We start from the raw sequence: 138,077 nt of genomic DNA, 5'->3' as shown, positions 1-138,077 counted from the left end.
CCATCACCTCCACTAGCTTTGTTCGTAGTGATGCTTTCTAAGGCCCACTTGACTTCACATTCCAAGATGTCTGGCTCTAGATTAGTGATCACATCATCATGATTACCTGGGTCGTGAAGATCTTTTTTGTACAGTTCTTCCATGTATTCTTGCCACCTCTTCTTAATATCTTCTGCTTCTGTTAGGTCCATACCATTTCTGTCCTTTATTGAGCCCATCCTTGCATGAAATGTTCCCTTGGTATCTCTAATTTTCTTGAAGAGATCTCTAGTCTTTCCCAATCTGTTGTTTTCCTCTATTTCTTTGCATTGATTGCTGAAGAAAGAGCTACAAAACTAAAGATAGTGTTTAACAGACACAGTGAGGTAAAACTGACGAAAAGCAAAGGAAGAGTTGTTGCAAAAGACAAGACAGTGAGTCCCTCTGTTGGGATCCTGGGAGAAGAATACACAAGAACTGTGAGGCTTTTGCAAAGCTTGGTAGAGAGCATGCGTGTGTTCACTTCATTATTCTCTGAACTGTACATGTCAACCATCTGTACTTATTATGTGTCTCACAATTGTAAATCCAAAGGACATTCAATGCAGAAAAAGTTTAAGGAAGTTTAAACATGCATACCTTGCCTTTAAACACACATACTTAAACAGAAACACTGTTTAAGAAAAAATGGAAAGCATGCATAACTATAACATATTGTGTTGTCTGTATCCATAGGTAGTAAAAATAAAAAGCAAAATCAGGAAGGTTGGACGAGAAGGGAACACAAAGGGCTTCAACTGTATTTGATACATCATATTTCTTTATTTCTTGAATAGTGGATGGAATAAGAGTTGATTACAATATTCCAGAGACAACTTTGCTTCTTTACTAAGGTTAGCACTTAGTCCTTTCTAAAAATTTCGTTCCCCCTCATTCCTGGTTATCTTGAGGAAGATGATCAAGAGAGTGAAGTAATCAAAGACATGACAATGTCAACATCATCTGAAGTGAAATCATTACTAATTCTCTTATGAGCAGATCCTCAGTTTGCACAGTAAGCTTCAAAAGACATTTGAACGTGTCAGTCGCTCAGTCATGTCTAACTCTTTGCAACCCCATGAACTATAACCCTCCAGGCTCCTCTGTCCTTGGGTTTTTCCAGGCAAGAATCCTGGAGTGGGTAGCCATGCCCTCCTTCAGGGGATCTTCCCAACCCAGGGATCAAACCCCAGTTCTCCTGCATCGCAGTCAGATTCTTTACCATCTGAGCCACCAGGGAAGCCTCTAGTAAATTTCTACTTGATCTTTGAAAAAGGATGTGATCGAAATAAATACTCTCTTAAGTTTGAAAAAAACCCTCATATTTCATATTTCCTTCATTCCAAGTATTCCCATGCTGTATGTAATTTAATGGAATATATATATAAATTATATATTAAGATTCCTTTAGACAAATTAAACAATTTATCATGACTCCACGTACATCTTCAGTGGTTATTGACCAGGTCATAAAAATGTCTCATCTAATTAAAAATTAAAAGAAGGCTTTTCACTGTATTTTTAATGGACAGTTTTAAATGTACATTGTGCTTTACATAAAGTGGAGGAAAGAGATAACAAGATTTTCTTTCAAGAGGCATATATCAGAAATAGACAACATAAGAAATTCATGTAATAGTCTCATTGAGTGAAAATGTTTATACTATTAACTCTTAGTTTTAATAATAATATATTTGTGGCTCAGTTGGTAAAGAAGCCACCTGCAATGCGGGAGACCTGGGATCGATTCCTGGGTTGGGAAGATCCCCTGGAGAAGGGAAAGGCTACCCACTCCAATATTCTGGCCTGGAGAATTCCATGGACTGTATAGTCCAAGGGGTTGCAAAGAGTCAGACACGACTGAGTGACTTTCACTTTCACATGATACATAATTTTTTTTTAATTGTCTAGTCAAATACTCTATCCAATTTTTGTCCCCCAGTAACAAAGTTTCTCTTCTTGGAGGTAAACCATGTTATCAGTGTGTTCCCACTGATAGCTTCAGTATACTTCTATTGATATTCCATACATATACAAACATGAATACCTCTTTCAATGAAAATGGTATCACACTGTATATACTGTTCTGTATTTTGACTTTTTTCACTTAACATGTCTTTAATGTCTTCCCATGAGAAGAACGTTCTTTCCAATGTACAGATGTAAAGTTAAGATTCTTAACCAATCTTCTACTAATGAACATAACTGTTCATGGCACTGCTACTGCAAATAATGTTGCAAAGAATGAACTTTGGTTTGTCATTCCCCATATTAGAGGTATATTTTCAGGGTAAATCACTAGAATTAGAATTGCAGGGTTAAAAGTGTTTTGCACAGTTAAACAAATGTGTGTTTCTCCTAACAGTGAGTGAGGGTCCCTCCACTACACCTTTCCCATTGTTAGTTGTGCTGGCTTTGTATGGTGTCAACTCAGCCAACCTTGGAATGACTTCCCAAATTTTTATTTCCTGTAGGAAAATTTGCACAGTATTTGAAGGCAGATGAAAAGGAGCTCAGGGTCGCGCACTGGTACTAGGGCAGCTTGCAAGGCATGCTGGTTTGCTGGCTCACCTTACTGGTGCAGGGAGGCATCCAGGCTCATAGCTACCTTAGCTCCTCCAGATCCTGCCAAATCTCCTCCTTCACATTCTTCGCTCACAGATTCTTTGCTTGCAGCTTGATGGCAAAGGACCCCAGCTTTTCCTGCAGGTTACCAGCAGCATCAAGCCTGCAGAGGGTGAAAGATACACAAGGGCACTTCTTGTCCTCATGGGTTACAGCTTGTTCTCATCCTCCCCATTTCACATCCAGCTTATCTTCCTGACTTCCAGAATGCGCTGACTGCAGAGGCAGCAGCTTTGCACAGACCGCTCCCTCAACTCCCACAGTCCTGTGAGATCTACTTCCTCTAGAAAATTGCTTATTCGTTATCACAGTGACTTTGCTTCTCTAACTGAACTCAAACTGATAACAATGGTGCTTCAAACTTTTTTGCTAACTGAGGTGAATCTCAATGTCCCTATACTTTTTATTTTTAAAAATTTCCCCAAATAATTTTGGTTCGCATTTCTCTTATGAATGATGTAGAACATTTTTGAAAAGTTGAAAGTTAGTTGCACAGTTGTGTCCTGCTCTGTGATCCCATGGACTGTAGCCTGCCAGGCTCCTCTGTCCTTGGAGTTCTCCAGGCAAGAGTCCTGGAGTGGGTTTCCATTTCCTCCTCCAGGGAGAACATCTTTCAGTTCAGTTCAGTCGCTCAGTCGTGTCCGACTCTTTGCGATCCCATGAATCACAGCACGCCAGGCCTCCCTGTCCATCACCAACTCCCGCAGTTCACTCAGACTCACGTCCATCGAGTCCGTGATGCCATCCAGCCATCTCATCCTGTCACCCCCTTCTCCTCCTCCCCTCAATCCCTCCCAGCATCAGAGTCTTTTCCAATGAGTCAACTCTTCGCATGAGGTGGCCAAAGTACTGGAGTTTCAGCTTTAGCATCATTCCCTCCAAAGAAATCCCAGGGTTGATCTCCTTCAGAATGGATTGGTTGGATCTCCTTGCAGTCCAGGGGACTCTCAAGAGTCTTCTCCAACACCACAGTTCAAAAGCATCAATTCTTCGGGGCTCAGCTTTCTTCACAGTCCAACTCTCACATCCATACATGACCACTAGAAAAACCATAGCCTTGACTAGATGGACCTTTGTTGGCAAAGTAATGTCTCTGCTTTTCAATATGATGTCTAGGTTAGTCGTAACTTTTCTTCCAAGGAGTAAGCGTCTTTTAATTTCATGACTGCAACCACCATCTGCAGTGATTTTGGAGTCCCCCCAAATAAAGTCTGACACTGTTTCCACTGTTTCCCCATCTATTTCCTATGAAGTGATGGGACCAGATGCCATGATCTTCGTTTTCTGAATGTTGAGCTTTAAGCCAACTTTTTTGCTCTCCTCTTTCACTTTCATCAAGAGGCTTTTTAGTTCCTCTTCAGTTTCTGCCATAAGGCTGGTGTCATCTGCATATCTGAGGTTATTGATATTTCTTCCGGCAATCTTGATTCCAGCTTGTGTTTCTTCCAGTCCAGCCTTTCTCATGATGTACTCTGCATAGAAGTTAAATAAGCAGAGTGACAATATACAGCCTTGACGTACTCCTTTTCCTATTTGGAACCAGTCTGTTGTTCCATGTCCAGTTCTAACTGTTGCTTCCTGACCTGCATATAGGTTTCTCAAGAGACAGGTCAGGTGGTCTGGTATTCCCATCTCTTTCAGAATTTTCCAGTTTATTGTGATCCACACAGTCAATGGCTTTGGCATAATCAATAAAGCAGAAATAGATGTTTTTCTGCTTTATTCTCTTGCTTTTTCGATGATCCAGCGGATGTTGACAATTTGATCTCTGGTTCCTCTGCCTTTTCTAAAACCAGCTTGAACATCTTTATGTTTGTCTAAATCCCTTTTGAGGGCTTCCCCTGATGGCCCTGCAGTAAAGAATCATACCACAATACAGGAGACTGTAGTTTGGATCCCTGGATCGGAAATCTCCCCTGGAGAAGCAAATGGCAGCCCCCTCCAGTACTCTTGCCTGGGAAATCCCATGGACAGAGGAGCTTGTGGGCTACAGTTCATGGGGTCACAGTACAGTCAAACACAACTTAGCAACTAAATAGCAAAAAAGCCTTTGAATTTTCCTCTCATTGATCCTTCATATCCTTTGCCTAATTTTTCTAATAGGTTTTGGCTTTTTCCACATCAATAGGTATGAGCTTTTACTATATTTGGGAAATTACGTTTTGCTTATACGTTAAAGCAATGCTAGTTGCTACAGTAGATGACCACACACAGAAGTTTCTCAATAACAAATCCCATTGCTCCTTGCAATCCTCCAAGCAAAAATCTAGGAACCAAGATTCCTCCCATTTTGTGGCTCTGGCATCTTCAACATGCCATTTTCAAATACTCCCAAGACCTTTGTGTCCATCTAGATTTAAGCTAGCAAATGGGGAAAGAATTTGGAATATCAATTGTGATTAAAAAAAAAAAAACTTGGTATACTAGAAACAGAAGAGAACTTCTTCCACATGATAAAGGGCATTTTTAAAGGACCCAAAGCTAACATCATACTCGATGGCCAAAGACCAAAAGCTTTTCCTCTAAGATCAGGAATAAGACAAGACTGCCCACTTTCACCACTTCTATAGGACGTTCTAGTCAGAACAACTGGGCAAGAAAAAGAATTAAAAGATATCTACATTGGAAAAGAAGATGTAATATCAATTTTGTTGACAGATGCTTATTAGTTCTAACATTTTTCAAATGGAATCTTTGGAGTGGAAAAAAAAAGACACAGGATTAAAAAAAAAAAATCAACCCAAAAGTTAGATGCATTTTCTTAAAGATTTTTTTTTTTTGGACGTGGACCATTTCTAAAGTTTTTATCAAATCTGTTACAATATGGCTTCTGTTTTATGTTTTGGCTTCCAAGTATATGGGATCTTGGCTCACTTACTAGAGACTGAACCCGCACTCCCTGCATTGCAAGGCGAAGTCTTCCACTGGATGACGAGGGAAAGTCCCTAGTTAGATACATTTTATACACTGACAATGAACAATTCAAAAAGAAAATTAAGAAGTTTCATTTATAATAGCATCAGAAAGAATGTGTTCATAGACTGGAAGACTAATATTGTTAAGATATTAATAGTATGCAAAGCCATCTACAGAGGCAATGCAATCTCTATCCAAATCCTGGTGATGTTTTTTTTGCAGAAGTAGAAAAATCCACCCTACACTGAAAATTCAAGCGCTAATCATGGTTTCCTATGTTTTCATGAAAGACTCCCCAGGTGGCTCAGAGGTAAAGAACCCACCTGCCAAGGAGGAGATGCAGGTTCGATCCCTGGATTGGGAAGATCCCCTGAAGAAGGGAACAGCAACCCACTCCAGTATTCTTGCCTGGAGAATCCCATAGACAGAGGAGCCTGGCAGACCATGGTCCTTGGGGCTGCAAAGAGTCTTTGTTAACTAACATAATCCAACTAGTATTTCTCATACTTTAATGAATTTATAAATTTAGGATCTTGTTAAAACACAGGTTCTGACTCAATCGGTCTGAGGTTGAGTCAGAACCTGTGTCTCCTGACTACTACACTATAGGCAGATTCTTTACCGCTGAGCCAGTGGGGAAGCCCACCTTGCACCTATACTTCCATTTGCTGCACAAATGTCACTGTATGGGCAGGTTTTCTCTGACCATCATTTATAAAACAGGACTCCCGCTACCCCCAGACCTAACACCTAAAATATGTTTGTGTTTACTGACTGTCCCCCATTCAAATTTTAAGTTTAAGTTCCATGTCTATTTTATTCATTAGTGTATGGCCAGTGCCAAGAACAGTCTGAGCTTATAGTAGGTAGTTAACACATACTAATTTGAGTGAATATTAGATAGCCATTTAGTTATATTACAACTTAAAAATCCAAAATCAGATACCGGTTATCTCCATGTTTAAAATTGCTGGCTAAGATTAGATTGTTTTTTACTTATTTTAGTATAATATTGTATTTGTCGATAATGGGATAAAGTTATAGAAAAGAAGCTTTGAAAAGTTCTCCAAATGATGTGTTTGGTGAGTTATCATTCCAGCTTCGAAATGCATACAGCATGCGAGTGGATTACATATATGAGGCTGGCCCACCTCCACTAGGAATTCAAGGACAATCGAGGGCCACCTTTTTCCAGACACGGTATTTGGAATCTGCTGACTGCGCCATGTGTTCTGTATGCCCACTTCAGTTAAGATCTCTTGGCTAAAATAAACAAGGACTGACTCCAGCAAGGATTCAAGGGAAAAAAGGCTCTTGCTGGGAAGTATAAAACTGGGAACAAGAGCACCATTTTGCCTCGTAGGGATGGCAGTGCTAAAAATCTCAGCGTCAGGAGCTTTTGGATCTTAATTCTAATGTTGAAGCAGGAATATGATCAGTTCCTTTCAGCACATCTGTTCTTCTCTTTGCTGTCTGACTTTCTCAGCCTCGTTTTCTTTCTTTAACACACTGCTTATGCTAACTCATGGCTTCTTTTCCTTTATAACCTTCTGGCTTATACATATGCATTATGGCCCATCTCGCCTCTCTTTCCATTATGATCGTGTAGTTTCAGCTCCCATAGTTAACTTTTCTTCTCTTTTCAGGCTCCCAACAGCAATTCTGCATGAGTAAATGGGTTTGCACCAGCTGATATTTTTGCATCTGGCCTGAGTAGGACGCTGCCTTTGGGCCAGCTTCCTGCTGCTTGTCCAGTCAGGAGTGGCCAGTGGTTCCAGTGGGGACAAGTGGTTCCACCCTGTGATGACCTTTGTATTAGTAAAGCACTTCTCTTTTGAGGGGCTGCATGTCTGACTGAGGTGGGGGAGTACCCACATGCTTCCTCAAAACTTTTTTCCTTTTCCTTTTTACTGATGGAGCTGACTCTGGAAATTTCTTATGACTCACCCCGTCCAAGAAGCCTTTCCTCAGGCTGGGTAGAAGCCCGACCTCTGTGAGAAGCTTTTTGTTGGGACCTGTCTCATACTGTCTAACAAGTGTTTCATAATTGTACCTTCCACTTTAGTGTGAGCATCTCTGGCTAAGAAAACTGTACTTGTTTTTCATTGAAAATATTTATGAAATATCAAATATTTATGGTAATTGGTGATAATAATCAATTTCTTGCCTCTTACACATCCACCTTTCTTTGCTCCTTTTCATGATAGTAGAGCTGGTCCCTGGAAACACGTCTCCTTTGCCAGCTATGAAATGCCAAACTTCGCCAATAGAGGGCGCAGAAGACACACTGCAGAGCCACAGCAAAAGGCTTGTGGATTCTGGTGGGCTTCCCAGGTGGTAAAGAATCCACCTGCCAATGCAGGAGTCGCAGGTTTGATCCCTGGGTCGGGAAGATCCCCGGGTCGGGAAGATCCCCTGGAGGAGGAACCGGCAACTCACTTCAGTGCTCTAGCCTGGAGAATCCCATGGACATAGGAGCCTGGTGGGCTACAGTCCGTGCGGCCACAGAGAGTCAGACTTGACTGAGCACGTACACACAGATCAACAGTGGCCCTTTCCTCTGGCAAGCTGCTTCATCACTGCCAGGATGTGTGCTCCATGCCCTCTCTGAGGAGTTCTGAATCTCAGCCATGGGGAGTTTCCTCTGGTAATCTCTGGGTCTTTCAATGTCCACTCTCGCTCTAGCTGGAGGAAGTAGATGCTTTTTTTGCACCTGTTATTTTAAGGATGCCTTAGAGCACAGGTCCCCTACCTCTAGGAACCTAATGCCTAATGATCTGAGATGGAGCTGATATAATAATAACAAAGGGCACTATTAATAAATATAATGCCCTGAATCATCTTGAAAGCATCCCTCTCACCCCTAGTCCATGGAAAAATTGTCTTCCACGAATCTGGCCCCTGGTGCCAAAAAGGTTGGGGAATCACTGCTTAGAGTTCTACTTCTTTCAGTAGTAAACCACCTTCCAGAAGCTAAAAATTCTTTACATTACATTCTCCCTCTTCAACTAGCTGTGTAATAGCTGTCCTCTGAATGGACCCTGGCTAACATAACATGTAAAGAGGCCTTTACGGTGGTTTTAAGTAGACCCATAAACAAATAACATAATTTTCTCCATTTTAACTTCTAACATGGTAAATATTGACAGATATAATCCATACAGAGAAAAGGTTTTAGGGGGTTCTCAAAAAGTTTTAATAGTATAAATGTTTCCTGAGGTAAAAATGTTTGAAAACAGCTGCTTTAAGTCTTCTCAGTGTTTTGGGTTTTTTTCCTCAATATTTATTTATTTTTATGGCTGTCCTCAGTCTTTGCAGCTACTCTCTAGTTGTGATGAGTGGGTTTCTCATTGTGGTGAATTTTCTTGCTGGGGAGCCCAGGCTCAAGGGCCCATAGGCTTTAGTAGTTGTGGTGCACGGGTTTAGTTGCACCGCAGCATGCGGAATCTTCCCTGATGAGGGGTCGAACCCATGTCCCCTGCATTGGCAGGTGGATTCTTAACCACTGGACCACCAAGGAAGTCCCTTCTCAGTGTTTTGCCATACTAATGCACATTGCATATCTGAATTTAAACCCAGATCTAATGTATATAAAGCTGTAGGTGAGGCTGACAAAATTTTTAAGTCTTGAAAACTTGAAACCTTTTTTTCTCATTCAGAACTTTCTTTTAAAAAATTTAAAAAAGAGATCACTCCTTAACAGTTAACAATGTGGCAGCAGTGGTTTAGTTGCTCAGCCGTGTCCAATTCTTTGCAACCCCATGGACTGTAGCCTGCCAGGCTTCTCTGTCCATGGGATTTTCCAGGCAAAAATACTGGTTGCCATTCCCTTCTCCAAGGGATCTTCCCTGCCCAGGGATCAAAACCCTCACCTGCTTGGCAGCTAGATTCTTTACCCCTGAGTCTCCTGGGAAGCCCAGTTAAAAATGTAATTAAAATGAAATACATCAGCTGGGATTACTTGACAGGATAAGGAAGCTATAAGGAAGGATTTGGTGAAACTTAGAAGGCAAGGAACCCACTCCAGTGTTCTTGCCTGGAGAATCCCAGGGACAGTGGAGCCTGGTGGGCTGGTGGACATGACTGAAGCGACTTAGCAGCAGCAGCAGCAGAAAGCAGAGAAGACTCGGGGAAGGATACCTGGAAACAAACTGAGAGGTGGTGGGTGAAAGCTCAGTTTTGCCTGAGATCCTGACTTCCTTCCTTCCTACAACAAAAATCTCATGATACTGTGTCAGAAACTGCAAGTTAAACTGCAGGTTCAACGGCTGAAAGAAACTTAGAATCCACACGGGAGACTGGGAAGTAAGGAAGATACCAGGAGAATCTAGCAGGAGGATCAACCAAGAGGATGTGGGGATATTTGTTGGGGAGAGGGTCATAAAAGACTCTGGGAAAGTTCTTCCCCCACCTCTTTGCCTGGCATCACAAGAAGTCAGGTGTGGGAAAAGGAAGGTGGTAGCCAGAAGTGATGCCAACCAGTGGTGGCATCTAGTGATGCCAACTAGTTCATGTCTATGTTTTATTCTGGGGACACTGAGGGAGAGGAGGGCCATATGGTGGGTGGGAGGAGGGCATGGAACATTTTTAAGTATGCAGGAAACCACAAATTTTTGTTTTGTAGAGGCAAACATCAAACAAACCACATGAGGAAATACTACATCGAGAACAAGACTAGGAAGGATATCATTGTTATTATTCAACACTCCCTTGGAGGTCATATCTAACCAATGCAACAAGACTACAAAACACACGATCTACAAATCCATTCATTCAGTTGAAAATATTTATGGAACACCTACTATGGGTCAGGCATTGGCCCATATTTAAGGATACAGCAGTGAACAACAACAAAAGAGCCTTGATTTCATCAATCCTCATTCTAGAAGAGACAAACTGAAATCTGACCTCTCAGCATTTCACGTAGTTCAACCCTTGGTTCTCGACTTCACCTCTTTTGATTTTTTTTTTTTTTTTGCCTTGGCATCCTGACTTCACACTTTTTGTTTTTTCCCCCTATCTCTCCAGCCTCTCTCCTCCTTCCCCAGTTCCACTTTATTGGCCTTTTTTTCCCTGTGCTACCATGAAATGCTGATGTTTGATATGGGCTCTTCTCTCTTTACCGTACTTGCTTTCCTTCCATGCTAACATCCAGTCCTATGAAGTGCAGGCAGAAAGGCATTATAAAGGCATTATAAAACCTAGTTTTTGTTTCACTTTCAAGTTCTATTCAATCTTTCTTGAACTCTTGATCTTTGCCATCTCCAATCTTCCCCATTATTGTGAATGCAATCACTATCCACCCAGGATCTCAAGCTATAAACGTGAGAGTCACTCTTTACACTTTTTACTCCCTAAGCTACTTGGCTCAATTTGCCACTAACACCCACAGATTTTTACCATCAACATATATTTCAAATCTGCCCACTGCTACTACCCTATTTCAAGCCACCATCAACTCTCACCTGCAAGAGCCACTCAACAAGTTTCTCTGTTGCCTTGTTTGCCTTTTCTAAGTTTATTTCCACACAAGAACTTCACTGGTCTTTTAGGAATGTACATTACTCAGAAAATGATGGAGATACCTCAAAAGGATACATGAATCATCTTAAAAAGGAGTTCTTACTGTCCAAATCTGGGACAATTTGAGAATCAAAGAAACTCATGACACAGATCACAGCCCATTGACTAAAAAGGAATGCATAAATTCGTGCTGATACATACTTAAGTAAAATAGAAAAACTACTTTTTTCAACAGAATGTCAAACAATAATGTAGAAGAAGTGAGTTTTTAAAAATCACTATGGATGATACCACTCTAATGGCAGAAAGCTAAGAGGAACTAAAGAACCTCTCGATGAGGGTGGAGGAAGAGAGTGAAAAAGCCAGCTTAAAATGAAGTATTAAAAAAAAAACTAAGATCATGGCATCTGGCCCCATCACTTTATGACAAACAGAGGGGGGAAAAGTGGAAGTAATGACAGATTCCCTCTTCTTGGGCTCTAAAATCACTGAGGATGGTGACTGCAGCCATGAAATTAGAAGATGACTGCTGCTTGGGAGGAAAGCTATGACAAACCTAGACAGTGTGTTAAAAAGCAAAGACAACACTTTGCCAACAAAGGTCCATATAATCAAGGCTATGGTTTTTTCAGTAGTCACGTATGGTTGTGACAGCTGGACCGTAAAGAAGGCCGAGTGCTTAAGAATTGGTGTTTCTGAACTGTGGTGCTGGAGAAGACTCTTCAGAGTCCCTTGGACTGCAAGGAGATCCAACCAGTCAATCCTAAAGGAAATCAGTCCTGACTATTCATTGGAAGGACTGATGCTGAAGCTCCAATACTTTGGCCACCTGATGCGAAGAGCTGACTCATTGGAAAAGACTCTGTTGCTAGGGAAGATTGAAGGCACAAGGAGAAAAAGGCAATGCTTCTTGACATACAGATTTCTCAAGAGGCAGGTCAGGTGGTCTGGTATTCCCAGCTCTCTCAGAATTTTCCACAGTTTATTGTGATCCACACAGTCAAAGGCTTTGGCATTGTCAATAAAGCAGAAATAGATGTTTTTCTGGAACTCTCTTGCTTTTTCCATGATCCAGCGGATATTGGCAATTTGATCTCTGGTTCCTCTGCCTTTTCTAAAACCAGCTTGAACATCAGGAAGGTCACGGTTCACATATCGCTGAAGTCTGGCTTGGAGAATTTTGAGCATTACTTTACTAGCATGTGCGATGAGTGCAATTGTGTGGTAGTTGAGCATTCTTTGGCATTGCCTTTCTTTGGGATTGGAATGAAAACTGACCTTTTCCAGTCCTGTGGCCACTGCTCAGTTTTCCAATTTTGCTGGCATATTGAGTGCAGCACTTTCACAGCATCATCTTTCAGGATTTGAAATAGCTCCACTGGAATTCCATCACCTCCACTAGCTTTGTTCATAGTGATGCTTTCTAAGGCCCACTTGACTTCACATTCCAGGATGTCTGGCTCTAGATTAGTGATCACACCATCATGATTATCTGGGTCGTGAAGCTCTTTTTTGTACAGTTCTTCTGTGTATTCTTGCCACCTCTTTTTAATATCTTCTGCTTCTGTTAGGTCCGTACCATTTCTGTCCTTTATCGAGCCCATACAGCCTCAAAATTTGTTCCACTACACTGCTTATTAATTACAAAGAGGAAAAACAGTTAACTTTATAGTGAGAAACTTGGCATATACTCATTTAAGCAAGTGATCAAATTTAAGGTAAACTGTAATCGTTGTTTAGTTCAGTTCAGTTCGTGTCTGACTCTTTGCGACCCCATGGACTGCAACACGCCAGTTCTCCCTGTCCATCACCAACTCCTGGAGTTTGCCCAAACATATGTCCATTGAGTTGGTGATGCCATCCAACCATCTCATCCTCTGTCATCCCCTTCTCCTCCTGCTCTTAATCTTTCCCGGCGTCAGGGTCTTTTCAGATGAATCAGCTCTTTGCATCAGGTGGCCAAAGTATTGGAGTTTCAGCTGCAACATCAGTCCTTCCAATGAATACTCAGGACTGATCTCCTTTAGGATGGACTGGCTGGATCTCCTTGCAGTCCAAGGGACTCTCAAGAGTCTTCTCCAACACCACAGTTCAAAAGCATCAATTGTTCAGCACTCAGCTTTCTTTATAGACCAACTCTCACATCCATACATGACCACTGGAAAAACCATAGGTTTGACTAGATGGACCTTTGATGGTAAAGTAATATCTCTGCTTTTTAATATGCTGTCTAGGTTGGTCATAACTTTTCTTCCAAGGAGTAAGCATCTTTTAATTTCATGGCTGCAGTCACCATCTGTAGTCATCCTGGAGCCCCAAAACATAAAATCTGCCACTGTTTCCACTGTTTCCATCTATTTCCCATGAAGTGATGGGACCAGATGCCATGATCTTAGTTTTCTGAATGTTGAACTTTAAGCCAACTTTTTCATTCTCCTCTTTCACTTTCATCAAGAGGCTTTTAAGTTCTTAACTTTCTGCCATAAGGGTGGTGTCATCTGCATATCTGAGGTTATTGATATTTCTTCCAGCAGTCTTGATTCCAGCTTGTGCTTCATATGCAGAGTAATTGTTATTATATTATTACAAACTAATATGTCTCCTAATATGACACAGAGGGTATAACCTCACTTATGCAGTATTTCAGACAAAATGCATAACCTGAATCTGCTTATGAGGAAACAACAAACAAACCCAACTGCGGGCACTCTACAAAATAAATGGCCTGTTCTCTTAAAAAATGGCAAAATCATGAAAAAGAAAAGCGAAAGAACTGCTCTAGATTGAAGGAGACTAAAGAGATATAAAACTGTACACAGTCAATGATTCTGGATTGAATCCTGGGTTAGAAAAAAACTTGCTATAAAAGAACAATATTGGGAAATTGGCAAAAATTGAAAAAGGTATCCATGTTAAATTTCCTAATTTTGTTAATTGTACTGTGGTTATATAAATCCTTGTTTTTAGGAGCTATAAATTGAAGTGTTTTGGGGGTAATGGGGCATCTTCAACTTAATTTCAAGTAGTTCAAGGGAAAATGTATATAGGGTTGATTTTCATTATTTGTGGTGATTATGTTCTATTAAGTTGCAGAGCACTGAATTAGCAAGTACTCAAAAAATTGTGCCTTGGGGAAACACAGAGTTAAGTTCCTGTAAGACTCTAGTTATGTTTTTTTCTCCCCACCTGTCAATACGTTTTATTGACACTCATTTAATAGGCTTGTATTTAATGACACTTGTATAAATACACTTATTTTATGTGTGTTTCTGTTTGTGCGTGTCTGCATGCTAAGTCACTTCAGTCATGTCTGACTGTGACCCTGTGGACTGTAGACTCCCAGGCTCCTCTGTCCATGGGATTCTCCAGGCAAGAATACTGGAGTGGGTTGCCATACCCTTCTTCAGGGGATCTTCCCAACTGAGAGACTGAATCTGCCTCTCTTGCATCTCCTGCATTGGCTGGTAGGTTCTTTACCACTAGCGCCTCCTGGGAAGCCCATGTTTAAAGATACCTTATTTAATACATACTGTTGACTCATTAACACTGAACTCAAAACCAACAGTGCTCAGTCATGTTGGACTTTTTGTGACCTCATGGACTATACAGTCCATGGAATTCTCCAGGCCAGAATACTGGAGTGGGTAGCCTTTCCCTTCTCCAGGGGATATTCCCAACTTAGGGATCGAACCCAGGTCTTCCGCATTGCAGGCAGATTCTTTACCATCTGAAGCACAAGGGAAGCCCATGTTTCTATTTAAAGATACCTTATTTAATATATATTTAATATATATTGTTGATTCATTAACACTGAACTCATAAACAACAGCACTATTACTCATGCCTGAATGAAGCATCTCTAACACATAAATTCCCTCTGAAAGGCATCTCACAGCCTTCCTGTGCTCAGGGACACTAGACAGCAGTTTAGTACTGTGCCTGGGCATTTTAAACAGTGACATCATCAAGAGAAAGGACAAAAATATGAAAAACATGGCACTAAACAGACTGCAAAAAGGATACCTGCTTACAGTATGAGTGCTAAAACAAGAAGGCAGAGCACCACCGTGTTTGAGCTCAACTGGGAATGTCCACATTTGGCAACTAAAATTTTCCCTCCTCTGCAAATGTCTTCAGTAGACCTCGAAAGTACCATGGGGGTACAAATAAATTGTAGCAAGTAGGTGAATTTGCAAATACAGAATGTGTGAGTAATGAGGATTGAGTGTGTATGTTTACTATATATGTATATACACACACACTTATACTTAATGAGATTGAACAAATGGTGAACAAATCAAAATATTAAAACTGGTGAATCTCCATATGGAAAGGATATGGGAGTTGCAAATACTGTTTCTTACAACTCCTCTAAATTTGAAATTACTGCCAAATAAAAATTTTTCAAATGTAAATTAATTAATTTTACTCCTTTGCTTAAAATATTTCAATTGCTTTCATTTGTACATCACATGACCTGTAAGCCCTGAAGGTGGTTAAGCCCCTTTCGGCCTATCCAAAGGTCATCTAGGCCACTATTCCTCTAGTTCAGCCTCATGAAGTAAAGTGAAGTCGCTCAGTCCTGTCTGACTCTTTGCGATCCTGTGGACTGTAGCCCACCAGGCTCCTCCATCCATGGGATTTTCCAGGCAATAGTACTGGAGTGGGTTGCCATTTCCTTCTCCAGTGGATCTTCCCGACCCAGGGATTGAACCTGGGTCTCCCACATTGTAGACAAATGCTTTACTGTCTGAGCCATCAGTGAAGTCCAGTTCAGTCTCATAGGCATTCTTTAATTCCTGGAGTGCTTCTTTCTCTAACTCCTGAGCTAAATTAGATCCTGTCCATTAATCCTCTTTGGAAGCACCTTGTTCTTTTTTTTCCACAGCCTTTATCATAATTTGTACTTATAAACAATGATGTGTTCTTGTTTAATAAATATTATGTGTAAAACAATCATTATTAAGACATTTTACAAGTATGGAATTATGCAAGTGACTTGATTGCATACAATGGATAAGGATTAGAAAGTAATATGCAAAAATGAGAATTCACCTAGAATGATGGAATTATAAGCAGTTAAAAATAGATATTGTTTTCTTTTTGGTTCCTTTTAGTAAGAAAGAAAAATAGTTCTAAATCAAAGGATGATGATAATAACTACAATGTCAGGAATAGTTTGGAAAGCCAAGGTTGGAGGCATGGAGCGAGCCCAGTTAGCATAATTTAAATGAACACACTTGGGTTTGAACTAAAAGAGTGATGGTGCGAATGAATCAAGTCGATGGATTACAGAGATATTACAGATATGCCAGGATTGACAAGATCTAAGACTAATTGAACAGGGTGAAAAAAGAGGGAAAACTCAAGGTCAGTTCCTAATTTTAAATCTTAGGAAAGCAATTCACTGGTTCATTGCAATAGGGATCATAGGAGAAAAGGCAGGTTTGAGGATGGCATAATAAATTTACTCTGAACCTGTGGGACATCCAGGTGAAGACAGTAGGCAGCTGTCTACACAAGTCTGGAAAAGGGAGAAACTGGGCCAAAGATAGATAGATCTGGAAGTCATACAAAGACAGAAATTAAGCCAAGCAAAGTATGGGCTTCCCAAGTGGCGCTAGTGGCAAAGAACCTGCCTGCCAATGCAGGAGACCAAAGAGATGCAGGTTTGACCCCTGGGTTGGGAAGATCCCCTGGAGAAGGGCATGGCAACCCACTCCACTATTCTTGCCTAGAGAATCCCATGGACAGAAGCACCTGGCGGGCTACAGTCCATAAGAGTTGCAAAGAGTCAGATACAAATGCACGCAAAGATAGTATAGCCTGAGTACAGAGAGCTGAAGTATTACCCGATTAGACACCAGGAAGACACAGACAAGATGGAATTTCTGCCCCTAGTAGCCAGTCTAGGGATAGGAGTCGGAGAAGTAATCTTTTTCGATACTCTCTTCTAGTTCTGAAATGAACATGACAAAGTCTCAGCTACCAGGAAGTTCACAATTTAGAGAGAGAACATAGAAAAAACAACTCGGGTACAATAACGGAGTATGTACGACAGTAAGGTGCTGTGGCAAAGAAGAGGCACTGAATTCATCCAGCGTAGGCTGCAGCCTGTTGAAGGGTATACTGGAACTGACCAGGTAGAGTATGTTTCAGACGGGGAAGGCTTTTAAAGGGAGGTGAATCACTGTATGAAAAGGCATTGGTTTTCATACCAATGAGGTATGAGAGAAAGGCTGAGAGAAAGTCTAGGACATCTGGGAAGCTCCTGTAGTTGTATATGCGGCCAGTGAAAGGTGCCCAGCTTTGTGAATTCAGTGACGTTTCCTGGATATTACAGACAGGAGATGAGGGAGAACTTCACTGTTTACAGATTTCAAGTGTTACTAAGAATACATATTTTAAGAAAAAGGTTTTGTTAATTTTTGATTATGTAAATATTATTCATTTGTTGTTTAAAAAAATTAGAGCATACAAGAGAAATTTCTTTAAAAAAGATCACTTGGACTATCCCTAAATAGAGATGTCCTCTGTTAACAAGCTTGGTGTATAATCCAGATTTTTCTTCTGAGCATATATCTGTTTATTGGTTACAAATATTTTTTAATTTACAAAAAAATTGAGTCATACTTTGTATACTAACCTCTTTTTCATTTAACTACATGCCATGATTATTTTTCTCATAAATGCACCTCTAAAGTATATATCTTAATGCTGATTAATATTCCATAGTGTGAATAGGTTTCTTATGTTAGGATCATTCAGCTGTATCCAATTTTTCGAGGAGCTTGACTTTCAAATACTAAAAATTTTAAAAAGTGGCTCAGACTTCATTAACCTTTAATAAAGCCACCCAAAATTGAAATCATTCATGAGGTCAAAACTCTTGAACAGTTTGAGCAGGAATTCCCTTGTGGTCCAGTGGTTAGGTCTTGGAGTGGTGGAGTGGTGGGCAGGATCCCGCAAGCCATATGGCAAGACCAAAACAGAAAGAGAGTGAGCCACATTCCTTTAAGAGGAAAGGAATGACACAGTGGTGTTCTGTTGCAGAAAGTATTTAAACGATCTGATGCAAAACACAGATACTGGACTAGGCTCAAGGTACAGAACTTGAAGGGACACAGTCATTTCTGGCACACTTTGAAGGTGAGGCCATAGCCATTTTAGTCAAATAGTTATGTTTTCTTAGGCAGATTCTTCAGCTGATCTCATTTCACAAATAAAGAAGGTTTCCTATTTAAATCCTAAAGAGTAGTAAATTTCTACTCATTTTGTGGAAACTGTAGGTACTTGGAAAATCCAATGGCCAATAAGAATAATTGACACCTTCTACTTGTAACTGTGTGTGTGTGTGTATGTGCGCACGTGCACCCAGTCATGTCTGACTCTTTGTGACCCCATGAACTTGTAGCCTGCCAAGCCACTCTGTCCATGGAATTTTCCAGGCAAGAATACTGGACTGGGTAGCCATTTGCTACTCCAGGGCATAACTATACCTAGTTAAATTGTTTGTGTCTGTGTGTAAAAAAGGGCTTCCTAGATGGCTCAGTGGTAAAAAATATGGCTGCCAATGAAGGAGACACAGGTATGATCCCTGGTTAGGAAGATCCTCTGGAGGAGGAAATGGCAACCCATTCCAGTACTTTTGCCTGGAAAATCCCATGAACAGAGGAGCCTGGCAGGCTACAGTCCATAGGATCGCAAAAGGTTCAACATAATGAGTAACTAAGCATGCATGCGGTATGTAAAATAGTAAAATATTCAGAACATAGATTTTATATTTGTTCAGTTTTATCACCTGAGTTAATAAGCAGAATATCTGGACAATAAATGACTTAATCCCTCATTTAGAAGGTGCTAACGGCTTTCCTGATGGCTCAGCAGGTAAAGAATCTGCCTGCAATGCAGGAGACCTGGGTTTGATTCATGGGTTGGGAAGTTCCTCTGGAGAAGAAAGGGCAACCCACTCCAGTATGCTTACCTGGAGAATTCCATGGACAGAAGAGCCTGGTGGGCTGCAGTCCCTGGGCTGCAGAGTCAGACATGACTGAGTGACTAAACATTCACGCACACTCAAGAGCTTCCCAGGTGGTGCACTGGTAAACAATCCACTTGCAAAATCAAGAGACAGAAGAGACATGGGTTTGATCCCTCGGTTGGAAAGATCACCTGGAGAAGGAAACGGCAACCCACTCCAGTACTCTTGCCCGGAGAATTCCATGGACAGAGGAGTCTGGCAAGCTATAGTCCACGGGGTGGTAAAGAGTTGGATAGAACTGAGTGACTGGGCACATACACACATGATCTGAATGTTTGTACCTCCCCAAAACTCATATCTTGAAATCCTAATGCCCAAAGGTGATGGTATTAGTAAGGCGGGGCTTTGGGTAGGTGTTAAATCATGAAGGTGGAACCCTCATGAATGGGATTAGTACACTGCTGCTGCTGCTGCTGCTGCTAAGTCGCTCCAGTCATGTCCGACTCTGCATAGACAGCAGCCCACCAGGCTCTGCCATCCCCGGGATTCTCCAGGCAAGAACACTGGAGAATTTCCTTCTCCAATGCATGAAAGTGAAAAGTGAAAGTGAAGTAGCTCAGTCGTGCCCGACTCTTAGCGACCCCATGGACTGCAGCCTACCAGGCTCCTCCATCCATGGGATTTTCCAGGCATGAGTACTGGAGTGGGTTGCCATTGCCTTCTCCGGATTAGTACACTGGACTAAGGTAAATGAACAAGGATTTGTTCATCTTTAATTTGAATTTGAACATCTTTAATTTCACAAATATTTTAACAGCTAAATCTAATAAAGTGTTAGTACTCAATCATATCTAATAAAATTAAGATATAATCTTCCCCCTACATTTTTCTTTTCTTACATAGAATGCATTTTGCCTGCCTATATGTACTGTTTTATTATGATAAACTTCTGTAGAAAGGAAATGTAATAAACACAAATTATTGCTAAACTCCAAATTCAGGACAAGTATTGTAGTTACTAGAACTGGGTAAAGAGCAGTAAATTTTTGAGTAGAAAATTAAAGCTCTCATTAGCGCAGCAAATTACCAAGCAAATGTAAACAATTAAAAAAGAAATGTCCAAGGTCACCTTAAAGAGAAAGTATACTTCCTCAGTCAGGTCTCTTTGTAACTTGATAGAAGTTATTTACATACCTAAATACAGTATGTGAGTTGAGGGTGGGGAATGGAGTTTTAGAAAAGGGTAGTTCGCAGAGTAAACGGACCCCGTTTCTTCAGCTGAACAATCTGTCCAGCGTGGAAAGAGCAGGTCTAAGATTCATATCCACTAGGTGGTTTTGCTTCCCTGAAAATGTTGCATTTTTGTTGTTTTGTCACTAACCCGTGTCCCACTCTTCCCATGGGCTCCCCTGCCCATGGGATTTCCCAGGCAAGAATAGTGAAGTAGGTTGCCATTTCCTTTTCCAGAAAATATTGCATGGCTCCATTTAATTAATTTACTTAGCAAATATTTACTAAATACCTTTTTAGTGTAATGTATTTTGCCAAGAGTTATGTGTATGGGATACAAGAATCACTAGCGGAGTAGTGGGAAGAGATGTGCTTTGGGATCAAACAGACTGGTTAAATTCTCAGCTTCATGGATAAATTACTCCTTTGCAGTTTTTAAGCCAGTAAAATGAAGTTTTTTGCTTTTTTTTTTTTTTTAAAGGAAGAGGAAAGGAAGAAAGCAAGAAGGAAATGTAAATATCTGTGACCAGGACACAAGAAGTGCTCAATAAATCCGGTTTTCCTCTCTTCAACTCCACTTGGAGGAGTTTTATATAAGGTAAGTGATCAAGTAAGCCTTCATAAAATGGGGAAGGGTGTAATTGACTTGGGTCTTAAGAAGGGTTCTTGATTTGGACTGATTGAGATAACAGGAGAAGACAAACTCAGCGATTGATGTGTTTGGACTGGAAGTAGATCCTGTTCTCTGGAACAGACTAGGAGGGTGAGAACTGGAAGCTGCAAAAGTCAGGATGCCTTTTATAATCTCATTCAGTATAGAACAGGTTCCTAAAAACACAAAATTATGAGGACAGTAGCGTGAAATCAAGTCATCTTCTCTGATTAGATCTAAGGGGAACGTTTTTCCGTATTTGATTGTATTATTGATTCATTCACCACACACTTTGGATTTATTCAAAGAATAACACAGCACTTAAAATCTAAACACTAGAATGTGACGATGTAGGAATCAAAAGACACTGTCCCAGTTTTGAAGCAGGCAGACACATAAACAATTTAAATATGTTTAGAGGTGATAAAGCGGAGAAGGCAATGGCACCCCACTCCAGTACGCTTGCCTGGGAAATCCCATGGACGGAGGAGCCTGGTGGGCTGCAGTCCATGGGGTCGCTAAGAGTCGGACACGACTGAGCGACTTCACTTTCACTTTTCACTTTCATGCACTAGAGAAGGAAATGGCAACCCACTCTGGTGTTCTTGCCTGGAGAATCCCAGGGACGGGAGAGCCTAGTTGGCTGCTGTCTATGGGGTCGCACAGAGTCGGACACGACTGAAGCGACTCAGCAGCAGCAGAGGTGATAAAGAGTCAGGTAGAGCAGCTCCGAGAAGAAAAAGATTTTTTTCTTGGGTTAGTTCAACTTTAATTATACGAAAATAAACACATTTTACCAACTGTAAAATTATACGCCACGCTTAAACATTAAAAAAAGAAAAGGGACATCAAGTTTCCCCCCACCCCCGAAGTGTCAAACGTAAAGCTCATTCTAGCGATGCTTTTGGAGCTAAACCCGCAGAAAAACACTGAGGAAGCGTGACTGAGTTCTTACTGTTACTGCTCTCTGGAATCGGTCCTCCACATCGTTTCCTTAAAAAGAAGCTTGTGGAAAACACAGTCTTCGTTCCTCAAGGAACACGCAACTGGAGACTCCAAGGAGAAAGCAGAACGCGGATGCCGCAGTTTTCCAAGTGCGGTCGGCCCTTCCCACGTGGTGGATTTTTGGCAACTCTCCCCACCTTCCTCCGGATTCCGGGGAAGAGTCTAACGCCCTCTGGAGCCGTCCCTAGTGACGTCACGAGCGCGATTCCAGTCTGCGGCCAATCACGCGGCCGGATTCCGGGGGAAGCCCGGGGCGGCGGCGGCGGCCTGTGCGCGTGCGCGAGGTCTCCGCGTGGCTATATAAACATGGCTGGCGTGGCCGCGCGGCGGGGCCGTGCGGAGCGCGCGTAGGGGGCTTTGGGGCGCTCTGGCTTCGTAGGTTTGAAATTTCTGGCGGGGGATCCGCCGCGCCGAGTTTCGGTGGGAGGTGGGAGCCGACGTGACGCCCTTCCGGGAGCCGCGCAGCCGGACTCCGCTGCATCTGGTCCCGGGGCTGAGGCGCCGGGTTGAGCCGGCGCACGTGTGAGCGCCGCTGAGGAAGCGGCCGAGCAGGTGTGGCAGCCGGCGGGGCCGCGCGGACGGGAGAAAGGTCCAGGACGCCGGGGTCCCGCTGTCCAGCGCGGCGTCGGTCACTGACTCCTGTGTCGTGGCCCCGGCGCCTCTCCCTAGCGATGCTGTGGAGCTGGAACTGCACCGGAGTCGGCGGCCGCTTGTCAAGCCTCCCCTCGCCTCTGCTCCCGGAACGGCAGCGCCGCGGCTGCCGCTGATCCACCTGGGGGGATGCCCGCGGGCCTCACGGAGCCGGCCGGCGCCGCTCCCCCCGCCGGTGTGGGCGCCTCCGGGACCGTGACCATGGCCCCCGCCGCGGCTCTGCCCGTCCGGGTGGAGAGCACTCCGGTGGCCTTGGGCGCCGTGACTAAGGCTCCTGTCAGTGTCTGCGTAGAGTCCTCGGTGTCCCAGCCGCTGCGGTCCCCCGTAGGGACCCTGGTGACCAAAGTGGCCCCTGTCAGTGCCCTTCCTAAACTCAGCAACGGCCCTCGTCTACCATCTCCTCAGATCGTCGCCGTGAAAGCCCCCAGCACCACCACAATCCAGTTGCCTGCTAATCTTCAGCTTCCTCCAGGTACGTGGCTCACCTTGATAGCTTTAGCGGGCCAGCCGGCTGTGACAGGGGAAACGTTGCAGCCCCCATCGCGGCTTGTCGCTGGGAGTTCCAAAACACTCAGCCCAGAGAACCTTTCAACGTCTCGACTTTGCGCGGCAGTGATTTGGCTTGACAGTGGAGATAACCTCTTTGAGTCCTTACTGCATAGTTTTTCTTTTCATATGTAAGGAAAGCATTTTTCACCTAAGGGGCCACAGTAAAAGCTGGAGCAGCATGTTCCAGAGGGCCTTTCAGGCACTCGCTCGCTCTTAGATTCGGGAAGATAGAGATTCGTTCAAGTTTTATTTCGTATGGAGAAAAGATCAGTTTTTATATCCACACACTTAGATTACTCTGTGTGTGTGTGTGTGTGTGTGTGTGTGTGTGTTTTAAGTGTTTTTAAAAGGTTCTTGTGTGTTAAGACCGAAAGAGAATTTTAACTGAAGCAAGCCTAAATACGTTTACTAGAAAGAGGTGTGATGATTGTAACCTGCCAGAGTTGACAGGTCAGAGCCAGAAGGTTATTTGTGAAGCAATGTGTGAATTCTGCAGTTAATGAGCCTGTGACTACTTTTTATACTAAAGTTTACTCTGTAGGGCTGTTTTTCTTGACTGAGGCAAAGTTTTTGCTTTGTGATGACTTACATATTGTAAATATGCTGGAAGGTGTGTAAGTATTTTATCTTGTTTTCTTGCCTCCAGTGAAAGTCACTTGGAATTTTTGTGGAAGGAAAAGGCACATTTTCTCTTTGGGAAAAAGTTCTGCTAGTAATTTTATTGTATTCTGTGTTTTGCTTAGCAGCAGTGGGAGCTCTGACCAGCAGAGGTGGTAAAGAAATGGAAACCTTTTGGTTCACAGGATGTCAGTTTCCCCTAAGCAGAATGAGGAGGCCTCTTTTGTAACTCATGTTCTGTTTGGTCACGAACGTTGTGGAAAGATTAGTTCTTCACTTCTGATGAACTTGTGTTTTAGTTCTGTATGGTACAGGGAGTACTTACACTTAAGACTGTGTGCTCCACTGGATACATTTTTTTTTTTTTAATGTTTTGAAAGGACATCATCTATTAAGAGAATCATCATAAATTAACCCTGTACAGAACACAGGAGCTAGGTGGACAGAGACTATAGTCTTTTGTAGGACATTGCTTCCTGCTAACCAGTCCCTGCAGGGCTTGCTTTTTTTCTTTCTTAACGTCTATACAGGGTTACTGTGCAATTGGAAAAATTATTTCTCAAAAGCTGATGTCAGTTTCCCACTGTCTACAAATTCCAACAAAAAGTAAACCCAAGTGTGCTCACAAAGTGCTCTTAGTCAACATTGCCACTCACATATAGTTTCGAGGTCTCCCCTCAATTGGTAAAATAAACAAAATCTTACAAGAGGAACACTAAAATATACATTAATACTTTGATCAATATCACACAGTAAGTTAGGCTGTGCGATCCACCTCATCCATACTGGTTCCTAGGACTGTGTCCACTTGGAGGTTTAAAATAAAGAAAATAAGCCTACCTCTGTGGCTTAGGAGTCATCTCTGGAAGACAGTACTGGCCTTCTGAATGCTGGGACTCACAGACTCGTTGATGTGGCTTTCTGCTGTGCCAGGATGTCCTGGCAGCTCCTGTACATTTCAATCAAGCAGTTCCACTGAATATATTTTCTGCTGGTTCTAAATTATCACCCTACATACCCTCTTATAAAGTAGCTATGAATTTGTTTAGATGAAGTACTCCTGATTTGTTAAAAATGAAATTCCTATCTAGTCACCAAAGTTTGTTTAGAAATGATCAAAAAGTATTGAGAGGAAAACTTTCAAAAGTGGGAACTTGCTGGTGAGAGGGACCCAATCACTTATTGAGAATATACTGTGCTATGAAAATTGAAGTAAAGTTGACATACAATATTATGTCGCTGGCCTCTCTTATACATTTACATTATTTTGTTTGTTGGTCAAAATAGATAGCAAATAAGGAAAAAGTTCTCTAAGTGTAAATAATTTGTCCAGTGCCAGACAACTCATAGATACCAAAGGAAAATTGAATCCAGCTTTGTTTGACTCTTTCCACAGTACTGTGCTTACCATTTGATGTGCATGTATGATATGCCTCCTGAGTAGCAATGTTAAAAGATGATTTATAGAATTTTAGCAGAGAAGGCAATGGCACCCCACTCCAGTACTCTTGCCTGGAAAATCCCATGGACGGAGGAGCCTGGTAGGCTGCAGTCCATGGGGTCGCCAAGAGTCAGACAGGACTGAATGACTTGAGTTTCACTTTTCACTTTCATGCATTGGAGAAGGAAATGGCAACCCACTCCAGTGTTCTTGCCTGGAGAATCCCAGGGACGGGGGAGCCTGGTTGGCTGTCGTCTGTGGGGTCGCACAGAGTCGGACACGACTGAAGCGACTTAGCAGCAGCAGCAGCAGCATAGAATTTTAGAGCCTAATCTTTTTATTTCACAGAGAAACCAAAACTGAAACTTGCTAGAGCAAAAGAGCAGCAAGCCAGGACCACAGCTTAAGTATGCACCACGCTAACACTTGTTTTGCCGTGGGAGTGCTGTGCTTAGTCACTCAGTCGTGTCCGGCTCTTAGCGAATCCATGGACTGCAGCCTGCCAGGCTCCTCTGTTCATGGGAGCCTCCAGACAAGAATACTGGAGTGGGTTGCTATGCCATCCTCCAAGGGATCTTCCCAACCCAGGGATCGAACCCAGATCTTCCACATTGCAGGCGGATTCTTTACCTGCTGAGCCACCAGGGAAGCCCATGCTGTGGGAGAAACATCCACAAAAGAGAGGAGATAAATTGTCTTTAGGAGTTATTTAGAGAAGAGATAGGATGGTACTTTGAGGGGCAGCTTTTGGAATTTCTGCTCAAGTATAGCATACTCAGGTTTGCAGTCTCGTAGGACATAGAAACACTGATTAAAATAACATTTGGACACTGATTAATGTTTTAAAGAGTTTATCAGTCTTGTACTAGTTCTTTTATAGGCCAAGGATTAGCAGAGGATTACTCAAAGATACTTAAATTACATAGGAGTCAGCTCTGATTTTTCCAAGGTAATGAATTCTTTGTTTGCTTTCTGTTTACTTCAAAATGTTCTCTGTGAACTGAACTATTTTTTTAAAATGTACATATGTACCACAGGTTTTTCTTGGGAGCAGGAGCTGGAAACAAAAAGAGGGGCATTTTGAGGAAATGAAAGAAACTGTAGCAAAGCCCTGAAGATTATTCTGTGGAATATTTTTGGTAATCTCTTCAGTCTTTTCTCTTTTATGTATTTGTGGGATTCAGACCAGACTGTGGCTCTTTGTGTTTTTGGTATCCTGTGCCTCTTCTATCATGTATTTGAGAGTGATGAGGAAGGACTTCATTGGTTTTTTTATGTCACAGTTCTTTTATGAACTGTGTTTCATAAATTCTGCTTCCATCGTCTTACTGTACAGAAGTTTGTGAAAGTTGCTGGTGAAATGGATCAGGTCCTTTTATATCAACTCCTTCATGTGAGACATGGTGTAGGTTTTGCATCTTTCTCGAACTCTGAATCAGTACCTGGATAAACTTGTGGCTCTTGTTTTCACCCCAGCTTTATCAGAGGGCTATTACATGATCATCTGCTGCTATGGTTGTCCCAGTACTCCTGGGCACCATGGAAAGAGTTGGCAGTTGTCTTCAGTGGTCACCAGTGACCCGGTGGCTCATCTGGTAAAGAATCTGCCCACGCTGTGGGAGACCTGGGTTCGATCCCTGAGTTGGGAAGATCCCCTGGAGAAGGGAATGGCTACCCACTCCAGTATTCTGGCCTGGAGAATTCCATGGACTGTATAGTTCATTGGGTTGCAAAGAATCTGACGCAGCTGAGCAAGTTGTGTCACCTTCAGTGCTCACCATATGTACCAGCCACAGTTTGGATTTCAAGGGCTGTGAAATCCAAGGGCTTTGACTCACATTTACCCTTACAGCATTAATAACAACTACTACTGACAACTTTAAAATTCATAAATTTGCTCAGAAGTATTGTCTTATTTGATCTCTTTAACAATCTTGCAAAGTAGGTGTGTCTCTCAGTCCACAAACATGAGATGTCTTTCCATTTATTTTAGATCTTTAATTTCTTTAAATGACATTTTATAGTTTCCAGATATTGCTTTTGTACTTTTTTGGTTAAATTTATTCCTAAAGTGTATTATTTTTTATCTTATTGTAGGTGGAATTTTTTCTTAATTCTGTTTACAATTATTCATTGAAAATGTATAGAAATACAGCATTCTTGTTTATTGATCTTGTATCCTGCTTCCTAGCTGAACTCATTTATTAGTTTTAATAGTTTTTTTTCATAGATGTTTGGATTTTTTTATTATAGATGTTTGGATTTTTATATACAAGATCATGATATATGTGAATAGATAGTTTTACTGTCTCTTTTGGATGCCTTTTATTTTCTTGTATCATTTCCCTGGTTAGAACTCTCAGTATGTTAAGTGTTAGTGATTGTAGGCATCCTTGTCGCGTTCCTCATCTCAGGAATCCTGATCTTAGGGTAAAAGAATTTAGTCTTTCACTGTTAAGTATGGTGTTAGCTATGAGTTTTAAACCAACCTTGCATATTGAGATAAGTATCACTTGATCATGGGGTATAACACTTTTTATATGTTGCTGAATTTAGCTTCTTAGTACTTTGTTGAAAATTTTTGCATTGGTATACATATGAGGGTACAGACCTTACAGAATGAATTGACACATGTTTTCTATTCTGTTTTTAGAAGAATTTATGAAGACCTACCATTTATTTTTCCTTAGATATTTGATAGAATTCATCATTGAAGCCATGGGGAACTGAGCTTATCTTGTGGATACTATTTTAGATTATTCATTCAATCTGTTTGTTAGAGGTCTATTCAGGTTGCCCATTCTCTTAAATTAGTTTTAGTAGTTTATTATGTTTCTAGGAATTTGTCTATTTCATATAATTTATCTAATTCATTGGTTCATAGTTGGCGATAACATTCAACTAGAATCCTTCTTTCTGTAAGATTAGTGGTAATATCCCCTCTTTCATTCCTAATTTTAGCAATTTGAGCCTTTTCTCCTTTTTTTTCTTTATTAATCTAGGTCAAGATTTGTCAGTTTTTTGATCTATTCAAAGAACCAACTTTTGATTTTTTTCCCCTCAGTTGTTTCTCTATTCTCAATTCCCCTGACCCTGCTCTAATCTTTATTTAATTTTCTTTCATCTGCTTGCTGTCATTTTTGTTTAGTTTTTTTCCCAGTGTCTTAAGATAGAAGGTTATAAAGCTATTACTTTAAATTATCCTTCTCTTAAAATACAGGGATTTACTTTTTATAGTCTGTTTTCAGCCTGAAGAACTTAATTTAGTATTTTCTGTCTGATGCTAGCACCCAGTCCTCTGTTTTTATCTGAGGATGTCTTTTTTTTTTTAACTTTTTATTGGGGTATAGTTGATTTGCAGTGTTGTGTAAGTTTCAGGTGTACAGCAGAGTAAATCTGTTATACATACACGTATGTCCAGATTCTAGATTCTTTTCCCATATAGGCCATTACAAAGTATCGAGTAGAGCTCCTTGTGCTATACAGTAGGTCCTCATTAGTTATCTGTTTCGTATATAGTAGTGTGTATATGTCAGTTCCAATCCAGGATGTCTTTGTCTCCTTTTTTTGAAAGATATGTTCAATAAATATCTGATTGTTGGTTGATAATTGTTTTTGTTTTTCTTTTTCCCCAGCAAGTAGAATATGTCATACTCCTGATGTCTGGCCTCCATTGTTTCTGATCAGAAGTTAGCTGTTAATCCTGTTAACGCAGTTCTCTTGTATATTTTTCTCTTACTGTTCTCAAGGTTTTGTCTTTGTATATTTTTATCATGATGTGTCTTTGCATTTATCTTATTGGGTTGACCGAGAAGTTTGTTCAGGTTTTTCCATCTTATGAAAACTCAAATGAACCATTTGGCCAATTCAAGACTTAAGAGTTTGTTGAGCTACTTTGATGTTTAGATTATTTTTCACCAGATTTGGGACGTTTTTAGCCATTATCTCTTTGGATATTTTTCGGCTCCTTTCTCTCCCTCTCTCGCTCCCTGCTTCTGTCCCTCCTCTCCTTCTGGTATTCACATTAGGCCTGTGTTGATGTGCCTGTCACTGTGCCAGGTTTCTGTGAGGCTCTGTTCGTTTTTCTTCATTCTTTTTGCTCTTCATTCTTTGGATTGCGTAATCTCTATTGAACCATCTTCAAGTTCACTGACTTATCTTCTGCTCATTCAAGTTTGCTGTTGATCCTCTCTAGTGAAATTTTTCTTTGAGTTTTTGTACCTTATAATTACAGAATTTCTTTATTTTTGTAATATCTGTTTCTCTAATGGTATTCTCTGCTTAATGAAAGAATCATCATCATATCTTCCTTTACTTCTCTAAGCATGATTTCCCTTAGTCTTTTGACATATTATAACAGTTACTTTGAAGTCTTTGTTAAATCTAACATCTCGTTTCACTCTTAGGTGGTTTCTGTTGCCTGCCTTTCTCTGTGTGTCATTCTTTTTTCTTTGCATGTCCTATAATTTTTAAATTAATATATTGAAACTTCCAGTGGCTAAAGCTCCATGCTTCCAATGCAGGGGGCCTGAGTTCAGTCTCTGATCAGGGAACTAGATTCCACATGCTGCAACTAAGATTCAGCACAGGCAAATAAATAAATATTTTTTAAAAATTAACAGAGTGACTTGAGGTATTGGTCTTTACTCCCTTGAGTGGATTATTGTTGTTTGTTTTTTAAGTGTCTGGCTGAACTATTTTAATGAGATCTGTTTCCCTCAGAGGACACAGCTTTAGGCATAAGCACAGCCTCCCTGGGATGACAGAGGTTTCAGCAGGGCTCTTTTTGACTGTTTCTTTCTCTGATAGCTCTGTTAAGCTTTCTGCCTCTGCTGGTATCATGCCTAGACTCCACTCACTGCCAGTACCTTCTTGTTTTCAGCAGCACCCGAAGGCCTGACTAGCTTCACAGTCTAATTCAATTAAACATGGACTCATCTACAGGAAGTAGTTTTTGAGGTCATTACTTGAGGTTCTGACCCCAGTAGGGCCCTTCTTAGTTGTTTCTTTATCTTGCTTTCTGTGGTAGACCAGAGATAGACCTGTGACTTAGCATAGCTTGTATCTGTTAGGAAGATACCAGAACCCTTTCTTGTAATTGTTCGTTGTATTTGAGAATGCCCTTAGTTTGACCTTTCCCACACTGTGAAATAAAGTCAGTTTCTCTTGGGAGACGTTTGGAGCAGGTACTCAGGACAGTGGCATGCTTCTTTCTAAGTGATGTCTTTGCTTTAGAAGTGGGGTATTGGGCTTGGGTGGTGACCTCTAGTCTGCTCTGCTTATCTCTTCCATCATGGAACTCCCACCCCATGAAAGAGCTGGGGTGAGGGCGATGGGGGCCCAAGTATTCTAAGTCAAGCCTTCCCTTTATGAGTAGGCATGAGTAAAACAAGAAGCCTGGAAACCCTTGGATGCACTTGTCTCCAATTTATTCTCTTCTGTATTCAGTTTGAGGTGGCAGAGATGCAAGATACTGTCCCTGGAAAGTAACATAGCCCTCAACTGGAAGCTTGGGAGAGAGGGACACCCTACATTGGCCACGTTGCCTAAACTGAGAAGAGAGAGGGGTGGGTCATGGTTCAGATGCCGCAGATTCTTGTTGTTCTTACTGAGTTTTAGTAGATTCTCTTTAATAAATTGTCTAGTCATTTTCTGTATGCCTTTGGGCAATTTCTGAAGACTTTAAATAGTTGTTTTTAAAAATAATTTTCACCAGTTATGCTTATTTTGCTGGGGAATGGCTTTATGGAGCTCTTTGCGCTGCCATTCCAGGAATGGAACTCCAGCTATGACTATTCTTGCTTGTACCTGCTACTTACATGGACAAGAAATTCTTTACAATAGAAATACTGGGTTAGAGGGTATGCAAATGGGAACCAGTTTGGCACAGTCATGTAGAGTTAAATGAAACAGTTGTACCAAACTATACTACCAGCTTCAAGATTTTAAGAGTTTTTGTTGCTACACATCTCTGTAACACTTAATATTGTCAATGGACTTCTTAATTTTTGTCTGCCTGAAGTAAAGTGAAGTGAAGTCGCTCAGTTGTGTCTGACTCTTTGTGACCCCGTGGACTGTAGCCCACCAGGCTCCTCTGTCCATGGGATTCTCCAGCCAAGAATACTGGAGTGGATTGCCATTTCTTTCTCCAGGGGATCTTCCTGACCCAGTGATTGAACCCAGGTCTCCCACATTGCAGGCAGATGCTTTAACATCTCACTGTGGTCTTAATTTACCTTTCCCTGTCATTGGTATCTGTGTTTCTTTTGTGCATTTTGGATGTTCATTGTTCAAATATATGTGAACTAAAATTTTTTCCAATTTTGTGCTTTGTCTTTTTACCTCATGGTATCTTTGGCTAAGCAAAAGTTTTAAAAATATAGTGGTATGTATCAAGCTTTATTTAGTAAGAAATTCTTCCCTGTTCCAAGTTCAGAATGACAGTTTTCTAGATTGTTTAAGAGGTTAAAAGTTTTTCTTCTTGTATCCTTGATGTCCTTGGGTTTTTGTGCATGGTGTGGAACATTTCATCTTTTCCATATAAGTAACTAATTATATAGTAGCTCTTTGTCTCACTGATCTGCAGTACCCTTGGAAAAACTTCATATGACATATATGGAGGCTAGTTAGGATTTTCTGCCCCATTGGTCAGTTTGCATAGTCTTGTGTTGTTACCATACTGTCTTAACTGTAGCTTTATAAATAGTTTGAGGTCATGAGGAAAATACTCATGAGATACTCGCCTCTTTCAGGAGTATCTCATCCATACGTTTAGACTTTTAATATATAGTTTTGAGTAACAGCATTTTTCTGTATTATATATTGTAATTAGTAGACATGGAATTCAGTATGTACTAACTATTCACTTAATCAGAGCATTTTACAGTGTTGAAAGAAATGGGAGAACAAAATATATAAAGATTATGCTTCATTTATTAGCTGACATTTTGTTTTCTGTTACCTATAGGAACCGTTTTGATCAAAAGTAACAGTGGTCAGCTGATGTTGGTATCTCCTCAGCAAGCTGTAACAAGAACTGAGACCACAAGTAACATAACTTCAAGGCCAGCTGTACCAGCAAATACGCAAACCGTCAAAATCTGTACCATGCCGGTAGTATACATTAATGTTTCCTCATCCTCCTTACTTTTCTAGCAATTATCTTCATATAAGTGTGTATGTATTTGCCAGTAAATATAATAGAAAAGATGATTCTGCTCAACTTTTTGAATTAAGCTACTTTCCTTGAATATGTTAATTTTATCAAGATGTTTGGTTTTGTCATTTGGTAAAATTAAAAATTTAATCTTCATACTCAGATTTTGTTGTCCTCAAGGGAATGTTCAAAGGGCTATTTGCATCTCTAAATGGGAAGAAAATAACCATTCTGCTTCAATTTTTAATTTGTGGTAAGACATTAACACTACAGTTTACAGTATTCATTTTTATCTATATCATATAGGAGTTATCTTTAAAAAATTAGAAATCTACTGTAATATTTCATTAACATGGATTTTTTTTTTCTTTTTTACTTTACAATAATGTATTGGTTTTGCCATACATTAACCTGAATGCACCACGGGTGTGCATGTGTTCCCCATCCTGAACCCCACTCCTACCTCCCTCCCCATCCCATCCCTCTGGGTCATCCCAGTGCACCAGCCCCAAGCACCCTGTTTCATACATTGAACCTGGACTCACGATCCATTTCACATATGATATTATACATGTTTCAATGCCATTCTCCCAAACCATCCCACCCTCGCCTTCTTCCACAGAGTCCAAAAGACTGTTCTATACATCTGTCTCTTTTGCTGTCTCTCATACAGAGTTATCATTACCATCTTTCTAAATTCCATATATATGTGTTAGTATACTGTATTGGTGTTTTTCTTTCTGGCTTACTTCACTCTGTATAATAGGCTCCAGTTTCATCCACCTCATTAGAACTGATTCGAATGTATTCTTTTAAATGGCTGAGTAATACTCCATTGTGTATATGTACCACAGCTTTCTTATTCATTCATCTGCTGATGGACATCTAGGTTGCTTCCATGTCCTGGCTGTTATAAACAGTGCTGCGATGAACATTGGGGTACACTTGTCTCTTTCAGTTCTGGTTTCCTCGGTGTGTATGCCCAGCAGTGGGATCTCTGGGTCATATGGCAGTCTATTTCCAGTTTTTAAGGAATCTCCACACTGTTCTCCATAGTAGCTGTACTAGTTTGCATTCCCACCAACATTGTAAGAGGGTTCCCTTTTCTCCACATTCTCTCCAGCATTTATTGCTTGTAGACTTTTGGATCGCAGCCATTCTGACTGGCATGAAATGGTATCTCATTGTGGTTTTGATTTGCATTTCTCTGATAATGAGTGATGCTGAGCATCTTTTCATGTGTTTGTTAGCCATCTGTATGTCTTCTTTGGAGAAATGTCTGTTAATTCTTTGGCCCATTTTTTGATTGGGTCGTTTATTTTTCTGGAATTGAGCTGCAGGAGTTGCTTGTATATTTTTGAGATTAATTCTTTGTCAGTTGCTTCATTTGCTATTCTTTTCTCCCATTCTGAAGGCTGTCTTTTCACCTTGCTTATAGTTTCCTTTGTTGTGCAGAAGCTTTTCATTTTAATTAGGTCCCATTTGTTTATTTTTGCTTTTATTTCCAATATTCTGGGAGGTGGGTCATAGAGGATCCTGCTGTGATTTATGTCTGAGTGTGTTTTGCCTATGTGTTTCTCTAGCATTTTTATAGTTTCTGGTCTTATGTTTAGATCTTTAATGCATTTTGAGTTTATTTTTGTGTATGGTGTTAGAAAGTGTTCTAGTTTCATTTTTTTACGAGTGGTTGACCAGTTTTCCCAGCACCACTTATTAAAGAGATTGTCTTTTCTCCATTGTATATTCTTGCCTCCTTTGTCAAAGATAAGGTGTCCATAGGTGCGTGGATTTATCTCTGGGCTTTCTGTTTTGTTCCATTGATCTGTATTTCTGTCTTTGTGCCAGTACCATACTGTCTTGATGACTGTGGCTTTGTAGTAGAGCCTGAAGTCAGGCAGGTTGATTCCTCCAGTTCCATTCTTCTTTCTCAATATTGCTTTGGCTATTCGAGGTTTTTTGTATTTATATACAAATTGTGAAATTATTTGATCTAGTTCTGTGAAAAATACCATTGATAGCTTGATAGGGATTGCGTTGAATCTATAGATTGCTTTGGGTGGTATACTTGTTTTCACTATATTGATTCTTCTGATCCATGAACATGGTATATTTCTCCATCTATTTGTGTCCTCTTTGATTTGTTTCACCAGTGTTTTATAGTTTTCTATATATAGGTCTTTTGTTTCTTTAGGTAGATATATTCCTAGGTATTTTATTATTTTTGTTGCAAAGGTGGATGGAATTGTTTCCTTAATTTCTCTTTCTGTTTTCTCATTGTTAGTGTATAGAAATGCAAGGGATTTCTGTGTGTTGATTTTATATCCTGCAACATTACTATATTCATTAATTAGGTCTAGTAATTTCCTGGTGGAGTCTTTAGGATTTTCTATGTAGAGGATCATGTTATCTGCAAACAGTGAGAATTTTACTTCTTTTCCAATGTGGATTCCTTTTATTTCTTTTTCTGCTCTGATTGCTATGGCCAAAACTTCCAAAACTGTGTTGAATTGTAGTGGTGAGAGTGGGCATCCTTGTCTTGTTACTGACTTTAGGGGAAATGCTTTCAGTTTTTCACCATTGAGAATAATGTTTGCTGTGGGTTTGTCATATATAGCTTTTATTATGTTGAGGTATGTTCCTTTTATTCCTGCTTTCCGGAGGGTTTTTATCATAAATGGATGTTGAATTTTGTCAAAGGCTTTCTCTGCATCTATTGAAATAATCGTATGGCTTTTATTTTTCAATTTGTTAATGTGGTATATTACATTGATTGATTCATGGATATTGAAGAATCCTTGCATCCCTAGGATAAAGCCCACTTGATCATGATGTTATGATCTTTTTAATGTGTTGTTGGATTCTGTTTGCTAGAATTTTGTTAAGGATTTTTGCATCTATGTTCATCAGTGATATTGGCCTGTAGTTTTCTTTTTTTGTGGCATCTTTGTCAGGTTTTGGTATTAGGGTGATGTTGGCCTCATAGAATGAGTTTGGAAGTTTACCTTCCTCTGCAATTTTCTGGAAGAGTTTGAGTAGGTTAGGTATTAGCTCTTCTCTAAATTTTTGGTAGAATTCAGCTATGAAGCCATCTGGTCCTGGGCTTTTGTTTGCTGGAAGATTTCTGATTACAGTTTGAATTTCCGTGCTTGTGATGGGTCTGTTAACATTTTCCATTTCTTCCTGGTTCAGTTTTGGAAAGTTGTACTTTTCTAAGAATTTGTCCATTTCTTCCAAGTTGTCCATTTTATTGGCATGTAGTTACTGATGGCAGTCTCTTATGATCCTTTGTATTTCTGTGTTGTCTGTTGTGATCTCTCCATTTTCATTTCTAATTTTGTTGATTTGATTTTTCTCCCTTTGTTTCTTGATGAGTCTAGCTAATGGTTTGTCAATTTTATTCAGCTTCTCAAAAAACCAGCTTTTGGCTTTGTTGATTTTTGCTATGGTCTCTTTTGTTTCTTTTGCATTTATTTCTGCCCTAGTTTTTAAGATTTCTTTCCTTCTACTAACCCTGGGGTTCTTCATTTCTTCCTTTTCTAGTTGCTTTAGGTGTAGAGTTAGGTTATTTATTTGACTTTTTTCTTGTTTCTTGAGGTATGCCTGTATTGCTATGAACCTTTCCCTTAGCACTGCTTTTACAGTGTCCCACAGGTTTTGGGTTATTGTGTTTTCATTTTCATTCATTTCTATGCATATTTGATTTCTTTTTTGATTTCTTCTGTGATTTGTTGGTTATTCAGCAGCATGTTTTTCAGCCTCCATATGTTGGGATTTTTAATAGTTTTTCTCCTGTAATTGAGATCTAATCTTACTGCATTGTGGTCAGAAAAGATGCTTGGAATGATTTCAATTTTTTTGAATTTACCAAGGCTAGATTTATGGCCCAGGATGTGATCTATCCTGGAGAAGGTTCCATGTTCACTTGAGAAAAAGGTGAAATTGATTGTTTTGGGTGAAATGTCCTATAGATATCCATTAGATCTAACTGTCTATTGTATCATTTAAAGTTTGTGTTTCCTTGTTAATTTTCCATTTAGTTGATAGGTGTGAGTGGGGTATTAAAGTCTCCCAGTATTATTGTGTTATTGTTAATTTCCCTACTTATTAGCATTTATCTTACATATTGCGGTGCTCCTATGTTGGGTGCATATATATTTATAATTGTTATATCTTCTTCTTGGATTGATCCTTTGATCATTATGTAGTATCCTTCTTTGCCTCTTTTCACAGCCTTTATTTTAAAGTCTATTTTATCTGATATGAGTATTGCTACCCCTGCTTTCTTTTGGTCTCTATTTGCTTGGAATATCTTTTTCCAGCCCTTCACTTTCGGTCTGTATGTGTCCCTTGTTTTGAGGTGGGTCTCTTGTAGACAACATGTATAGGGGTCTTGTTTTCTTGTCCATTCAGCCAGTCTTTGTCTTTTGGTTGGGGCATTCAAGCCATTTACATTTAAGGTAATTATTGGTAAGTATGATCCTGTTGCCATTTACTTGTTTTGGGTTCAAGTTTATACACCCTTTCTGTGTTTCCTGTCTAGAGAAGATCCTTTAGCAATTGTTGGAAAGCTGGTTTGGTGGTGCTGAATTCTCTCAGCTTTTGCTTGTAAAGCTTTTGATTTCTCCATCATATTTGAATGAGATCCTTGCTGGGTACAGTAATCTGGGCTTTAGGTTATTTTCTTTCATCACTTTAAGTATGTCTTGCCATTCCCTTCTGGCCTGAAGCATTTCTGTTGAAAGATAAGCTGTTATCCTTATGGGAATCCCCTTGTGTGTTATTTGTTGTTTTTCCCTTGCTGCTTTTAATATTTGTTCTTTGTGTTTGATCTTTGTTAATTTTATTAATATGTGTCTTGGGGTGTTTCACCTTGGGTTTATCCTGTTTGGGATTCTGTGGGTTTCTTGGACTTGGGTGATTATTTCCTTCTGCATTTTAGGGAAGTTTTCAACTATTATCTCAAGTATTTTCTTATGGCCTTTCCTTTTTGTCTTCTTCTGGGACTCCTATGATTCGAATGTTGGGGTGTTTAACATTGCCCCAGAGGTCTCTGAGGCTGTCATTTCTTTTAATTCTTTTTTCTTTTTTCCTCTCTGTTTCATTTATTTCTACCATTCTATCTTCTACCTCACTAATCCTATCTTCTGCCTCACTTATTCTACTGTTGGTTCCCTCCAGAGTGTTTTTGATCTCATTTATTGCATTATTCACTATATATTGACTCTTTTTTATTTCTTGTAGGTCCTTGTTAAACATTTCTTGCATCTTCTCGATCTTTGTCTCCTGGCTATTTATCTGTAACTCCATTTTGTTTTCAAGATTTGGGGTCATTTTCACTATCATTATTTGGAATTGTTTATCAGGTAGATTCCCTATCTCTTCCTCTTTTTTTTTGGTTTGGTGGGCATTTATCCTGTTCCTTTACCTGCTGGGTATTCCTCTGTCTCTTCATCCTGTTTATATTGCCATGTTTGGGGTGGCCTTTCTGTAATCTGGCAGTTTGTGGAGTTCGCTTTATTATGGAGTTTCCTCACTGTGGGTGGGGTTGGACGTGTGGCTTGTCAAGGTTTCCTGGTTAGGGAAGCTTGTGTTCTGGTGGGTGGAGCTGGATTCTTCTCTCTGGAGTGCATTGAAGTGTCCAGTAATGAGTTATGAGATGTCAGTGAGTTTGGAGTGACTTTGAGCAGCCTGTATATTGAAGCTCAAGGCTATGTCCCTGTGTTGCTGGAGAATTTGTGTGGTATGTCTTGCTCTGGAACTTGTTGGCCCTTGGGTGGTACTTGGTTTCAGTGTAGGTATGGAGGCGTTTGATGAGCTCCTGTCGATTAATGTTTCCCTGGAGTCAGGAGTTCCCTGGTGTTCTCAGGATTTGGACTTAAGTCTCCTGCCTCTGATTTTCAGTCGTATTCTTTCAGTAGCTTCAAGACTTCTCCATCTATACAGCACCAATGATAAAACATCTAGGTTAATGATGTAAAGTTTCTCCACACTGAGGGACACCTGGAGAGGTACACAGAGCTACATGGAGAAGAGAAGAGGGAGGAGGGAGATAGAGGTGACCAGGAGGAGAAGAGGAGGAATCAAAAGGGGAGGGAGCAAGCTAGCCAGTAATCACTTCCCTGTGTGCTCTCCACAGTCTGGATCCCTCAGAGATGTTCACAGAGTTACACAGAGAAGAGAAGAGGGAGGAAGGAGACAGAGGAAGCCAGGAGGATAAAGGGGGGAATCAAAAGGAGAGAGACAGATCCAGCCAGTGATCTGTTCCCTAAGTGTTCTCCGCAGTCTGGAACATATGAAGAGATTCACAGAGTTGGGTAGAGAAGAGAAGGGGGAGGGAAGAGATAGAGGCAACCTGGTGGAGAAAAAGGAGAGTCCAAAGAGGGAGAGAGCAATCCAGCCAGTAATCTCGCTCCCAAGTAAAAATGAGTACTGAAGATTGGGTTCTTAAAGGTACAAAATTGATAACAAATACCAAAAAGTAAAGATTAAAAATCTAGAGTAGAGGTTAGATTCTCAAAAATACAATATTAAAGAAAAGAACAAAGTCACAAAAATTATAAAATGTATATATATGAAGTTTGCTTTAAAAATATGGTCTTTTTTTTGCAAAGTAATAGCAGGTTATAAAAATGAAAATTAAAGATATAATAGAGGACTTGAAATTTTTTTTAATTTTTTAAATTAAAAAAATGATAATAGTAAAAATATGTCTAGGAATTTCTCTGGTGTTGTTGTGGACTGTGTAGGGTCAGTTCATTTTTAGATAGTTCCTTGATCCGGCTTAACTTCTCAATATCTATATGCCCATTCCTATGTAGTCGGTTCTAACTGCAGGGTTTTAATCTATTACAACTGTCACTTCCAAAGCGGTTCCCTCTGTTCATTTTAGCTTCTGTTTGCTGGCCTCCTCAGTGTCTAATTTCCACCCTGACACGAGGGGTCAGTGGTGGTCCCTTTTTTTAGGCTCACTTGTTCAGTCGTGCTGCGGGGAGGGAGGAGCATGGCAAACAAATATCACTGGTGTCTGTAGGGAGTGCTCCCAGTGTCTCGGCCACACTGGTTTGCCCCACTCACGGCATGAGTCCTTTCCCAGTCTACACTGCTCAGGTTCTAGGTGCTCTGCCAGGAACTGTCTCAGGCCAGTCCTGGGTTGAGTGCACCTCCCAGGTCAAAGCCGCTCAGGTTCAGGTTCTCGGGTACTCCACAAAGGCACAGACTTGATTAGGCCTGTGTTTTGTGCCCTTCCCTGGTCCATGCAGCTCAGGTGGACAGGTGCTTGGTGAGCTGCGACTTACCACCTCCCCGTCCCAGCTGCTCAGTTTTCTGGGTATACAACAGGCACGCCTTCTCAGGTGTGCCCTATGTCTCCTCTGGGGAGCTGATTGGCTGCGACCCTCCCGACGGATGTCGACCTTCCAGAATCCCAACGAAGCCTGCTTGCAGTTTGGTAGATGATGCCTCTCTGGGGCTGTAATTGCCCCCTTCCGGCTCTGGCTGCCCTCACCTGCCTGTCTGGGACGGGGCGGTGGGGGGGCCGTGTGCCGGTCCGCAGCCAGCTAGCTCTGCTCAGTCCTTTGTTCTGTGAGCGGGCCTGGCATTGTTTTAGGTTAGGGCTTTTTGAAGGATAGCTATCCCACAGTCTGGTTTGCTATCTCAAGTTAGTTCCCTCAGATTGCCCTCTGGCCGTTCGGACCCTTTACTTACTCTAAGCAGTGCAGCCTGCTTCTCCATGGGGGGTTGCCTTAGGCACATACGTAATCTGTGGGTTTTAATTATTTATTTATTTTTCCTCCCGGTTATGTTGCCCTCTGAGGTTCCAAGGCTCGCCACAGATTCGCCAATGAGAGTGTTTCCTGGTGTTTGGAAACTTCTCTCTTTTTTAAGATTCCCTTCCTGGGATGGGTCTCCGTCCCTCCCTCATTTGTCTCTCTTTTTATCTTTTATATTTTTTTCCCTACCTCCTTTCAAAGACAATGGGCTGCCTTTCTGGGTGCCTGATGTCCTCTGCCAGCATTCAGAAGTTGTTTTGTGGAATTTACTCAGCGTTCAAATGTTCTTTCGATGAATTTGTGGGGGAGAAAGTGGTCTCCCCATCCTATTCCTCCGCCATCTTAGGACTGCCCCCTAACTTGGCATTGTTAAAAGGTGATTTATTTTACATACACGATTATCTTTCTAGGTATCTAAAGCTTATCCTGTGTGTGTCAGAGTTAATAAAAAAATTTTTATGGGCATCTTTCTTTGGTTAAACAGAAAATACGGAATGTAGTATAGTAATTTCTTCATGAATCAGGTTCATCCTGATAAAAAGGTTCATTGTAGTCTGTGGTAATATCACCTCTGCCAGTCTGTCCCAACCCACTGTGTTCTGTGCTCCCCTAATTTGATTCTAGGTGCTCAACCAGTCATTTTCTCTATTTCTGTATTAGTGACAGCTACTCCTTCCTTTTCTTGGTTGCTATGGGTTGAGAAGATAGGTTAGCAGACTTTTGTTTATAATCATGTATTAAATAAGAATCTAAAGGGGAGGGGCATGGATAGTGGTAGAAGACTTAAGAGATACAAACTACCATGTATAAAGTAAGTAAGCTACATGGATATATTGTACAACACAGGGAATATAGACAATATTTAAAAATAGTTATTAATGGAATTTAACATTTAAAAGTTGGGAGTCAATATATTGTAAGCCTAAGACTTACATTATTGTATTGAGGTACAGTATTGTACCTCAACTATACTTCAATAAAAAAGGAATGATAATTATGTGATACGATGTAGGTATTAGTGAATGTTACAGAATCATTGCATTATATAAAGTCCCTTTCATGTTAGGGAATCATATAGCATTATATAAATGTATCAAATCAACATATCACACACTTTAAACTTATGCAATGTTATATTTCTATTATCTCACAATTTTAAAATTTTAATTAGCAGTAGCAGTATTTTTTTTAAAGACTGAAAGGATATCAGCAATGGAAATGACAGAAAAAAAGAATCTATGTTTTCTGTGAGAATCAAAGAGTGAAATTCAAGATTTTAATGCTGAAATACTGTGATAGTTAGGAATCTTAAGTCAACTCTTTACCTGCTGTGCCATCAGGAAGCCCTAGTAACAGTTTACTAGTTAGGTTAATAGTAGAAAATATGCATAAAATTCATAAGGTTATATAGCAAGTTATAACAAAGAAGTTTATTGTGGTAAAGTGTTTGGATGTTTGCTATAATACTGATTGATTTTAAATTACTAATATTGATAACTCTCTATCATCTCCCCCTTCCCCCAAGAATTCTAGTTCACAGTTAATCAAGAAAGTGGCAGTGGCACCTGTTAAACAGTTGGCACAAGGAGGAACTTCTGTGGTAACCTCTGTTCCAAAGCCTTCCCCAGTGCAAGTAAGTTGTGACTTGTGGTCATGTGAACCCTGGTTATATTCTCATATTTTGTTATTATTTATTGTTAGCTATTTCCTGAAGAGAACAATCCACTGATACATGAGGACACTTACTAAACTGGGAACTGTTGAAAGTATGGGAAACACAAGATGAACATGGTATATATTTTTGGAATATCATGTTTATTTGAATATTAAATTAATACAAGATGTGTTTAATGTTTATGTGTCCCAGGGTCTGTAAACAGGTGCTGGGACAGAATTTTGGTGTCTGGGATGTTTATAAAGGATTGATAGCTGTGGAAGGGAAGGAGAATAGGAGTTTGAACTAAATGCAGGCCCAATAATGCCTTGGTCACCCTGATGGGGAACTCTGGAGCAAGTGTGGCCTGTCAAGAGTTGTCTCACTGAGTGCCACCTTGGTTGGGTGAACCACAATTCCCCCTCTGTGATCAGTCACTGGATGTGGACTCTCCAGGGAGAGTTGTGTTCATGGCAAGATAATGCTCTGTAGCTGAGACAGATTCTGAAGGAACTGACAACTGTCATCTCTCTAAATAGCATCCCCAACAGCTAGGATAACACACATCTTTCTTTGTGATGGTATATCACAGTCTTCTCCTTGAAGCATTGGGACCTATGTCCTCATACATGTTGGAAACCAACTCTCCTTGGATTCTAATAGGTTTCTTCCTTGGGGAAGCAGAGAAGAGGAAGTTAGTAGGGTGGACTAAAGTCCCCACTGCTGCAGCTGACATCATCATTTCCCTCCACCATCCATTCTGGATTCCTCCCACTCTTAACTACCAATTCTGTTGGGTCTTAACTGGTAGTGTGATCAGACTTTTATCCCTGAGGGATCTGAGGTCCAAACTGCAGTCTTTTTTATTTTTTTTAATAAGTTTGTTTATTTCTTTATGGTTGTGCTGGGTCTTCATTGCTGTGTGTGGGCTCTTCTCTAGTTGCTGGGCACAGACAGGCTTCTCATTGTGGTGGCTTCTCTTGCTGTGGAGCACAGGCTCTAGGGTGTGTAGGCTTCAATAATCGTGACACGTGGGCTCAGTAGTTGGGATCCCTGGGCTCTAGAGCACAAGCTCAGTAGTTGTGGTGCACGGGCTTAGTTGTTCCACAGCATGTGGGATCTTCCTGGATCAGGAATCAAACCCGTGTCTCCTGCATTGGCAGGTGGATTCTTTACCACTGAGCCACCAGGGAAGCCCCACCACAGCCTTTTTAGGCAAGAGTTGTGGCACTTGTCCATTTATCGCCGTAACTGGACAAGGAAATAACCAAGAGCCAGTAAGTGAATCACCTGGATTCACTGCATAAACTCCTTGACCTTCACTGTATAAAAGGAACCACCCTATTCCAGATGTCAGGTCTGTTACCGCCGTCATGGTAACGATTCTTCTCTTTCCTGCTGGTTGGTAGATAATGCGACCTTGAAGTCCCATGAGGCAGCCGTAGTGTCTGCTTCCTAGGGGCTCCTGTTGCGTTCTTTGGTGAAAGCGTGCACACTGTGGGCAGGAATGGAAAGCACAGAGACCCCCAGTGGGTTTGGGGAGTAATAGTAAGTAGATCCAGTCATCCTTCTACTCTTTGATTTTTTGGTTTTTCATGTTTTTGTCCATATAAAATTTTTTTATTCAGTGAGTACACCTAAGTCTTAGAAGATGGAGGATGGAATTCTGTCTTCATAGAGTATTATCTTTGAGTTCGCATTTCACCTGGTTTCTGCAGGCTTTTCTAAACTAAGCAGGCAGCTTCTGGATCCTGCCAGATATGACACAATCAGTGGATCCCATGGTCATGGGACCACTGTTGTCCTTCCTTTGCTGTATAGAAGGTACATCTTCCTGGAACATGTTATGTGAAATCCCATGCTGTAGATCAAACATGGTGTTTAAGGTTTCAAAATTGTTTAACCATATTAGTTCCTCTAACATTAGAGATGATGAGCAGTGAATCTTTTTTCTTTTACCCAATAATGGCTACCATTTATTGAGCACTTAATATGTTGACCACTGTAAGTGTTTTACATCCTTCTCCTCACTTCAGTTCGTCCTGTGACGACTCTATGAGGAAGTATCATCTCCATTTCATGTGTGTGAAAATAGGTTTAGAGAAGTTAGGAAATTTGCATGATTTCTGCTAATACGTAGCAGAGAGCCATTTGAGTCAAGGTCTCTGTCTGACTCTGGAAACTGTTCTTTATTACTTCTGTGCTGATTGTCCCAAACTACTAGGTTCCCCCAAAACTTAGGTTATTTATTCTAAGGAGATCATTGGGCCAAAGAGCATGAATTTAGGCCTATTGATGTCTGCTCTGTATTGTAAGAAGTAATTATGTTTCTTAAAAGGAGATTTTGTTTTGATGATCAGTCAGATGTGGACACCAAATACCACCACAGGGAGGTATATGAAAGTAAAGAGATTTACTATACTGACAGGTCTTAGAAGAGGGGACATGGCACGCCATGCAGGGGGGCGTGTGGGAGGAGGCCTGGGGCAGGCTCGACCAAACAGGTGGTATCCTGAGAGAGAATGAGGACTTGGGGGGCAAGTGGCTTTGTTGAGAGTTCCTATGGATTGAATTTCACTGGTGTGTTTGAATGGCACTAGGTCACAGTCAGGAGGGCAGAAAGAGAGTTTGTAGGAGGAACCAGCCTTATCACACTGGATCACCTGGTCACCTGGGTGAGGTGTTCACAGCCTGTTTGTGGGACATTGAGACATCAGGAAAATATGAAATTGAAGAATTTATAAGATTATTCTAGGAAAGATTTTCTCTTCTGCAGTACTTGGGTATATCATTTCTTTTATCTTTTTGAAAAATATTCATCTATTTATTTTGGACATGCTGGGTGTGTCTTCGTTGCTGCGTGGGCTCTTCTCTAGTTGCGGCAAGCAGGGGCTACTCTTCATTGCAGTGTGCAGGCTTCTCTTGTTGCAGAGCACCGGCCCTAGGAGCACAGGCTTTAGCAGTTTTGGCACATGGGCTCAGCAGTTGTGGCATGTGGCCTTAGTTGCTCTACAGCAGGTGGATTCTTGCTGGACTAGGAGTCAAACCTGTGTCCCTTGCATTAGCAGGTGGATTCTTATCCACTGAGCCACCAGGGAAATCCTATCCGTTTTTTAAATTGTATCTATTTCTTAGAGATTTAGTACATGTAGTTATTCCAAAATGATATATATATATGTGTTGTTTCATTCTTTTCTGCCATTGCTCTTTCCATGTAGTGTGTGCATAACTTTTCTTAATTTAGACTGATGCATATTTTAAGCTGGGTCACTCCTTAGTGGTAGGCTAAAGCAGTAGAAATATCAGTGAATTAGTGAATAATATCTGTGTCCACTTTGAGAGGTCAGTCAGTTCAGTCATTCAGTCATGTCTGACTCTTTGCGACCCCATGAACCACAGCATGCCAGGCCTCCCTGTCCATCACCAACTCTGAGAGTTTACCCAAACTCATGTCCATTGAGTCGGTGATGCCATCCAGCCGTCTCATCCACTGTTGTCCTCTTCTCCTCCTGCCCTCAATCTTTCCCAGCATCAGGGTCTTTTCAAATGAGTCAGCTCTTCGCATCAGGTGGCCAAAGTATTGGAGTTTCAGCTTCAACATCAGTCCTTCCAGTGAACACCCAGGACTGATCTCCTTTAGGATGGATTGGTTGGATCTCCTTGCAATCCAAGGGACTCTAAAGAGTCTTCTCCAACACCATAATTCAAAAGCATCAATTCTTCGACACTCACCTTTCTTTATAGTCCAACTCTCACATCCATACATGACTACTGGAAAAACCATAGCCTTGACTAGACGGACCTTTGTTGACAAAATAATGTCTCTTCTTTTTAATATGCTGTGTAGGTTGGTCATAACTTTCCTTCCAAGGATTAAGCGTTTTTTAATTTCATGGCTGCAATCACCATCTGCAGTGATTTTGGAGCCCCAAAAAATAGTCAGCCACTGTTTCCCATTTCCCCATCTATTTGCCATGAAGTGACAAGACTGGATGCCATGTTCTTAGTTTTCTGAATGTTTGAGCTTTAAACCAACTTTTTCACTCTCCTCTTTCACTTTCATCAAGAGGCTTTTTAGTTCCTCTTCACTTTCTGCCATAAGGGTGGTGTCATCTGCATATCTGAGGTTATTGATATTTCTCCCAGCAATCTTGATTCCAGCTTGTGCTTCTTCCCACCTAGCGATTCTCATAATGTACTCTGCATATAAGTAAATAAGCAGGGTGACAATATAGCCTTGACATACTCCTTTCCCAATTTGGAACCAGTCTGTTGTTCCATGTCCAGTTCTAACTGTTGCTTCCTGACCTGCATACAGATTTCTCAAGAGGCAGGTCAGGTGGTCTGGTATTCCCATCTCTTTCAGAATTTCCCACAGTTTATTATGATCCCAGTTTTTGGCATTTTTTTAGAAATGAGGGTCTAGAACCCGGATGACTGTCTGTAGTCTGTTAAATTTGCATACAATTCATTTCACTGACTATGTATAACTGATTTTTCACAATTTGTTTTACATATACCCAAGCTTTTTTCTCTCCTGTCTCCTAGACATGCCTATCAGTGCCAGTGTGGTCTTGAAAAGCATGGCAATAGCATAGCCTGGTCTGCTGCTGCTGCTGCTAAGTCACTTCAGTCGTGTCCAACTCTGTGCGACACCATAGATGGGCAGCCCACCAGGCTCCCCCATCCCTGGGATTCTCCAGGCAAGAACACTGGAGTGGGTTGCCGTTTCTTTCTCCAATGCGTGAAAGTGAAAAGTAAAAGTGAAGTGGCCCAGTCATGTCCGACTCTTAGCGACCCCATGGACTGGAGCCTACCAGGCTCGTCCATCCATGGGATTTTCCAGGCAAGAGTACTGGAGTGGGTTGCCATTGCCTTCTCCTGCCTGGTCTAGCATATGCAAAGTTAATGATTAACACAGTTCATCCATTAGAGCAGTGTGATTACACATAGCGTAAGGCAGGGATCGTGTAACTCCATGCCTCTTAAGAGGTGCAAGTATCAGGTGAGGTACAGGTAGTAGCTATATTAGAAAGAGTTACAAAGGACAGATTTTGTGCTGGAGACAGGATAAAATATTGACAAGGAAAGTAGAAACGCTATAAATGCTTCTACTCACAAAAAATAGGACTCTTCCTGAGATTTTCCTTATTTTGCTTCATAAAGAAAAGGGACAGTAGTACCCCGACGAACTTCTCTCATCAGTCCTAAAGCTGAAGTTCAACATCACTTTCTTAAATATAGTAGTACAGAGAATTAATGGCAGAGTACAAAACATTCACTGAAGAAGGAGTATGTATTTACTGTCTGTAAACCTAAAAAAGTTTATTAGAAAATCTCCAGGATTCAGAGGAAACTGCATAGTACTTTATCTCAATATGGTTGTCTCAAATATTTATTATCCAATTTGTGATTTCTTGTATTTAACTTTTTATCCTGCAGGTGGTGCTGTAATCACTCCTCTTCATTTAATAGAGGCTAGAAGAAACAACTGAGATTCTTTTCCATGTGAAAATAACACAATCACATAATATTTGTTATTACAAATTTCAAAAATATTACTTCTCTATTAAGTCTGCATAAAAATGGCTTATCTGAATATAAGATGATCAGTAGATCTCACAGCTTTGTACTTACTAAAAAGCAGAATATTGCAGAATAGGAAATTCTGTATTTTCATACAAAAACTTACTATTTCAGATCATTTTTGGAGACATATTAATATGTTTAAGGACTGTGCGCTTGGCACTGTTTTTTAAAAACAATCCCAAGATAGTAGGTACTGTTGCTATCCTTGTTTTCTTACAGACAGGAATCAAGAAGGTTAGCAAGATGAAGTAACTTACCTGAAGTGGATGCTTGGGTGTCAATGAAAAATAGGTAGTTAATGAAACCCAGAAATGAAACCTAAAAATAGGTGAGAATGAAACCCAGAGGTACTAGAGTCCAGATCTGGTAAATGATTTTACATTGCCTTAGACTGCTGCTGCTAAGTCACTTCAGTCGTGTCCGACTCTGTGCGACCCCATAGACGGCAGCCCACCAGGCTCCTCCGTCCCTGGAATTCTCCAGGCAAGAACACTGGAGTGGGTTGCCATTTCCTTCTCCATGCCTTAGACTAGCAAGGCAGTCAAGTGGATGCATCTGTAGTCTTAAGTGTGAAATGAGGCACCCACGTGATACACAGCATAGTAACGCGTATCTCAGTGTCTGCTGCTTTTAATTTCAGTCTGTGGCTGTGCCAACCAACGTGGTCACAGTTACTCCTATAAAGCCCGTGAATACTGTAACAACCCTGAAGCCTTCAAGGGTGGGAACAGCATCTGCCCCTTCAAATGAGCTCAATCTCAAAACAGAGAACTTGGCCTCTGCTCAGGCTAACCTTTCTCCGGTAAGCTCTCACTTGCACCTTACGTAAATCAAGCGCTCTACACGTTTTCTTAAATCCTGTTTTCTAGCCAACATTTGTGAGTGTTTATATTTCTGTATTTAGACGATGCTAGAAAATGTGAAGAAATGTAAGAACTTCCTCGCAATGTTAATAAAACTAGCGTGTAGTGGATCCCAGTCCCCGGAGATGGGGCAGAATGTGAAGACGTTGGTAGAGCAACTTTTGGTAAGTTCGAACTATAAAAGCTCTGTAAGAATCCATACAACTGGTTTTAAGGGGGGAATAAATATATACTTTTAAGTGAAGTTTATCTTAAATGGATTTTTGGATAAACTTTACGTTTGCTTCTTGAAAGCTCTGTAATGATATAAACCTTAGAGTCGTAAACCTTGTCTATCGGGTCATTGCCCTGTATCAATGGGGGTTGGTTTTAAGAGCCACTGTAGATACCAAAATCCCCGGATGCTCAAGTCCCATAGTTGACCCTCCCTGTCTGTGGGCTCCGCATCTGCGGATTCTACCAGTCACGGGTTGTAAATCTTGTAGTAGCCCATCCTTAACTGGTTGAATCTGGATGCGATTCTGCGCACACGGAACGCGGGGATCCAGAGGGCAGAGTGTGTATTACTTTTTGTTTGCTAGTCTTGCTTCTCTTAGCCTAAAGACAGCTTTGGAGAGAAGGTTGACTCTTTTGTTTTTTGGTCAGATAAAGGGAATATTTGGCCTCATGGAAAGAGGTGGTTGAGAAAGTACTTTGAGAGCTTTTCTCCAGATCATTATAGGTATTCTTTATAGTCCACTGGTTTATCTTGTACCTTGAATGGATTTTTCACCCATGTATGATTTTTGTAACAGCTCACATTTGGTCATCTGGAAAATAACTGGTTCAGTGGGTTGAATAGATCTTCCAAATGTTGACAGATCTGTTTTTTAAAGTATCAAAAAATCATACTTATAATCTAACAATCACATCAGAAAATTTTTTCAGTACAGAGAAGCTGTCAAACTCAGGATTATGGTTACACATTTTCCAAAATTTTAATTTTGGCTTGAGAGCTCTGATTTTTATCATTAGCAGCAAAAACTGACAGTTGTTTTCCTTACAGTGACAGGTTTGGTTCATTTTGTTTCTTTTTTTTTTTTTCCTTTTGAGAGGATGTGTCTCAAAATACCCTAGTGTGAATAACCACAGCTGGTTTGATATTCTTTCCGGTAAACCAAAAGGAAAAAACCAACAAAACACAGCTAATTCAGCTAGCAGCTCATTGGAAAAGTGCTTTTCCTTGAGTATCTTACTTTGGCCTGCTCTGTATGTGGTTCCCAGTAGGTTACAAGCAGTATTTTTAAAAGACGGTTACTAAAGTGTTGAGATTTGGTAAAATTAAATATTACTGTTTGGTCAAAGACATTTCTGAGTGGAACTGGTTCTGTTTTTTGTTTTTTTTCCTGTACTTGCTTTGCAGTGTAGAATATGACAGCTATTTAAAACTGCCAGCAGTTTTATTCAGTGTTGCTTTTGTACCATTGGTGCAAATCTCAGCACAGTGAAAAAGGCCCAAAAATGATTAGTTATTAATGTGAGAATAATTTAGACCTCATGGACCCCTGCAATGTTTAGAGTCCAAAGTGGCATGGAAGGGTCCCTAAGCCCTTTGAAACAACAGCATGTATATTTGTGGCCTTGTAATAGCATTCTAAAAACACAGTCTAGTCAGAGTTAAAGTAATTTAAAAATTGGAAAGGCAAAACAAAACAAAATCCCAAGCCCCCACACCAGGTAACTTTTCAGTTTTCTGCCCTAAGTAATGTAGGACTCCTGTGTTTTTACTTCTTAGTTTGTTCTTAACAGACTGTGGTCTTAATACTGTCACCTTGCCATTTAGCCAGCTCTCATCTCACTTTCACTTTGCTTACTGAGATCTTAAAAAAATAATAATTGCTTCATTGTATTCTATATTAAAAAAGCATCTGTTTATTCACTTTGTAGGGGACATAAAAAAAACCCACCTGTATTTAATGATAGACTTTGACTTTATCACTGTTGGAAGCTTGCTATATCTCCAGTTATGAATTACACACTTTTCCTCTTGTAAAATATTTGTAAACCTAAAAGTGTTTTTTCTATTCTTCAGGATGCAAAAATTGAAGCAGAAGAGTTTACTAGACAACTGTATGTTGAACTCAAGTCTTCACCTCAGCCTCACCTAGTTCCTTTCCTTAAGGTAAAGTTATGTGTTACTTTGAAGAAATTGTTTGGATTGGATTACTTAAAAGTAATTTAAAATCTGAATATTTCAATATGACAGCAACTTAATATGAAGATAGTAACAGTAGGAGAAACCTCTCAGGGCTGTTGCAATCTGTAAAGCACGTTTATAATCCATATTCTTTGGATTGGAACATGCTGAGAAAACAAAAGTAACATCTTCATCAATATAACTTAATGATTATATTATTTAGTGCTTGTATCCTGAAAGATTCTTAACTTAAAAAAAGTAGGGTCTCTTCTTTGTCCTATTGTTTCTTAATGTCAGAAATAGTCAACCTCATGGTGCCAAATTTAGTGGGAAAACTGTTATATTTTGGGTTAGGGAAAGCTATTATCTTTAAAAATTAATTTATAATGTTAGACATTCTCTCCTCTAAGATTTATTGAATTAAATAGATTTTGATGGAGAACAATATCTTTGATAACAAGAGCTTTGTTTGGCAGACTGAAAAATTGTGTTCCTTTTGTATATTTAGTAGCTGGAAAAGAGTTGACTTGAAAGTTATAAATTTATTAAAGACCTGGGATTATAGTAAACCAAGAGTCCTCCCATACATTTTGAAATAACAGAATGAAGAGTTGCCTTTAGAAAAATTTGGCATGGTTGTCTAGGGGAGAGGAGTGAGACTTCGTGGAGATGAAAGAAGAGTGGGAAAGGGGTTGGGGCACCAGGCCTTCCGAAGGCTATTAAGATAGTGGAAATTGTCACCAGGAGGCTGACCATGTTAATTAGGAGGGTGCCAGATATCTGATCTGAACTGAAAGTGTTTTAGCCAGGGCAGTCTTGGTCTGGGAAGGGAAGATTAAAGAGTCAGCACAGTGCTGAACATCAGATAACATTTCCAGGTGGCCCTCATGATTGAGAAGCTGGCAGCAGTTCTTGCTTAGGTGCTTTCAGTGCAAAAGGTCTGTGACTCTAGGTGCTCTGTGTGACACTGACAACTCTGTGTAATATGAATCTATGTTTCATACTCATTGGAGACACTGTAGGGAAGAAGGGGGGGGGCAAGTAAGTACCTACTATGTGTTCTGTACTTTGCTAGCTACTTCTGTTTTTTTTTAATTTGCATTGTTTGGATTTAATTTTCCATTTTGGAGGTGAGAAAATTGTTCAAGTTAACTTTTTTTTTTTTTTTTAAGTTAACTTTTGATTAAACACACAGGCCTAGAATTTAGCCTGACTCTATGGCCTATGAAACACTACCTTGAAGTTATCAAATAAAGTTTGGGAAAATAACGTTGAGAGACTTTCTTTCCTTTGATACTATTTATAGATATATAATTGAAAATCTTCAGTTTAAAATTTTTTCAATCTTTTTAAATAAAAAAAGTAAAAGAAGTAACTAAAAGGAAAAGAAGGGAAGAGGAGCCATAGTTCTCATTTGCTTCTTAAGTAAATGTGGTCTGGCTGAATTTAAGTACCAAATCATGGAAATCTTCCAAAACAGCTCAAGAATTCACCAAAAGATAGTCTACTCACCTTCTCCTTTCTTATCTTTTTTTCTAACTTAAAAACAAAAGCAAATAAAAATCCCAGGGATGAAAAGGGAGAACCTTCTACTTTTTAGTTTAAGGTGTTCTTATTTTTTTAAGCAAGATACAAAGAGACCCCAACTTTAAGTCCAGTCAGAAAATACTCTAGCTCAATTAAGAAAATTGACCTTGTTTCTGTTTTATTTTCATGTAAAGACTGTTTCTTTTCAAAGTTTGAAAGTTATTTAACAAACAGTTTTTTTTAAGATGCTGTCCTGTAAACAAACTTGTAGATACTGAAGTTATGGGTGATCTATTAATGGGGTTTAGATAAATACAAATAAGTAGAATAAAGTATTTTATTTTACCATATAATATTTGATACCAAATTGATAACTACGGTCTATAAGCTTAATACTGAGACATAATACTTTTTGAAAAATGCGGCGCTTTGGAGCTTTATTTATATCCTGGATATTGACAGAAGGTAAATGATTGATAACAGATTTCCTCAGCTGAAACATTATACTTTTTATGTTGTCGAGATATGACACACAAAGTAGTTCTATTTTACTAGAGCTCACTTACTCAGTTATCAGTGTTGTTGTTTTTTTCCTTTCCTGTTTCTAGAAAAGTGTGATTGCCTTACGACAACTGATGCCCAACGCCCAGAGCTTTATTCAGCAGTGCGTTCAGCAGACTTCTAGCGAGGTGGTCCCTACTACCTGTACCACAACATCAACGCCTTCTCCCGTGGTAACAACGGCAGCTTCCTCCATCCAGGCTGAGAAGCCTGTTGTTGGTGGTTCGGAAGCAGCGGTGCCTGGAGTTGTGTCCGTACAAACTCTGAAACCACTTGCTGGTCCAGTGGGAGCAAAAACTGGAGTCGTGACTCTTCACTCTGTGGGTCCGGCTGCTGTGCCTGGAGGGACAACAGCTGGAGCTGTCGTGCTGCAGACTCCAAAACCTCTGGTGACATCCCTGCAGAACACGGTGACAGCCCTGCAGAACACGGTGACAGCAGTCTCTCTGCAGCCTGAAAAGCCGGTTGTCTCCGGGACAGCAGTGACACTGGCGCTCCCCTCGGTACCTTTTGGAAAAACCTCAGCAGCAGCTGTTTGCATTCCATCCGTGAAACCCATTCTTACTTCCGCTGGGACCACGTCCGACAAGCCCGCCCTTGGCCCTCCACTCCAAATCAAACTCGCGCAGCCAGGCCCCGTGCTTGCACAGCCAGCTGGTATCCCACAGGCAGTTAAAGTCAAACAACTAGTGAGTAACTTTTCATTTCTTCCTCAGTTTCTTTCGAAAAAGTCCAACATTCAGAATACTGGCAAGACTAGTAAAATCAACCCCTGTGTACCCTTGACCATGGCTGATCAGTTGGTAACGGAACACGTTGGCTTTGTCTCTTTCCCCTTTATTCACAGGTGCAAACACACACATAATTTTTTTCCTGAACCATTTAAGAGTTGTTTGCAGAAATTGTGACTTTGCACCATTAAATACCATGTACCTCTTACGGAAAAGGGTTTCTTTTTCTTTGCATTAACTACAACGTACTCTCACGCATGGGAAGTTAATACAGGCACAATATTTCCTTTGTTGTCCTAATAAGTTCCTTCATAGCTAGTTTGCTTCCTGATGTTGTTTCTAGTAAAAAATTGCTTATTACCCTTATTTGTCTTTTTTTTTTTCATACTCCCTTAATCTAGAACAGTTCTCAGCCTTTTGTGGTTGTTCATTGTGTTGTAATAATTTTAAGTGCTTGGGGCTACTTGTTTTTCAAAATATCCTTTTGTGTTATCATTTCCTCAAGATTAGATTCAGATTAAATATTTTTGGTAGGCTTGTTACTAATACATAGGTGATGTTATGGTAACATTTCTTTTAAAAATTGCTAAGGAGAGAAGGTGGCAATGAAGGGAGGAGATGAGTAAGCAGTGGTGTTTTCTCCTGAACTCTGTAAGTTGGGAAGGTCTTGGGTAAAAGAACTTGGGTGAAATCTGCACTGTTTATGTATTCGTGTTTAGATAAACCTTACTCAAGACAAGTTTTATCAGAAGACTGAAAGTACTGTTAAGCTGTGGGAGACAGTACATGGTGAATTAATTGAAAATTATGTTTTTTTAATAAAGTTCTCACATACCTAGTCCTATAGTAGAACTAACTGTTCTTTTTTGATTTTTGGTGATTGCACTTGTTCTTTATAAACCTCCATGTTAACGGCTATGTTTTGAGTCTCTTTGTTTTAGTGTTTTCTGCTTTTTTGGAGTAGTAAAATCTAAGTAAACTTCGCAGCCTTGTTTATGTGATCAGAACAGAACATTAGTATCTGTGGGTGATGGTCTTTGAGGCAGAGGGCAAACCTTGGGTGTAGAATGAAGGTGTAGAATGAAGGAGGAAAGATCAATTTGGACAGTAGTCACTTTTTTTTTTTCATCCCTTCCTACTCTGGCTCTGATTTTCAAGTGGAAAAATGAACCTGCCTCATTATGTTTCTCTTGGGTGTCTGAATCTAATCTAAGAGATAAAAGCTTCTTTAGAAGCAGTGATTCTTAAACCTCTCTCTGAACAGCCAGGTTTGGGAGATGCTGAAACCGTAAATGCCCCAGTGGAAGGTTGCTTTTGGTAACACTGGAGAGAATGGAAACCCTAAATGTCCCAGTGGAAGGTCACTTTTGGTAACACTGGAGAGAATGGGGATCCTCTCTATGTGTCATAGCTGATTCTTGAATCAGTGCTCATCTTTATTGAAAATCTCTAGCATATTCACCCCTGAGTGAAATAACACTTCATGGCTACATAGAGTTTTAAAAACATATCTTGTATGTAGTATGGATTTTGAAATAATTTTGATGAAGGTAAGACAGGGAGAAAACTAAGAATCCCAGAATTTTAAGGAACAATCTACTGGCACTCAACAAGCAGTAGATCTCAAAGTAGAATCCATTGTCTTTCCCATTAGATTATGGTGCTCATGGCAAGAACTTCTAGGTTTCCAGAATGTCTTGAAACAGAAAACTGTCAGGTAATAATATCTTGTGGCCTGCAGGGTGACTCAGTGGGAAAGAATCCACCTGCTATGCTGAAGGCACAGGTTCCATCCCCAAGTCAGGAAGATCTCCTCTTGGAGAAGGAAATGACAGCTCACTCCATTATTTTTGCCTGGGAAATCCCATGGACAGAGGAGCCTGGCAGGCTACAGTCCATGGGGTCACAAAAAGTTGGACATGATTTAGCAACTAAGCAACAATAATATCTTGACAGCATTTACACTTTATAAGCTTGACTTGTTATACGCTAGAAACTATTTCAATCAAGAAAAATGTAACAAAATCCATTGGTAAATTTTAGGGATTTTTAAACTTCTACTTTCATTCTTAAAAGAATGGGAATGATTTAGTTTTCTTATGAATTCTGCTTTCTTGTTTGGCCTTTGTTTCCATTTTAGTCAACAGATTTAATGTCAGTATTCCTATCTTCCTGTTTAAAACAGCAAAAACCAGAGCAGCTAGACTCTGAAGATGCATTGTAACCTGTTTTACAGCAGAGTTTTACCTGGGGCACAAAACAGCATAAGCTGTTCTATATGGTAATGCCACAGAGAGGATTGAACTTGAATGCTCTTTCTAATCAACTAATTTAGAAAATTAGTATTACTTAGGTTTGAAATAGTATTACTCAGGTAGTTTAAGAATATCATCAGTGAATTCATTACAGACCATAGTCCAGTTTAATCCTAGGTTGAAGCGAGGAGGAAAACACTCAGGGAGCTAGAAACAAGATGGTAATAATGCAGCTTATAAGAAACATGGTGAATAATTATTTAAAGTGTGAGAGTGCAATGCTGGATCAAATCTGTGGTCCATAGAACTCAGGATGCAGCCTCCAGTGATGGTCTGAACAATGCAAATGTGACTGTGTTGTTCAGTGTCAGGTGTAAACGTTTGTGTGGTTTATTTCCTTTAATAATCATGAATTTAAAAATTCCCATTAGTACTTTATCCTTTTCTAGCTGGTATAGATTTTTCTGAAGAATTCTATAGGTTTTCTTCCTTCTTAATAAGATGTTTTAAATGTCACACTTTTAAGTTACAAGAAGCTTCTTAACCTACCATTGCAGGATTTAGTTTTATCATAGATATTTCCCTTATTTCAGATGTTATTTCCTCAGGTGACTGTATTACTTGCATTTCTTTCTTACAGAATTGTAGACATTTGATAAACAAGTGGCCAAGTACATTCAACAAATCATTGTCCAACTACTATTGTTTTGTGGATATAAGAGAAAAACAACTAATTAGTACATTATTAATGTGGTAATTTTCAGTTTTATTATACTGAAGTGAAACTGATCTCCTAAAATAAATGAACCCAGAATATTAGGAAAGATGTGTTGTTGTTGAATAGTATTTTTGTCTCATAGCTAACTAATTATTTTGAAGGAGAACCATAATGTATAGGAAACAAAACAAGGATTATTGTTTTATTGAGTCAGGTGGTTCACTCTCAGTTTCTTATTGGACTGACCTAGATCTAGGCTTGAGTAATCAGTTTGTGGGTTTTTTTTTTTCTCCCCTTTTCTTGCATGCTGTTAAAAGAGTGAGAGGAGAGGTAGAATTCAGTTGTTGATTGTAATCCCACTAAGATAGGACTAGTGAAAGTTTGGGTGAAGAGACTGAGTCCAAGTAAGGCCTACTGCCTTTTATTTGCCATATATAATTAGAAATTGCATAGAAAAATCTACATGGGCTATAATTAAGTCAGAGTTTACATAACAGTAGTCTTAACATAGGTTGATTAATGCCAGCTCATTTAAATTTACTTGAAGAATATATATTTTTTTAGGTTTTATTTTGATATGGGGGCATCAGAATTCACGGAAAATAAATTATTGAAACTATATTTACAGTGTTTATGTTGTCTTACTTTTGCCTTATTCAAGAAAATGTTTTATTATGAAAATTTCCAAACATAGCAAAGTTGAAGTTTATCATGAACACTGTATACCAACCACCTAGATTCTACTGTTTACAGTTACTCTACTTGATTTATCCATTCATCAATTATCTTAACTTTTAATACATTTCAAAGCCTTCTTCCTAAAATATTTTATTATTAATGTGCATATCATTAACTGCCAATCAATATTTCTTTACTCTTTTCGTATTTTTAGCTGAAAGGTATATACAATGACATGTACAAATTTAAATCTATCGTTGGATAAATTCTGACAATGCTTAAAAGAAAGTTAAAGTGTTACTTTAGTGGCTTAGTTCATGTCCGACTCTTTGAGAGTCCATGGCTCCTCTGTCCATGGAATTCTCCAGACAAGAATACTGGGGTGGGTTGCCATTCCCTTCTCCAGGGGATCTTCCTGACCCAGGGATCATACCCAGGTCTCCCACATTGCGGGCAGATTCTTTACCGTCAGAGCCACAAGGGAAGCCCCTTGACGATGCTTACCTCTGTAACTCAAATCTGCTTTTCAAGATATAGAGTGTTACCATCACCTTGAAGTTTCCTTCTCTTCCTTCCCAGTCTGTCTCTACCTGCCTACCTCCAGAACCACTGACTCTTCTAATAATAGCTCTTTGTTTTGCTTGCCAAGTAGGAGCAGATCTATCATCCTTGGACCAATTTCCATCTCTCTTAATAGCAGTCTCTGTTATATGCCTCATATTAGAGTCTAAAACTGTACTTTCTTTGAAAGAATACTGCTGAATTGTTTTATATTTTCTCACTCGTGGTATTTTATTTTGTTCAGCAAGTGTGCAGGAATATGCTGCACATACGCTCCCAGGTGTTACAGTCATTAGGACAAGGAATGATGGGGATCCAGGATTGTTAAATCAGGCGCATTTGCCTCCTGCCATGTACATGAACTTGCACTGGATTGGGCCTAGATTGGGCCATGCACAGCCCTGGTCTTGGAGTCCATGTGAAGGCTCACCTCCCCACTTATTCTGTGCCAGGGTCACATGCTGATGCTGGGTTCCTTTGGCCTTCCTACCCCATGCCTCCTGGCTGGTCTCCTAGAGGCCTGGAGCCTCCATTCACCTTAGGGGCCAGCCTCTATGTTGCAATTATCATTTTATATATATATAGAGAGAGAAAGTATCAAAAGTGGTTTGAAGACTAACTCAAATTTCTAATAACGTTTTATTACTACCTTTCTCTGTCTGCAATGCAGGAGACTTGGGTTCGATCCCTGGGTTGGGAAGATTCCCTGGAGAAGGAAATGGCAGCCCACTCCAGTATTCTTGCCTGAAAAATCCCGTGGACAGCAGAGCCTGGTAGGCTACTGTCCATGGGGTTGCAAAGAGTCAGACACAACTGTGCGACTTCACTTCACTTTCATAATCAAAATATGAAAAGAATACCAAATAAAAGATAGCAGGGAAGAAAATAAACAATAGGGAGACAAGTCAGAGTTGTTAGGAGTATTTGTTTTGAGTTTTTATCTGAATGCGTAAGTGGGACTCTGAATGTATATTACTTTGTAGAATTTAAATCTGATTCCTAGAACTTGAGGATAGAGAAGTATGATCTCAACTGAAATACATCTTTGTTTTCAAGGGTTCTTTCTCTCTTTCAAGAGTCAGTTCTCATAGAATCATGGCAATTGAATTATTCCAACTTGTATTTCTCCTCTAGGGGCCTTAGTTCCTATATGATTATTTACTGGGACATTTTGGATTTCTTGTAAGTTTTGTTTAGTAATATGCACTAGATTTAATTTTATTTGTAAAAGAATATAGAATAAATTATGGGCTTCTCTGGTGACTCAGACAGTAAAGAATCCGCCTTCTATGCAGGAGACCTGGGTTCAGTCCCCAGGTTGGGAAGATCCCCTGGAGGAGGGCGTGGCAACCCACTCCAGTATTCTTGCCTGGAGAGTCCCCACAGACAGAAGAGCCTGGTGGGCTGCAGTCCATGGGATTGCACAAGAGTCGGACACAACTGAGCAATTAAATTAAGCCCAGCATATAGAATAAATTAAATACCTCCAGAATTGTTATGATACTAGATGACTTATATTAGCCATATATGAGTTTGAGGACTTAAAAATAGTTCACTATCAAAGCTGGCTCAAATACATAGTGACTGTTTTTTTTTCTTTGAAGTGAAAGAATGAAACTCTCCTATTGTGTTTTTTTCTTCTTTGTAGCTTAAAGTAAGGCTCTGCTATTACTTTAATTTCTCTCCTTCTATCCCCAGCCCTCACCCTGTGGGTTTCTTGAACTGTTATCTTGGAGAATACTTTTAGCATTGCTGTCTTTCAGATACTTTTAAAAAACAACTGATTGAAAGTCATTATCTTTTAGAGGTATATTTTGAAATATTTATGGATTAAAAGATATACCTGAGATTTGCTTTAAAATAATTGAGAGTGGGGAGAAGTGGGTAGGGATAGAGATGAAATAAAATTGGTCAAGAATTAATCATTGCTGAAGCTATAATAATGGTAATAATGGTATAGGTGTTTTCTTTTTTGTTGTTGTTGTTCCCTCTGCTTTTGTATTTGAAATTTTCCATGGTAAGTTAAAAGCATGAAAATAAGATCTGTTTGGAGATTTAAATTGATCCGTATATAAGTTTGAATTTCACTCTGAAAATTACAGTGTGAGATCATCATGGTTTTCACTTTTGAGCTAGATAAATTTACCACATACAAATTTAAACTTTAAGTAGGCTTTCTTGTGATGCTAAGGTAAAGGTATGTATGGTTAAGTGAGGACAATCATTCGTTCTCTTGTTACAGTTGAAAGTTTGTTCTTTTCTAAAGGAGGTCTAGTTGAAGGACTATATTAATAGTTCTCATTGTTTCAGGTAGTCCAGCAGCCTTCAGGAGGCCTTGCAAAACAAGTGACCACCCTTACCCATTCCCCAGCATTGACCATCCAGAAATCTGGACAGAAGAAGGTGACAGTGAGCACTACTATACCTACCAGTCAGTTTTCTCAAGGTAGATAATAACTAATCTCTGCCTCATCGTGTTGGGTTTGGAACATGATGGGTTTCTGTACTTTTTTTTTTTTTTCACCATTATATTCAGAGAAGAGAGATTTCTTTTAAGTTGAGACCTATGAGAGAAGACTGAAAAATAGCTTTAATATATTCTTTGTGAGTCTTTATTTATAAGAGTCTTTAAAATCTACCAATACAAAAGATATAGTATTAACATGTTTCTTTTCTTCATAGTAACACCTTTTCTTCATAGTATTTTTGTAATGCTGGTAATTCTCTAGACAATTTGGGGAACATACAAAAAAGAAATGGAGAGGTCTTGATTTTGTGATTTCTTTTGCAGGGAATAAATTTAATTGTAATGTTTGAATTTAAATATAGTTCTAGAAAGCTCTGAAATTTTCTTTGATTATTCTGTATGCATTCAAAATAGCTATTGTCCTGAATTTTTTCCTAGTGTGGTGTGATTGCTTTTTTTCATTTTACTTTTTCTTTCTTCTTTTGTTTTTATAGCTTCCATTCTAAAGCAAATTACCCTTCCAGGAAATAAAATTCTGTCACTTCAATCATCTGTTCAGAAAAACAAAATAAAAGAGAATGGAACAGTATCCTTCAGGTAAAGAAATTAAATGATCAAAATTTTGTCTGACTTAAGAAATTAATATTCTTTTTAAAAACATAAAAGATGACAAAATAATACTTATATAAAATAAATTTAATAATGCCTTTTGAAAAAGCTAACAGTGCTTTATTGAATATAATTTGTAAGTAGTAAAGTGCACAGATCTTAAGTGTAGGGCTCAATGAATTTTGACAAACGTATACCTGTGTAATGTTAATTCAGACCAAGATGCTAAACATATCCATCATCTTTATGCTCCTTTCACATCAATTACTTCCACCCCTTGCCTCTGGCAGCCACTGTTCTTAGGTCCATCACTGTAGATCATTTTTGTCCATTCTTGAACTTTACATAAATGGAAAATTACATTATCTACTCTTTTGCATTTGATTTTTTTCACTCAACATGTGTTTGATATTCATCTACATCATTTTGATTATTACAAGATTGCTCTTTTGTTCTAGTCAGCAGTACTCATTATCTGAATGTAAATTTGGTTGTTTGTTTTCCTGTTGATGGGCATTGAGTTGTTCCCAGTTTTTAAATGATTCTATAAAGTTGCTGTAAACATTTCCATACGTATTTCTCTGTAGTTAACATCTAAGAGTAGTATTGTGGGGTCACTAGCTTTACTATTTAAGAAACTATCAAACTGTTTATCAGAGGGACTGTACCATTTTTCATTTCCACCAGCAATGAGAATTCCACTCCAATTTTAGTACTTGTTATTGCCAATTCTTTTGACTTTTACCATTCTAAGTATACAGTGCTTATTGTCACTGTCATTTTAATTTATATTTTCCTAAAGACTTAAGATGTTGAACATCTGTTCTCGTGCTTATTTGCTATCCTTAACACTACCTTCTTTGGTGAAGTGATCTTTTGCCCATTTTTCTTTGGAGTTGTTTGTTTTTCTGTGATTGTGTTTTTAGAGTTCTTTATATATACTCAAGATCGAAGTCATTCTCTTACCAGTGTCTTTCACAGAGCAAAAGTTTTTAATTTTCCTGAAGCCCAGTTCATTAATTTTTTCTCTTGCAGATTATGCTTCTCATGTTTTATATAAGAAATGCTTGTATAACCACAGGTTATAGAAATTTTCTCCTGTTTTTTGTTTTAGAAGTTTTACAGTTTTATGTTTGTCCTTCTTGGATCGATACTTTTAAAATTCACCAGTTGCTTACTTAAAAATCTGTGTGTGGATATTCTGTTTTCTTCTTTATATGCTCCCATTTTTAGTTGCATTATTTGTCACAGTATGTAAGTATTTGTACATTAATCCCCCCTCCTTATCCCCACCAATACTTTAGTTGTAGTTCTACTTTTATATTAAAATGCTCACCTTCAGTCTGTTCTCTGGAGTTTTCTCAGTCATCTCTTGTTTGGATGAAATTAATTGAATGTGGTCCATGCTTTGGTTGACCAGGACACCTCTTTAGTATTTTTTGACTTGGGTTGTACTTAGTCTTCCTGCCAGTGGTATATTTCATCCTTTATTCTGCCACTAGTTCTCTGGTCTCTCTCCTGCAATTTTTATTCAGTCTGATTTTGTCCAAAACCTTTTGAGATAGGGTGAGTGAGTTGAGGAATCAGTTGCCACTGGACAAGAAAGTGTGCACTGGAAATTGTTGTTTTGCTTTTTCATTTATTCTTGTTTTGAAGTTTGGATATTCTTTGTCTTCAGGTTGTGCTGAGGCTGTAGTGTTTGTTGTTCTGTATTGCTTGGGAGAAGTAAATGCTGGAAGATGGTGACCTAGGCAGTCATCATTGTCTTCTAATGCAGTGAGTTTTGACAAAAGACTAAATTCATGTACCAAGTATCTCAGTCAAGATACATAGAATATTTTCAACACCCTGAAAGCCTCCTTTGTGATACTTCCCAGCCAGTCCCCTCATTATACTTTAGTCAACCACTGACTGGCTTCTTATTGTTGTTGATTTTTCTTTCCTAGGGTTTTAAATAAGTAGAACTGTATAATTTGTATTCTTTGCTTGGTTTCCTTTGCTCCGCATAATGTGTTTGATATACATCCAGTGTTGTTGCATGTATTAGTGATTTGTTGCCTTTCATTGCTGAGTAGTATTCCACTGTATGGTGCACTGTGGTTGTTTGCACTGAACTGTTTATCTCTTTAGCCACTGATGGATATTCAGGTTGTTTTGAGTTTTTGGCTATTGTGAGTAAAGCTGTTAGAAACATCTGTATCCAAGTCTTTGTATGGACATACGTTTTCCCTTGTGTAAATATATTAGCAAAGTTGCTGAATCATTTAGTAGGTTTATGTTTAACTTTATAAGAAGCTGCCAATCTGTTTCCTGTGTGGTTGTACCATCTACAGTCCCACCACAAAGTGTAAGAATTTGTTCTAGTTGTTCTGCATCCTTGCTCAGTGGTTAGGTAAATCAGGTTAAACCTGACAGCCAGCTGAGTTTGCTTTACTCCAGAAAAGATCTGTGACTGTGTCTCATAGGAACCAGGGAGGATTTAGCACTACGTTAGCGAAAAACAAGACCAGGAGCTGACTGTGGCTCAGATCGTGAACTCCTTATTGCCAAATTCAGACTTAAATTCAAGAAAGCAGGGAAAACCACTAGACCATTCAGGTATGACCCAAATCAAATTCCTTATGATTATACAGTGGAAGTGAGAAATAGATTTAAGGGACTAGATCTGATAGTGGAGTGCCTGATGAACTATGGATGAAGGTCCGTGACATTGTACAGGAGACAGGGATCAAGACCATCCCCATGGAAAAGAAATGCAAAAAAGCAAAATGGCTGTCTGGGGAGGCCTTACAAATAGCTGTGAAAAGAAGAAAAGCAAAGGAGAAAAGGAAAGATATGAGCATCTGAATGCAGAGTTCCAAAGAATAGCAGGGAAAGATAAGAAAGCCTTCTTCAGCGATCAGCGGAAAGAAATAGAGGAAAGCGACAGAATGGGAAAGACTAGAGATCTTTTCAAGAAAATTAGAGATACCAAGGCAACATTTCATGTAAAGATAGGCTCAATAAAGGACAGAAATGGTATGGACCTAACAGAAGCAGAAGATATTAAGAAGAGGTGGCAAGAATACACAGAGTAACTGTACAAAAAAGAGCTTCACGACCAAGATAATCACGATGGTGTGATCACTCAGCTACAGCCAGACATCCTGGAATGTGAAGTCAAGCATCACTACGAACAAAGCTAGTGGAGGTGATGGAATTCCAGTTGCGCGATTTCAAATCCTGAAAGATGATGCTGTGAAAGTGCTACACTCAATATGCCAGCAAATTTGGAAAACTCAGCAGTGGCCACAGGACTGTTAAAGGTCAATTTTCATTCCAATCCCAAAGAAAGGCAATGCCAAAGAATGCTCCAACTACCGCACAGTTGCACTCATCGCACACGCTAGTTAAGGAATGCTCAAAATTGTCCAAGCCAGACTTCAACAGTATGTGAACCCTGAACTTCCAGATGTTCAAGCTGGTTTTAGAAAAGGCAGAGGAAGCAGAGATCAAATTGCCAACATCCACTGGATCATGGAAAAAGGAAGAGAGTTCTAGAAAAACATCTATTTCTGCTTTATTGACTATGCCAAAGCCTTTGACTGTGTGGATCACAATAAACTGTGGAAAATTCTGAAAGAGATGGGCGTACCAGACCACCTGACCTGCCTCTTGAGAAACCTGTATGCAGGTCAGGAAGCAACAGTTATAACTGGACATGGAATAACAGACTGGTTCCAAATAGGAAAAGAAGTACGGCAAGGCTGTATATTGTCACCCTGCTTATTTAACTTCTATGCAGAGTACATCATGAGAAACGCTGGGCTGGAAGAAGCACAAGCTGTCATCAAGACTGCTGGCAGAAATATCAGTAACCTCAGATGTACAGATGACACCACCCTTATGGCAGAAAGTGAAGAGGAACTAAAAAGCCTCTTGATGAAAGTGAAAGAGGAGAGTGAAAAAGTTGGCTTAAAGCTCAACATTCAGAAAACGAAGATCATGGCATCTGTTCCCATCACTTCATGGGAAATAGATGGGGAAACAGTGGAAACAGTGTCAGATTTTATTTTGTGGGAATCCAAAATCACTGCAGATGGTGACTGCAGCCATGAAATTAAAGATACTTACTCCTTGGAAGGAAAGTTATGACCAACCTAGACAGCATATTCAAAAGTAGAGACATTACTTTGCCAACAGAGGTCCATCTAGTCAAGGGTATGGTTTTTCCTGTGGTCATGTATGGATGTGAGAGTTGGACTGTGAAGAAGGCTGAGCCCCGAAGAATTGATGCTTTTGAACTGTGGTGTTGGAGAAGACTCTTGAGAGTCCCTTGGACTGCAAGGAGATCCAACCAGTCCATTCTAAAGGAGATCACTCCTGGGTGTTCTTTGGAAGGAATGATGCTAAAGCTGAAACTCCAATACTTTGGCCACCTCATGAAAAGAGTTGACTCATTGGAAAAGACTCTGATGCTGGGAGGGATTGGGGGCAGGAGGAGAAGGGGACAACAGAGGATGAGATGGCTGGAAGGCATCACCGACTCGATGGACATGAGTTTGAGTGTACTCTGGGAGTTGGTGATGGACAGGGAGGCCTGGCGTGCTGCGGTTCAGGGGTCGCAGAGTCGGACACGCCTGAGCGACTGAACTGAACTAGCACATGCTCTGGTGAACCTGACTTAGTTTCTTCACTCTAACAGAGGCCAGAAAACTAGTGTCAGCCTCAGGCATTTGCCCTTGAGGCAGTTCTACCTTGAGAGTGTGCTCCATGCTTATTTTTACTGATACTTTTTGACAACTTCTCTGCACCCATCATTGGAATAAAAAGTCTTAAACCTGTCTAAATTAGAATGCCATATAATTTCTCCTGGGTACATCTAGTCCACTTAATGCCTGATGGAAAAGTGTCACCAATCGCAGATTTTAAATCAGAAAACTAGCTTTATCAGTCTCCTCCTTTATAACTTTTGAATTTTGTGTTATTCTAAGAAACCTTTTCCTATCCTGAGCTCATAATGAGGAGCCTCTGTATTTTCTTCCAAAATATCTATACACACCCCTTATATGTAATAGACCTTCACAAAATCATCAGTAGTGCTTGATTCTGTCTTTATAAATAGCTGAAGCAGAAATAACCTTTTCCTGGCTGGGTTGCTTATGTCAACAAGTTACTGAAGATTTCATCATCTTAATTTTCTGATTTGAAATGCTACTTTACCTTTCAGTAAATCCCCAGTTGTTCACGGATATATTTCTAGAATTTCATTTTGCTGTTGTTTTTGTTTTATTTCTGTGTTAATATTTTTGCATTTTCAGTTATCTTACTTTCATTATTTTTATATCTGGATAAATTCTCTATTCCTTTCTTATCAAAAATGTCTTGACTTTTTCTTCTTTTACACATAAATTTCAAAATCAGCAGGGCAGTTGTTTTAAAATTTTTTATTAAGATTACCTTGAACCATAGTTCTCTTTGTTACAGTTCAGTAAGGTTGAAGCTGACAGAAAAACTGAAGAATAGTGGCATAAGCAAGATAAGATTCTTTCCCACATTTAGGAAAACTGGAAGTGGGCAGACCGTTACAGGCATGGCATTCTCTTGGTGTTAGGGACCCAGGAGTTTTGCTCCCTTCCTGTCAGTTCCTCATACACACTAGTCAGGCCCCACTGTACAGTTTTTAGATGTGGTTATTTCCTGCATTTTCTTTCCCCATCTTCATATGGACCAATCCAGTTTAAAAGTTTCTTTAAATACAGTTATTATTAATATTTCAGTTTAAAAGTTATCTGACCAAAGAGTCTTTGCTTGGCCAACCCTGTAAAGTAGCTTTTTCAGTCACATCTGCTGTCTTGAAGCACTTATCTCAAGTTACTCTATTTATTTGTTGACCCTTCTTTATACTCCCCAATCTCTCTGAGAGTTCGTTGTAACTTTACCATTGTGTGCTTAATGTGTAGAACAGTGCCTTGTTCATAGTAAGCATTCAAAAACTTGTTGAAATAATTAATTTTGAAAAAGAACAGGAATATCTGTAATCTTAGATATAATCTATTTTTAAGATAAGTTTTATTTTAGTTCTAATATGCATTTTTCATTTTTGTACAATATGTTCTAGTTATTTGGTCATATGTGACTTTATGCATATCTTTTTATAGTGATGTCTTTTTGTTAAGTTTCTTTCTCAGATACTTAGTATTAATATCACTTCATTTACTGTTTAGGTAAGTGACTCTATTTAGGTAAGAGGAGATAATAGTGTATGGCATTTGATCTTGTCTTGACTTAACTGGATGAGGTTAATAGCAGTGATATCCGCCTGTATTTTCAAAACTACTTGCTTAAGTGAAAAGTACATTTTTGTGACTTTTTCCCTGCTTAAATCATATTTTCTACTGTGCTTGTCAGTACATCTGGGATAAATAAGGGAAGCTATATAGTGTTTAAACACCAGAGGGTGCCAGAGATTCGTGTTTTATTCTTTATATTTCAGAATCAGAGGTGACAAATACCTCTGCATGTTTGTGTAGTTAACTTTATTTAAACTGGAAACTGGAAATTTGATGATCATAAAGGAGTTATTGTTGATTTTTTTGAAGAGGTGATAGTGTCTTATGATTAAAGTTTTTCTTTAGAATCCTTATATTTTAGAGAGATAATAAAATATTTGTGGATGCATATTATATATATGCAGATATTTATGTATACATGTATAACTTAGGAGGCATTATAACAGCTAGAGGTTAAGTGGTTTTTTTTTAATTTGCCTTAAAAGATACTTAGAAAATAACATAGGACAAGGTTACATACTGTTTGTACAGACAGTATTCCATCAACTTTAATGTCCCATTTTCTTCTTATTGCAGGAATCAGATTCTCTAGTGTAGATTAAACATGTGCTCTATCTTGATTCATATGTAATTAATTGTTTTATTATGTATTTAACATAATAACAGATGGTTAATCATTCCAAGGAAAGACTTAGAAAACTGTCTCTGGTGATAAAATCTTGGAAGGACAGGAGACAGAAGAAACACCCTTCTGAGCTGTGCAGATTAACTCTAAATCTAGGGTTAAATTCAATAAAAAAGTCTTGGAGTAGTTGCCTTTATGCTAAATCTTGTTAGACATTAAGTTCTTAAATATTCCTCACAGCGAAATTACATGAATGAAGATTTAGAGATGTGATTGTGAAAGCTTTCAAAATTATTAGCCAGATTTTATTATCGTAAAATGCTATTTAGGAAAAATTATCTTTATGCTTACATGCAGAATGAACTGGGAAGGAATATACTTTGAAGTAGTTCCTAAAATCACTAAAGTTTGAGAAATACTGCAATATCCTATGCTATGTTTCTTAAAAAGAAGAAAAAAGATTTCCCATGGGGAAAAATACCTTTAAAAAAGCATAAAAGAGTAAGCAGGATGTTGTGTGAGCTTATATACTGACTGTAGTAGGTAATGCAGAGATTATGCTCAAAGGTGATGAAACGAATATTGAAGGTAAACTTATTTTACCAGGGATTCGTAACCTAAAAGAAGAACTTGATCTTCTTAAAATAAAAAGAAATGTACCCTCGAAAGTTCAAAAGTTGTAGCAATTGGACAGACACTGTAAAAGTATGAAAACAAACTAACATTTCCAAAGTAGGCAATTGAAGTCGATCTGGAATATGGATCAGGCATTGACAGCTGAAAGATAATAAAGCAAAAGGAGCTGAAGACTAGAGCAAGAAAGGGAGAATAGCCTGAGAAAGGTCAGGGTCGGTAGGAGCTATTTGATGGTAAGAAATGGGAGGGAAGAGTGTGCTAAGTTAGGGTCATTACCTGGAAGGCCTTGAATATCAGGTTGAGTTCGTGGGATCATGAAATGTTTTATAACAGGAAAGTAATGTGATTTTTTTCTACTAGAGAAGAATTAGTCTGATGCTATTATAGATCTTAAGAGGGTAGAAGAGATTTTAAAAGGTAGGCACAAGCGGTAGTTAACTTTATTAAAAAGCTGAAGAATTAGATCAGTTTCAGAAGCCAGAATGCAAGCCAGGTGATTTGGTAATACTTCTTTAACTTTTGCATAGTAACCTAGTGCCCCGACAGAATCTTGGGTTGGAAGCCTTTCACTATTAAATTTCCTTCTTGTATACCTTTTAGAATGAAACAGGCTTATATCTTTCACAACACCTTCATTAAAAAATATACTGCATCAGACCAGAGGTCTTGAAGACATGATTCAGAGATTCTTACTTTCTTTGCCCCTAAAATTAAACCAACCCAGAATCACAAATATACCTCAGCAGCAAAGCCTTTGTTACTGTCTTGGCCTATCTTTTTTAGCCTTATCAACAATGCTGCTATGACATTGTGTTGTCTTTGCTTTCCTTTAGTCTGCCTCCTCTCTTAGGGGAAGTTTTAAATGGTTCGGGTACTGTTGATCGTGGTACCCTTTCCTCTTCCCTCCTTAGGGTCTCCCTCTCTTCATGCTGCCCTCTGTAACCATAGCAGCTGATAGCTGAACTAGAGGGAGCTGTGTTCAGCTTGGGGTCTAAATAGAAGGGGCAGAGATGGCTAGGCAGGAACAAATCTTTCTGGGTGGTTAGCTCCCTGCTGATTTCAGAGAAGAGCTGCAAGAAGATTCTGAAAGACATGGGACAGTCTCTTCATTGATGAATTACATTCAGTTCTAGTACTTTGCTCTGCTGCTAAGTCGCTTCAGTCGTGTCCAACTCTGTGCGACCCCATGGACTGCAGCCCACCAGGCTCCTCCGTCCCTGGGATTCTCCAGGCAAGAGTACTGGAGTGGGTTGCCATTGCCTTCTCCGCTAGTACTGTGCATGGGACTGCTAGTAATAGGAGGCCCGGTACTGGTCTCTCCAGTCTGTATGTGAGACTTCAGCAGGGGCTCAGTGGGAACACTCACCTGTGGAAGCAAGGTGCAGCATACAGGGCTGGTGTACCTGGCACACAGCTGACATTGTGACCATGCCATGTTGTGTCCAAGTGTGTAAAGGCCATGTGCTGTATACCTTAAATAAGTCTGGGGATTTTTTTAAGGGAAGAATGAGGCCATGTTCTGAACCTCATTATATTTCTGTCTTCAGTTTTCTTTCTCTGTTTGTTTACATATTATTTTTAAAATATCACTAACCGTTTGATTGAGTAATCCATGTATATAGTACAACATTCAAAGGGTAGAAAAGATTATGTGTTTGCATGCTAAGTCACTTCAGTTGTGTCCAACTCTTTGTGACCCCATGGACTGTAGCCTGCCAGGCTCCTCTACCCATGGGATTCTCCAGGCAAGAATACTGGAGTGGGTTGCCATGTCCTGCTCCAGGGGATCTTTCTGACCCAGGGATCAAACCCGTATCTCTTAATGTCTTCTGCATTGGCAGGCAGTTTCTTTACCACTAGTGTCACCTGGAAAGCCCTTAGAAAAAGAGTTTGCTTCTATATAAAATATCTTCTTCCTACTCACGCTTCCCAATTTCCCCCTCCAGAGATGAATTTCTTGTGTATCCAGAGATATGCCCATAGAAGTTATGCCCATGTAAGTGTGTATTTTTTTTCCCAGGGTACAGTCTGTCCTATACCTTGTTTTGTTTAGTTTTTCCCATTTCGTAATACACCTTGGCATTTGTTCTCTATCTGGCCGAAGAGAGCTCCCTTATTCTTTTAAGTGGCTGAGAGTGACATTAGAAGGTACCCTAATCAAAGTTACTCATTGTTTAGAGGAAGAAAATTTTGTCCTAAAGGTGTTAAGTAACTGGTTGGGATTCTGTTTCAGAGTGAACAGATTCTGTTTAGGAGTGAACAGAGTTTTTAATTGAATGTACTTGGCCTCTTTGGTTTTTTAGTGCAGTTTTAGGTTCACAAGAAAATTGATTGGTATGTTGTAGAAAATTCTAATACATGCACAGCCTCAATCATTGCCAACATCCCCCACCAGAGTGGTCTATTTGTTATGATTGATGAAGCTACATTGAGACATCATTATCAACCAAAGTTCATCATTTATCTTACAATTCACTCTTGTTGTGTGGTGCGTTCTGTGGGTTTTTACATTTTCATGTGATGACATATATCCCCCATGATAGTGTCATACAGATACTATATATTTCACTGTCCTAAAAAGTCCTCTGTTTTCTGCCTAGTCATCCTTTTCTGCTGCTGCTGCTGCTGCTGAGTTGCGTCAGTCGTGTCCAACTCTGTGCGGCTCCATAGATGGAAGCCCACCAGGCTCCTCTGTCCTTGGGATTCTCCAGGCAGAAACACTGGCATGGGTTGCCATTTCCTTCTCCAATGCATGAAAGTGAAAAGTGAAAGTGAAGTCGCTCAGTCGTGTCCGACTTTCAGCGACCCCATGGACTGTAGCCTACGAGGCTCCTCTGTCCATGGGATTTCCCAGGCAAGAGTACCGGAGTGGGGTGCCATTGCCTTCTCTGATCCCTTTGTGCTAACCCTTGGCAACTACAGGTCATCTTATTATCTCCATAATTTGCATTTGCCAAGATATCATATAGTTGGAATCATCAGTATATAGCTTTTTCAGTTTGGCTTCTTCACTTAGTAACATGCATTTAAGTTTCCTCCACATCTTTTCATGGTATGGTACCATTTCTTTTTAGTCCTCAACAATATTCCACTTCTGGATTTACTACAGTTTGTCCAGTCACCCGCCAAAGGACATCTTGGTTGTTTTCAGGTTTTGACAATTAGGAGTAAGTCTTCTAGAAACATCCATGTACAGGTTTTTGTATGGATGTGAATTTTCAGTTCCTTTGGGTTAGTACAGAGGAGTATAATCGCTGTATCATATGGTAAGAGCACAGAGAAGGCAATGGCACCCCACTCCAGTACTCTTGCCTGGAAAATCCCATGGACGGAGGAGCCTGGTAGGTTCAGTCCATGAGATCGTGAAGAGTTGGACACGACTGAGCAACTTCACTTTCACTTTTCACTTTCATGCATTGGAGAAAGAAATGGCAACCCACTCCAGTGTTCTTGCCTGGAGAATCCCAGGGACGGGGGAGCCTGGTGAGCTACCGTTTCTGGGGTCGCACAGAGTCAGACACGACTGAAGCGACTTAGCAGCAGCAGCAGCAGCATGTTAAGAGTATGTTTGGTTTTGCAATAAACTGCCAAACTGTCTTTCATGGTAGCTGTACCATTTTGCGTTCCCACCAGCAATGAATGAGAGTTCCTGTTTATCCACACCCACATCAGCATTTGGTGTTCAGGGTTTGGGCCATTCTGATAGGTGTGTAGTGGTATCTCATTGTTTTAATTTGCATCTCCTTGATAACATAGCATTTGGAGCATCTTTTCATATGCTTGCCATCTTTTTGGTGAGTTGTCTTTTATGTCTTTGGCCCATTTTTTAATCTGTTTGTATTCTTATTGTTGTGTTCTAAGAGTTCTCTATATATTTTGGATAACAGTCCTTAATCAGATATGTGTTTTGCCAATATTTTCTCCCAGTCTATGGCTTGTTTTTTCATTTTCTTGATACTTTATTTTTCAAAAGTATTTTTTACTCAGACCTTTTAAAATATTTCTTTTTAACTCAGATCTTTGTCCATCTTTAGGTTTACAGTTTCTATTGTACTTACATTTAAGCTTTAAGTGTTCAGATGTTTCTGAAATACTTCTTTGTTTACATAGGTGGTACGTTAGTTCTTAGAACCATTCTCAGCATCCCATACCTCTGACAGTACCTCTGTGACATATGATAAGGTGGAGACCAACCATTTTTACACAGTTTCTTTATATTTTGTTTGGTTGATTTTAGATACTAATTTTAAAAGTTTTCCTTATTACAGAGACACAGTTTTAAAGGTTAGGCTTTTAAATATACTGTTCAGGTTGTGGAACCATATTTCTTTCTCTTCACTTGCAACTGCTGTGTCTGGCACTTAATTTTCTTTCATTTAGTTTGAATCTCTTATACCTATGTGAGTGGGGTCTCTTTCCCTCTCTTACCCTTAACATGCTGCTTTTTAAAGTTGAACACCAGAGGCTTTCATATCTTAAACACTTAATTGGTATAGTTTATTTCCCTCTTTTGTACACAAATGCATTACTACAAGGAGGTTCAAATCTATTGATATGAAACCACATGACAGATCATTTGGCCCATGCAATAAATGGAAACAATATCTTTTTTATAGAATCATGTTTGCGTAAATTGTTATACATTGGTATCTGAGTTATGGTCAGTGACATGCCTCTTATTATGTATGGTGTTAAGGATGCCATTAGAATTTTAGTATTTCTTTGGTCTTTCTCTTCTCTCTCCTTAAACATAATATACTCATCTTAGTATACCGTAACCATGTAGCAATTCTATTAGATAAAAACAACTATTTAATTTTGCTGGCACAATGCAAGGAGCACAAACATATTTTGTGTTCTTATATGTATGTCTTTTACATATGTGTGTATAATTTTATATCTTAAATATTAGCCCTTTGCAGCCATTTGCTTCAGGAGGTGGTTTAATGAATTCAGTTGGTACAGATGGAGCACACCAAAAGTCCGAAGCAGAAAAACAAAGCTAGTTTTAACCATACAGTTTCAGAATAGCTAGTCTAGAGAGATTCTTCTCAAGGGCCTTTTAATGGGTATGGACCTTTCAGGATCGAAGGGTTTCTCCTCCTCCTCAGTGGACCAGTGGAGGACACTGGGGATATTTCAGGGGTTTTTAATCATCTTGGATGAAAAAAAAAGAAGCCTGTTTTTATTTCATTGTCTTTCATTGGAGGCAGTTTGTGGATAACCTAGACTAACTTCCAAATCCCTGTTTTTTGAAAAAAATTATTTATTTTAATTGGAGGACAGTTTTTCCACAATATTGCATTGACATCTGCCATACATCAACGTGAATTGTCCATGGGTATCCTGTCCCTGCCGCAAGCCTGTCTCCCACCCCTCTAGTTTGTCACAGAGCACTGGACCAAATCCCTCTTAGTGCACCCTATTTACTAAACTACAAGAGGGAGAAATGGGCACCAGGAGACAGGTGTCTGTGATCCATCTTTCTGATATTAAATGTACTGGTGGTTAGAGATACCAATTAATTTTAAAGACTGACGGAGAGGGATAGCCATGCCTCACTTCTTCTCTGGCTTGGATAAATTCAGTAAGATAATGTCTTTAGTTATAAGGAGAGATCAACACTTCCTTGCACTTTGAAATCACTCGTTCACATACCACCACCACCACCTAAAAGCTTTCCTTTTTTTTTTTTTTCTATTAGAGATGAAGATGACATCAATGATGTGACTTCCATGGCAGGGGTCAACCTCAGTGAAGAAAACGCCTGCATCTTAGCAACAAACTCTGAATTGGTTGGCACACTCGTTCAGTCCTGTAAAGATGAACCGTTCCTTTTCATTGGAGCTCTACAAAAGCGAATTTTAGACATTGGTAAGTGTGATTATTGACCTGATAAGACTGTCTGATCCAAGGAAAATGTTACCAAGAGTTAGATAGCCTGGGTTGGTTTTTCTGGAAACTCTGAAGCTTAACAAAAGCTCTGGAAGTAATCAAGATTTCATGGGTGTTACAGAAGAAGTATTTTATTTTAAAAATTATTAAAGTAACAAATCATATAACCTGTGGTTTCTGGTATAGGTAGTAGTTAATATCATAAGTATATAGATATACTTATGATATATTTTTTTTCTGTGCTTTTCTTCCTTGGTTGGCCTTTAGGCATGTAATTTATGTTACAAATTTGTGTTTATGAAACAAAGAAATAGTCAATGAGATTAAGTCCCTTTTTCCTCATCTCCACCCTGAAACTCAAACCCATCCTTATGATAAAAGAGTGAAACTAGAATATCAGGGTTCTCTCTGGCCAGTAGTTGTTAGATGGCCTGAAGTATATGAAAGGAAATAGTAGAGAACATACCTGTTTTATTCTGGAGCCAAACATTTTTGTTGTTAATAGCAGACTCACAGCGGTAACTGAGAAAAGAGACAAATTCAAGAGAGATTGTTGTGTGTGTGTCTTCTCATTTCTTGTGTCCTGACCCAGGGGCTTGCCAGAGACTAACTCTCCTCTTTCACCCATGTCCAACTTGAGGGGCCAGCACCAGTGACCTTTTAGTATGCTTGAGTAAGAACCTTTGCACTCTGTGTTGAAGGCTTCACACAAAACTGAAAGTTTCAGATGTTTGATACATCCATGGTATATTTAAGGACTATAAAATGCATTGCTGTTACATATTCTAAGTCTACTTAAAAATTACTCAGTAAGTATTTGAGCTCCTACTGTATGCTATACAAATTATCACTTGTTTCACCTCAGTATATGCTGTCCTTTTATTTTGAAAAAGTAGAATTTCAGTTCAGTTCAGTCGCTCAGTAGTGTCCAGCTCTTTGCAATCCCATGAATCACAGCACGCCAGGCCTCCCTGTCCATCACCAACTCCCGGGGTCCACCCAAACCCATGTCCATCGAGTTGGTGATGCCATCCAACCATCTCATTCTCTGTTGTCCCCTTCTCCTCCTGCCCTCAATCTTTCCCAGCATCAGGGTCTTTTCCAATGAGTCAGCTCTTCGCATCAGGTGGCCAAAGTATTGGAGTTTCAGCTTCAACCTCAGTCCTTCCAGTGAACACCCAGGACTGATCTCCTTTAGGATGGACTGGTTGGATCTCCTTGCAGTCCAAGGGACTCTCAAGAGTCTTCTCCAACACCACAGTTCAAAAGCACCGATTCTTCAGCTCTCAGCTTTCTTTATAGTCCAACTCTCACATCCATACATGACCACTGGAAAAACCATAGCCTTGACTAGGCGGACCTTTGTTGACAAAGTAATGTCTCTGCTTTTGAATATGCTGTCTAGGTTGGTCATAACTTTCCTTCCAAGGAGTAAGCGTCTTTTAATTTCATGGCTGCAGTCACCAAAGTCAGCCACTGTCTCCACTGTTTCCCCATCTGTTTGCCATGAAGTGATGAAACCAGATGCCACGATCTTAGTTTTCTGAGTGTTGAGCTTTAAGCCAACACTTTTTTCACTCTCATCTTTCACTTTCAGAATTTACATTAGTTTAAAAGGATTGGAATTCAGAAAAGCTAATTGTAAAATGTTTGTTTGCAGTTTGCTTGTGTTTTGACTGCTCTCCTCTCCAGCCCTCCCTCTCCCTCTTTCTTCTCCCCCTTTCTTTCTTTCTCTTTCGTTTTCTTCATTGCATTCTGTTTTGTACTGTGCAGGGGCCGGTTCCTTAATTTGGGATTAAGCCTAAGCACATACCTTTCTGTGATGGCTTGGGAAATTTGCTGGTGTTTTAACAGCTTTTAGCCACATAATTATTTAGAACTCTGGTGGAGCACAGGTAGATTCGTACTTAATGTTATCAATACCCTGCCCCCTTCTAAATTTTATTTCTAGCTTGATTTAGACCTTGACTGTGTGATAGGAGAAGTTTTAGTATTGAAAGAACATTTTTGATCTTTTAGGACAGAGATTGACAGGTTGTTTTTTTTCCTGCAGAGGACCAGATAGTAAATGTTTGCTACTTTGTGGGCAAATATAGTCTGTGTAGCAACTGCTCACCTCTACTGTTATATTACAAAAGAAGCTGTAGACAATATATGAACAAATAGGAAAGACTGTATTCTCATCAAACTATCTATAGAGACCAGATTTAGTTTGCTAACCTCTGCTTTCAGGGAGAATTCTGGGGATAAGTCTTTGTATTTTCAGTTCTTAGTGATAAAACACAAACTTGTCATTTAATATGATGGAAAATTGCAAAACTTCTTCCCTTTAATTACCTAAGCTTTTAAAGCAAAAACCATAGAGTGAATGGAGTTATATATTTCTAGGAATGTTCTTCATTTATAATAAAATTCCATGTTCACAGAACAGGTCAGAACCAAGATCATTTTTTAATAACAGGAGTTATAAATTAACCCAAAGAATTTGGGGAGGAAGATTTTCTTACTTGAATATGGTAGGGGAGTAAACATGCCAGTGTTCTTCTTTTTTTGCCAATTACCAAAGTTAAATTACAGAGACTTTCTGTAAAATCACATAGTAAGCTTTTGACTACCAACTTGATCTCCTTAATCAGTTAATGATGACTGTACCAAAGAGTGTGTTTTATTTTAAAGTGAGACTTTAACTTTGTAATTCTGTCATGTTTCATCATCAGTTTAGTGAGGATATTAGAAAATTTGATTGTTCACTAAGCCCTGAAATTGTTGGCAACTCTGAACACTTGTTTATTTGTAGTATTTTAGAAATACAGATTATTTCTTTAACTTAGGCTTCTGTTTTATACATATGAAGTTATCTTCAAAGTTTTTTCCCAGACACTGTATTATTAAATGTTCATTTTTCTTAAAGTAGCAACTGGCATATCATCCTCTACATACCCATGTTTACTTATAATTTTAACCACTGGGTTGTTTTGAAATTGTATTATTGCTGCTATACAAGGCCCCACTATTTATTTATGCTGACGTTTTAGTAAAGTGGATTTGACTTTCCAGTTTTTTCCCCTTCCTTGAATCATGTATTGGTGATGAATTCAGTTTTGCTACTAAGTAATGAACTACATTTTGAAGGTTTGGTACAGATGAAGCTGAATCGTTTTATATTCTTTTTCTGTCTGGTTTAACATAGCCCATGTTTTGAACTAAAGTTCAACATTTCTTATGGCAGCATTTCTTATGATCAAACAATATATTTAAGATTTGTTGGCTTTTTTAATTAAAGTTTATTTTTTTTGCAGTCCTTATTCACACTTTGAGTATATAAGAATGCATTTCAGATAGATTGCAAATTAAATATTATATTTTTAAATTTGTGTAAATGCATATGTTAAAAACAAACACAATAGCACTTAGAAAACTCATTTAGATGAGATTACGTAATAGCGTGTATCTTTAGGGTTATCATCTCTGATGATACAGGTGGTTTCACTGAGCTGGAGAACCGCTATTTAAATACTGATGAGGTTGTTTTATAAATGAGCTTCTGCTTTGGGCTATGTAATCTAAATTGTTTTCCTGAAACTTTCTTCCTAGTTAGCAGAAGGAAGAAGAGAAGTTTGGTTTATTTATAGAAAAAGATATAGTGAAAGAGAAGTTTTTAAAATTGATGAGTAAAATGATGAGGCTTCGAGTTCTTTTCAACTTGTAAACTAATTATCAAGTCAATTTATAGAACATGAGTTAGTGCAAAGTAAGCATGATTGGTATTGGACAAAAAGTATAGGTGTGTCGTGTAGACAAGTTATTAACATAGACTCACAATCTGAATTCATGGAAATAAATGTTGTAAATTGCTAACAGTGTCAAACAGGGCAAAATGTAATTTTCTATTTTTTTAATCACTAAAATTAGCAGAATACAGCACTAATTTCTGCAGTTACCATTTTCCTCCCTGAACACTAGACTTGATTTGTGTTCTTATTAACTTTGTCCTATAAATGACCTTGCAAGGAGAATGATTCTAGAGGCTAAGTGAAACAATGTCTATATTTTCTGAGGCTCCAGGCTAGGTTTTATTAATGTAATGTCTAAGATCTTTGAAGTTGTGACTTTACCAGGAAAATCATAATCTCCAAACCTTTATTCATAATGGGTATGACTTCCAGGGGGAACAGAATACCTGCTGTGCTAATTATTTCAATTATCAGCCTCTACTAAAACACGTAATGGATTTTCCCTGCTTCCACAGGTAAAAAGCATGACATTACGGAACTTAATTCTGATGCTGTGAACTTGATCTCCCACGCAACACAAGAGCGATTACGAGGCCTTCTAGAAAAGCTGACGACAATTGCTCAGCATCGAATGACCACTTACAAGGTAAAGGAAACAATTAGCGAAGACCAAACTCTTCTCTCTCCTTTTTGTTCTGTTAAAGGTAGCTTTTTGATATGGATTCATATTCTAGGTACATTTTTCAAGGAAGTGGTTGAGACATAATTCATATTGGTAGAAAATCAAAATCTCATTCCTAATGTGCCTTATTTAGATATGTTTACATGACAAATAAATAGAGTTTCAGTAGTATCGAAAGCTTCTGTGTTAGTGTAGACTGAAAGACGCATCTGTTATGCCTGAGGCTTCTCTTCCTAAAGCTCTTGACTGGAAAGGGGAGGATGTGTTAGAAGGATATATTGGGTAGCTGTGTTCTCTTCAGTGATCCGTACTCTGCTGGCAACTCCCATTTTCTTTCAGTGAGTTAAGTGATTGCATTGAGGACTTTTATTTTAAAAATTACATGCACAAATAGCCTTGTCTTATTCCTAGTGGTATGAACCAAATCCCTTGCCATCATCAGGATGAAAGCACTAGATTTATTTGTATTATGGTTTCGATGGAGAACAAATATATTGGTTGATGAGGGTTAAAAAAGAAAAAGATAACCTTTCCCCTCATATCAAGAAGTGTTCACAGCTAGATTTTATACAACATGGTACATGGGTAACCTTATAAGGTTTTGAGTTTGCAAGAATGGTCATTGTCATGATGTCCTAGACATAGGTTAAAAGGAATCTAGGGAGGTATCAGCTATGCTTATGGTAAATTCCCTGGAGGAAGTCATTCTATTTTCTCCCCTTTCTGCTTCAGAAAAAAATGAAAAAAAGACCCCTAATGTCAGTATTTATTTCTGTGTACTTCTGGAATTTGTCCATTTCTTTTGGGTTCTTTAATTTATTGGCATACCGTTGTTCATAATAGTCTCTGGTAATCCTTTTTATTTTTGTAAGGTCAGTGATAATGATCCTACTTTCTTTTCTCATTTTGTTTCCTGAAGGTATAAGGTTGGTTACTTATTTACAATCTCCTCTTTTAATGTAGGCATTTCTTTATTGCTATAAAATTCCCTCTAAACACTGCTTTTGCTGCATTCAAAAAGTTTTGGTACATTGTGTTTTTGTTTTCATTTATCTCTTAGTTATTTTCTAATTTCCCTTGAGACTTCTTTTATCTGTTGGTTATTTAAAAGTATGTTGTTTAATTTCCATGTATTTGTGAAATTTCCAGTGTTCTTTCTGTTGATTTCTAGCTTCATCCCATTGTTGTCAGAGAATATTCTTAGCACAATTCAGTCAGTTTAAATGTAGTGAGGCTTGTTTTGTGGCCTAACATATGAGCTTTCCTAGAGGCTATTCCGTGCGCACTTGAGAAGAAGGTATATTCTGCTGTTGTTGGGGAGGAGTTGTTCAGTATGTCTGCTAGATCTAGTTGGTTTATAGTGTTAGTCCTCTGTTTTCATATTGATATTCTGTCTAACTATTCAATCCAGTATTGAAAGTAAGGTATTAAAGACTTCAACTACTGTTGTAAAACTGTCTCTGTCTGAATTCTCCCCTTTTCCTCACCCTGTTGTTTCAGAGATACATGAGTGTACTTTCATTTACAGCAGGCAGTTTCTGTACAAAATGTAGCATGTACATTTAGTATGGGATAGAATTTTTCCAATGATTGATTGTTAATGGAATGGTTTCCATTTATTTCCAGTGTAATGTTTACTATCCCAAATACCATCCAAAGCTTTATTATATATAACCTTCAGATGGAGTAGTTCTTGTAAGGTACGTCAGCAGCACATATTCCAAGGATTTAGTTGCCCCAGGCAAAATGGATAGTATCTACTCCACTTAGAAACTCAGTAACTTAGCTTTAAGCTAATGCCGCCTTAACTTTCTGCCTTAATATTGTCTATCCTGATTGATTTTTCTCTCTTCTGCCTTTCTCCACACTTACTCTTTAATATACCTAATGCCACTGTGTGAGTTCATGCATATAGAAAGGCAGCTACATGATCATCCTTCTTTAAATGCAAATGATAATCATTTAATTATTTTTGAATCTAATTCAAAATTATACTTAGTTTGTGGACTCTGATTATAATAACTTTTGTGTCACAGATTGAGCCTTGTCCTTATATTTCAGTTCATCCTGATAGGATTTGTTTTTATCTGGGTGGGAAAATTTACTCCATGAATTTCATAACAATGAGCTATTTTTATTAAAAGCAAAATCCCGCCATCTCTTTCGATTTGAAATCCATCTACTTTCAATAATCTTTCACCTGGTTAGATATAATTCTCTAACTAATCATAGTCATAAGTTGAAATTTAAATAAAGAAGTGGAAAGTAAAACACATGTGATGCAAAGCTTCTGATCTTGCTGCCAGGTTTTTCCCCACTGAAGGTATATTAGAGTCTTCTAGTGCCAGTGGCTGTGGAAAAGCTTCAGTGTTTTGCAGCTGAAAGGGGCTGTAGTGCTTTCTTTAGATGGGATTCACTTGATGATGTTATCATTTGGTCTGAATCCTTGTATTTTCATTACTAAACCACCCTCCTCTGTGATCCAAGAAGACTTCAGGTAGACCAGCTGGACAGACAGGAGAGATCATGATAACATTGGGGTTACTGTTATTTAGATAAAGTTAGAGACTCAGTAGAAATAGGGAAAACACTGATTTGTTTAGGATCTGGAAGAGTAAAGGAAGAATGCATTAAGCAAGAGGTAGTTTCACTGAGCTGGAAGAGAGAGAGAGAGAAGAAATCTTAGCATGGAAATGAGATTGGGTTCAAATTTAGAAAGTCTGTGCCCCTTTTTAATTTAGCATTTGTTGTCCTTTTAAATTAAATCCTCTCAGTAAACTATCACCAGAGTGTGTGAACACAAAAATGGTAAAAATGAAGTATTTAAGAAACCACTGGTTATTTTGTTTATGCCTGTATGGTTGGCCCATAATGTATTCCATATTCTATCTTGTATTTTATTTAACTTTGAAAAACATTTGAGAATTCTTCTTTGTATTAAACACAAAGTAAAATAAGTAGCACTAATATATCCTTGTTCGTTATACTATGTAATACTCCTTTGATCCGGTTAAATACCAACAATAAAAATTTAATTTAAGAAGAATCTTGGGCATATGAAATCTCTCAGTCCCAGTTAATTGAATCATCCATGAGCATGGGATAAAACAAAGATGGGAATGGTACTGTAACCAGATTTCCAAGCCAGGCACTGACTGTTGGACTAAATGTTTAAAAGCATTCAGTTTTCCTGTTATACAGTCTCCCTCCTATAGCTTAGATGTCTAAATTACTGAGATGAATAGATGCCAGGAAGTCACTCCCCACCCCCACAAGCATATACGTATTAATATTCAGAGAGACGGGTGGTCATATCAGATGAAGAAAATAACAAAGTATTTAGATTGTAAAGCACTGTTTTATAGTTTAGCATATCAGAATAAATGAAACTGTAAACTTTATCCTTTTATGGAACATTGAAGATGAATAATTACACTTCTTGTTATGACTCTGATTTATGCAAGTTTCTGCCCAAGTCCATAGCTTAAGGAAATCCTCACAGCAGTGTTTAGGATTTTAATGTTTGCCATATGATCTTATGTTGTCTTTTGATAGAAGTTGCACAGTGTTTAGGATTTTAACGTTTGCCATTTGATCTTTCTTATGTTGTCTTTTGATAGAAGTTGCATTTGCTTGTCAAAGTTAGACCAATTCAGCAATAGAAGCAGAGGTAATAACTTTCATCTTTGGTATATTTTTCAGGGAAGTGATTATTTAGTTTTATCTTTTATGGGCCTCAGATTTAATTAATCATTAAAGTTTGATGGGATTGACAGTAGTTTAACTAAAAAGATTTAGATGATGGGTAAACAATACACTGTTTTGCTTTCTATTCCTATTATCAGTATCTGCTGGGCTAATTCCTTTTTCCTCCCCTCTGGACGAAGCTTACTAGGAAAGCTCTTTGAAATTTTTGCTTAATCGCCTCTCACATTTTAAGAATGAGGGCTTCTCTAGTGGTTCAGACAGTAAAGAATCTGCCTGCAATTCAGGAGACCCAGATTCCATCCCTGGGTCAGGAAGATCCACTGCAGGAGGGAATGGCAACCCACCCCAGTATTCTTGCCTGGAGACTTCCATAGACAGAGGAGCCTGGAGGGCTACAGTCCATGGGATTGCAAAGAGTTGGACATGACTGAGGGACTTTCAGACTTCTTTTTAAATTGCCTCTCAGATTTTAAGAATGATTAACATACTTGCTTTGTTTAGCAGAAATAACATTACCTCCTGAAAATTTACCTCCCTATGTATCTTGGTGTAACTGTCTTTAGTTGATTTATAACAAGACCTAATGTAGAGTGTGTTGCCTTGGATCATCAGAAGACTCTTTTTTTCCCCCAGGCAAGTGAAAATTACATCCTGTCTAATGACACCAGATCACAGCTCAAATTTCTTGAAAAGCTAGATCAACTGGAGAAGCAGAGAAAGGATTTAGAAGAAAGAGAAATGTTACTTAAAGCAGCCAAGGTAAGATCCTTTTGTGATGTATGAGTGAACATGGCTTGGCAAGGAGGTCAGAATCAGCTTTATCATTGGTTGAGTGTCTTGGTTTTGTTAGGCCATTAGCTGTCTCTGAAGGATTTCTTAAAATGGAATAGTTTTTAAAAGTTTATTTATTTTGAAATCATCCATGCTTGTAGAAAGGTTGCCAGAACAACACATCTCCTTTTCCGTTGAGGTTCCCATTTTTAAGATTTTAGTGTACTTGCTCCATCTCCACTGTTTCTGGAAACAGGTACACACTCCCATCATCATTATTCTTTTCTTCTGTTCTTTTTCTCTTTCAATTCAGAGGTTTCTTGTACTGGTTTCTCCAGTCTTTCTCTGAACCTTTGAAAGCAAGCTTTAGACATGACATCTCATCATCACTCCTGAACATTCTAGTGTGTGTTTGGAAAATCAGGGACATTCTCCTGTATAACCTTCCATGTCAGGATGTGACTAACATGGCACGACCATCTAAGTCCTTAGACCCCAGCCAGATTTCACCAGCTGTCCCAAATCTTTTTCCTTCAAGGTCCATTTTCCCGTTCAGTTATATGTGTCTATTCAGTTGTCATCTCTTTTCAGACTCCTTCTTTCAGATCTCCTCACCCTTTTCCTTTCATATCTTTGACAGGTTTCAAGAGTACAGGCCTTTCCTTCTGTAGGTGACTGAACCGAAGTTCATCTTGTGTTTCCTCGCGATTTGATTTAGGTCATGCATTCTTGGTGGTTATACATACATAGAAATGATGCTGCATTCTTCTCAGCTGATTCTTTCAAAAGGCAAACTTGATCAGTTCTATTTTAAACTTGCCCTTTTCCCCTTTGTAATCAATTAGTTTTTTGTAGAAAGGTATTATAGGATTGTACCAATAATCCCATACCTTATCAAACTCCACTTAGCAACTTTAGCATCTATAGATGATACCTATGAATCAGCTACATCTACGATGGCTGCCAAGTGGTGATTCTTTATTCTTGTCACCTCTTCCACATTTGTTAGTACTGTCTTCTATGGAAGAGCTTTTCTCTCTCTCATTCATTCGTTCACTCATTTTTAACAGTATGGCCTCTCAGATTTCTGTTTGATTCAACAGGTTGTAACCTAGTACTGTCATGATTTATTCTGATGCTGAGATCTCTTGAGTGGGAGACCCTTGCAGCTGGCACCTGCTTTTGTCTTATTAACATCATTCACTGAACAGGTCCTTACTTTCAGGCACAAGATACTCCAGGCCCAGCTTTCACTCATCCTCCCCAGCCATAGAATCAGTCATTTCTCCCAGGAACCCTGTATTTTTTTGGTTGAGGATGATACCCAGAAACAAGATTAGAGCCTACTGTGTGCTCCTTGCTCAGAGGGTATTATTACATGTAGACCCTGTCAAATAGACAGAGTTAGGAAGTATATGTATGGTATGTATATATGTGTACATATGTGTATAAACACACATAGATCAATAAATATTTTTCTGTGTGTATATGTTATAAAACCATAAATTTATATTATAAAACTATAATTTTTTATATGAATACCTTTGACTCTATTTTATATCTTAGGATTCTTCCTAGCCTTAACCTTTCCATGTTTATAAGTATTTACTCTGTAGTCAGAAACTTGGCTCTCATTATCCTTGATGTATTTACTTATATTTGCTATTTACTTATTTGATCAGTGTAACTAATCTTTCAAGCAGCCATGTTGACTGACTCTTCTGTCTGCTACCACTGTTATCCCTACCCTCATTTCATGGCCCATGTAATTGGCCGCCATGCCTGCTGGCCCTTGCCTTGGCGAGCCTCTGCAGCCCTTCATCTCCCTTCTTTCTTGACCTCTGGTCTGCACCTTCATGTGTCAGGGTGCACCAGAGCCGTGTAACTGAGCAGCTTCTCACTGCCCACAGTCTCAGTCCCCATCTTGACCCCTCTTGCACTGGGAAAGGCAGCTGGGACAGGCAGATGCTCTTTCCTGAGCCCGTGAGTGTCATAAGCAAACATGCAGCCTCTGTAACGAGGTGGTTTATTGGGATTTTATTTCCAATTACTGTGCTGTAAACAAGGTTATAAACTATTAAATACTTGTTTAGTTCTTATTGGCTGTCGTATATTATATTCTCACTTTCCCTTCTTTTCACCTTGTAGTCTTGCAGGTTTTCTTACCCAGTAAACAACATTGTTACCCAGCTGTTCAAGCCAAGAAACCTAGGATGTCATCATCAACTCCTTTCCTCTCTTCTTGTCCTGCATCCAGTCACTTCCTATTCAGTTCCCAAAATGTATCCATCACCCTCTCTTCATCACTGTTTTCACCACTCTAAGTCATCTTGCCCTTGAACACTTATAATATCTTCTAACTAACATCCTCTTCTTTCTACAATCCATTTTTCATACTGTTGTCAGGATAATGTTTTCATAACAAATCATGTGTATGTCTCTGTTGCATAAAATTCCTTCAGTGGCTTCCCCTTGCACTTAAATTAAAATCCAAACTTCTTACCAAATTTTAAGAGGCACCCACCTCCCTCTCTGACCTTGCCTTGTGATTTTCCCTTCTTGTCTCATTCAGCTCCTGTCACAGTGACCTTTCATTGCGCTCCAAGTTTGCATCCTAGACTACTGATGAGGCATCCAAAACTGATCGCTGAGTTCCCTTCCCCAGATCTAGTGCAGTTTTGACCTCCTCCGAAAGTTGGAACTATTATCCTTCCAGTTACTTAGACCACAGTCCTAGGCGTCATCCCTGACTCCTCTCTTTACTTCACACCCTGTGTCCAGTCCTGTAAATGTGGTTGGCTCTGCCCCCAACATATGTTTCAATCTAATTATTTATTGTCACCTTCTCTGCTCTGATGCCGGCTCAAATCATCCTCATCTCTGTCCCAGTCTTGTATTCACAACAGTTGTCTTAGAACAGCCTCCTAATTGCTCTGTGTTTCTGTGCCTCCAGTCTTGGGTCCCTTCAGTGCACCCTGTACACGGCCTCCAGGGGCCTTTCAAAAGTGTCTTGTCGGTGGCGTCTCACACCTGTGCTTCAAATCCTCCAGTTGCTTTTTCTTATAAGAAGACTCAAACCCCAACTCCTTAACCGTGGCCTGCAAGGCGGCCCCTGGTATCCAGCCACAGCAGCCTCCTTTGTTCCTCAAGTGTGCCAGCCAGGTTCCCATTGTTTGGCTTCTGCAGTGACTTCTGCCTTCTGCTTGGGGTGTTTTCCCTCAGATCTTTGTGTGGCTGCCTCCGGCTTGTCATTCAGATCTCTACTCAGTTTTCACTCCTTAGCGATAGATTCCATCCCATTCTGGCTGTAGAAGTACTCCCCCGCTTCAGTCACGTGATCCTGTTTTCTTTATAGCACTTACCATTCTCAGTCATTTTTTATTTTTCCCCATCATAAATATTTTTATGTTTCACAGCTGTGTTTAATTTCTGTAAATTTTATTATTTTTATCTTCTTAGGCAGGGACTTTGTCTTGTCATCTCATTTCTGTATCTCCAAGGCCTAGAACAGTGACAGGTCAGGTAGGATACATAGTCTGGGTAGTCAGTAAACGTTGGTTGACTGACAAAGACTTGATAACAAAATGGGCCCGTTTTATACTGAGGCAAAGCATTATATACACAAACATGTACACGCACACGTATACGCACGTTTCTGTGTGAATACATACATACACATACTCATTCTCTCCTAATGTAAATATAATAATAAAGGAGTTTTCTTAGTTTCAGTTGGAGTGAAGTTGTTCTATTAGACTGGACACAAAATGAAGAAAAAATTACTTTGAATAGACTCTTATGTAAGTATTAAGGTGTTTAAAATTGGAAGGCACTCAATCTAAACAGTTTCTGGTATTTTCCTTTAACAAAATTCTATCAAATTAGGAAAATACATTTAGCTTTTATTTTGTTAGCCTACCTTTAGTTAGCTAATGTTTCATTGTATAGAATAATATTCAGATTTATAAGGAATTAAGTAATTTTGTTAGAATGAGAAAAAGGATACACCTGTCCATAGCATCTTTTTCAGCAGACAAATGTCCATGGTGTCAAAAATGAAATTCCTTCCTTGCCTTTTGATCCATCATAGCATTACATGTAGAAGGTAGCTCTCTTCTTATAGCAGTCTTCCAAAATTACTCATTTTTGGAGCGTTGAACTGAATTAGCATGGAAAGAAACATTCAATAAACAGTTTTTGAACTTTTACTTGGGCACAGCATTCAACTAAGTGCAACAGAGAATCCAAAGAAGATAACATACTCTAGTGAAAACACTGGGATGTATTTCTTCCTTAATTCTTAAAAATTACACTTTTGAAGAGAGAAATTCAGTTCAAAGACTGTCAGTTTCTTGATTTTAATAGTCTTTGAAATACCATATGTTTTACCAAAATGGCTTCACCTGAGGATTAGCCAGTGTTGATTGTTTTCATCCATTTAAGCCAACAGTTATCCTCCTTTGCTTTCCTTCCTCTGTACCATCCATTTTTCAGTTTTTAGTGTTCCAACAAGAACAACGTCATGCCTCAACTGGACCTGACCGACATTGTTAGCATCATTTTCTGTATAAACTTCCTCCAGGCTAGAACTGCAGCAGCCAGCCTAGATGAAGAGGTGGGAGGAGGTAGGGGGAGCACGGGACTGGATTGAGGCATTTTCCCCCAGAGCTAAGGTTTTCAATCACAAGAGAAAATTGTCATTTATTAAATATTTAACGGCAACTATGGTGTTTAGATGCTAGTAATTTCTATTAAAATTTTCTTTTCCTTTGATAGAGTCGTTCCAATAAAGAAGATCCAGAACAGCTGAGATTAAAGCAGAAAGCCAAAGAGGTAGGACTTTCAAGTTACCATGCTTGTCTTTGTGTTGAAGGGAAGGTTGGCAGCTCTCTCCTGGCAATTAGGTCAGGGTTTATTTTGCTGTTGCATACCATTTGCCGAAGCCTTGGGGAAGGACAGGAACTGCTGAAGGCAAGGGCAGTGCTTCAAATGAGGTCAATGAGTTATGTGCTCTCTTTTTAAAATTTATTTTCAAGGCTTAGGCCTGTCTAGAAATGGCTCTTTGTAAACTCCAGCAGCCCAGTTGGAGGAATATAATGTGGGATTAAAAAAAAAAAAAGAAAAAAAGAAACTTCTGAGATTTAGCATCTGGGACTGTACAATAGGCTACATTTTTCCAGGGTAATTGTTCGTTTTGTAAATCTGATACTGCTTATAATTCTTTGGCTGGGAGGTGGTACTGGGATTTAGTTTTAAATGGAAAACGCCTCTGGCTTTTAATTTTCTGGGCCCAGCAGTTTTCTGTTCTGGAATGGAGCCCTTGTTTCACACAGTTCATGTTTAGCTGCAGGGGTTTTAGTTTATAGCTTAGACTGGTTAAGCTTTTACTCCCAGAGGCCTCTGCATAGCAACTGTAGAAATCAACAAATAAGTTCATTTATGTCTGCAGCCTCCTCTCAGTAGCTGACTTTTTACATTTCCCAATATCCATTTCCTGACTTTTCTAGCCCCAGAGAAAAAAGCTCCACTAATTGGAGCTTATTTTAATTGAGCCTTAATATTGGATCTCACTGGAGTTGCCCCCAGAGCTGCTGAGAACAGAAGGAAATGAAAGTACCTAAGGTTGAAGATGGAGTGTGTGTGGAAGGGTGGGTGGGTGTGTGTGTGTGTGTGTGAAATTTTTCACTTGACCTACAGATTCTTTTCCCTGCTGAATAAATCATCAAGCCTGTTCACATTTCTGATTAAGGATCTGACAGCAGACGATAATAAAGACAATTGAGGTGTGAGACGTGTGATATGGAGCTGAAGAAATTGGTTTCTATAGTTACTTGACTGATTTCATGCAATTTTTAAGGATCTTTGTGCTAAATAAGAGTGATTTCCTGAGCAACCTTTTTCCTTAACTGTGCCTCTTGAACTATGAAATTTGTTGTTGCTTAACATTGCTGCACTCGGCTCCTAGGTGCCAGCAGCAGCAGGTTATTTATGAATGTTTTAAGGGCCCTTATTGTTTGGATTAATGTAGGAGCTGAGGCAAAACAAACGGAAATCTAGTAAGATCCTTACGATCAATGTGGTGTGTTTTCACTAAAACAGAAAAGGAAGAAAACCTGAACTCTGGATGGAGGAGTTTCTGGATTAGGGTGAAGAGAACTATGAAAGGAGGACATTAAAAATGATTTGAAACCAGAATCATTTTATTTCAACAACAAAAAGATTTCTGGTACTCATTTCTTTCCAGTGGAAAATTAACCTAAAAATATCACCTGAGAAAAGGAACCACAAGAACTATACCTATACCCTTTGAGTAAGCCTGGCTTGATGGTGGATTATGTGGGGATGGGCACTCTGTGGTTGCTTTGAATCATGAGTGGTCCTCTTTGTTTTCATTAGGACTGATTAGATGCTTATCTTGCTTCCAATTCCAGCCACTTTTGGAAAATATGTATCAGAAAGCTTACCCTTTTATCATTAAAGGCCTTATCCTGTCTATTCTTCCTTCATAAACCTTCGAACATCTGGATGATTAGATTAAATTTTCCTTCAGGTTTATATGGAATGGTTTTGGTTGGTTGGTTGGTTGTTCTTTTAATTGTGTGTGTGTATGAGTGTGTGTGTGTGTGTTTTAAATTCCCTGAGGGATGAATAGTTGGATAGGATTTTTCAAAAAAAGGTCTAAGAGCAAATATGAAGGGGAAAAAAGTTCTCCATGAGAGCAGGTGGTGGCAAACCTGTTCTTTTTTCTCCCCACTCTTTTTGCAGCTCCATTTATTTCTTTTTCCTAGCAAGATTTAAAAGACCATATATTTTCTTTCCAAAATATTTGGAAAGTTTTCTGGTTGCTTCCTATTCTAAATCCTCTTTGATTAAAAAAAGAATCAAATACATTGGCTCAGTTCCAAGAACAGGGCCACCCTGTATTCATTGCAAATGTTTAATGAAAGTAAAATATTGTCATTTTTGTCATCCCTTTGCCCCTAGAGCTCTTGATAACTAATATTCTTAGGGCCTCTAGTTTAGAATCAAATATACCATATTTTTTTAAGAAAAAACTTTCATTTTGTATTGGTGATATAGCCAGTTAACAATGTTGTGATAGTTTCAGTGGACAGCAAAGGGACTCAGCTATACATAAACATGTATCCATTTTCCCCCAACTCCCCTTACATCAAGGCTGCCACATAACAGAGCTCCATGTGCTCTTCACTAGGTCCTTGTTGTTTATCCATTTTAAATATAGCAAAACACCGTATTTTGTTTGGTTGCAATAATCATTGACCCTGTCTGATAGAGTTGAATTGTTACATGGTAATTTGTAAGGTTATCACTTGGAATATGCTAATTGTTATCACATTGGTATAAACTATAAAGCTTTGGTTTGTAATGTTTTGGTATTTGGCTGTTTAGGAAGTTTTCACTGTCCAGTCATGAAAATTGGTACAGATGCTTTCCAATTTCTCAATTAAAACTGGTTTGCTCTCCTTTTCCAGGTAATTACCTACCTACCAAGCTGGGCACAGGAAATATATTAATGACCGTATCTTACAAATATAAAACTCCAAAGAACTATTTAAAGAAGCTGTAGGCTTTATTGATCCTGAGAAATGTTTTAGCAATGATGTCTGTCATATAAATATTAAATCACAGCTTGAGTCCCCTTTGTACATAGGCTTATACTCCATGATTGCTTTTAGTTGTTAAGGGCTAGACTTGTGATCTTGGTCATTTCTCCCCTTGGTTTTCTTGTCTCTAATACTGTTTTAGAATCTATGCATTCCTTCTTGACAAACTGTGTTCAATTGAGCAGGTTTCTATAAAGATGTCTAATTTCTTTTCATCCTTCCTGTTGATGTCTTCCAATTTTGTCATTCTCATTCAGCACGTTAAAAAAAAGTAAACTGGGTACTTCCCTGGTGGTCCAGTAGCTAAGAACCTACGCTCCCATTGCCAGGGGCCTGGGATCGAGCCCTGGTTGGGGAAACTAGATCTCATATGCCCCAAGTAAGATCCAGTACAGCCAAGTAAAAATAAAGTAGGCTGCCTTTGGGTTTGCCTTCAGCTTAATCTCAATCCAGTGAAGTAGCTCCTGATACATTCTATTCTTATTGACCTGACAGGTTATCTGTCTATTTGAAAACCTTGTTGTCTGGCTAAAATGTCTGTGGATATCAAACTTTCTTTAAATTTATTTTTATTGGAGGATAGTTGCTTTACAGTGTTGTGTGGGTGTCTGCCATACAACAATGCAAATCAGCCATAAGAATACATATATCCCTATATCCCTTCCCTCTTGAATTCTGATTCCAACTTTGGGGCCATCTTTTTCCTGTTTTCTATTTTTTCCTAGAAAAACATCATTATACATGTCTTCTCTCTTTATTGCAACTTTATATTTTAAATATGGCCACTTTTAAATTGAGATGGCTTTTTTATTCCCTTAGATACTTTTACTAAAATGTAAGTACTAACATTCTTCCATTTCACTGTCCATTTGTGAAAGGTCTTAAATAGATTACTAATTGCCAGATTGTGACTTCAAACAAGCAGGGGCATTTTTGTTCAGTGCATCTGCAGACTTGTCTGAAATGTGTACTGTGTGTCCTGTATTACCATCTAGCCTTTAGTGTTTTCCTTTCTTACCACATTATCCAGAATTCTATGGAACACGCCATCTGACCTTGGAGTTCAAACACCCTGACTCCTTAAACATTTGTTATATATATTGTGATCCTTATTTCCCTTTAAATATCTTCTTTCCCTTGTGGGAATGTGAATTCAGTACCTCTGTGCAGAGTGAGACAAAGAACTCATTTTCTTTATAACAATTCCTAGCATTCCCATTTTCATTTGTTATCAGACAATAGAAGAAAGAAAAAGGAATGCAAGACATGTAGCCACTGGCACATTAGTTTTACCGTACTACCTCTAGAAACTACAAAAATAAGTATTAAATGATTAAAATGCATAACAGTAGCCTGAAGTACTTGGGATTTTTGTTTGTATAAGATATAAGAACTATAAGAAATATAATTCTCCATAAAACATTATTGTACAATAAATAGAATAGTGACTCATAAGACTCATTACTGATTAGAAAATATATTATTTAGATACAAGAAGGGTAAGGGACTTTTTTATAATGAAATTTTAAAAGATATGGAGTCAATGAAATGTGATGGTAAAGGCTAACTGTTAAATTATAGCAACTTGTGTTTAAACTTTATGCTAGTTCTACAGGAGTAAAAATTCATGGAACACTGAACAGGGCAAAATGAAATTTGTCATTAAAAGTACATTCTAGCAATCAAATTAATGTAGTATGGAGAAGGTGTTCTTAAAAGGACAAGTTATAAAGAACTTGTATACACAGCAGAGAAACAGAATTGCCATGTTTCCAAGCACTGGTAGTCTAAGTGGTTCTCAAACTTAGGTATACATAAGAATTATCTGGAGGACTCGTTAAAACACAGATTGCTGGGTCCCAGGCACCTGTGATACAGCAGGCCTGGGTGAAGCATGAGAATTCACACTTCTGACCAATTTCCACTGATTTTGCAATTGCTGTTGCTGCTCTGGAGACCACACTTACAATCCTTGGTCCAGGAGGAGAAAGAAGGTGACCTTTGAAATCTATAACTTTTCTTTTTCCATTGACTATATAGTTACAGAAGGTTAAAGTAAATACTATGATTTGGGGAATCTGAGAATTGGCATCTTGAATTGGCATAGTTCAGTCCCCATCCAGTTACCATTCACTTAGTTCTTTTTGGACACAGGAAAGCTACAGTAGGTTTTTTAATGGATATTTTCACAAGAGACCTTTATTGGTTGTATCTCTGGATTGGTGTACGTAAAAAAAAGACATTTTTTTATTTAGAGCTTCTTCAGAAGGGAGTATGCATCTTTAATTTTGAATATGGGATCTGTGTGTCTTGAGAGACATGTTTTCCTTTTGTAGGAAAATGTATGTATTATAGCGGAGGGAGCATTGAGATAGGAGTCAGGAGTCTTGGATGCTAGATTCAGTCTACCACTGTCTCGATTTCTCTGTGGGAAAATCACTTGACCTCTTTGAACTTACCCATTTTCTTGTATTTAAAATGAATATAACAATACATACTCTGCTTGTATTACAGAACTGTCATCATTTAGGGAAAGGTGAGGTATTAGAGGGAAAACCAGTAGCTTAAAAACATTAGCTATGGAGACCTTTAAGAAAGATGCCATCAGGCTTTTAAATATAAGCCTGAGATTGACCATGGATGTCTGTTTCCAAAAACTAACTAACATACCAATTTTGTATATGTGTGTTGTGGGAGTGGTTTCCTTAGAGGTTGAGAATAAAAAAAGAATATAAGAGTAAGAACTGGGAAAAAAGTTCTGTAAGTCCATATCAATATAGTACATTGTATTTCTTTTCAACAGTATATCAAGAACTGTGTTTGAGTGTAAGGGGGGGAAGTGTCCAGTTGAGATTATGTGGAATATACTATTTTCCTGAAGGGTGAGGTTGAATTATAAAGGCTAACTAGCAAGATAGCTCCTCTAATTCTAATTCGGTTTCTGTTTTCATGCTTGCTGCTTGATCCTAGACTTGGACACAGTCACAGAACTACATGGCCAAGAGGAGTAACTAAAGCCCCAGCTTTGTAGCCAGAGAGGCAAAAAGAGGAGTGAGCCCCAAGGAACCAAGAATTACTGGGAAGAGGAGGTAGAAAGGGAGGAGCTCAGGAAAGCAACCCCATATTCTTCTGTTTATTTCTTGTTCCCACTCGAGCTACACGCTTATCATATGTGACCCTGACCTAATCTGCATACCAGCCAACAGTATAGATCAGTATGTCTCATGAACATAAGTGTAAACATCTTCACCAAAATATTAGCAAGTCAAATCCAGTGATACCTAAAAATAATACATCTTGACCAAGAAGAGTTTATCCCAGGAAGGCAAAGCTGGTTCAGTATTCAAAAATTAGTATGCCAAAGGCTTTGACTGTGTGGATCACAATAAACTGTGGAAAATTCTTCAAGAGATGGGAATACCAGACCATCTGACCTGCCTCTTGAGAAACCTGTATGCAGGTCAGGAAGCAACAGTTAGAACTGGACATGGAACAACAGACTGGTTCCAAATAGGAAAAGGAGTACATCAAGGCTATATGTTGTCACCTTGCTTATTTAACTTAAATGCAGAGTATATCATGAGAAACGCTGGTCTGGAGGAAGCACAAGCTAGAATCAAGATTGCTGGGAGAAATATCAATAACCTCAGATATGCAGATGACACCACCCTTATGGCAGAAAGTGAAGAAGAACTAAAAAGCCTCTTGATGAAAGTGAAAGAGGAGAGTGAGAAAGTTGGCTTAAAGCTCAACATTCAGAAAACTAAGATCATGGCATCCGGTCCCATCACTTCATGGGAAATAGATGGGGAAACAGTGGAAAGAGTGGCCGACTTTATTTTTCTGGGCTCCAAAATCACTACAGATGGTGACTGCAGCCATGAAATTAAAAGACGCTTACTCCTTGGAAGAAAAGTTATGACCAACCTAGACAGCATATTCAAAAGCAGAGACATTCCTTTGCCAATAAAGGTCCATCTAGTCAAGGGTATGGTTTTCCTGTGGTCATGTATGGATGTGAGAGTTGGACTGTGAAGAAAGCTGAGCACCAAAGAATTGATGCTTTTGAACTGTGGTGTTGGAGAAGATTCTTGAGAATCCCTTGGACTGCAAGGAGATCCAACCAGTCCATTCTAAAGGAGATCAGTCCTGGGTGTTCATTGGAAGGAATGATGCTAAAGCTGAAACTCCAATACTTTGGCCACCTCATGCGAAGAGTTGACTCATTGGAAAAGACCCTGATGCTGGGAAAGATTGAGGGCAGGAGGAGAAGGGGACAACAGAGAATGAGATGGTTGGATGGCATCACCAACTCAATGGGCATGGGTTTGGGTGGACTCTGGGAGTTGGTGATGGACAGGGAGGCCTGGTGTGCTGCAGTTCATGGGGTCGCAAAGAGTCGGACATGACTGAGCAACTGAACTGAACATAGTAATTGTCTAAGAAAGAAAAACCATGTGACCATATCAGCTGAGGCCGAACTATGTTTGCAGATTTCACCATGCATTATTAATAAAACTCTAAGCAATCTAGAAATAGAAGGGACTTCCTCAGTCTGATATAGGACCTCTGTTAAAACCCTCCCACTAATACCATTCTTAATGATCAAAAGTCTGAATGCTATCTTCTAAAGATTAGGAAACATTATATTGCTAGTACAATAAGGCAAAAAAAGAAAAAGCATATAGATTGAAGAGAAAAGTAGTGTATCCTTTCATTCTATTAACTGTCTTTTACAAAGCAAAAGTTTTTAATTTTTATGAAATCAAATATGTAAAAAAAAAAAAAAAACTAGACCTGCTTTGGCTGTCAATGGCCGAAAATTCTTTGCTGGGCCATAAGTCATGAAAGCTTTTCCTTATGCTTTTTGTTAAAAATTTAGAGCTTACATTTTGAGGTTAATTTTTGTATAATGTGTGAGGTTCAAGATTCTTTTTTTTTTTTTTTTTGCCTATGAATGGTCAGTTGCTCAATTTGTTGAAATAACTGCTTTCTCAATTGAGTTGTTTTTCACCTTGGTCAAAAATAAACTGGCCATGTTTATGTGAATCTGTTTCTCGATTCCCTATCCTGTCTCATTAATCTGTGCCCATTCCTTTGTCAATGCCGCATTATTTTGGTTACTATAGCCTTATATAAGTAATTCTTAAAATTGAATGGTGTAATTATTCCAATTTTGTTCCCTGTTGTCCCCCCAAAAAATTGATTTAGCTTCTGGCTTCACTTTCCATATAAATTTTACTATCAACTCATACATATCTACAAAAAAATTTTTTATTGGAATTATGTTGTCTGAAGGTCAGTTTGGAGAGAATGGAACCTTTACTGTTTCTTACAATCCATGAATTGTTAAATCTTACAGTCCATGAACACAGTGTATCTCTCCATTTATCTTTTTTTTTCTTTTATTTCTTTCATCTGCTTCTTGTGGTTTATAGCGTACAAGTATCTGTATGTATTAGATTTACACTTATTTCATTCAGGGAAGTTATTTTAAGTGGCATTTTAAAAAAATTTAAGTTTCTGACTTTACCTTAATGGTATTTAGAAATGTGATTATTGCGTGTATTGACTTGCATCTTGTAGCCTTGCTTAAAGTCATTATTAGTTCTAGGAAGTTCTTTAATTTTGTTTTTTATAACTACCTTGAAATTTTCTGTGTAAATAATCATGTCATTTGCAATCTTGTTTCCACTAGGAAACCTCTAAATCAGTGACTGCTTTTATCACACAGAAAGTTTACATGTCTTCATCCACAGTGTATTGTGCTGGCCAAGATATATTGAGTTTAAGAAAGTTTATTGTAAATACAGGACCCACCAAACTATGGTCAGTTTCTATTTTTGTTAAGAGTTTTGCAAAATTTTCTAAAACATTGTATGTGAGATTTCTGAAAACCAAAGTATAATTTGCAGAGAGAAAATATTTTACTTTATAGGGAGAGGAATATGATGACAGAGGTCAATTTTAAAACTGATGTGACTGTCTTACAGATACCATTTCTCTACAGGGAAAGACTGTAAAATATAGCTGGTCGTTTGATTTGTGCTGCAGGGTAGATTCGCTAAAATTGTATTTTGTTACCCTGAAGTTCTATATTGTGACAGCGTCAGACTCTAAAACTGTATATTTTATTTAAAAGACCAGCCTCAATAAAAGATAGTATACAACTCCCCAAAATAGTTTTCTAACAGTTTATATATACATATATACATAGTTTAAAGGGCAGATTTCTGCCCTGTAATTTGTGGAGTAAAAGGGAAGTGGTTCCTAGTTCACTTTCTTCAGTTAAGTCAAACTTTTCTGCTTTGTTAGACTCAGTTACCTATAGCTTCCTGGCTTATTCTTTGTCTTTCCTTTGATATTATAAAGTAATCTGAAGTGCTCTCTCTGAGATGGCCTACTTCATCCCAAACTTTCCTGCTTTCATCTGGTCTTTTTTTTTTTTTTTTAGTGTTAAAAATTTGGTTAGTTCTCTTTTAGAAGAATATTCTCAGGATATATTTATGGTTCCCCAGTAGGTTACTTCAGTTGACTATCTTGGAGTCTGATCTTGTTTGAATATTTATCTAGCAATCACTACCTAGTTCTTTCTCCCTTTTTCTCCACAGTAACAAGATTTTTGGTAGGAATTGAACATTATTTCTCCTCTGGAAAAGCCCAAGGATCTGTGTAGTGATATTTTATTTTGATTTCTTCACCTTTTTTTTTTTTTGAAAAGAATACTGTTTGGCACTTGCCTTGGTGAAATGATGCAGTGTTTCATGCATTTATTTCTCTATTTTAGTATATTAAAGTTATTTACCTAAATAGGACATCTTTGATAGGTACGGCTTAGTGCCCAAATATCAAAAAATTATACCTTGTAGATTTCATCATTCTGGGTTAACCATAGTGATAGCAGTACATCAAAACAGTACTGACTCACTTTCAATTTTTCACGTGAAGATAAATATAGAGTAAATCCATAAAAAATGTGATATATTGAAAAGGTTTTTATGGCTCTGAGTTCTGTTTTTAATCACTTATTATTTGTGTGACCTTTATGATGTTTTCCCAACCTCTTTAAAGCCTCACTGTCTCCCTTAGTTTAAAAAAAAAGTACATATATACTTTTCATGTTGTTAAAACAATATATACCTTTCAATGTGATTGTAAGGGTTAAATGAATTAATTTTAAGGAAGTGCTTTGTAAATGATATATTTACGAACTATTTCCTATAATACATAAAACTGTTTTTAGGTACAGTTGACCTTTGAACAACACAGATTTGAACTATGCTTAAATGTATATTTTTTTCACTGACTACCTAGTACTACATGACTTGCAGTTCATTGAGTTAATGGATACGTAGATATGCAGAAACCTCTATAAGTTGTATGTAAATTTAATTATGTGTTGTGTATTAGTTGCTCAGTCATGTCCAACTCTTTGCGACCCCATAGCCTGTATCCTGCCAGACTCCTCTGTCCATGGAATTCTCCAGGCAAGAATACTGGAGTGGGGAGCCATTCCCTTCTCCAGGGTGTCTTCCTGACCCAGAGTTAGAACCCTGTCTCCTGCTCGCAGGCAGATTCCTTAATTTAGTTATATGTTAGTTATAAGGTATATGGAACGCCACCTATAAGTTATTTGTAAATTTTCTGCTGCATAGGTAGTCAGCACCTCTAACCCCACATTCATTGTTCAAGGGTCAACTGTAATTCACTTTTAATCTGAAAAGTTTGACTGTAGTTTGGCCGCTTTCAGTCCAATTTATGGTTCAACTTACTCGATAGGCATTTCTTATCTGTGCTTAAACTTAAGGAGAGATTAAGCTCTAAGATGTCTTTCTTCTGTTCTATTCTATACTTCTTCCTTACCTAAATTCTGCCTCTTCTGTTTAGAGATTCAGGACTAAGGAGTTTATCAGAGGAAAGGAATCAGAATATACACTTGGCTGTTAGGGAAATCTGTTATTTATTTTGATCTGATATTTATTTTGCACTGTCACGTATTTGGGAAAGAACAGAGAAGTGGGCTTAGTGGTCAGTTTCTTTCCCCTCTCTGAGCATGCTGCTGCTGCTGCCAAGTCGCTTCAGTCGTGTCCGACTCCACTCGAACCCCATAGACGGCAGCCCAGCAGGCTCCCCTGTCCCTGAGCATGGCTGTGTGTAAACACCGATTTTTTTTTTTAATTCTGTCTTCCAGTTACAACAGTTGGAGCTCGCACAGATACAGCAGAGAGATGCTAATCTCACAGCTCTTGCAGCTATTGGACCAAGAAAGAAGAGACCACTAGAGTCCGGGTCTGGAAGTGAGGTATGGAAACAACGTTTGTCCTTTTATTTGTCATGTCAGAAAAGCAGGCCTAAAGGAAGCAAAGAATGCAGATAATTTACTCTACCGTGCACACTGTTGCTGCCAAATGCTTGTTAAAGCTCTCCTTTGCCTATTTCATAAAATCTTAATTTTTGCTTGTTCTTAAAAATATGTATCACCTTGAACTTTCCTCCAACTTACTACTTGTTTTATACTTCTTCCCGTCCCCCACCACTGGTCATACTGAGTTTCACTATCTTGGTTTTTTCCTGTACATTCTTCCAGGCAGTTTAATATAATTTTCTCCTCGCTGGGTGTCTAAATCCAGCTCATCTGTTAAGATCAAGTCTGCCCTCTTTTTTCTACCATGACCCTGATTCTGCATACCCACACTAACTTCTCTTTTTCTCTGCATGTAATGTGTTTGCATGGCAGTAACCGTTCTCTGCTCCTCACATGAATATTTTCTCTTTGGTTTATTATGAGAGATTATGAACTTCTTGAGCAAGACTGTAATCCTTTTCCTTTGAATCTTCCACAGGACCAGGTACATATTAATATATATTCAATAAATATCATTAATTATTTGATTAACACCAAGGAAGGATCTTACTTACATCTTTAGAGCAATTATTCTAGATTAATTAATCTATAATGCTAGATTTTCAGATTGGTCATTGGGGCTAAGATACAAGAGTGAGAAAGAGCCCTGAGTTGGGTCAGTAATAGAGAAACTGTGGCTTCTCTGTTCTGCTCTATAAAACTTAAATGTGATCTGGGACAAGCTCTTCCCAGCTGACCCAAAACATTAACAGTTCCTGATGAATGATAGTCATCTCTATAGAGGAAAGATTTTAAAAGTCTAGTTCTTTTTATTAATAAAAATGTAATGGAATATTACGTTCTCATGCAAAAAAATTCACAGTATAAAAATGTTTGAAAAAGATGAGTTTCCTCCTCCCAGATTTTAGTCCCCCATCCCCTGCACAACCAGATGTACCCACCTTTCAGATTTTCACATATCCATAGAATTTATTATGCATATGGACGTATATCTCATGTGCCTTCACAGATTCACATTTGATTTTGTTTCTACCAAATGCAATCAAATTGTATCTATTGTTCTGCTCTTGATACTTTTCCCCTTTTCCATAATCTCTCTCATATAATTTACCTCCATATTTTTTAAAGGTATGTTACATCACCGTGTTTAGATAAACAATTTATTCAGCTGATTCTTTAATGGAAATTTAGGTTGTTTCCGGATGCTTCTATTACCTCAGAGAGTGTCCTTGTACTTCCACTGTTGTGCTTGTTCAGTGTATCTATAAGCTGAATTCCTAAAAATGAAATTCCTGGGTTAAAGAGTGCACGAAAGGAACAACTTTGGAAAAATTCAAACATATTCAAAGATAGAGTAGTATAATGAATCCCCTACATACTTACCATGCCTATGCAACTACTATCATTTTATGCCAAATTTTGTTTTATTTATATCTGCACCAAGAAGGTAAGATTTTTACTCCTCTGGTTATTTTCAACACAATCCTAGATTCAATATCATTTTACCCATAAATTATTTGTTGCTTTTCATTTTTGATAAATATTTTTAAATTGCCCCCTGAATGATTTGTATGAAGTTTTGCATCCATTCATGCCTGTTTTTCCACACAGTCATTAATCCTGGGGATTATCTTTTCCATCTGATGATTGGAAATGCAATTTTTAATAGTGTTTAAATTCCAAGTGAAACTGAGCAATTTTTTCATGGGTATATTGACACTTTCAATTTATTTTCTACCCCTCATGTTATGTTTTTTAATAGATTTTTAAAAATGGAACACTCCACACCCCGCTTCACTTTTCTTTCAGTTTGTCTGGGCTTTATTCATATGAAAGTTTGTATTTTGTTAAATTAAAAAAAAAACGGTCGTTTTCTTTTGTCCTTCTCGAATTCCATTGTGTTTGGAAAGCCCTTTCTTAATAATTAGACTTACAAGTTAGTCCTCTTATCATTTCAGCTTTAAAGTATAAATCTCTGACTCATTCAGAATTTGCCTGGAATAATAGGTGAGATCTGCCGTTAGCTTTACTCCCTTTCTCCCTCCTCGTTGTCCAGACGAGCAGACTGTCTGTCCCAACTGTTTCCTCAATAATTCTTTCCCCACCAATTTGTTGTGCCACCTTTATCACAGACAGTTTTGTGTCAAATACAGATTCCCATATGTATTTGAGTCTGACCCAGTGCTATCTAATAGAACTTCCTGTGATGAACACTTACCGAGTCTGAGCTGCCCTCAACAGCTACCCAACAGCTGTTTAGCAGTTGGGCTGTGGCTACTGTGATTGAGGAAATGAAATTTTAACTTTAAAAAGTTAATGTAAATTTTAATAGGCACATGTGACTAGTAGCTGCATAGAAGTGCATGGGACCAGTCTACTGTTTATAGATTATTTATACCTGTTTATGATTATTTATGTATTGCTGCCGAATCTTTTTTCTTAACCATCTCAACCATTTTTAAGTGCACAGATCAGTGATGTTAAGCATATTCACGTTGCTGGGCCCCACACCCCCAGAACTTTTTCATCTCGCAAAACTGAAACTCAATACCCATTAACAACTCCCCATCTTCCACTTTCCCAGACCCTGGTAAGCAATACTCTGCTTTGATTCTGTGAATTTGACTACTTAGATTCCTCATGTAAGTGGAATGAATCATACAGTATTTGTCTTTTTGTGACCTCGAGGTTCCAAATACTAGTATATTTTTAAAATATGGTAAAACTAGTCCAGTAGAAATTTTTATGTTCCAACTTCTCTACCACAGGATGACCCACTGTCCTTTATTATTGATCTATTTGTATATAAATGTGTGCAAATATTTTATTAAAAGTGGGGCATGCTATTTCATCATTAAGTACATTCCTATAAATATGGCCTCGTTAGCATACTTTTTTCTTTTTGGCAGGAACAGTTATTTGTAAATTTCTTCATCCACATAGTTATTCTTTATAATATTATAACTCCTTTGAGAAAGATACAGGAATGTCTGAGTTCCTGCCCTACTTTTTGATTAATTTTTTCAAAGCTTCATTTTTATGTGTCATTTGAGTTTGTCACAAATCTCAGAAACATTAAAGATTCCCTGGTTTCTAATAATCAAAGATTATAAACTACTTTTCATTTATTGTATGTTTAAATCTGAGAAAGTCTGTAGGTTACAGGGGGCAGAAATGAAATGTACTATTGATATTCAGAATGGTGATTTTTAAAAAAATCAGTTTATATCAGTATTAAAATGGAAATTTATTTAATTTTTATTAATTTGATGGAAATTTAAATTAAATTTAAAATTTTAATTTAATTTTTAAATTTCAGAACAGATATCAGTATTAAAATGGAAATTTATTTAATTTTTATTAATTTGATGGAAATTTAAATTAAATTTAAAATTTTAATTTAATTTTTAAATTTCAGAACAGATATATGTTCTAACTTGGCTATAAATATATTGAAGTATTTGTTTGCTTGGTGCTTCTTCAGTTTTGAGAATTTAAGCATATATATTTTCCCCTTTATTCCTGTATTTTTAACTTAGATCGTTGTCAGACTTTTTCTGAACTGTAAACAGCCAGTACATTAAGTAATCCAACCTGAATTGAAAATGTCCATTTCTTTAATGAGCTGGTGACATTTTAGTACAATCTTTATTTTGAAATTAGCTGAAAACCTCTTTTTTTGTGTTGATTTGTATTCATGGTGTTTTAACTTTAAAGGCAATTTTCTTTGAAAAATGGGAAACTGGAGAGAACCCTCCTATATGCTCTTTCAGTGTTTACATAAACTGCTGATTGATTTGCCCCTCTAGTCACTTAAATTGCATGAATCAGATTGTTAAAAACCCTTTAACAATTTGAATTTTTTATTCTCACAAATATCACAAAATTGATATTTTAAACCATTTATATTTTTATTACTCTGTACCTAAAAATTGAGGGTCTACTTATTGTCTGCCTCTTTCTTTATAGATGGAAACCTGAAATGGCACCTGTTTGGTCTGAATTTGCTGGAATAAGCATAAAATCCCAGAGGGGAGTGAGGTGGAGTCTTGCTCTTTGAGGAGTAAATCCTTGGCTCAAATGCAGGTTTTTCTAGTACTGAAGAGGAGAGCTTTCAGTTTGGAACACTGCATAAAGTGGTGGCAATTTTTAAAACTATAAATTTCGGAGAATTAAACTTAGAACATTCAGCATTCATAGCTTATCATTTTTGCTGATAACAAATCAACAAAAATAAATTTGGAGAAATTTGTTTTAGACCTTCTTCCTTTAGAATTTTTTTCTGTTATGCAAACTCCCTCTTATCCTTCAAAAATCTTTCTAATTGTATAATTTATATAACTATCCTCTATGTAGATTTACATTTAATATTCTTAGAAGTCTTGCTAAAGTTGAATAGCATCAGCCACTGTCTCCAGGTGTTACTCTGGCAAAAAGCAACAAGCACCAATTATCATTTAGAACCAACTATTCCATAAGCCTATTGTGTCTAAGAGAGGGGAACTGTTAAAATTTGCTACTTTGGAGTATTTAGTTTCTCCTTAATTTACTTCTGTGCATTGAAATTATATATAAGAAGATAAGTGTATGAAATTAGTTCTTAGATTAATATAGATTGTATGGATACCTATGCAGTAATCTAGAACCTACTTAAAGATTTAGAATGTTTGCATGTGTGTGTTTTGTATGTATATTGCTTAGGTGATGTCTTTGGAATGTTAAGTCATGAATAACTTTACTTCCTCCATTAATTTTAGGTCCTTGGATTAGAAAGAATCTTTTTTTTGGATTAGCAATACTTTAAAAAAAATTATTTATTTATATTAGTTGGAGGCTAATTACTTTACAGTATTGTGGTGGTTTTTGCCATATATTGACATGAATCAGCCATGGGTGTACATGTGTCCCCCATCCCAAACCCCCCTTCCTTCTCCCTCCCCATCCCATCCCTCTGGGTTGTCCCAGTGCACTGGCTTTGAGTGCCCTGTTTCATGCATCAAACTTGGACTGATCATCTGTTTCACATATGATAATATAAATGTCTCAGTGCTATTCTCTCAAATCATCCCACCCTTGCTTTCTCCAAACAGAGTCCAAAAGTCTGTTCTTTATATCACTGTCTGTTTTGCTGTCCCGCGTATAGGGTCATCATTGCCATCTTTCTAAATTGATATATAGGTGTCAATATTCTGTATTGGTGTTTTTCTTGCTGACTACTTCACTCTGTTTAATAGGCTCCAGTTTCATCTACCTCATTAGAACTGATTCAAATGCTTTCTTTTTAATAGCTGACTAATATTCCAATGTGTATATGTACCACAGCTTTCTTATCCATTCGTCTGCTAATAAACATCTAGGTTGCTTCCATGTCCTAGCTATTATAAACAGTGCTGCGATGAACATTGGGGTACACGTGTTTCTTTCAATTCTGGTTTCCTTCGTGTGTATGCCCAGCAGTGGGATTGCTGGGTTGTATGGCAGTTCTATTTCCAGTTTTTTAAGGAATCTCCACACTGTTCTCCATAGTGGCTGTACTAGTTTGCATTCCCAACAACAGTACAAGAGGGTTCCCTTTTTTCCACACTCTCTCCAGCATTTATTGTTTGTAGACTTTTTGATAGCAGCTGTTCTGACCAGCATGAGATGGTTCCTCATTGTGGTTTTGATTTGCATTTCTCTGATAATGAGTGATGTTGAGTAGCTTTTCATATGTTTGTTAGCCATCTATACAGATGTCTTCTTTGAAGAAATATCTGTTTAGTTCTTACGCCCATTTTTTGATTGGGTCGTTTATTTTTCTGGTATTGAGCTGAACAAGCTGCTCATATATTTTTGAGATTAATTATTTGTCAGTTGCTTCATTTGCTATTATTTTCTCCCATTCTGAAGGCTGTCTTTTCACCTTGCTTATGGTTTCCTTTGTTGTGCAAAAGCTTTTAGGTTTAATTCGGTCCCATTTGTTTATTTTTGCTTTTATTTCCATTACTCTGGGAGGTGGGTCATAGAGGTACTTGCTGTAATTTATGTCAGAAAGTGTTTTACCTATGTTTTCCTCTAGGAGTTTTATAGTTTCTGGTCTTAGGTTTCTATCTTTAATCCATTTTGAGTTTATTTTTGTGTATGGTATTAGAAAGTGTTCTAGTTTCATTCTTTTACAGGTGGTTGACCAGTTTTCCCAGCACCACTTCCTAAAGAGATTGTCTTTTCTCCATTGTATATTCTTGCCTCCTTTGTCAAAGATAAGGTGTCCATAGGTGCGTGGATTTATCTCTGGGCTTTCTGTTTTGTTCCATTGATCTTTATTTCTGTCTTTGTGCCAGAACCATACTGTCTTGATGATCATAGCTTTGTAGTAGAGCCTGAAGTCAGGCAGGCTAATTCCTCTAGTTCCATTCTTCTTTCTCAAGATTGCTTTGGCTATTCAAGGTTTTTTGTATTTCCATACAAATTGTGAAATTATTTGTCCTAGTTCCATTGGGAGCTTGATAGGGATTGCACTGAATCTGTAGATTGCTTTGGGTAGTATACTCATTGATTCTTCTGATCCATGAACATGGTATATTTCTCCATTAATTTGTGTCATCTTTGATTTCTTTCATCAGTATTTTATAGTTTTCTATATATAGGTCTTTTGTTTCTTTCAGTAGATTTATTCCTAAGTATTTTATTCTTTTCATCTCAATGGTGAGTGGGATTGCTTCCTTAATTTTGCTTTCTGGTTTCTCATTGTTAGTGTATAGGAATGCAAGGCATTTCTTAGTATTAATTTTATATCCTGCAACTTTACTATATTCATTGATTAGCTCTAGTAATTTTCTGGTGTTGTCTTTAGGGTTTTCTATGTAGAGGATCATGTCATCTGCAAACAATGAGAGTTTTACTTCTTTTCCAATCTGGATTCCTTTTATTTCTTTTTCTTCTCTGATTGCTATGGCTAAAACTACCAAAACTATGTTGAATAGTAGTGGTGAGAGTGGGCACCCTTGTCTTGTTCCTGATTTTAGGGGAAATGCTTTCAAATTTTCACCATTGAGGGTAATGTTTGCTGTGGATTTATCATATATGACTTTTATTATGTTGAAGTATGTTCCTTCTATGCCTGCTTTCTGGAGAGTTTTTATCATAAATGGATGTTGAATTTTGTTAAAGGCTTTCTCTGCATCTATTGAAGTATTCATATGGGTTTTATCTTTCAATTTCTTTATATGGTGTATATATCACATTGATTGCTTTGCAAATCTTGAAGAATCCTTGCATCCCTGGGATTAAGCCCACTTGATCATGATGTATGATCTTTTTAATGTGTTGTTAGATTCTGTTTACTAGAATTTTGTTGAGGATTTTTACATCTATGTTCATCAGTGATATTGGCCTGTAGTTTTCTTTTTTTGTGGCATCTTTGTCTGGTTTTGGTATTAGGGTGATGGTGGCCTCATAGAATGAGTTTGGGCATTTATCTTCCTCTGCAATTTTCTCGAAGAGTTTGAGTAGGATAGGTGTTAGCTCTTTAAATTTTTGGTCTAATTTACCTGTGAAGCCATCTGGTCCTGGGCTTTTGTTTGTTGAAAGATTTTTGATTACAGTTTGAATTTCCATGCTTGTGTTAGGTCTGTTAAGATTTTCTATTTCTTCCTGGTTCAGTTTTGGAAGGTTATACTTTTCTAAGAATTCGTCCATTTCTTCCAAATTGTCCGTTCTAGTGGCATATAGTTGCTTATGATCCTTTGTATTTCTGTGTTGTCAGTTGTGATTTCTCCATTTTCATTTCTAAATCTGTTTATTTTATTCTTCTCCCTTTTTTTCTTGATGAGTATGGCTAGTGGTTTGCGTATTTTATTTATCTTCTCAAAGAACCAGTTTTCAGTTTTGTTGATTCTTGCTTTAGTCTCCTTTATTTCTTTTTCATTTATTTCTGCTCTAATTTTTATGATTTCTTTCCTTCTACTAACCCTGGGGTTCTTCATTTCTTCTTTTCCTAGTTACTTTAAGTGTAAAGTTAGGTTATTTATTTGATTTTTCTCTTGTTTCTTGAGGTAAGCTTGTATTGCTATGAACCTTCCCCTTAGCACTGCTTTTACTGAATTCCATAGGTTTTGGGTTGTTGTGTTTTCATTTTCATTTGTTTCTATGCATCCTTTGATTTCCTTTTTGACTTCTTCCTTGATTTGTCGATTAGCAATAATTTCAGATAGTTTACCTAACTTACTAATGATCCAGCCATCATAACAGTATTTATTTTGTTGAAAATAAAGATAGATTTTGTTTGACCTTATAACACATTGGCTTGAAAATGCTGGTATTCCTTTTAAGATTAAGTGGTTACAGTGTCAGATCAACTACATGGTGCTTATAGTATTTATATGCCTAGTATGTGTTTCTTTAAAGAGTGTTTGTTTGCTAAACAAAGCAAAGAAATTATTGCCACATAGATAAGTGTATACTCTTTCTGTCTAGAAACGGGTTAGACTACTGCCCTGTAAAATTGTGACAATTTTAGGGGAAGAAAAGGGACTTTTTTGAAACTTTACTTAGTAATAAATACAGATTTTATTGAATCAGAATTGCTTTTAGACAAATATATTTTTTTTCCCCACAGTTGAATTCTAATTCAGAAATGAATGTCAGAGAATGATAACAGTTTTGCTATTTCTCCCAGCTATTAAAGGTACATCCCTAAAATTCATTTCTTCTTTATTGCACTTTTTAAGTGTGTATACCTTCAAAATAAGGCATATCATTTAAGCAGACTTGTAACTATTATTAAACCAAAGATTCTTTAAATATTATTAGCCAAGCAAATTTTATTTGGACAGAACCTATAAAATGATTCTACAGCAGAACTGTAAATCTATATGCTTAGCCATTTATTGGTTAATGGCCTCTCTGTAACATTAATAATAGAAATCATCCCATTGTAGTATTTTGTGAGTAGATGTATAGGGGAAAAAAGGTGAGAAAGGACCATTTTAGAATAGTATGTTGACAATACCATAAAGCAGTTATGCTTCAATTAAAAATGAATAAATTTTTTAAAAAAGAAATATTGGAGTCGATATTTGCCTGCTTATATGCCAGGAATTGTTCTAAGCATTAGGAATATGACAGTAAGTAAAAAAGTTAAAAGGGAAAGAGAAATAGGGTATTGAATTCCATTGGCAAGAATATTTCATGCCATAGCTTATAGAAGTGTGATTTCTGAGAAAGTTGTATTAATTTTTATGTGTATTTAGAGATGAACTTTTGAAAAAATCCTGTACCTCAAATAGTGTTTTGTAACAGTTTGCTGTAGATATTATTAGAACTTTTTTGTACAGAATTTGAGAGTTTTGTGATAGTATCTATTGTAGCAACCTGCCTTTCTCTTTAGCTCCAATTGGATGTTTAAAGTATTAGAGTACTTTGATTTGAGGGGGAACAGGGTATGGAGAGGGAAGGGGATTTTCAGAAGACTATGGGCAAACAGCAATGAAAAAACTCAGGGTAAAGAAATAAATAATGATGGTATAAAGGAAACAAAAGAACTTTAAGAATCTTTCCCGTATGTTTTCTTTTATTTTAGCCTGTATCTGGGTGCCCTTAACATAGAGTGGCCCTACTCTGCTAGATGCCTAGTCCTCTGAAGGGCAACGTACATTATTAGGGCCCGAGCTGTTTTAAGTAAAGATATCTTAAGGCTTGAAAATTCACCTGTTTATTTTTTGGGCACCTGGTATAAAATTTTAAAAATCAAGTGGGAAATAAAGCTTTTTTAAGAAAAGAAACTGAAATTGTTTGAAGAAAAATCACAGTGTACTATGAAGCAGGGTTGAAGCAATGTAACAAGTGATAAAATGCCTTGTTTTGGAAAGAATGTTCTAGAGCTGTTACATAATAAGTATGTGACAAGGTTTGAGATAACTCAGAAGAAATAATTTGCATTAATTTCATAAATTTATATTAAGTGCTTACTATTTTGAAATTTTCATTCTTATGAAAAGTAAAAAATATTATAGTCACTTCATAGACAGCCTGAAATCACTTGAGCATTATACTGATTTGAATATACCTGAGAAAAAATTTACCATAGTGGCACAAACATTTGCCTTTCCTCGTGATTTGATATTAAATCCTTAGTGTCTTGAGCTTCCCACGTGGCTCAATGGTATAGAATCCACCTGCCAGTGTAGGAGAGGCAGGTTCGATCCCTGGATTGGGAAGATCCCCTGGAGAAAGAAATAGCGACCCACTCCAGTATTCTCGCCTGGACAATCCCATAGACAGAGGAGCCTGGTGGGCTACAGTCCATGTGATTGGAAGGAGTAACATGACTTAGCAACACTAAATAACAACACCTCAGTGTCTTAGGATGCCTGCACCTATTCAATAAAAGAATAGCTTAGTGGAGTCCAAGAACTATCTTCGAGTTTCTGAAGAAATCTGTGTGGTAGGTAGCCATTTTTTTCCCTCCATGCTAATCCTAACAACAGTATTTCCTGTCCCCCTCCCATTATTTCTGTTCCTTGCTGGTATGCCCCTTCAAGGAAGTGAAAATTAGCTAGTTAAGTGCCAGGTAATGATGTACCTGTTTTTTAAAACAAGGGCTCAGCAGCAACTTCCTGCTCATAGCCACAAATGAGGTCTGGGAAAGGTGGGACATCCTGGAAAGGTAATGATGGTACCAGAAAGTGTTCTATCCAAGAACAAATGGAACTATGGTGGTTTTGTGTGTCTGTCACATAACAGGAAACATCAGGAGGCAGAGTGAGATGGGTTCCATTCTTTGTCTTCTTCAGAGAAGATGGTTGGTGAATTTCTGGATTTTATTACTAATTCTCCTAATTATTACTTTTCTAAGAATCATTTCAGGGATTTCCTTGGTAGTCCAATAGCTAAGATTCCAAGCTTCCAGTGCAGGGGGCTTGGGTTCAGTCTCTGGTCAGGGAACTAAATCCCACATGCCACAACTAAGACCTGGCATAGCCAAATAAATAAATAAATTTAAAATAAAAGAATCATTTCAACATGGAGCAGGCTAGGGCTTTCAAAGCACTAGGCCTGTGATCTCGAACACAGAGTGCCCACAGATTTCTTTGTACCTGTCAGAAAATGTTATTTTGTTTTCATTTCTTAACTTTTCTTCTCAATTCCCACCCACCTTTATATACGGATAGTTACATAGAATTATTAAAACCAAAGCTCTTTGGAATATAATATTAGACAGATTTCAGTCGTAACTTTCTTCCATTGTTTAAACTAGTATGAGTTTACTTACATATGTAATCTCTTAAGATCCTTTCCAGTACGTACAAGTTTCTTATGAAATGAAGAGGACACAATTTCTAGAAGAGTATAATCAAAAGGTACATTATTGATTGAGGGGGTAAGAAAGAGGTCTCCTGTGTCTGCTAGAGTAAATAGCTTTTTATTTGGGAGAAGGAATGTTAACTCTGATCACGTTGAAAAATGTCAAAATGATATAAAAGTATTAAAAACAACTCTTTATGTTTCTTGGGTTACCCTTTCTAGAAATATCCATGCCTATATTAGGTTAAACCCTATCAACTTGCCATTTTCATAGATGAAAATCTAACAGGTATTGGCAATTCCACACCTACGATCAAATATATATACATATATACACACACACACACACACAATTGCATATTAATAACTATAGTTTACCTTTATCAAGGACTTAGAATGTATTGTCTTTTTGTTAACTCCTCTACTATTACTTTCTCTAAATGAAAAAATTCAGGTATAAGGAAGATGACTTTTGCAGAGTTCTGTAGTTAGTAAGTGGAGAACCCCAGATACATATCAAATAATTTGATGTTTCTCTGTACTCTTAACCACTATAATGGGATCATCCTAAAAGTACTGTTTTACAACTTGTGAAACAGTGTATATGGACATTTTCCTGTGCTGGTTACATACTTTTGTGCTATAATTCTGTTATCCACTGATAGACATTTAAAATCTTTTCATTTGTTTATTATAAATAGTTAGCATTCTCTGTCACCATGTACCCATTTATTTTGCAGACTTGATTTCTAGAAGTGGGACTTCTGGGCCAAAGGATATTCACATCTTAAATTTAATAGGTATTTCCATGTTACTTTCCAAGAAGTTTATGCCAGTTTCCACCACTGCGTGAATGCCTATTTTCCCATTCCTTTATTAGTAACAGATGTGATCAGACATTTCAAAATGTTCCAGTTTCTACAACTTTTCATTTATTGTATCTATACCACTTCTCTCTGCCCTCTTCAAAGGTTGAGGTTCTATTTATGTATGGAACATGGTGCATGAATGTGTCAACCTCTAAGATAGCCTACAAGGAGAATACTTGGGTTTTTAAAATTTTATTTAAGCATTAAAAATTATTTATGGACACTTTTTTTCATACCTTAGAAATGGGTGTATTTTGAAACAGACAACCGAGTTGAATTCTTAAGGGTATTTGAATGATCTATCTTACATGCTGCTGCTGCTGCTGCTGCTAAGTCGCTTCAGTCGTGTCTGACTCCGTGCGACCCCATAGACGGCAGCCCACCAGGCCCTCCGTCCCTGGGATTCTCCAGGCAAGAGTACTGGAGTGGGTTGCCATTTCCTTCTCCAATGCATGAAAGTGAAAAGTGAAACTGAAGTCGCTCAGTCGTGTCTGACTCTTCGCGACCCCATGGACTGCAGCCTACCAGGCTCCTCCATCCATGGGATTTTCCAGGCAAGAGTACTAGAGTGGGTTGCTATTGCCTTCTCCGCGATCTTACATAGATGTTATTTTGTTTACCATATTTACTAGTTTTCATGATTTGAGGGTGTAAGTAGATTATAATTAAAATATTAAGCGTGAAATGATTTGGGGAACACAGCAGTTTAAAATCTACTAGGGGACAAACAGAATTAGATATTTCAACAGATTTGTTTCTATAAATATCATGTAGATACATTAGAATTGAGAACGTGTCATTTTAGATAAAGAAGCTTTTTATGTTTTGAGGTATATTTTTTCACATTTAATTTTGCTCACACTTTCATTAACAAATCTGCCTCTTTGTCATAAATGACTTAAACATAAATCTGAATTTTAGTTGGATCTTTAAAATTTTCCAGAGATTTAAAGGCTGACTCTTTGTCAGCTATCTTCAGGGACTGCCTGTGAAATAAGTTGAATTGTACATTATGGATTTATCTTTCATCCTTCTCAAATCCCCTTTAAGTGATAGTAAAGGAGAGAAAATGACATAAAAACACAAGAATAAAGAAAAGAGAACACAGTAATACAAGTATTTACTTAGTGAAAATAACCCTAAATTTCTCTGTGAAATATTCCTAAATAAAATGCTCAGATTTTCAATTAATGTTGTCAGTTAAAACCCAGGTTTTCATGGAAAACAGTGTATCTGCCTCAAGTATTGCAGCAGTACCTAGTTAGAGTATGTTCTTGAATTCCTATCTACGCAGTTTTTACTAAGAACTGTAGACAGTTTTGAAAACAGTAAATATAAGTCGTTATTGAAATATTTGCTTTAACTTGTTTATTTGACTTATCAGACTGTGCCAGTTGTTTGTATTTTTAGTTGAGATAAATTCATATACCACACCAGCACGTCTTATGCTTAGTATTTGCATGATTTATCGTTTCTCCGTTCTTTCACTTCCAACCTATCTGTGTCTTTATTTAAAGCTGGTTTCTTATGGCTAGGGCTACGTCACTTCAGTCATGGACTCTTCGCCTCCTTATAGACCTTTCAGTCATGTCCTCTGTCCGTGGGGTTCTCCAGGCAAGAATGCTAGAGTGGGCTGCTGTGCCCTCCTCCAGGGGATCTTCCCAGGGATCAAACCTGCATCTCTTCGTCTCCTGCATTGGCAGCAGGGTTCTTTACCACTAGTGCCGCCTAAAGTAGCATGTAATTGAGTTTTGGATTTGTATCCAGTATGAAAATTTATTTGGACAATTGAGTTCATTTACGTTTAATGAAGTTATTACTGTGATTGGATTTGAGTCTACCATATTGCTAATTTGTTGGTCCTTATTTTTGTTGCTGTTATTATTTCTCCTTTTCATCTTTTGAGTTAATCAAGTAGTGTTTTAGTATACCATTCTATATCCTCTTTTAACTTTTTTACTATACCTCTTTTATTTTTTTTTAATGGTTGCTATACAGATCTGTCTAAAGGTACAGTATGTATTGTTAACTGCTTACACTCAATCTTGAATTAATGCCACTTCACATACCATGTAAAAACCTTTTAACGTAGAATTCCATTATATAAATCCCTCCCATCCTTTGTGTTATTTGTCTTCACCTGTTTTACTTCTGTATGTTTTTAACCTCCATAGTACATTGTTATTACTTAATCATATATCACTTAAAGAACTTATGAAAATAAAAACAGCTTTTTAACATTTATCATTTCTAGTGCTCTTTCATTTTCCCTATAAATTCATTTCTTTCTAGTATCATTTTCCATCAGTCTATATGCAATTAGTCAACACTAGAATTACCAGAGTTTCAATTAGACAAAGCTACTATTAATACCTTTAAATATATTGGTAAACCTACCTTTACTTGTGAAGCACAGCAATCCTTACAGATACTGTAGCTGGTTTTTTTAAAACATTTACAATCCTGAAAGGATAAAATTAAAGCTGGCTCTGAAAGAAAAATCTTTTACTGGCAATCCTTTAAAGAAATTCTCATAGAATAATAGATAAAACTTGTTTCTAGACATAGTTTACTTGAGTTTTTGGAGGACTTTGTTAGTGTCTTAATTAAAGGTTAAAAAAAATAACCAGAGTATGAAGAGGAAAATCCTACTGATACAGGCTTTTCAGCTTACAGTAAGTTACTGCTTTCCAGAATTGACATTTATTTGGTTGCTTGCTGTTCTTGTGTGTTGTATTAGTTGGTGGGTTGAAGACTTGCTGACTGTTTGGAGAAAGTGACAGAAAATAGCCTTTTGAGTAAATACCGTCTGGTGGCAGCTTTGTGGGGATGAATAATGTAGAAGAACAAGTCATCAAAAGACTTTACCTTTCAGGTCTTCTCCCAGATTTATTTGGCTAAAAGGTAAGAATAGCAGCAGGATCTTGATTTAAAAGCCCGTAGTATGGCTCATTTTCACTGTTTTGGTCATTCACATAACTGCTTTTATTGAGTCATACTTTCTGCAGAAGTGTACAACATGTTGATTGGATAGCAGCTAAGTGCCATATATATAAAATACTCACAAGTCCAAAATCCTTCCTTTCCAGTGAGTGGGCAAGTTATTAGGTAGTTGTGTTGCATTGAACACGTGTAATGGTAAAGTAGAGAGCACTGAAGTCCCCGGGAGATGCCCCTCACCTCAGCCAGGGCTAAGTGTGTTTGTAACATTGGAAAAACACGTTACCTGAGTTGAGTCTTGAAGAACTTAGTCAGGTGCTGTGATACAAGGGTAGGACAGAGACTGGAGAAGGAATCCCAGGAGGAGAGAAGTAACTCTCGGAACAAACTGGAAAACACATTCTATGGCCTGATCAATAGTTTGAGTAGTAGGAAGGAAACGAGAGATGAGAATGTGGAGAGAGGCTTTGGCGTGCTCGTGGTTGACTGTGTCATGGTTAGATACTTGGACCTGGTCCTGGAGAAGATTTTTAGCCACTGGAGTGTTTTAAATAGGAAAATGGTATTACCAGATTATTTATTTGAGAAAGATCCTTCTCACTGCAGTGTGAACGCTATTAATACTGAAAATAGGAAGATTTCTTAGAAGGCTGATGAAGTAATCTCAGGCATGGAAGTGAAAATGTAGAAAGATGTGGATTATTTGGAAACTATTAAGGAGATAGAACTAATAAATGATAGTTGGGATATAGAAGGTAGGTTTGAGGGTGACACCCAGTTTTCTGGCTTAGGCATTGGAGGTGAATGGTTTTACCATTCCTTTAAGTGAGAAAGAGAAGAGGAAAACAGAAGTAATGACTTACAGCTGTCTTCCCCAGCCTCTGGTAAAGAATCCACCTGCTGATGCAGGAAACACAGGTTTGATCCCTGGGTTGGGAAGATCCCCTCGAGAAGGAAATGGCAACATACTCCAGTATTCTTGCCTGGGAAATCCCATGGACAGAGGAGCCTGGCGGGCCACTCGCAGAAGAGTCTGACACAACTGAGTGACTAAACAACAAAAATGATTTGCCGCATTCTTTATTAGGAAGTTGAACAGTGAGGTCTAGAACTGAAGAAGGTGTTCTTTTGGAGATAAAGATGAGAGTGGTTATTAGCACAGGGCAACCAGTATTGTCTTTATAGCTCTCATAATTGCACCACTAGAATTAGAATTCAGCTTTACCAGCTGAGCCACAATGGAAGCCTGGAGTTAGAATTCAGAACCCAGGATTACATGTCACATCAGTCCATTTAGACATATTACTTCCGTAAAAGACTGCTGAAACACAGAAAGCTAGAGGTGACAAAATTCTAGGGTGGAAATTACCATGCAGAGTTGTCTGTGTTCTGAAATAAAGGTGATAGAGGTGAAGGATCTATTACTTCAAGAGTTCTGCTTGTTGACCAGCAGAGGGCAGGCAACAACGCGGCTCAGTATCCATAACTTCTGCTCTGTGTTGCCCTTGAGGCCTGGAAGCTCAGGCCTTCTAGTATAGACTTTTGGTGTTCTTGTTACACGAAGGCCAGGCATCCAGGACACTTTTATCTATCGTTGCTTCCAAGACTTAGAAGATGTCTGGGTTTTGTTCTGGAGCCAGATCTGCTTTCCACTCACTGTTCCCTCTGTCTGGTTCTTATTTTTCCTTAAAGTTTAAGACTAGAGTACATCCCTTAAGAGCTGCCATGGTGACATGGGGTTAGAATAATATGAAGAGAGTCTGAGAAATGTAATGGCTCTTCGCCTTCTAGAGGTACGAATGTCCAGCTTTTGTTCCTGGTTAACTGTTAAGATTCAAGGATATGTTTGTGTTTTTCTTGGTCTTACGATTCAGAGACTAGAATGGAAGGAATGGACATTGGCTCATGGAGATAGTGCTGATACGCCTGGTTGGTTCTGTAAGGCAGCACTGCCACTCCTCCACTATTTGATTTGAGGAGCTCATGAAAACCTTCCTGTCCCAGGACACCTCCTTCATCCACTTGCTGTATGTCTGTAATACCCATTAGTTTCCTTTGTAGCTTTAAGCATTCAAAGCTTAACTTAAATTTAAAATTTTCACAAAGAGGGACATGGTTGGGGTGGCAGGACAAATTATCGATATTTCTTTAAACTAACCAGGACTTAGAAGAATAGGACTTAGGCAGGAACGTTTAGTTAGATTTAACTAGGGGGTGCAAGAAAGATCTTGGAACTAGGGTTACACTGTTTCCAATTTACAAACCGCCTCCCATCTGACAAATGACATTTGTAGAGAATATACTGTATGCCAGGCATTGTTCCTATTTACTCCTTAGGCCAATCTTATAATCTCAGTTACTATTCGTGTTTTGCAGATTAGGAAACTAAAGCACAGTAAAGTTAAGTAATTTTTCTGAGGTTACTGTGGAGGAGACAACCTATATGCACCACCATTCAATCTTCCTCTGTATTTTAATTTTTTCATTTATTTATTAAACTAATTTATTTTTGACTCTGCTGAGGCTTCATTGCTGCATATAGGCTTTCTCTAGTGGTGAGCAGTGGCTACTCTATAGTTGCAGGGTCTGGGCTTCTCATTGCAGTGGCTTCTCTTGTTGCAGAGCATGGACCCTAGGGATACACAGGCTCAATAGTTGTGGCATGTAGACTTAGTGGCTCCATAGCATGTTGAATCTTCCTAGACCAGGGATCAAAACCATGTCCCCTGCATTGGCAGATGGATTCTTAACCACTAGACCACCCGGGAAGTCCCACAGATAACTTGAATTGAATTAGTACATGGGCTAGCGTGAATTCACTAGTATAGCAGTAACATAATTTAAGAAAACATAGGTAGAGACTCTTTTAAAAGTTTACCTCACAGCACCTACCTGCTGTATTGAGAAATATGGATAATTGGTTATTTTTAATTACTTATTGATAACTGACACTGTTCAAGTGTTCCTTATCAAAAAAGGATCAAAAAAAGATCAAAAAAGTTCCTCTAAAACTATGCAACTTTGTTTACTGATATAATTGAACAACTTACGGCTATTCATTGGAAGGACTGATGCTAAGGCTGAAACTCCAATACTTTGGCCACCTCATGCAAAGAGTTGACTCATTGGAAAAGACCCTGATGCTGGGAGGGATTGGGGACAGGAGGAGAAGGGGACGACAGAGGATGAGATGGCTGGATGGCATCACTGACTCGATGCACATCAGTCTGAGTGAACTCCAGGAGTTGGAGATGGACAGGGAGGCCTGGTGTGCTGCGATTCACTTGGTCGCAAAGAGTCGGACATGACTGAGCAACTGAACTGAACTGAATGAAGGCTAACGTAATTGACCTGGCAGTTTTAGAGAATGCTTACGTTTAGGTTTGGTTATGATTCTGAAAACATCTGTTGTACACTTAGTAAGTGAATTATTTCTTTCATCTTCATTGAATTTCATCTTCTCTTTCCCCCTCTTTTCATCTAAATGAAGAATACAAATTAAGGAGTATCTTCATGTAGAAAGTCGATCGGGAAAACCTTCTATTTCAGAAACAAATAGTACATTGTCCCAAGAGGTTTTTGTTTTGTTTTGTTTTGTTTTCTTCTTAAAACTTCTCGTCTCCTAACTACATTTGTGTTCTTTGGCACTGACTGAATAGCATAACCAGAAATCAGTCCTAGACAACTTTGGGCAAAAAGACTTGGTGAGAAAGAAGAAAATGAAAACTGATGGTGAGGGCAGATTTTGAGTTTTTACAGCTCTGAGTTCCACCCTCCTTACCGTGGATAATTAAGAGGTAGCTGACTGTTCTGGCCAGGTCAGTGGGAAGCTGACAAGTCAGACTGTGGATTTGCCCACATCATCAGCCTAGGAATAAAATTGCTATATATTTGTATCTAAGTTCAAGAAAGACTGGCTTTCCAAGCCAGCCACTGGTTTGGGAGAAGAGAACGCTGTCACCTTCGTAAAGTTGTGAATTATAAAAGACATTTCTGTTGGGTTACTGCATGTCCCTTGGGGTTTGTTTCATTTATAACATTGCCTCAGGCCTTCTGCGGCATCCTGTTGGAATGACCTCCTTTTCAACCCTGTGCTGGCAGCTGCAATGTGGCTCTTTCCCGGGGATCCTTCAGGCTGCTCACGTGATCAAAATGAACTGTGACCCCTTTGTTCCTTACCCAGATGATTAGTTTTCCTTCATTTTTTTTTCTATTTAATAATTTTGCCTTATTTTCTGTCCTCTTTTTCCTCTTCACTTCCCTTTTTATTTCCTACATACACAAGACTTTGGGTAGCAATTTAAGTTCTTTTATTGAACTATATCATCAATGCAGAAAAGTACACAGATCATAAGTCAGCTCACTGAATTTTCACAGCATGAACATACCCATGCAGACAGTCCTCAGGACAAGGAAGAGAACATCACCAGAATCCCAGCAAACTTCTCCTGTCCCCTTTTCTGGTTACCATTCTTCTCCCTTAAAGAGAATCATTATCCTGACTTCTACAGCTTTGCCTGTTTTTTAAATCTAGAAATGGAATCAAACCATGTGTATTCCTTTGCACCTATAACCTTTCACTGAACATCTTTGTGACTTGTCCACGTCAATCTGTTTATTCCTGCCGTGTAGTAGTCCATTTATGTGCATAGTCCCGAGTTTATTCTGTTCTTCATGGACCTTTGGATTGTTTCTAGTTTAGGGCCATTATGAATGGTACTGCAGATGTGCTCATACATGTCTGTTGATAAAAAGACATGACATTATTTCTGGATATTTACATAGAAATGAAATTGCCAAGACTTAGTGTATCCATCTAACTATTTAAATTTCACGTCAAACACTGCATGGATGATTTTTGGTGAATTCTTGTTAGGAAACATTTGTAAACATATAGATTCAGCTTCAGCATGTCTAATCTTTGGCTATGTAAAATGCCTCTACTTAAATGTGCAGTAGTTTTAAACAGATAACTCCTATATACAACAAAATTGCCTCTCAGTCATGTGTTTTATTAACTTTCTTCCTAATGTGAACTTTTATCCAGCATTTCAAAGCTGAGTAGGTGGGCCCATTCTGTAAAAATCTTACCAGAATATTTTGATGGTGATAATAACAAGAGTTAAGATTTCATGTTTGTTACACGGCCTCTAAGTAGCAGTGCTCTAAAAGCAGGAAAGAGTGATGTGCTGGTGCTTGACTGTCATGCTTAGTCAGAGCTACAGAGGCTGGTACTCATATCTGTACAAATTTATACCAAGACACCTGCAAAGATGATGAGAAACAGGCTCTACACCATAGAGGGTCTCCAGGAGAAGTAACCAGACAATTGTGTAGCCAAGAGTAGTCTTTTTGTTCTTTTTTTTAAGTCAGGACTTTCCAAAACTTGTTTCATGAATGCTTCTGAATAAGTTTAACCTAATGAGTGTAGAAATGTGATTGTGGTATCATATGCCTTCGAAAGGGAATAGTATCTTTGAAGGAAAGTTTATTTGTGAAATAAAATGTTCCCAGTCATTCTGTGAACATGTATGGAATTAAGTTGACTTGCTTTCACCACAGTGTTTTGGAGACCTTCAAGGGAATTTCCTTACCTTCCATCAAAATAAAGAAGAAAAAAAACAGAAAGAGGGAATAATTAAAATTTGATGGTTATAAAAATATAGTAATGGAACCATCAGATTCACTTCCCATGTTAGGTAGATAGCTTTCCTTTAGAAGAAAGTCTTTTGAGTAGGGAAAGGAGAGTTGCCATTCCAGTTGAGATGGTTTTGAAACAAAGTATAGCAAAAATAAATAAAATAATAAGAGAATAAAAGATTCATCTTTGCCAAAGTATTCTGAGTATTCTATATTTTTATTTCTTCTTCCAGTCTTTTTTTAAATAGTGATATATAGACATACTGATAAGAGAATTTATAGATTTCATTCTATTTTGAGTGACATTTAGAACTCACACTGGAGATTGTTCTGTTTTAAATCAGTACATTCAATTGAGAAAGTATTGCTGATAATTTGTGTTGTCCTGTGTACTTGGCTAAGCCCTAGATGACATAGAAATAATAGTCCCTGTCCTCAGAAAGCTTACAATCTACTGGATATGTCATGTACAAATTACAGTGTAAAGCAATTGCCACAGAGAGAATTCTTGCAGGAAAGGAGAAGGCAAGTAGACCCATTTAAAGTGAGTCTTAAAGGATAAGTAGATTGGCCTGGAATGGCCTTTTGCTGATCTTGGCAGTGAGAAGTAAGGCTAAAGGGAAGCAGGTAATGAGTTTGTACCTGATATGGTATTCCAGGTGACACAGTGGTAAAGAATCTACCTGCCAAGGCAGGAGATGCAGGTTCAATAATTGGTCTGGGAAGATCTCTGGAGAAGGAACTGGCAACCCACTCCAATATTCTTGCCTGGGAAGTCCCATGGACAGAAGAGGCTGGGAGACTAGAGTCCGTGAGGTCGCAGAATTGGACACAGCTAAGTGAGTAAGCAACACAACATAGAACAGACCAAGAGCATTCACTTTAGACCAGGTTAAAAATTGAGTCTCTGCTCAGTGTTGCTGTCTGACCTTAAACAGGGTGTGTCAATCTATCCAAGCTCAAGTTTCTCATTTACTTAGTGGTGACAGTGCCCGTGTAACTTGCCGCAGCGTTGTTGGAAAGATGATATCCTGTGCAGAAGTATAGCTCTCACAGTATATATCCTACTGCGTATATATACTACTTTTATAATTGACATACAAAAGATGGCACACATTTAAAGTGTGTGATCTGAAAGTTTCTTCCAGAAATACACACCAGTGACATCATTGCCACAGTCGAGTTATGACCACATCCAGCACTCCCAAAAGGTTTTGTAGGACCTTGAAAGAGAACAGTCAGCCCTGCTGTGTGGGCAAAGAACAGAGTGCAGTGGAGAAGTCAGTTAAGAGGCTGCGGCTGTGGTCCAGGTAAGAAAAAGAGTGAGGGCATGAAGCAGGTGTGCCGGCCACAGCCTCCCGACAGCCTGCACTGCTGGAGGACCAGGTCGAGCTCCATCGTGATGTGACCTCCAGCACCCAACTCAGGAGCTAGAGGAGGGCAGCCTCGTGCTGAACTGACAGATTCTCTTTGAAAGATGGCTTACTTTAAACTTGCTTCTCCCTTTATTTTGTTTAGGGTTTAAAAGACAACCTGTTTGCTTCTGGGACGTCCAGTCTGGCAGCCAGCAAGCAGCTGGTTCGTCCAAGAATCACAAGAATCTGCCTCAGGGACCTGATCTTCTGTATGGAGCAGGAGAGGGATATGAAGTATTCCCGAGCTCTGTACCTGGCCCTCCTGAAGTGACCACAGCCCCGTCATCCAGACCCTTGCTACTTTACTGCCAAAGAAGACGTCAAGAGCATTGTTGCACATTTCAGTTTCTAGAAGATAATCACCAGTAGGGGAGACCATTGTTTACAGTTACAAACTTTTACTAAATCGTGCTTATATATCCCATGAGGTTCTTAATGACTAGGATTCAGCTTTGTCTCCTGAAAATTGGTTGTGACATATGGTTTACACCGTAGTAGGCCTCTGCCTTCGTACGTGTTTAATTACAGCAAGGCTTTGTTTGTTACTGCCTGCTTCACTTGTTAACAGGTAAGGTGTCTCTCCCTGTTACATTCTGCACTGAGATGCAGGGGGACAAGAGGAGGAGTCTTTACTTACCAGAAAACTGTATGTATTTCATCCTACATGGAACCTGACTCAAAGCGTTAGGTTTGCTGGGCTGGAATCAGAAGTTGCTAAGCTAACTATGACAGTCACCTTCTGCGGTTGAAGGTGACAAGCCACAGGGAAAGGCCCAGTGGTGACTTTGGTCAGCTGAGACCCATTGATGTCAAAACATTGACCAATGGTGATAGTTTGTGCCCGAGGTTCCCTGGTTCATGTCACTATGTGCTGCTTCTGATACCAAGGGGACATCCTTGTCAGGGAAGGATGCTATACATTGAAGCTGCTGGTACACCTCATGGAAAAATGGAAAAGATAGTATACGAAGGAATGATGGGGTACTGCCTTCAAACTGATGGAGGGAAAATGAAAATAGACTCATAACAGGAAATATGCTTTATACACCTAAGAGGAGGCAGATCAAATTGGAACTCCAAAGCAGCCAGTACATGTTTTGTTGACAGGGGAAAAAAAAAAATCACAGCCCAACCAAAAAGGAAAATGTGTCAAACATTTTCAAATTACAGTATTTCAAAAGAAAGAAGTTATTCTTTGTTTTGTGTATTGCTTTAAATCTCAAGAAAGATAGTTTTATAAACTCTTTTAGCCTAAGTTTTAAGCATCTTGTTGCACTTAAAAAAAAATCCTAATTGATGATTAGAAATTTTTAACAATGGATTCCATTTTGGGTTCTGTACACAAAAGGTAATGTCAGCATCTTACTCTGGAGATCTTGGCTCTGCATATATTATGAGAAGCATGTTACATGTATACTCCTCTGAAGAGGAGGCTGACATTTTTCAAAGCAAGCCCTTTTTTTTTTTTTAATTCAACTTTTGTGGCATGTGGCTGGTGAAAAAATAACTGTAGTTAGAATCACATACAGAAAGAGTGAGTAAATCCTCCAAAGAAGGTTTTTAAATAAGGGGGTGGGGGAGGAAGCTGTGCTTCTTAGAAAAAGAGTTAAGGGGGAAAAAAAACACCTCAAGTATGTTATTCTTCATCCTGTTCTTCCCTCTGGGACTGTTATGGCCATACTCTGTACTGTAGTAAGTTTTAAATTGGCCACATTTTCTGTTTCAGCAAGTTATTATGTAAAAATGCTATAAATTATGTATATGTTTAAAAAAAGTCCTTTAAGAAGAGTTCTATACCTAAAGTTGTTTTTGTATATTTAAATGCTTAGCTTTATTTTTTGGTAAAGTGCAGCACACTCCCATATTTGTGTATAATCTTCTTGATCAGATGTTTAAAATTATTGCAAATACTTCATTAAAATAATTATTTTATTATAAGAATAACGTTGCACAATCACTGACTTGGGCAACATCTCTGGAACTCTGCCCATGAAGCTGGGGGCTGGGCAGTGAATCTTTCTTGGCTCGGATTGTTACTCTGGAGAATGTGCATTCTAGAACCTCACTTCAGATCCAAGCTTCTGTGTCACTTTCTTTGACATAATTGTAAATTTGCATGGTATTTGACTCACAATGAAAGCTACGCATAGTCATTACAAAGCTTTTCTTGACCCGTCAAAGTTTTCTTACAAAGCTATTCCTTTTTCCAAATTTATATTTATTATACATTTTAAACTTAGGGTCATGGAGTAGATCTTACACATAAAAGGACAAACACAGTGGACCCAAGGTATTCCTCCAGTTTGCAGAATGGTGGCCCTTGGGCCAATTTGATCTCTTAAATGAATTCTCTGTAACTCACATGTTGCTGCCAGTATTTTACTTCACAAAATAATATTTCCAGTTCTTTTGAAAAATTAGATGATCTGGAGTCATTCATTGTACCCGTTTGTGTGACGACCTTCTGGAGTCAAACGACTGGCCATCCGCTTCAGATGTGAGGGCGCGAGCTCACAATCCCTTGCCTGATCCCTTTAAGCACTGGCGTTTCAGGCTCTCTGCCTTCATAATAGATTTACTTTGTGTGATGAAAACCAAAAGAGCAAAGTGCCAGAAATTCTCCATCTATTTACTGTATTTAAGCAACTTTATTGAGACATGTTTTACATATAAAATTCACCATTTTATTCATTTAATTTTAATATGACTGATGAACCTTTTAAATTATTTCTTCACGGATATCTATAAGATTTGTCTCTTTAAAAAAGTGAATTTAACATTCTTTCAAAGCCTGTATTTGTCTTTTTCTTTTTTTAATTGAATGAAAGTTTCAGTTCTATAGTGCTTTAGTGTTTTACAATTTTCAGAAGTTTCACACATATGACTTCATGTAATCCTATAATAACCCTTTTTTCCCTACTCCTTTTTTGTCCCCTTCCCTCTCTACTGGTAACTACTAGTTTGCTCTCTATATCTATGAGGCTGCTTCTTTTTTGTTTTTATTCACTAGTTAGATTTCCATTTGTAAGTAATATCATAGGGTATTTGTCTTTCTCTGACTTACTTCACTTAGCTTAATGCCCTCCCATCCATGTTACTACAAATGCAAATTTTCATTCTTTTTATGGCTAAGTAGTATTCCATTGTGTGTATATACATATATATATACACACCACATCTCTATTCTTTCATCTGTTGATGGACATTTTGGTTCCCTCCATACCTTGGCAATTATAAATAATGCTGCTATGAACATTGGGGTGCATGTATCTTTTTAAATTAGCATTTTGGGTTTTTTATTTTATTTTAATCTATACCCAAGAGTGGAATTGCAGGGTCATTTGATAAGCTCTAGTTTTAGCTTTTTGAAAAACCTTCATTTTTCCACAGTTGGCTGCACCAATTTACATTCCCACCAACAGTGTATGAGGGTTCCCTTTTCTCCATATCCTCACCAACATTTGTTACTTGTGGGTTGGTTGGTTGGTTTGTTTTTTTGGGTGATACCCATTCTGACAGGTGTGAAGTGATATCTCATTGTGGTTTTAGTTTGTATTTCCCTGATGACTAGTGATGTTGAACATATTTTCATATGCCTGTTGGCCATCTGCATTTCCTCTTTGGAAAAATGTTCTTCTGCCCACTTTTTAATCGGGTTTTTTGTTGTTTCTGTTGTTTTTTGATGTTGAGTTATATGAGTTGTTCATATATGTTGGATATTTTATTAGTCATATCATTTGCAAGTATTTTCTTCCATTCAGCAGTTTGTCCTTTTATTTTATTGATGGTTTCCTTTGCTGGGCAAAAGCTTTTAAATTTAATTAGGTTCCATTTGTTTATTTTTTCTTTTGTTTCCTTTGCTTTAGGAGACAGATCCAAAAAATATTGCTGCAATTTATGTCAAAGGGTATTCTGCCTGTGTTTTCCTCTAGGAGTTTTATAGTATTCAGTCTTACATTTAGGTCTTTAATCCATTTTGAAGTTTATCTTTGTAAATGGTGTTAGAGAATTTCTAATTTAATTTTTTTACAAGTAGCTGTCTGGTTTTCCCAACACCATTTATTAGAGACTGTCTTTTCTCCATTGTATATTCTTGCAGCCTTTTTCATAAATTGACCATCGTGTATGTGTTTATTTCCTGTTCTATTGATCTGTGTGTCTGTTTTTGTGCCAGTACCATACTGTTTTGATTATTGCAGCTTTGTAGTATAGTCTGAAGTCAAGGAGTATGATTCGTCCAGCTCTTGTTATTTTTTCTCAAGATTGTTGTAGCTATTGGGATTTTTTGTGTTCCCTTACAAATTTTAAGATTATTTGCAGTTGTAAAAAATGCCATAGGTATTTTGATAGGGATTGCATTGAATCTGTAGAGTCAGTGCCTTGAATAGTATGGTCATTTAAACCACATTAATTCTTCCAATTCAAGAATATAGTATATCTTTCCATTTGTTGGTGTCATCTTCAGTTTCTTTCATCAGTGTCTTATAGTTTCCCAAGTACAGGTCTTTTACTTCTTAGGTAGGTTTATTCCTAGGTGTTTTATTGTTTTTTATACAGTGGTCAATGAGCTTGTTCCTTAATTTCTGATAGTTCATTGTTAGTGTATAGAAATGCAACAGATTTCTGTATATTAATTTTGTATCCTGCAAATTTATCAAATTCATTGGTGAGCTCTAGTTTTCTGATAGCATCTTTTTTGTAATATGTCATCTACAAACAGTGACAGTTTTACTTCTTCCTTTAGTCTAGATTCCTTTTATTTCTTTTATGATTCTGTGGCTAGAATTTCCAAAATTATGTTGAATAAAAATTAAAGCCTGTATTTCTTGAAATCTGCTTTGAGGTAAATTTTGTTTCATTAGAATTTTGGCAGAACTTTATTTAGAATTAAAAGCATTTATACTAGTTATGTCATAGTTGCAGCAATAAACAAAAACCCACAAGCAGTATTAGGGCATATTCTTTAGAAAAATAAGGAACCAGGATCTCAGGATGATTGAGTTGGACTTCATACCTACTTGTACAATGAACCAAGTGTTTGTGAAACTTTAATGTTAGCAGGAGTCAGTGATTCTACAGGAAATAAAAGTATAATATAGCCTATGTTTATATATGACCTGGTATCCAATTTTTGTTTTTAATGTCATTAGCTTTTCAGATATTTTCATATGCCTTGCTGCACTGAAACAGCTTTTTTTCTTTTAAACATTCAAGCACAGTTTACATCTAATAAGCAGAGTAATTCTTATGTCCATGGCATTGCCTATTAAGTTTCTTGTAGGGTTAGAAGTAGTAATGAAGCCGTCCTGTTATTTTAAAATTTTTCATTGAAACTATTATAGATATTGTGAACAATCAAACCGTATATCAGAGCATGCCAAAGTAATTCTACTAACAGACTGCAGAGGTCCTGTGCTCCCCTCCCTCGGTTCACCCACTTTTTCCAGTTTCATATCTCTCTCACCAGACATAGTCTGTATACACATAAGCATGTAGTTGTGGATTCTTCCTTTATTTACGTATGGGAGCATACTGATCTAGCCATTGCCATTTTCACAATCTCATTATTCTTATTCAGTTTATACTGTGTCCCAGGCCAGGAATCCTAGAAAAATCTTGATGCAAATCTTTGGGAAAACTACACTGAAATTTTCCTTGAGAGATTTTAGTCTCAGATTTTCTTACTGTTTAGTAAATTTTCTTTTCTCACGAGAAGAATCCAGTCTTATCTGAGTGTGTCAGCAATGTTCCTCTACCAAACAGGCATCATGAAAAAAATCAGCAAGGGGAGTAGAGGTTTCCTCTGGCAGGAGGTAGGGAGAAGGAAAGGGGGAAAATCACATAAGCTAAGAACTGAGTGTACCAGTTATAAAGTTTCACTGACAGGACCCTCCCACCATGAACACTAGGATTGTAAGTTAACCTGAATTGAGGGTCACTCCAGCCTCTTTTTTGAGATTGACATTCTTCATTTAAAGGTAATAAGTAGATCTTAATAGAAAGTGAGAGAAAGAAAGTAAAGTGGCTCAGTCGTGTCCAACTCTTTGCGACCCCATGGACTGTAGCCTACCAGGCTCCTCTGTCCATGGGATTTTCCAGGCAACAGCCCTGGAGTGGATTGCCATTTCCTTCTCCAGGAGATCTTCCCAACCCAGGGATCGAACCTGGGAGATCTTAACAGGGATGATCTAAATTTGGGTTCCTGGGAGTGATCCCTGAAGGAATGCTTGATCCCGAAATATTCATTTGGCAAACTTGTAAAAATATTCTGCACTATGGGGAACAAGGGCTTGCCTGGTGGCTCAGACAGTTAAGAGTCTGCCTGCAATGTGGGAGACCTGGGTTCGATCCATGGGTTGGGAAGATCCCCTGGAGGAGGCATGGCAACCTACTTCAGTATTCTTGCCTGGAGAATCCTCTCAGACAGTGGAGGCTGGCAGGCTAGAGTCCATGGGGTCGCAAAGAGTCGGACACGACTGAGGGACTAAGCATGGGAACAAAGATGCATAAGACAGAGTCCATGTCCTCGAGGGATTCTCTAGTCAGAGATACAGACTCAAGATACATAAACACACTAATAATGTCAAGTAGCATATATTCCCTGAAGAGAGGTGTCTCGTTATTTGTATTGGGCCTCTATGTGAGAAGGTGATGTAGGAGAAGAATTGCCAAAATTCTATGTATAAACTACTGAGCAGAGTCAAAGCTAGTGCGGAAATGTTACCTATGAGATTTAGACCGTAGAACTCATAACCTTATGGTTTGTAATTTTAATGGAGGCTTTACCTGAAGATGAGAGGAAGATAAAGATTTGCTGGTTGATTTCTTGAAATCTCCTGACTTGGGTTTACACATGTGTATGCATGTTCAGTCATGTCTGACTCTTTGTAACCCCATGGACTGTATGTAGCCCGCCAGGCTCTTCTGTCCATGGAATTCTCCAGGCAAGAATACTGGAGTGGGTTCCCGTTTCCTTCTTTCCTTCTCCAGGGGATCTTTCTGACCCAGGGATCAAACCCACGACCCTTGCCTCTCCTGCCTTGGCAGACAGATTCTTTACCACTACACCACCTGGGAAGCCTGTCTTAGGTTTTCATTTCCCCAGATAGAGGTGTGAAGTTGTGCCAGGCGGTCTCCAAGGAACCTTTTAACTTTCAGATGGAGATATGAGTATCTCACAGGATGCTTCCTGGGAGTGTTAATTCCTGTCAGAGTAGACAGTGGTTGCTGTTAATGCCGAGAACAGTTGAGTAAATGGTGCATCTTCTCTGTGTCTTCTGCTGTTACCGAGAAGTGTAAGTTGCACGTGGTACTGGACAGACCCCGACCAAAGAACCATTCAAGTGCCCTTCTTCATCTCCTGAGCTGGATGAGGTTCCCATGGCTGCCATAACAAATTGCCACAACTGGGTGGCTAAAAACAGTGAAGTTCTCTCACAGTTCTGGGGGCCAGAAGTCTGAAATCAAGGTCCCACGGCAGTCCCACACTCCCTCCAGAGACTCTTGGAGAACCTTTGCCCTTCTGACCTCCGGTGGTTTCTGCTGGCCTTGGCTGTGGCAGCAGAACTCCAGAGTCTGCTTCCCTCTTCACCAGGTCTCTGCGTCCTCGCCTCTTATAAGGACACCAGGCATGGAATTCAGAGCCCACTGTAGTCTGGTCTGATCCCATCTTGACCCTCAGCTAACATCTGCAAAGACCCTATTTCTGTTTTTTTTTTTTTTAATTTTTATTTATTTTTTAACTTTTTATTTTGTATTGGGCTATAACCAGTTAACAATGTGATAGTTTCAGGTGAACAGCAAAGGGACTCGGCCATACATACACATGTATCCATTCTCCCCCAAACTCTCCTCCCATCCAGGCTGCCACGTAACATATGCTCCACAGTAGACAAAAACCCTATTTCTAGATCAGGTCCCATTCCGAGGCTCCAAGCGGACATGAATTTGGGAGGGGAGACACTATTCACCCTACTACAGGGTGTAGGATGAATACTGTATATGATTTATATTCCTAATACTTTATTTTCTGCCTCTGACTTGAAGAGTAATGAAAAAATGTCATGGTGGTTAAAATGAAAAGGGGTTGGTTGATTTTGTGTCTCCTGGAACAGGTAACTTAGTAGAGTCTGGTGGTCTGTCAAGACCCTTGTCTTCCCCTTCTCCCCGCGTCTCTCCTCTTTAGGCTCAGAAGTTTCTAGTAGGTGACTCTGTTCTGAGCAACATGTCTTTGATGTGGTGTAGACTGCCATTCTGCTGTTTACAGAAGTATCTTCAAGTGACTGTCTTCTGAAGCCTTTTGACGTTTTGCATGTTATGTACATGTTGACTGTTCTTATGTAAATTTTCCATACTGTGAGCAAATCATAAGTTTATTTCATGTGGAAATGCAGATTCTAACAGGTGTCAAGTATTAGACTTTATTTTTTTTTAATAAATGTGCACTCGGGCCCCCTCTGCAAGAACTTCAAGAGATTACAGGCATGCCTTGTTTAACTTGTTAAAGAATGTGCTTTGCCTACTGAAGCTTTCAAAGGCCAGCTTCTGTCTACTTCTTATGGATTTACTAAATAGGCAAAACAGTTGCTAGGGGTTTGGGGGAAAGGCCCTTAGAAGAAATCTGCATATATTCTAGGTAGAACCCCACAGAAAAATCTATCAAGTGTAATCTGTAAAGGTCAGAAACCAGCAGGATCTGCCTGAAATGTTAATGTAGGATCAGTCATCTAGCAGATTCTCAAACTTGTTTTCATGACATAGTCTGCAGTTATCTCAAGGGAGGATTCAAATCTCAGGTTCCAAGGGTGAAATTTTAATCCATCTTTTTAATAGATGCAGACACAGGCATGAGATAAGGAGAAGAAGATATCAAGTCAGGCAGAAGGGTAGGTGCCGGGAGCCAGCACGGGAGATCCCACCCATGACAAGGTCATGCGGAGAGGCCTGATGGGCAAGGCGAGTCAGGTCTTGAGGGGTCCTCTGTCTGAGCATCTACCCCGAAACCAAAATCTGTTTACTCTCTGCTATACCATACTCTTCTGACATTACCACCTTTTCTCTGGAAAAAGTTAACTCAGGGCTTCAGTTAACAGTCTCCTGCATATGAAAAGTATGTTTCAGCTCAAACTCCTTTGATGGCTCTCTAACCTGCCTAACAGTTGGGGACTTTTACAACTTGTGAATTGTTTACAGCCCCCTAACCGCGAGAGGCACGAAGCTTAAAGCATCTTAAAGATACAGAGCCTTTTCTAAAGAGCTAAAAATTATACTGGTGATGGGTTTCACTGTTGAGTCAATGACTACTGCCAGGCCTCCATATTCTTTATCTTTAAGGCACCTGGAGGATATTAATCAATGTAATTGGGATATAGAAATAGGAATATAGTAGTTTTTGATGTTAGCAACACTAGACATTTGAGTTAATTACTTTTCTCTTTGTTATAAGAGAAAAGTACTTGCTGTACTTCTTTCATTGTTATAAATTGTTGTGTCTTTGCTATGTAAGAATATAACTTTATTTAGTGCTTTCTGAGAGTGGCACCAGACTTTGGGAAGAACAACACAAATAACTCTCTTGGTTGACAAACCCTTATCAGAAAAGGGCCGTAAAATGTTAATTGGCCTTCTGGCCAGAAGATGATGTAAATCACCTAATACTTATGTATACAACTAGGTATGCAGAGAGAAAGCCTGGTCTCAATAAGAGTCAGGGCTGCTGATGCTGCATAATTTTATATTATCCATTGATCTCTATGTACAAAAAAAGGTATAAAAAGCCTCTACAACAATAGAGGATGGGCCAGTCACTGGACTGGTTTCCCCCGTGTCAGCTCTCTCTCTCCCTCCTTTTCTGGCTGAATTCCCATCTGGGGCATGGAGGCTCACCATGTCTATTTACTTGCCCCGGCTTTTAAGATCCACAAGAGAGGGAGCCCAAGGTGGGGCAACCCCACTATTCAAGAGGACCTTGTCTGGAACTTTATTGGCTTTCCACGTAAACCAAGTTATTCAGCCTCTTTTCTTCACTAAATTTTCCTACTATACTATTCTTTCCTAATTTCTTTTATATTTCTAAATAAATAAGTTTTTCCTCGCCACATCGTCTCCCCTTCAAATTCCCTGGAACCACCGGGGCTGGACCCCGGCAGGTAGGGTGTTGCATCCTCTTATCTGGTTTCATTTGTTTCAAGGCTACTGAGTGACATCCATTGCTGAGGTGCAGGCTAGGTTCCAAAGATGAGAGTCCATAAAACAAGGATGTTGATGTGGTCCCATCTACCACATTTGTGTGCAAATCTGCTTAGAATCAAAACACTTATTTGCAGCCCAAGGTTCTTGATATTTCTGAGGCTATTCAAAGGTTAGCTGGTCCAATATTCAATGAATAAAGAAACTCCATTTGGCCTCCCTGAAGCCAAGGTCCTCTACTTGAATAGCTCCAGTGATGGGAACCTTACTGTCATCACAGAATCCATAATTGAACTATTATTTCTTTGTTTTGTCTTGGTTCGATCTGAAATCTGTCTCCCTGTAATTTAATATCTGGGAACTACATTTGTTCTCTAAAGTTAAATGATAACAGCAATTTGTTGAGCGATGACTGTAACAGGGACTAAGCCAAACTCAGCATTCTCTCTGTGCTGTTTAAAGCATCACCCTCAGAGCAGCCTTAGGAGAGAAAGCAGCTGGGAGTAGCTGGCTGTTCACCACGTCCGTTTCTTCCTGGGCTTAACCACGTTTCTGAGTCTCCCTGTCACTGAATGTGACCTTGTTTCTGAGGTCTGGCCAGTCACGTGCAGGCAGAAGCGATGTGTCACCTGTGAGAGCTGGCTCCTGACAACCTGCTGTGTGTGACCTGCTTGCTCTTTTCCTTTCTATCAAGACCCTGCAAGGTTCATGACGTTGGCAGAGCCTCCACATGGAAGGAGCAGTGGTCACTGAATTGTGGCCAATTGGAGCAAAGCTAACTGCTAATCAAAGATACCTATTTTATTTATTTATTTACTTGGCCGCACCATGTGGAATGTTGGATCTTAGTTCCCTGACCAGGGATTGAACCCCTGCCCCCTGTATTGGAAGCTCAGAGTCTTAACCACTGGACCACCAAGGAAGTCCCAAGAACATCCATTTTAGACTATTCACAACTGAGAAATAAACATACAATGTGTAAATCACTAACATGATGTAACTATCATAGCAATTAATTGCTAATAACTATATATGTAATATGGGCTTTCCCAGGTGGAGCTAGTAGTAAAGAACCAGCCTGTCAAGGCAGGAGACTAAAGAAACACAGATTCAGCCCCTGGGTGGGGAAGATCCCCTGGAGGAGGGCATGGCAACCCACTCCAGTATTCTTGCCTGGAGAATCCCATGGACGGAAGAGCCTGGTTGTTGTGTCGCGTTTCAGTCTGTTTTTCAAATGCTCTGGAGCTCTTCACAGCATTTTAAATATCTAGCGATAGCGACTATATCATATCCTGCACATGGTGTTCCCTTCTGTTGGCTGAAGCGTCCCAGTTCTTCCCATTCTCACCACGTAGATTCTAGATGTCTCAGAATTTTATTTGTTCTCTCGGTCACATTCTACTCCCCTAAAGGCCACATTAAAACGTGGTTTTCTGTCCTAAATGCAATACAGCAGAAGGGGCTGGGGCATCATAGGTTAGTAGGGCCATTCATTCGTGTGAAATCTAATGGTGGTCATGCGAGCATATGGTTGACAAACCACTTAGGGCTTTCTCAGCCTCGCTATTCATCCCCAGGTCGGAAAGAAGGGCATCCCCGCTCCAGTATTCTTACCTGGAGAATCCCATGGACAGAGGAGCCTGGTGGGCTACAGTCCATGGGGTCACAAAGAGTTGGACACGACTGACTTAGCACTCAGAGAGTAGCCAGTGCTCCAGCAGCACCCTCTTCACCCAGCAACTTGTCAAAAAAGCAGGCTTTCAAGCCTGCACTGCAAACCTGCTGAGTCAGAACCTGCCTTTTAGAGAGAACCCCAGGTGTGTCCCGTCCTCACTGCAGTTGGAGAAGCACTTGGCTGTCAGTTGCCTCTATCAACCTAAGAAGAGCCTTACTATGCGCTGCTTGCCTTGTGTTGTTAGTTTTGGCCTGTTCTAGCAGGTCCTGATCATTTACATTTGATTGTCACTCAGTGAGGACATTTGAGTTCAAGTGACTCAATCCACTGTGCGACCCATTATCCTGTTCAGCCTTGTGTCACCTACACGTTGCATCAGCGTGCCTTCTGTGTTCATTTTATCTGCCCAGAAGTGTGTCGAACAAGATGGGGCTGGCTTTGAGACCATGAAACTTGTTGCCGCCCTCAAGCATCAGTCTATTTTCTTTATTTTTATTTTTTTTGAATGTGCTAGGTTCTCATTGCTGTACAGGCTTTCTCCAGTTGCAGCAAGTGGAAGTTACTGTCTAGTTTCGATGTGCAGGCATCTCATTGCAGTGGCTTCTCTTGGTGTCGAGCATGGGTTCTACGGTGTATGGAGTCAGTTGTTGTGGCTCGCAGGCTTGGTTGCCCTGTGGCATGTAAAATCTTACCAGATCTTACCAGGATGTTCCCCCACACCGCAATCAGATGCTTAACCACTGGACCGCCAGGGAAGCCCCTGCCATGGCTTTTTGGTAGAAGTAGTCATCTGGCTCCCGTGAGAAGATCTGAAGTGGTACCTTTCTGTTTGTGTGAGAAACATGGGCTTAGGTGATGCTAACTAAAATGCCTCTGGGCCGTTTACTCCGGTAACGACCTAGATGAAATAAAGAATTGATTCAAAGGGCAGGATCACTTCTAGGGTCACAAGGTACAGAGAAATGTTCAAGGCATGTGCGTTCATGGGCTTTAATCAAAGCTTACGGGAAACTCCAGAATACCACACACCTGTGGCCAGGCTTCTGGGAGAATGAAAAGTCCTTACCATACAGCACAGCCTCTAGCAGTCCTGTCGTCCTGTCCCCTCGACTTCAGCCCCTTTCTCTGGAATCCCAGTCCCTGCCTCTCCTGCTGACTTTCTGCCGCTGTCTTGCTCTCTGTTCCCTGCAAATGTGTCCTCCCTGCACCCGTGTGCATCTGGGTGTCACATTCAAACCACCCAAGACAGAGGAAGCATTTGGGTGGATTAAATAAATGCTCTTCCTTTTGGACATGCATACCTTTTGGATAATGTTTTTGTGCTAAACTATCCCACAGGTGACTGGCCAGCCTATAGATGGTTGCTCTGGGGTCAGGGCTGGTCCCTGGGTCAGAAAGCTGTGTCACAGGTATAACGCAAGACAAGAGCGTGAGGAAGTGGCAATTGCAGTGTTGTTTACAGGAAGGCTTTAGCATAGCAGACATGCTATACCCTTGCCACTCAAGCTGTGGTCCTGGGACCTGCAGCACAGGCCTCACCAGGAGCTTGTTAAATACAGGACCTTGGCCGCACCCCTGAGTTGCTCAGTCAGAATCTACATTTTAACAAGATGCCCAGGGGATTTTCCTCTCTGGCAGAGGAACCAGAGATCAAATTGCCAACATCCGCTGGATCATCAAAAAAGCAAGCGAGTTCCAGAAAAACATCTATTTCTGTTTTATTGACTATGCCAAAGCCTTTGACTGTGTGGATCACAATAAACTGTGGAAAATTCTGAAAGAGATGGGAATACCAGATCACCTGACCTGCCTCTTGAGAAACCTATATGCAGGTCAGGAAGCAACAGTTAGAACTGGACATGGAACAACAGACTGGTTCCAAATAGGAAAAGGAGTACGTCAAGGCTGTATATTGTCACCCTGCTTATTTAACTTCTATGCAGAGTACATCATGAGAAACACTAGGCTGGAGGAAGCACAAGCTGGAATCAAGATTGCCGGGAGAAATATCAATAACCTCAGATATGCAGATGACACCACCCTTATGGCAGAAAGTGAAGAGGAACTAAAAAGCCTCTTGATGAAAGTGAAAGAGGAGAGTGAAAGTTGGCTTAAATCTCAACATTCAGAAAACGAAGATCATGGCATCCGGTCCCATCACTTCATGGAAATAGATGGGGAAACAGTGGAAACAGTGTCAGACTTTATCTTTTTGGGCTCCAAAATCACTGCTGATGGTGACTGCAGCCATGAAATTAAAAGACGCTTACTCCTTGGAAGGAAAGTTATGACCAACCTAGATAGCATATTCAAAAGCAGAGACATTACTTTGCCAACAAAGGTCCGTCGAGTCAAGGCTATGGTTTTTCCTGTAGTCATGTATGGATGTGAGAGTTGGACTTTGAAGAAGGCTGAGCGCCGAAGAATTAATGCTTTTGAACTGTTGTGTTGGAGAAGACTCTTGAGAGTCCCTTGGACTGCAAGGAGATCCAACCAGTCCATTCTAAACGAGATCAGCCTTGGGATTTCTTTGGAAGGAATGATGCTAAAGCTGAAACTCCAGTACTTTGGCCACCTCATGAGAAGAGTTGACTCATTGGAAAAGACTCTGATGCTGGGAGGGATTGGGGGCAGGAGGAGAAGGGGGTGACAGAGGATGAGATGGCTGGATGGCATCACCGACTCGATGGATGTGAGTTTGAGTGAACTCTGGGAGTTGGTGATGGACAGGGAGGCCTGGCATGCTGCTGTTCATGGGGTCACAAAGAGTTGGACACGACTGAGCGACTGGACTGAACTGAACTGAACTGAACTAAGTTTCAGAAGCACTGCTCTACCTATCACTGCCTTCATTGATCTTTGGTAAATTTGGATTTTTCTAAATATTAAGTTTGCACTTAAGGTGCAAACTCATATTAAGGTGGCACTTGTGGTAGAGAACCTGCTTGCCAGTGCAGGACACAGGTTCAATCCCTGGGTCAGGAACATCCCCTGGAGAAGGGCATGGCAGCCTACTCCAGTGTTCTTGCCTGGAGAATCCCATGGACAGAGGAGCCTGATGGGTTACAGTGCATGGGGTCATGAAGAGTCGGACACAACTAAAGCAACTTAGCACGCATGCATGCAAGTTTGCTTAAAACTGCACACCCCTGTGGGTCAGATAAGATCCAAGCTTAGGATTTTAAAGACGTACTGAGCCTTAGCCATTCAGTTAGATTTCAGGATGATAAACTGAAACCCTTTAGAAATTTGTTTGCCTGAGGGCACAGTACTAGAATGAACTTAATGATGCACAATTGTCTAGAAATACGGGTAGTATTTTTAAAAATTATCTTCTTATGCAACCTAGCAATAACTGAGTCAGTTTCAGATCCAGATGAACGTGAGAACTGGGCCTAAACTTATTAAAGCAATGGACAAATTTCCTGACTGCATACAGGAACTGCATTCAGAGGGGTGAGTGCCGTGGAGGATTGGAGAGAAGTTGGAAGGATTGTCTACCAAAGAGAAACATCACCCTGCTTCCAGTTACAGGGGCCAACACTTGGCTTGGAGAGTCACACTATCTGGTCTTACCCTCCTAGGAGAGATTATTAACATCTATCCCATTTCTAAGCAAATTCTCCCACCTCTTTTATATTTTAAATTTCCATTTTTATTTGCATCAGAATGCCTTTGATCTAAATGGACACCTTGATAATAAAAGCATTTGTAGTAGTGGCATTGGTAGCAATAATAGTACGGCATTTCAGATCTACTATATGAATGAACTATGTATGTTGCTCTGATAGTATGACTCTTAAAAAAAGTACCATTGCAATCCTGTTTTCCCTGATGAATTTTCCACTCATAAATAGATCTTATGGTCTAAAATACTTTTCTAAGGTTTTGTAGTGGTCACTGTTCATTCAGTATTTAGCTATGGAAGACTTCCCTGGTGGTCCAATGGTTAAGAATCTGCCTGCCAATCTGAGACATGGGTTCGATACCAGGCCCAGGAAGATCCCACATGCTTTGCCGCAACTAAGCCCGTGTGCCACAACTACTGAAGCCCACACACCCTAGAGCCCGTTGCTCAGCAACAAGAGAAGCCACTGCAATGAGAAGCTCATGCACCGCAACTAGAGAGTAGCCCAAACACAGCAATGAACACTCAGTGCGGCCATAAATAAATGTTATTAGCTACAGAATATCCCCTTTGCAGAGCTTTTGAGGGGGTGAAATTATACACAGGAGCAGGCTAAGGGATGTTTGAGAGCCTAGAACAGGCACCTCTTTTTACAGATAAGAATAATGCCAATAAATGGTCAGTAGCAAAACAGACAACTGGTGCCCAGGGGGACAGAGGTTTGAATCATTTATCAAGTTAGTAGGGTGTCCCCTTTGGCCATGAACTTGGCCTTGGGAGCCTGAGAGCCTGCCATCATGGGCATTTGCTTGAGCTGCCTGGCAAAATGCTTAACCCCGATCCCCAGCAACAGTCTTAACTGTGGCTCTTGCTTCCAAGTGTACAAGTGTCTTGGTTGTAGGCTGGATATACCCCAAGGCACTCCACCATTCCCCCTCAGCATGTAGTTGCTGCTCCTGTCTGGATTTCTTGCATTCACTGGTTTTGCCAAACATCCAGCAGACATTTATTTGGTGCCTAATGTGTACCAGGCACTACATCTCATACAGTAGGATTCTAGGATGAAGGAGACACATGCTCTGCCCCTAGAGCGCCTAGATGAGACATATGGGAGGCAAGTGGCTGGAACACAGTGTGGAGAGGGCCCAGGGTGAACCCAGTGCAGTGGGAGGGCTTTCATCCTTGTTTGTATCAACTCTACTTCTTTCACTTTCTGTCTTTTCTTTCAGTTTCTTTTCCTTCTTGAAAACAAATAAATATCAAATAGTTCAAGATAGTAATTGATTGTTTTTATTGTTTAGTTGCTCTGCTAAGTCACTTCAGTCATGTCCAACTCTGTGTGACCCCATAGACGGCAGCCCACCAGGCTCCCCCATCCCTGGGATTCTCCAGGCAAGAACACTGGAGTGGGTTGCCATTTCCTTCTCCAATGCATGAAAGTGAAAAGTGAAAGGGAAGTCACTCAATCGTGTCTGACTCTTTGCTACCCCATGGACCGCAGCCTACCAAGCTCCTCCGTCCATGGGATTTTCCAGGCAAGAGTACTGGAGTGGGGTGCCATCGCCTTCTCTGGTTTAGTTGCTCAGTTGTGTCCAACTCTTCA

General features: G+C 38.9%; 1 protein-coding gene across 1 annotated transcript; it reads left to right on the top strand.

The window, feature by feature from the left end:
- The first annotated feature begins 22,730 nt into the window (after positions 1–22,730).
- On the top strand, positions 22,731–121,353 carry TAF4B (TATA-box binding protein associated factor 4b). The gene is made up of 15 exons (XM_052660514.1): positions 22,731–23,073; positions 32,177–32,322; positions 41,660–41,767; positions 48,018–48,179; positions 48,282–48,404; positions 50,312–50,401; positions 52,552–53,193; positions 59,758–59,893; positions 60,409–60,511; positions 73,761–73,930; positions 78,201–78,331; positions 82,709–82,834; positions 87,623–87,679; positions 98,663–98,773; positions 121,087–121,353. The coding sequence occupies exons 1-15, from the start codon at positions 22,731–22,733 to the stop codon at positions 121,252–121,254; spliced, it is 2,616 nt and encodes an 871-aa protein (XP_052516474.1). The 3' UTR covers positions 121,255–121,353.
- Positions 121,354–138,077: the final 16,724 nt, after the last annotated feature.

The sequence above is a fragment of the Budorcas taxicolor genome, chromosome 22 (genome assembly GCF_023091745.1).
Source record: "Budorcas taxicolor isolate Tak-1 chromosome 22, Takin1.1, whole genome shotgun sequence".
Classification (NCBI taxonomy): domain Eukaryota; kingdom Metazoa; phylum Chordata; class Mammalia; order Artiodactyla; family Bovidae; genus Budorcas; species Budorcas taxicolor.
Note: the sequence above shows the minus strand (reverse complement) of the source record. Positions and strands in the feature narration are given on the sequence as shown.

Bases quoted from the DNA above. Each gene is read 5' to 3' on its own strand.
- TAF4B (XM_052660514.1), top strand. From the start codon at position 22,731: ATGCCCGCGGGCCTCACGGAGCCGGCCGGCGCCGCTCCCCCCGCCGGT. The intron at 32,323-41,659 runs GTAGTATACATT...CCTTCCCCCAAG, and splicing joins TCAAAATCTGTACCATGCCG to AATTCTAGTTCACAGTTAAT. The intron at 87,680-98,662 runs GTAGGACTTTCA...TCTGTCTTCCAG, and splicing joins TAAAGCAGAAAGCCAAAGAG to TTACAACAGTTGGAGCTCGC.